We start from the raw sequence: 144,179 nt of genomic DNA, 5'->3' as shown, positions 1-144,179 counted from the left end.
CTATTTACTCATCTGTTTTTCCACCAGACTAACTTCTTTTCCTATAAAGAATACGTACTATTTTTTGCCTACCCTCCCCTTTAGGAAGCACTCAAGAAATGTGTCTTGAATTTACCCTCACCTGCCATCACTTCATTGCACTCCCAGATTATTAGTTCCCTTAGAACATAAATGGAGTTAGGGCCTAATACACCTGCATTGGGACCTTCTGAATCCATAGAAAGGGTCCAGAAATCAGTTCTTAATTCTCACTGGTAAATTCCCACTTGTAAGTCAAAAAAGTGAGTAGAATTATTATGAGACCTAGAGTAGGATTTTAAAGCAAGCAAGAGGGAAGGAGGAGAGCTAAATCCAGAATAAACACAGTAGTAAGAGGCACAGTCTCTGGAGGCAGGGAGAGAGAGCTAGAACTGGAGCTCTTCCATTGGCACACTGGTAGGTTGTGGGATTTTGAGCACATCACATCAATTCTATCAATTCTCTGTGCCTCAGTTTCCTCACAGGGAACAAAGAATATCCACTAGAGTCATTAAGACATGTAAAACAAACAGTACAGCAGCTTGTAGCAAACTTTTTCTGTAGTGTACCAGAAACTACTTAATTTAGACTGTGCAAGACAGTCTCTCTTGCAGCCATCGATAATATATAAGCAACTAAGCATGACTATGTTCCAATAAAACTTTATTGACAAAAACCATCAGTGGACTGGCCTTTGGCCCACGGGCCATCATTTGCCGACCTCTGCACCAGAGCAATGTTTGCACGTGTTAAACTTAATAATATTGTCGTTGTTGTTATTTTCCTTGGAGAAATTTACATTTTGGTGCATAACTCCAGTTCTGATCTTTTATACAACTTTTAATTGTGTAGTTCCCACTATAATGAGAACACATCTCACCTATTTGTACTAATTGGAGTCAATACAAAACAGGGTGCCATAGAAGACTCACAGGAGATAATCATAGTTCCCACCACTTCTCATTTATGAAATAAAACCAATGGAGTATTTTCTGGACAACATAGTTTCCCTGTAACTTCTACCATTCCAAACTACAAAACAATTTGAAAAAACCTGTAAGACACTTCAGTGGGAAAGTCACAACATAAGCAGTAGCCTGACTGAAGTGAAAATTTGAAAACCATTTCTTTTGAATGATAAACTATGCTAATTAATAACCATGCTAAATTAAATCAAGACAACACCAAACAGAACCAAGGTACTACACTGCTGAATACGGAGTAAATTACTCCTTTACAACCTTCCAGCATCACATTTATACTTATACTGCCATATACATAACCCTCAGAATTATTCAGTTCATTATGACCTACAAAGGCATAGCCTTGGTGCCCCACCTAGGAGATTCAGGGTGACCAAAACTAGACATTCTAGTCAGGGTGTTTGTTTTGCTATTACATTATGCTCACAATGATTTAACCATTTCTGGTGTTTTCACCAGCTGCTGCTGCTTAGTCGCTTCGTCATGCCTGACTCTTTGTGACCCTATGGACTAGAGCCCTCCAGGCTCCTCTGTCCATGGGATTCTCTAGGCATGAGTACTAGAGTGGGTTGCCACTTCCTTCTCCAGGGGATCTTCTTGACCCAGGGATCAAACCCAGGTCTCTGCACTGCAGGCAGATTCTTTAAAGCTGAGCCACCAGGTAAGCCTTCGCCAAGAGCTAAATATAAATAATTTTTAAATAAATTTAAAGGAGTCTTCCTTTTTATATCAACTTTTGCAAGCAATTTTTTTTTTTTTTTGGTAGAGTTTGCCTGGAAGGATTGCTGCTGTCCTCTACCCATAAAGTCCCCAGTTTATGAGATCCTCCAAGTGGCTGTGTCCACTTGCCAGCCCTGGGCCAGTAGCAGCTATTTCAACCCAGCAAAGGGACATGAAATTCCCTTGTTCATTCACTGTCTCATGCCCCTCCACTCCTCTCTCATTTCTGTGTTATCTGCTCAACCTATTACAGTCCAGAGGTGCTTGGTCCTTACCATTATTACCATGGAGCCAGCTGCTTCTCACAGGGGTGCCTGGTCTCAAGAATCCAGGCTGATCCAACTGCTGATTTTCAGAACTGCCCTGCTCCCGGCCCATATTCTCCATTACAAGCTCCTTCTGGGAGTCTGCTCAGCTACCTTAAAAAGGTACCAAAAAAAGGCTCAATAGAGATAGTGTTGTAAGGAGCTCTTTGCAGAAACCTGCCCTCAGCAGGAGGCCCCTTTTCTTATCACTTTAGTAAAAGTATATTGTATTGAATAACCAAGGTTTAAGCCAGCACCTCCATCCTCTATTCGTGTCCAGCCCAAGAACACCTTTCAAATCTTTTAATCACATAACACCTGGCCTAACTGGTTGGTTCTTTCTGTGAATCAAAGAAGTAGAAATGAAGAATAAGTAATTAACAGATGACCAGATCTATTCCCTAGCTTCCCCTTCAACAATCTCCCAAACAAACTATGTGATCAAACTGTGTGAACAAGTTTCTAAAAGAAGACCACGAGTTGTCAAGCCTGTACCCAGTGGGGGGTGGCAATGGCTCTGACCCTTCATCTCAGTGGTTAACTGAGATTCCTTCCCTGTTTCATGGCTGAATAGAATGTTCAGAGGTAGTTGGGTGGGGGCAGGAGAGTGCTTAGGCCACCATCTCCCCATCTCCCCAGATAGCCAGCATTCTGATTCAAGGCACCTTCACTTTTTACCAGCATTTGTGAATACTGACTTTGTAACCAGCAAGCAGCAGGACTCGATTGGCTAACAATGGGCAGATCTTTTCTCACCTTGGCCATCATCCCCATCCTGGGAGAAGTATCATCTTTGGAGAGTTCTTGGTTTCATCCTCATCCTGAGCTAAGGGCTTCATCTCTTCATCTCTGACCCACCATCAGACTCAACGGCAGAATTAGATTTTCTTTCGGATGAATGCCCTACCAGTTCCCCAGTGACAGTGAGTTCCTGCAAAACCCTAGCTTGAAAGTATCTGTGTTGTGTTCAGGTCTAGTCCCATAATTAGTGAAGGTTGCCAGTGTTTCCACTCTCCTGGAGTGTTGAAAGTGACTTGCTACTTTAATGCCGTTACTCTTCACTCCCAGTGCTTTAAAAGGTTTTATCAATCTGGGTTCATCTATGGCCATGCTTCCTTCATGGATGGAACATCAAAATTTGTAGATTCAGATATTATTCTGGGCAGTTTGGATAAATCCCACATGCTGGCTGCTGCCAAGTTTGGCTCATTTTTCAAATGGATCAGATGCTTTTCTTTTCCTCTGACAAAATTAGATTTTGTTCATTTGGGGGTGTGTGTGTGTGTGTATTTGGGGAGGGTGGGTGTTGCAAGTGGATGCTACATTCAAAATAGAAAATACTTAACAAAAACGTGACTCTTTGTATCAACGGAAAATCTCTTTCTGAACAAGTAGTTTTGAGTAGTCTATCCCCATCCACATCCCTGTAGGCCAGGAAAGTGCTGACTCACCCACCAGCCTCATGTTCCCCTCCCTTGCTTTCCTAAGAAAAAGAATCTAACCAGCTTTGAAAAATTTCATATATTAATGCATTCCCTGATGGCTCAGCAGTAAAGAATCTGCCTGCCAACATATGAGATGTAGGCGATGCAGGTTCAATCCCTGGGTTGGGAAGATCCCCTGGAGAAGGAAATGGCAACCCACTCCAGTATTCCTGTTTGGGGAATCCCGTAGGCAGAGGAGTCTGGTGGGCTACAGTCCATGGGGTCACAAAGAGTTGGATACGACTGGGCGACTAAACCACCCCCACATGGAATCAGGAGGAACAGAGATGCAGACATAGAGAACGCAGATGCAGATGCAAAGGGGAAGGGAAGGGAGGGACGAACTAGGAGAGTAGGACTGACATATATACACAGCCATTCGTAAAATAGCTAGCTAGTGGGAAGCTGTGTATAGCACAGGGGGTGCGGCTCCAGGCTCTGTGAGGACCTGCAGGGGTATAATGCAAGTGGGTGGGTGGGTGGGAGGTAGGCTCAAGAGGGGAGGGATATATGTATACATATAACTGATTCACTGCATTGTACAGCAGAAACTAACACAACATTGTAAAGCAATTATATTCCAATTTAAAAAAAAGTAGCCAAGCTCTGGTTCTGAAGACTATACTCTAGGCAACAAGGATTTAGACCATACTCCATATATCATACATAGACATTAACTGGTTGAAAATCCTAGCTAAGCCTTCAAAATAGAATTTTCTCTGCTTTAAATGTACTCTCCAGCTAGTAACCTGAGGTAATTATGTGAGAATTGTTATAACTAGCTAAGCCTCAGAAAGAATTTCTGAGTCTGCCTCTGTTTCCAAAAAGATCTATAGCAGGAAATTATGTTCTCACTTCGGTGAAGTATCTATGAAGGGCTGGTCTTCTCGATCCTTCCGTTAGAATGAAATAGACAAGGTACTCCAGCCTCCTTCTCCTTCCAGAAGGGTGCCTACTGATGCAGCAAACCTCTACTCTCTTGTTCTAATGTACCACCTGCCACCCCCAGCTGTGATTTAAGCAGGTAAGCATATCCCCAAGGTGGTATTCTTAACACTAACTATGTTAATAATAGCAGCTTTCATTAATGGTATAATTTCAAAGGGCCAGAATTGTCCTAAGAACCTTGCCAACTTAAATCACTCACAACAAACTCTAGTGAGGTAAGACTGTCCCTATTTCGCAGCTAGGACAAATGAGGACAGGAGAGAGTGAGTCATCTGCCCAGGCCCAAGCAGCTGGTAAATGACAGAACCTGAGTGCGAGATTAGCTCTGGCTAAGTGAATATCTGTACCCCATACTTCTACCCAATGATGTTTCTCCAATGCTCTAACCTTTGTTTTCGGGAGAAAATGCATAATTCACTGTGCCCCAAAACCGCCTATCAGCCTAATTTTGTTGTAACCTGAGAAAAGAAGCAGATTTGTGAACTTTTCCTTTGCTCAAACCAAGCATTCAAATATCCAGAGTCTACAGCAGGTCACTGCCTCAGACAAGGAAAGAATTCAGTTCTGGAAGACTTGGTAGAAACCCCATATTTCTCCCCTTATCTGGGGCACAGAGGCACCTATGCAAATCAGCTTCCCCGGATCTGTCTTGACACTCTGCATTTTCTCAAAGTATCCCACCAAAGTAAATGCTCCTGGTGTCTGTAGATCTCCATCTAAAAATTATTATTAATAAAAATAATATGAACCATTTATATGAACTTCCCTGGTGGTACAGTGGTTAAGAATCCACCTGCCAATTCAGGAGACATGGGTTCAGTCTCTGGTCCAGGAAGATCCCATAAGCCCAGGCACCGCAACTACTAAGTCTATGAGCCCTAGAGCCCAAGCTCTTCAACAAGAGTAGCCCCCACGCACCGCAAGTAGAGAAAACCCGCGTGCAGCAAGGAAGACCCAGCGCACCCAAAAATAAATAAATCAATAAATAATCTTTAAAAACATTTGTAATGTAGATAGAGGTCAAGATTTTGCCAAAACCCCCAAATTCTTAGAGAACTGAAAGCACAGCCTCCCTCTCTTTTGTGTCTCCCAAAACATTCAGGACAGAGTAGACTATAGGCCCTTTAATAAAAGCTTCCAGAATTCAAAGCTGAATGAGAGAATGTAGTGTTTGCCTACACAGATTGGGTCAATGTTAAAACCAAATTGAAAGAAAAGCAATAATAATGCTCTTGTACAGACTGAATGACTTTTGCTCTCAAATATGTTTCATGTAATGTATATAATGTATGCTTGTCTATTCTAGAGGCTGTAATACATGTGAGGGTTAATATATATATATATAATTATATATAAATATATATAGTTTATTTTATGATCAATCTGGGAAGACCCTTACGTACAATTACTCTAGCATGGTTCAGAAAAGCAAGTTCAAAGTAATTGAGAAAATTATTAGCAATGCTTGTCTTGATTTAAATCTCTTGGATAAAATTGTGTTCAGAATATACACCACACAATTTCATAACCCAGTGAACATATATGTTAAAAGTTGTACAACCTTTGAAAAATCACTCAAGGTCACAGTGGGGACCCTTGGTTTTACTTTGTGGTGGAGGTTAACTGTTTGAACTTGGACATGCCCTCCAATGTGTTTTCTTGTCAAATACCCTCTGGTTGTTATATTTCTTGATGTTTGCCCCTTTTTCACAAGAGGAATGCAGACTGGTGAACTCTTTGGCCTTCTGAGTAATAGATCTGGCTCACTTTCTACAAAACTAGTTACTGAATCAAAGGCTGATGTTATCTTCCCTAGCATTTTTTCTATAATGACATACAGGCGCTCCTCATTTTATCGTACTTTGCTTTACTGCACCTCAAAGATACTGCATGTTTGCAAACTGAACGTTTGTGCAACTCCACATTGAGCAGATCCAGGGGCACTGTTTGTCCACTTTTCACTTTGTGTCTCTGTCACGTTTCTCTAGTTCTCACAATATTTCAAACTTTTTCATTATTATCGTATCTGTTGTATTAATCTGTGATCAGTGATCATTGATGTGACTACTAAACTCACTAAGGGCTTAGATGATGGTTAGCACGTTTTTTAGCAATAAAGTATTTTTTAATTAAAGTGTGTACGCTGTGGTTTTAGACACAATGCTACTGCACATCTAAGAGACCATAGCATAGTGTACATAACTTTTAGATGTGCTGGGAAATTACGAAAGTCGTGTGACCTGCCTTATTGAACTATTCCACTGATGGCAGGGTCTGGAACCCAGTCCACAGTATCTCTGAGGTCTCCCTGTATAAAACGCCCTCTGACATTTGGACAGTCTTTAAGATATTTCGTTTGGCAGACATCAGTGACCCCTTCAGTATCCTACCCTCAAGCTCTTCCTCTTCCCAACTCAATTTGCTAATATATCTCTTAAAGCTGCTTTAAACATGAAGACAAATTAAATCTGCCCATTGTAAAGAAATTGCACCAATATATGAGATATGAAAACATACAATGAAATCACTCTATGCCATTTTTAACTGCATCTCTTTACCTGCAGATCTCACAAGGTATTTGTCAGAGGAAAAAGAGAATGAGTGAAAGAAAGAACATAGATGTCAAAGAACAAATGAATAAAAGGAGCAACACGGCTATGTTCACTACATTCGTTTCTTAAAGATTATAACTAGTAATACTCTGTATCACCCACTGTATTAGTATGCAGAACTTAATATGAGAAAAATTCCATGGGAGTAAAATTATCATCAGTGGGAATTATTTTGGTCCTCAAATTCTGAGATAGAAGTGTTTTCCATTTAGGGATTGAAGGCAAAATTGATTTCCCTAGAGGACTACTTTGGGGCATCACTACCATTAGAGTGTGATCCTCTCTCAGCAGGAGAAGAGATAGGCTGCAAGAGCATCTCCCAGTCAAAGAGTCACAGTCCAACACACAGTCTCTATAATCACCCACCTACATGAGCCCCAGAAACAGCTTCCCTGGCCCTACATTAATAATAATAATGCTGATATAATGAAATTAAGTATGCCCTAATAAATACAATTTTTAAACATTGGTCTTAATATCTCAGGCTTAACACTTTGCATGACAATAGGCTTTAAAATAGAATTTAAAAACAAAAAGGGAGGCTCATCCTAGTAATATTCCTTAAAGTAGTAACTTATCATCTAGTTTCCATTTGGCCATTGGATTTCTCAACAACTCCTAGCAAGGAAAAAAAAAAGGAAAAGTGTACAAAATATAAAAATATAATATCAAGAGAAAAGTGTGGTCACAATCAAACATTAAGTGCAGTGAAGAGGCAAGTAAGTGAATCATCATGTCCATGAGTAATGCTGTGTCCATCTTCATACCTCTTGATGGATTTCCAGCACAGCAGAAGACTTCCTGACTGTGGTTACAGTGTGCAGCCTGGACACAGGAGAAGAAAAATGCAATTTAATATATAACACACACACATATTTGTATATATACACACAGTTATATGCACATAAATATGATGATGTCAAACTTGAGTACCATGAAGATTACTTGTACAAAACTTGAATTTCAAAGAGATGGGAAATAGTAATCAATTTAGAATATTCAAAGTCAAGAAATTCCTTGAGCAGAGCTTTCCAAAAGCAAGCCACTTGCTTAGAGCACATTTCCTGTGCCCTAGTGAGTTTCCCGTCCTCTAGGACAAAATTCACTGCACACAACCTACCACTCAGTTGGGCCCAGGGACTCACCCAGCTAAGGTGGTCAGGGGAGGCTTGATTACAAGCAGTGCCAGAGTTTGGGGCTTTGTTCTTTATCTTTACTAAGATATTAGGGATGTAGAATACCTGGGTCCTTCACTATGCACCCCCAGAGTCTTCTGAACATGCCTATTCCATCTACAATTGGCCTTGCATCTGAAGTTTGGGTCACCTGTTACTGGTGATAAGTGGACTCACTGGGCCTTAGGTGAGGCGGAAGGCCTATGACTTCCTGAGCTGCAGTGGCAATGTCTTCCTTCCCCAGACTCTGGTTCACTGACTTTCAGTCATGGCTGTGTGTGTGAATCATCTAGTGGAAATAACCAACCTAACAACTGACACTTGGACCCAATCCAGAACAATTAAATCCAAATTTCTGCAGATGGGTCCAGGCAGCAGTATTCCTGCAAATTTCCCTGGTATCTCTAATACACAGCCAAGGTACAGAACCCCTGCTTACAAAATATGGGAGACTATTATGGATAATGTACCCCATGGACTGTAGCCTACCAGGCTCCTCCATCCATGGGATTTTCCAAGCAAGAGTACTGGAGTGGGCTGCCATTTCCTTCTAGGGGACCTTCCCAACCCAGGGATCGAACCCAGGTCTCCTGCCCTGCAGACAGATGCTTTACCATCTGAGCCACCAGGGAAGCATTATGGATAATACAGTGCAGTGAATAATGACACTTCAAAAGGGGCTCTTGGGCACATTTTCCCCTTCAGTTCATCAGCTGCTACTGAAATCTCAGGAAACCTCAATTCAGAGGGGGGAGAAATGAGTTAACATTTAATGAACCATTGCAATTACTCAAAATTTATTTCTACAATCTCATATTTAACACATTAGCTCTTTTATTTGAATTCAAAATATTTCCCAAGAGGATCTCCCAGTAGGAGTAAATACATTTTGGAGCTCAGAAAATGAAAGACCAAGGATAAAATAAATTCAGTTTAATTCAGTTGAATTATTCTGGTAGTACATGAACCACTCTGGACTGGTTTCCCATCATGACACCTTACTCTATAGTCCTCCACATTACCTATTTTCTTAGCTTCTTAATAAAAACAAAGACAAATAAAGACTCCTTTTGTGTGTCTTCTTTGGAAAGCTAAAAAGAAAATTCTAGTGGCCACTTCTCCATCTTCTAGCTCTCCCCCAAAATAGATCTTTCTAGAATCTGAAACTCATCACACCTCTTCAGCATTTCTTCCCTGATGCTGCTCCAACCTCTAGAATCCAAGGCTCCACCCTGTTTTATCACCAGTAACTGATTTTTCCACCAAAAGCTGAAATTCTGGAGTAAGGAAGGAATCCTTGTCTTCCTCTATATTTCCTATAAATGGCTAATAGGAGCAGGTGAATGGAGTTCTCTCTTGCCTGGCTGATTTTTCCAAAGGTTTGTGGCCCTTAGTTACTTTCTTCCACATAAGTTTTTTTCTCCTTTTATTTTGGGGTGTTGAATATTTATGTGCTACACTTGTGAGCAAATATACAGAACACAGAGTCAGTCTGAAGCAAAATTACGAGGCACGTGAAATTTGCCTTCAGCCATGCCTGTCAAATTCCCATCTCCTTCAGAAGAAAAAGTGCCTCACTAATTTCTCCCACAACTGCTCTATTAAAACTATTCCCTCCATCTGCATTCATAATAGTATTAATAGCTGATGAGGGCAAAGTGACATTACATCCAAAGTAGATGCATTTTAGCGTTTAAATTCAGGCTTCCCTCATGGCTCAACCGGTAAAGAATCTGCCTGCAATGTGGGAAACTTGGGTTAGGAAGATCCCCTGGAGAAGAGAGAGGCTACCCACTCCAGGATTCCAGAGAATTTCATGGACTGTATAGTCCATGGGGTCGTAAAGAGTCAGACACAACTGAGTGACTTTCAGTTCATTTCGTTCAGTTCAACAGAGACCAGCAATGTGGAAAAAAAAAGAACACTAACCCCACCTAGCTCTTTTTACATGGGCATTTTCTGTAATTACTAAACTTGAAAGATGAAATCCTAGGTCCTCCCAATCCTAGACTCTGAGTAGTTCATTTTCCCAAAGATATAGTTGTTGTTTGGGATTTCCCAGGCAAGAATCCTGGAGTGAGTTGCCATTTCCTTTTCCAGGGGATCTTCCCGACCCAGGGATTGAACCTGCATCTCCTGCATTGCAGGTGGAGTCTTTACCACCGAGCCAAAAAGGAAGCCCTATAAATAGCAAAATCCTTCTTAGACCGTGGTCTCCTACCTCCAGGTTGTGTAGTCCTTCCCTTAGACCACAGCAGCACTGACCACACTGCCTATTGTTTTGTGCCTTTTAAATCTATTTTATTTGATGTTGTACCTACGTGCTAAGGCAATTCTGGGTCAAAACATTTGTCCCTTGTTCAAGCACAGTGAAAGATCAGGGTCAAAACCCACATCTTCTCATTAGTCCCACCTTTTTCCGCTGTTCCATACTCACTCAAGGAAAATGAAACCTATCTGGACCTCAAATGAGTAAGAATTAAGGGGCCTTCTCAACATTCCTCACCTCAGACCTTGAATTTGGGGCCTGTCCCACATTCGAAGAAGACTATCCCTGATTGAATATAGAAGATGACCAACTCACTGCTGACTCAGTCTGAGCCTTTCCAGCCTTTAGGAAAAATGATGTTGGATCCCCAAACTCACTGGTCCGTTGTGTAGCAGAAGATGTAAACCAGGACATCAAAATCACAAAATGTAGGAGAAAGGAGTACAAAAATGTAGATTTTTTTCTTGTTTAATTTTTTAAAAATTATACTGTGACTTAAGGATCCTTTCAGAAAGTGGGATAATTAAAAGCAACACAGTAGTCATAGCATAAAATAGTATTAATAATAAGAGTTAACATTAAAAATGTAGATCTTTCAGAACGTGTTTGAACTTGAGTGAATATCAGTTTAAAGCAAGTATCAGTAGATATACATATAACCATGTGTGTGTGTGTTAGTCACTCAGTTGACTTTTTGTGACCCCATAGACTGTTGCCCACTAGGCTCCTCTGTCCATGGGATTCTCCAGGCAAGAATATTGGAGTGGGTTGCCATTCTCTGCTGCAGGGGATCTTTTCAACCCAGAGATCACACCTGCATCTCCTGTGTCTCCTGCATTGCAAGCAGATTCTTTACCATCTGAGCCACCAGGCAAGCCCAGGTATGACTACAGATGTAGTTTAAGCAAGAATCAACATGCTTGACTTTTGAAGCCCAATAGACCTTCGCCTTCCTAAAACCTCTGTGTCCTCATCTGACAAAGAGAAGGAATCATATGGGGTTTTTGTGAAAATAAAGAAACTGGCAGAGGTTAAAAATGTCATCTCCCCTTCCTTTGCCTGTCCAAATCATACATCTTAGTTAACAGAAGAAATATCCCAAACAAGACACTCCTTTATGTTGTGAAAAGTTAATTTGGGATCAATGACATGTGGCACAGTACTCTTGGAGTGAACTGAATCTGGTTCCACATAAGGAAGATGATGGATGCTCAAATGGGCATAGCTCCGTATCTTAGCTGCTCCACAATAAAAAACCGAATCACTGCTCTCACCCTCTACTCCTGTTGTCCAACTCCTCCATATCTGATTACTTGATTTTAGGAATTTTGGTGAACAGAAAATAAAGTCCTCCTCACATTCATCCTAAGTGATGAGCTCTAACCCTAAGAAGGCAGCATGTCCTGGTGGCTTGAACCCCACGGAATTCTGAAACAAAGAGGGTGTCATTCATTTCCAGCTTCTGAAATTTTACCTGAAGTCTTCCAAAGATTTCTTCTTGGTGGCCTTCAAACCACCAGTTTGGCAACAGGCAAATTTGTAATCGATGACCTGGTAAATGATGGGGTTGTACATTGCTGCTGATTTTGCCAGGAGGGTTGGCACCACAGAGAGTTGTATGGGGATGGAGTCTGGCCGTCCAAAAGCTGACCACACGGAGACCACTGCATAAGGAATCCAGGCAATCAGGAAGCCAGCGCAAATCAACATCGCCACCTGGTGAGGGAAAGCGACAGAGAACAAAATCGAGACATCTGGTGGAAATGATGGGGGGTGGGGAGGAGCAGGTAGCCTATTCACACCTAAGGAAGTCTGTCTATCATCTTTTCGTTTATCTTGCCAGTGGGAATCATATCATATGGATTTCTGAGATATTCAGCCAGAAAAAGTAATGACTATTGTTACCCTATTCACTGCATTCTCCACTCCAGAATTTGAACGTACCCAAAAGACCCAATGTTTGACCCTATAAAAGCTGTCAGAATGTGCCCACATGGAGCAGGAAAAGCATGCTAAAAAGACATCTGTGCACCTGAAATTTCCAGACTTCTCAACCCACGTTCACTTGGAAACTAGATGAAGAATATGTTCACCTTGATGAAATTTTAAATCACCCACATTTGCCTCGGGAAACTTAGAAACTCTGCCTTTGTTTGAAATTCTAATAGGAATCTTCTTCAGAGATTTCTATGAAATGTAATTTCCTTCGGCTCAAGTTTTTCTCAAGTCTGAGGCTCAGGTAGTAGAAATCCACTTGCTACAGAGGAAAAGAGAGTCAGTGAGTTCAAACCAAAGTGACACAGTTGTATGAAGTGAGACTTTTCCAGCAAGTATTTTTCTCTTTCACCAAATTATATTTACCTTTAGGAACCTCTTAACTTTTAGATCAAAGAATAGTTAGAGATAAGGTTTAACCCACCCTGACTAGCTCCTCACTACCTCCAATTCAGTCTCTTTAAGAATGTAGTCTGACCCTATAGGTTATCCCACTTGAATCCAACAAATCTTTTTAGCAAGTATTTGTGTGAGATACTGTGTAGGTTCTATGGGGACACCAGCAGGCTTTTGCACCTTTGCTCCATCCCTCTACGGCAGTCCCCAACCTTTTTGGCACCAGGGACCAGTTTCATGGAAGATTATCTTTCCAGGGACCGGTGAGGGGAATAGTCTCGGGACGATTCGAGCACACTTACATTCACTGTGCACTTTATTTCTATTACTATTACAACAGCACCACCTCAGATCATCAGACGTTAGATCCCGGAAGTTAAGGACCCCTTCTCTAAAACACAAACAACGGCTCAACAAAGCTGAATATGGTTTAAGTGCCAGCTTGAAGGAGGACAAAATTACATGCTACAGAGAAAAGTAAGAAACAGTCTCAGGAGGAAGCTGGGATACAACCTACACATTGGCAAGTGGAAATAAAGAAACATGAGGCCAGCACAAGCAAAGGCAAAGACGGGCATGTGTGAGGTTTGTACAGGACCTAGTGAGCTATTTGCTTTGGTGTATGAGAAAACACAACGGGAGATCAGACTGGAAAGAAAGATAACATCCCCGCCCTCAGGGGTCTGTATAACCTACTACTGAGCTTGCACTGAATTCCATGCGTCTGAAAACATTAGTAGGATTTTGGGCAGGAGACATATGAGAGGCGTGTTTAGGAAGATTAACCCATAAAAGAAAATGCGGCTGGAAAACATAGGAAGCAGAAAGGTCATTGTTTATTCATTCAGCCAACAAGCATGACTGAGCATCTCCTGCATGTTTGTGTTGAGGATAACAATGAACAAAGCAGATACAATCCCTCCTCACCTAGAATTTCCATTCTGAGCAGGTTTGTTAAGGCAATAAGCTAAACAAGAAACAAGAGGGATCTTAATGAGAGTTCTTTAGACTTGAAAAGGAAGTCCAAGCCTTGGGTTTTATTTTAATCTAGAGCTATTTCAGGCCCTAGGTGAGAGGTGACCTAACTTCAAAGCTTCCTTAAACTGTTATCTACTAGACTATTCTTTCTGTAAAATGGATAATGAAATATACTCAAACATGCCCTCTGTGTGATGAAGATCTGGTGTTGTTCACTTGTATTTATTTTCCTGTTTCCCTTGTACTTTTGATTAGCACTGCCAACATCCCTTCTGCCTTGTACAGTCTTTTATGGAGTTTGTGTCATAGGAATTACATGAGCCTGGTCTAACCAATGGACTGCGGGCTCCTGGCTACAGTCATAGGAACAAGGTTGGACTTTTGACTATAAACAGCATAATCAGATCCACCTTGGGATTTCATAAGGCAGTTTTAGGAAAAGTCAGCCTTCCTTATATCTTTGAGCTCCCTACAGCCCTGGGAGGATGAGAGGATGGAGCTATTTGAGGTCAGGTGACTGCAGCCATGAAATTAAAAGATGCTTACTCCTTGGAAGGAAAGTTCTGACCAACCTAGATAACATATTCAAAAGCAGAGACATTACTTTGCCAACAAAGGTCCGTCTAGTCGAGGCTATGGTTTTTCCAGTGGCCATGTATGGATGTGAGAGTTGGACTGTGAAGAAGGCTGAGTGCTGAAGAATTGATGCTTTTGAACTGTGGTGTTGGAGAAGACTCTTGAGAGTCCCTTGGACTGCAAGGAGATCCAACCAGTCCATTCTGAAGGAGATCAGCCCTGGGATTTCTTTGGAAGAAATGATGCTAAAGCTGAAACTCCAGTACTTTGGCCATCTCATGCGAAGAGTTGACTCATTGGAAAAGACTGATGCTGGGAGGGATTGGGGGCAGGAGGAGAAGGGGACGACAGAGGACGAGATGGCTGGATGGCATCACTGACTCGATGGACATGAGTGTGGGTGAACTCCAGGAGTTGGTGATGGACAGGGAGGCCTGGCGTGCTGCGATTCATGGAGTCGCAAAGAGTCGGACACGACTGAGCAACTGAACTGAACTGAACTGAACCGCTTCCTCTTTCAGCCCCCAGACCCTCATTTAAGAAGTAAAATAGGGACTTCCCTGGTGGTCCAGTGGTTAAGAATCTGCCTTCCAATGCAGGGGATGTGGGTTCAATCCCTCATGAGGGAACTAAGAGCCCAGATGCCACAGGGCAACTAAGCCCTTGCACCACAACTAGAGAGACGCCTATGCACAGGAACGAAGAGACTGCAAGCCACCACGAGGACCTGATGCAGTTAAATAAATAAATACTTTTTAAAAGAAGTAAAATAACAGTTCCCATCAATAAAGTCACAACAAGCTGGTGTGGAGGATCAAGGATGAGGAATGAGATACCAAATGTTTTCTTGATAGTTAAAGCCGCAATATTTGTGCATGCTTTTTTGTTTCTGAAATTCAACTGGAAAAGTTTTCCTTATAACAAAGTCATCTCTGCACATGTGTATTTCAATATGCTTTTGCAGACCTGAGCTATTGTATGCAGGAAATGGTCTGTACCCCTCAGTCTTCTTGACCTGTGGAACAGCCTGTCAGTAGGGTGCGCTTGCCCTGGGAACCCCATATTTGTCAGGTGTCTCAAGGAGGAAGCATGAGAAATCCACCAGTAAGTCTCAGGTTCTAAAGTTCTACCCAAAAAGTTCAGGCTCATCTCTAAATATTAACAGCAGCAGAGAAAAACCTCAGCAATATCCATTTTGCTGTGACAATCGAAATCCCAAGCAGATGAATCAAATGAGAGCAGACCTCGTGGACATCCTGAAGCCCCGAGTTAGGGTCCTGGACCAAAATTCTCACCTGTGCTCAGCAGTTATCAAGGAGACCTAAAGCACACGTGCAACTCTCCAGCTTGCTTGCTTTCCCATCCTTCTACAGAAGCTTACCCAGGAGAGATGGTATTTGGTTTGGTCTGTGTGACTTTTTTTGTAAATGGACTGGATGCCTCAAAGCTCACAGTGAGGGTCTTTTTTTTTTTCTCCTAAATCCCCAAATAAACAATAACAATATAAATAAAGCTTGCTTTCGCAGATGTCTGGAAACTTAACATAGCTCCATCCTTTTTCCTTTGGTGAGTCATAAGATGGTTTCACAGTATCTCAAAAGCTGTTTTCTGTGTTGCTGCCAAAGGCATTGACAAAAAATAGACTAGCTCTTAGTCCATAATATTTTCTACATTTTACATATTTCCTGTTTTTATGGGCATGTGCAATGGAGAACAGTAAAGACTTAAGACATTTGCATTTTGTTATCCTTTTTAAAAGAGAGAAGAGAATTAAAATATACCAAAGCTTTTAAATACATAGCAAATGAACCCATGTGGTTTTCCTGAGATTTGAATAAAGCTAAATACTTTAAATTGAATGACTAGAAATCAAGTTTTGAAGTAGAAAGAGGGGAAAAAACTTAGATCTTAAAGTACTGCATAATGTTACTTATGTTTTTGAAGTGAACATGCAGTGAACACGAGGCACAATCATTTTCTATAACCTTCTCATGTCAAAATATACTCCACAAAATGTTAAACATTGAAATATTAAATGTTAAAGTTACTTTAGGAGAGACTACAAAAATTTGCAAAACTTTCATGTGACAGTTTTCCCAGAAATTTTTTTGTCTTTGTTTAATTTGTTACAATATTGCTTCTGTTTAATGTTTCGGCTTTCTGACTGTGTGGCATGTGGGATCTGAGCTCCCCAAACAGGGATCAAACCCGCACCCCATGAATTGAAAGGCGAAGTCTTAACCACTAGACTGCCAGGGGAGTTCCTCCCCAAAACTTTCTACTTAACTTGGAGCACATTTAATCTTCCCACCAGTCTGCTCTTTACTTTTCACATTTCTAAATGTGTCTTCATTTCTATTTTCCAAAATTTCTCTCCCAAATATCTGTAAACCAGTTCTAATATAGGCACCTGTACCATCAATCTCTTCTAAGTTGTTTATTTTTTAATTGCTTCATTTTTATCACTGTCTTTTGGTTCACTGAGAGAGGAGTAAAACTTCAAATTCTTAAATTAGACCGTTTTTGTGGGAGGAAATTCACAGAATATGTGTTTAGCTTCTACAAAAGAATCACACATCTGCAACCCAGTTGATTTTAAATATATCTTGCTGCAGAGGACCAAGAAATATACCGGTATGTTACAGCTATGGTTCAAGCTGGTATTAAGTGCCACACAAGCAAAACTGCCCACCATGGATCAATTCCAGTGAATTAACCAGTTAAAGCAAGAATAAAATAGGGATGAAAAAGCTTTATAAGGCTCTACCTCTGACACCAGTGTATCTGAGACATTACAGCAGAGGAGTTTTCCAAGAAGGAAAGTCCTCTGTCCTGTCTGTGTGTGGAGGCAGCGTGGAATAGTGGGAGAGTCTGACATGGAGGTGGGTTTCCCAAGTGGCACAGGGGTAAAGAATCTGCCTGCCAATGCAGGAGACACAGGAGACTCAGGTTCAAGCCCTGGGCCAGGAAGATCCCCTAGAGGAGGAAATGGCAACCCACTCCCAGTATTTTTGCCTAGAAAATTCCATGGACAGAGGAGACTGGAGAGATACAGTGCATAGGGTTGCGAAGAGTCAGACACGACTGAGTGACTGAGCGCGCACACACACACACACACACACACACACTCTGACATGGAAGTGCTCAGAGGTTTGGATTCCAGTCCCCATTCATCTCCACCGAGCACTGTGAGGGAATCCCTGACTCTCAAGCCCTGCCACCTTAGTTCCTTCCACCAGGCTCCTTTGCCCAGATATAAATAAGACTTCAGCCAATACTTGAAGCTGCATGCTACCTTGGATAACAAAAGAGATAAGGAGATGACTTGATGTGGGAGTGTAGGCTTAGAGTCAGGGCCAACGAGATGGCATAAATTCCCCACCATGAACGAGGCTGAATCACATTCCGGAACCAGCTAGACAAAGAAATTTCAGTGGCTGGGATGAGATCAGGTCCCAAGAAGAGAAATCACCACATCTGTGCGTTTAAAGACAGGGCAGGGAAAGGGTGCCACCTGCCAACAGAAAGCCTACAGTTGGCGGGAGCACAGGCAGGATCAGATCTGGTTTTTCTCTTTTGGGTCTAGCCAGCAAATATATGGATTTGTTCCCAACCAGAGGGGAAAATGATATTAAAAGATAGCATTGCAGTGATAAATGCCAGTTGTGAGGCTACAGTCCTCCACATGTGGGCAGCCTGCCATTGAGAGATGGCACAGAGGGAGCTGGAAAATGGTGACCTACCTTCCTTGGCGCTCTATTCCCTCATCTATACAAAAGCGGGGTAGTAATATTTCGCTTTCACATCACCTTTAAGAAATTAAGTAACTTGACCACTCCAAACACGTCTAATTTGAGTTTCCTCTTTCCTTCTATTTCATCAGCAGAATGATGACAAAGGCCAACTGTCTCAGGCCCACCTTCATACACTGATAAAAAAAATTTCTTTCTGAGAGCCCCGATACCTCTGTTATTTGTTAGCCCTGGTCGCACTCCAACTAGAAAATATTAATTCATACTTTTTTTAAAAAATGTAGAAGAAAGAGCAGGATTCTTCACTTCCCAATTGCCGTTTTCTCAAATCTTGAAATACCACTACTCCATAAACAAGCGAAAGCTGTGACCAGAAGCGGCGGATGTAAATTAGGTCATGTCACCCTGCGCATCTGTGTTTGGGGCTCTGAGTCTAAAACTGAACATAATATTCCCTGACGAGGCAGTGGCTGGCTTACAGAACAGAACATACAGATTTCTAAACACCTAGTTCAACCAAACAAGGGAGACCTCACTATTCACTCTAGATGAACCGAGGCCTCCGAGGCGGGGTTACTGCTACTCAGAGGGCAACGCATGCACAGTCCGAAGGCCCAGAGATATTAGCAATTGAAAGCTATTTCTGCAGACTTTTAAACCACCCAACCACGCTAGCTATTTCCATAGCAATCCTTTTTGTCTTTCTTGGCTGTCACTCAACAGAGTCCCCCAAAAGCTGCCTCCTAGAACCTCCTCGTGGGATTTCAGGGACAAAGGAGCCCAGATCCCACTAGGAGGAAACAGCTCCCTGGGCAGGTCAGGGAGGCCTGAGGACAGCCTGGAATTTCACGGAGCAGAAGCTCTGGGCTCCAGCCTCCACTGGGCCCCCATCACCCTTCTGCCTTCCTGTCTCCACAGACATCATTCTCTCGGTCCTCTCACCCAAACCCCAGAATCGCGCACCCAGAAGCTACCTTGCAACACCCAGCCCACCCCCTCCACCCCCACCAATGCACACACGGGGCCACCAAACACAGGGGTCCCAGCAGGAATTCTGTTTACCTGGACAATGTCATCTGACCCAGCCCTGATCTGGTCACTGATACTGCGCAGCTCGTTACTGATACTGTGTATCTAGTTACTGATACTGTGCATCTAGTTACTGATACTGTGCATCGGCTCTCAGGGTTCAAGCTGCACACGGCTGCCACTCTGACATCTGGGGCCAGGAGCCTGCCTCATTTGGGAGGCCACGGCACAGTGGCAGGGAGGACACACAGGGGACCTGAGGGTGGCACCAAGTTCCCCAGCTGGGCTCCGTGGGCAGCATCGCCCACTTGCCCAGCACTGAGCTGAGCTCCCTGTACTGTATAGTAGGCTCCCAAGAGCATCTGTTTTACACATGAGAGTGTATATATGTCAATCCCAGTCTCCCAGTTCACCCCTCATTCCCTGTTCCAACCATGTCCACACATCCATTCTCTTGAGGCATGGTATTAAGTCCTAGGGGCACAAAATGAACCAAAAGACATGACTGTTACCCTCATGGGCCTTATTGACTAGTAGCAAAGACAGACATTGACTAAACAGTCACAAAATAGGTATGCAATTGCAAATTACTTTTAAATTGTGGCAAATTCTAATAGGATTTGTACATTTGTACAAGCAACAATGAAACATTTATACAGGAGAACTTGAATTCAACTCAGAGACTGCTTCTATGGGAAAAAACATTTAAGCTAAGAACAAGTAAGAAGAACCAGAGAAAAGGAATTCATTAATTAGTTTTAAAAAGAAATACAATTCAGCTTTCCCACCAACTGCCCTCAGAGTCCACATGGGGGTCCTCTGACTCTGCACCCTCAGTAATAAATAACATTCAATGAGCAATACTGAAGAGAAGCCTTTGAAGGAAGCAGAGGTTTTTGAGTTTTAAAAAGACTTCAGGGACTCCTGAAGTGGTCCAGTGGTTAAGACTTCTTGCTCCCAATGCAGGGGGCATGGGTTCAATCCTTGGTCAGGGAACTAAGATCCCATATGCCACCTGGCACAGCCAAAAAAAAACAAAGTTATCTTAAAAAGTCTTCACAGTCAATGTGAAAAAAAAAAAAACAAAGCAAAACAAAATACCTCCTTGGGCATAAAAGGGACAGAGGCCCTCAAGCCAGGGGTCAAGAGAACAGTTAACATTGATCAAGGTAATTATGTTAACACAGAGTATTCAATTATTTGTCATCCCAGCAATCCTGATTAAGCATCTCACAGACGCCAAGCACTGGAGAACTAGAGCAAATAGCACTTGCCCTCATCCAGCTACTGTCTTGTAAAAAAGAGCCACAAAGCTGTGTCATTCAAAAAAGGGAACGTGCGACTTCCCTCATGGTCCAGAGGTTAAGACTGAGCTCCCAGTGCAGGGGCCGTGGGTTCAATCCATGGTAGGGAAAGTTCCACAGGCCACAGAGAGTCACCAAAACAAAAGCAAACAAAAGTGGATATGCCAAGTGCTCTGATGGGCCACAGCAGAGGGACTTCAACAAGCCAGGAGGGATCAGAAAGGTTTTCTGCTAGAAATAAGAGACATTAAGAGACATCCAGGTGTCCACAGGATTTAGATATTAACTATAGGCCTGGGATATTGTGGATAATCTGTGTATTGTGTACATGCTCAGTCACTTAATTGTGTCCAACTCTTTGTGACGCTATGGACTGTAGCCTGCCAGGCTCCTCTGTCCGTGAGATTTTCCAGACAAGAATACTGAAGTGGGTTGCCATTTTGTCCTCCAGGGGATCTTCCCAACCCAGGGATCGAACCCACATCTTCTGCGTTGGCAAGAGGAATCTTTACCACTGAGCCACTGGGAAAGCCCTCAGTGTGTGTCAAGTGAATAAATATGAGGTACCAATATACACAGCATAGTAATATACAGAAAAATTCATCAAAACTTCTCTTATTTCCTTCCTGTTACCCTACCATCCCCTTTGTTAAAGCAGCAGCACAAGTGTTCACTGCAACAGCAGAAAGGTTTTTACAAGCAGAAATGCCCAAAGAAGTAAAACATTCACTTCTCAGCCTCTGAATTTCAAAATAGAAATTTGAAACTTACAAGAAAGGAAACAGTTGAGAGAAAAGGGTTTCGAGTGTGACAAAAATGACTTTGAGTATTTACTATCAGAGACGTGTAAGACTAGAGGCATTAAGCATACTTACTGTGTGGACATGTCAAAGGGATGTACATGGATTTAGGAGCCAGTTTTCCAAGCCCACAGTGAGTCAAGGGCCTGTAGCTCTTAGCAAGGGAGAACCTCAGAGGAGCTAGTAACTGACCTTGAGAAGCTGTCCTGAAAATACTCCACTAAACTAAGCACAGGGAGGAGCAATAGACTCTCAATACATTTGCAAGAGCAGAAAGCTCGTGCCTCACTTCCTAAGGTGCCAGCCAAGCTCCCAAAATCCACTCTGTGGGTTGCCACGGAAAGATGGGGAAGTAGCTCAAATTTCTAATGCGCCCAAAGAGCCCTTAACAGTTGAAAGAGATAGGATGCAAAGTGACCTATGACAATGGATGCCTGAGGCCAGAAGGAGCCAGGGTCAATAAATTGACAACAACCAAACCAAGAGCCCCACCCACGGGTCCCACAGAGTCACAGAGACCTCTCTGGAACTTACGTAGAGTCTAGGAAGAGGCGGAAAACCTGATTCAACTGAATTTATCCTGATCCTGTAATGTTGTTTGTTTTACAAGGTCAAAGGCAGGCATAAAAATGAGATGGTACTGTGTCGTAGGAATACAAAGAGGTGTTTTGTTTTGTTTTGTTTTGTTCGTTTCTTTGTTTTTTGTTTTTCACTTTGCACACCTTTGCAATTTTGGTAATCTGTGAAATTTCACCCTGCTATAAAAGTCTGGCAAAACCATTTTTTAATTAATCAGAAGGAAATTATAATATGGAGAAAGGTTTATAGCTAGAACATCCATATTTAAGCTGATGAGATCAGACTGGCAAAATGTAGGCCTAGATAATTACCCACCTAGAAATAATTAGAGGACATCAAAAATGAATGATTTTGATCCCATAATGCAGTGAAGTGGCCTTTAAGTAATAAGCTTTTAGACCAAGCCATTCTGGAGATCAGAAAGCGCCAAGCGAACAAGCAAACCCCTGATCCCAAGAGGTAGTTGAATGAGGACAAGGTTTCTAAAATTATGAAAAGGTCCAGTGAAGGTTTTTCTACTTATTTTTACTCGGTACAAAAAAAAAAAAAAAAACAGGATAAAAATTAAATAGTATTTTAAAACAGCTTAAATTTAGTAGAGAAGGTGCCACAGTAGAAAGATGTGTTTATTTTTCAATATGGGTTCAACTGTGACAATTTTTTTGCACAAATGAGAATAATTAGTGATGTATTTTTAGATTATATTGATACAGATATTATATATACAAATGAACTATAGATGTAATACATAATATTACATGTGTTAAGTGTCAGTCGTGTCTGACTCTTTGCAACCCCATGGACTGTAGCCTGCCAAGCTCCCCTGTCCATGGAATTCTCTAGGAAAGAATACTGGAGGAGTGGGTTGCCATCCCCTTCTCCAGGGAATCTTCTCGATCCAGGGATTAAACCCAGGTCTCCCACGTTGCAGGCAGATTCTTTACCATCTGAGCCACCATGGAAGCCCAATATATAATATAGACATCATATATAATATAGTATCATTTAGAATACATGTTAGAAACTACATATAAAATAAAATCATATACATACATGCCTACAGTTTTCATTTAGCATCACTTTGGTTAATCCGGTCTTGGTGAGTCTGACTATTTGGTCTACTTAGCGCAGGTTAAGGAGAATGATAACAATACGTCAAGTTTGGGATTGACATATGCACACCACTATATTTAAAACAGATAACCAACAAGGACCTACTGTATAGAACAGGGGACTCTGCTCAAAAGTCTGAAATAAACTAAATGGGGAAAAAAAATTGAAAAAGAATAGATACATATAGATGTATAGCTGAGTCATTTTGCTATACACCTGAAACTAACACAACATTGTTAATCAATTATACCCCAATATAAAATTTTAAAAAATTATATAAAAATAAATACAAAAAACAATGCATTAAACAGTGTACACTGCACTTGCATGTGTATGCATAATGAGCTTCAGAAATTCTAACGAGCTGCCTACCCTCAAGAGTACACAAAGAACCAAATTCTAGAATGTTGGTAAAAACTGACTGTTAGTAGGTTGAGCTGAGGAATTCAACTAACGGGAGAGAGGCTGATGAGTAACAGACTCAGAGAAACAGGAGAAGGACCTCATGGGTTGGTGGATCCAGACTCACTGCTCAAGAGCAGCCAAACGTCTCAAAGCCAGTAACCCTGAGAGATGGAAAGAGGAGAGGATGTCATGTGACATCTCAGTAGCTTCATGACATGCCACACCACAGGGCTGCAAGGTTAACTGAGATCAGACACCCATGTGACAGACATTATCTTGTTCCCTGGGCATACCTCCACGAACTATTGAAAACAAACACTTTATCTCTTTTGTATTCACCCAGTTTCTAGAACAATGTATTCATGCTAGTTGCTTCAAGTCAAGTCTGATGCTTTGCAACCCTATGAACTGTAGCCTGCCAGGCTCCTCTGTCCATGGGATTCTCCAGGCAAGAATACTGGAGTAGCTTGCCATGCCCCCCTTCAGGGGTTCTTCCCAACCCAGGGATCAAACCTGTGTCTCTTATGTCTCCTGCATTGGCAGGCAGGTTCTTTACTACTACTACTCGTGCCACCTGGGAAGCCCTCCTAGAACAATACTTGGTACCAAGTAAGATTTGGATGAAATGAAATCCACATTTAACTTGGATTAATTTATTGGCATTAATTTTTTTTTTTTTTTTTTTTTGGCATCACAGACAGGAGCTAAAGGAAGAATGGGAAATGAGGATCTTAATTCACGATCCTGCATTTACGGAAATATTTTTCTTACTTAACACCTGATTATAAGCTAGAAGTACATCATGATTCCTGATGCTGCATTTTTGTCCAGCATCTATTTTTAGGTTACTTTTGGCTCTATTTTAAGGTTATGAGTATAGATTTAGAATGATGAAAACTTCTCTCAGACTGCCTCCTACTCAAATGTGGAGTTTAGGGAGTAGAGATCAACTGGAACCATCAAGAATCTCTAGCTCAAGAGAATTCACTGGTGGTCCAATCCCTGGTTGGGGAACTAAGATCCCACAAGCCATGTAATGAGGCCAAAAAGAAAATAAAAGAAAAAACTCTAGCTCACACTGTGCAACAAATAGGTCCTTGCATGACACTAAGAACTCTGAAATGGGGGAAGAAAACTATTATTTAGACAAAAGTTTTGACTTAATAGGAAGCTACCTGTGGTCTGGAGGGAGCTGTGTTATTCCAGGTTCCTGAGGCTAGCAGTCTCCAGGGTAGGTTGTAAGGAAACTTGAAGATGGTTATCAATCAACATGATGGATTGGGATACCAGAAGGATTAGAACTTCAGTGATTTTTTTTTTTGACCCCACCATGAAGAATGTGGGATCTTAGTTCCCCAACCAGGAATTCAACCCACATTCCCCACACTTGAACCTTTGGAGTCTTAACAACTGAACCCACAGGGAAGTCCTTACATCAATTTTTATCTTTCAAATATAAGATAGAAACTAGAGTGTGCCAATATTAAAAACACCGCTTGGTGAAAAGACAACCCTCAGAATGGGAGAAATAGTAGCAAATGAAACAACTGACAAAGGATTAATTTCCAAATTATACAAGCAGCTCATACAACTCCCTGGTGGCTTAGACAGTAAAGCATCTGCCTGAAATGCAGGAGACTTGGGTTCAACCCCTGGGTCAGAAAGATCCCGTGGAGAAGGAAATGGCAACCCGCTCTAGTACTCTTGCCTGGAAAATTCCATGGATGGAAGAGCCCAGTGGGCTACAGTCCATGGGGTGGCAAAGAGTCAGACACGACTGAGCGACTTCACTTTCTTTTCATTTTCGTACAACTCAATACCAGAAAACCAAACAACCCAATCAAAAAGTGGGAAAAAGACCTAAACAGACATTTCTCCAAAGAAAACATACAGATGGCTAACAAACACATGAAAAGATGCTCAACATCGCTCATTATTCAGTTCAGTTCAGTTGCTCAGTCACGTCCGACTCTTTGTGACCCCATGAATCGCAGCACGCCAGGCCTCCCTGTCCATCACCAACTCCTAGAGTTCACTCAAACTCATGTCCATCGAGTTGGTGATGCCATCCAGCCATCTCATCTTCTGTCGTCCCCTTCTCCACCTGCCCCCAATCCCTCCCAGTATCAGGGTCTTTGCCAAGGAGCAACTCTTCGCATGAGGTGGCCAAAGTATTGGAGTTTCAGCTTTAGCATCAGTCCTTCCAAAGAACACCCAGGACTGACCTCCTTTAGAATGGACTGGTTGGATCTCCTTGCAGTCCAAGGGACTCGCAAGAGTCTGCTCCAACACCACAGTTCAAAAAGCATCAATTCTTTGGCACTCAGCTTCCTTCACAGTCCAACTCTCACATCCATACATGACCACAGGAAAAACCATAGCCTTGACTAGACGGACCTTTGTTGGCAAAGTAATGTCTCTGCTTTTCAATATGCTATCTTGGTTGGTCATAAGTTTCTTTCCAAGGAGTAAGTGTCTTTTAATTTCATGGCTGCAATCACCATCTACAGTGATTTTGGAGCCCCAAAAAATAAAGTCTGACACTGTTTCCACTGTTTCCCCATCTATTTGCCATGAAGTGATGGGACCAGATGCCATGATCTTCGTTTTCTGAATGTTAAGCTTTAAGCCAACTTTTTCACTCTCCTCTTTCACTTTCATCAAGAGGCTTTTTAGTTCATTATTAGAGAACTAAATTTTGCTCATTATTAGAGAAATGCAAATCAAAACTACAATGAGATATCACCTCACACCAGTCAGAATGGCCATCATCAAAAAGTCTACAAACAATAAATGCTGGAGAGGGTGTGGAGAAAAGGGAACGCTCTTGCACTGTTGGTGGCAGCGTAAACTGATATAGCCACTGTGGAGGACAGTATAGAGATTCCTTTAAAAAACTAGGAATAAAACCACCATATGACCCAGCAATCCTATTCCTAGGCATAAACCCTGAGGAAACCAAAATTGAAAAAGACACATGCATCCCAATGTGCACTGCAGTACTATTTACAATAGCTAGAACATGGAAGCAAGCTAGATATCCCTCAACAGATGAATGGATAAAGAAGGTGTGGTATATATACACAATGGAATATTACTCAGCCATAAAAAAGAACGCATTTGAGTCAGTTCTGATGAGGTGAATGAACCCAGAACCCATTATACAGAGTGAAGTGAGTCAGAAAGAGAAAGATAAATATCATACTCTAATGCATATATCTAGAAGAATGGTACTGAAGAATTTATTTACAGGGCAGCAATGGAGAAACAGACATAGAGAACAGACTATGGACATGGGGAGGGTGGGGAGAGGGTGAGATATATGCAAAGAGTAACATGGAAACTTACATTACCATATGTAAAATAGATAGCCAACGGGAATTTGCTGTATGGCTCAGGAAACTCAAACAGGGGCTCTGTATCAGAGGGGTGGGATGGGGCGGGAGATGGGAGGGAGGTTCAAAAGGGAGGGGATGTATGTATACCTATGGCTGATTCATGTTGAGGTTTGACAGAAAACAACAAAATTCTGTAAAACAATTATCCTTTAATAAAAAAATAAACTAAAAAAGAAAAGAAACAGAAAAAAAAAACAACTTGATGGTGCAACATGGCATTTATATTGAGATTGCTGAAAAATACTTTTCAATATAAAGGTGAGATGTGATGAAAGTGTACAAACCACTGCATTAGGCTTTACTTGAATTCCTATAGGTCAGGAAAGAAAAGAGGAACTACAGTTTCTTTGGTCTTCCCTGGTGGCTCAAAGTGTCTGCCAATGCAGGAGACAAGGATTCAGTTCCTGGGTCGGGAAGATGCCCTGGAGAAGGACATGGCAACCCACTCCAGTATTCTTGCCTGCAAAATCCCATGGACAGAGGAAGCTGGCAGGCTACAGTCCATGAGATCACAAGAGTCGGACACAACTTAGAGACTAAACCGACCAACCAGTGGTTTCTTTACCATCTTCTACACACCAGATGACAGGATAATAGGCTTATTTCTTTGAATTCCCACCACAACCCTGAGAGACAGATGTTACTATTCCTGTTACACAAGATTCAAAGTATCTACCTCTGGGTCACAAGCCTTACAAAAAATCCAAACTCTTGTCTGTTTTCAAATTGTCTGCTCTTTTACAGAGCACCACAATATCTGATGGCTCAGATAGTAAAGAATCTACCTGCAATGCAGGAGACCTGGGTTAGATCTCTGGGTGGGGAAGATCCTCTGGAGAAGGGAATGGCTACCCATTCTTGCCTGGGAAATTCCATGGCCAGAGGAGCCTTGTGGGCTACATCCGTGGGGTTCCAAAGAGTTGGACACGACTGAGCAACACTAATATTTGAAGGACCTCCAACTCTGAGACTAGCATTTGCCAAGGCACTCAATGCTGCAGAAACTCCTCTTGTACGAAGAACCCATAGGAAAGCAGACACAGTAAGCTCTTACTGTATAAATAAGGACTATCTATAATCACACCTATCAAAGTCCATATGTGCCTGCCTGCTCAGTCACTTCAGTCATGTCCGACTCTTCGTGATCCTATGGACTATATAGCCCTCCAGGCTCCTCTGTCGGTGGATTCTCCAGGCAAGAATACCGGAGTGGGTTGCCATGCCCTCCTCCAGACCAAAGTCCATACGAAACATTAAATACTGTGAGGCATTTTATGAGTCACAAAAGTTATTATTCTTATTGGTGAAATAATGTTTAAAAATCAATAATATCCTATTCAATAGAGGAAATAAGCCCCCAGTAGATCCACTGTATAAATTTGGTAGATATTAAATGTGTGTGTGTGTGTGTGTGTGTGTAAATGAGACTGAGATAGAGACAGAAGGGATACTATAAAGGTTTAAATAAATAAAACCAAGTTCAGAAGGATATAAACAGAGGGCTGAAGTTCTCCCAGTCTTCAACATTCCCTAGGTTCTTCACCCTGGGAAGTTTTAACTGATTACAGAACATGTCTATAAATTATGACTGCAGTTACCTTGGTCAATTTCACTTCCAGCACATGGCTGCTATGGATCCGACTGTCAAAATGAGCTACTTCTTTGGACGAGGACTTAACCTTGGCAATGATCTTCACATAGGAGAACACGATCACAGCCGTTGGGAGCAAGAGGCAGAAGAAGAGGATGTTCAGGATGAAAATCTGGCCCCCTACTGAGGCCTGGGCCAGCCACCAGTCCAGGGTGCAGGAAGTTCCGAAGGGCTCAGGTGCGTAGTCCCCTAGACCTACCAAGGGCATGGTGGTCCAGAAGGCAGCATAGGCCCAGATGACCGCCAGGCAGATGTAGGCGTGCTTTCTTTTCAGCCAAATCCCTGGAGGTGGAAGAAGAGCATTATCAGGATGTAATCTGCCCTCCACCCAGACACCTCCCTTCGACAGGTCAAATTCCACATCCAAAGAGTTGATCCATTGGATTCTGGGAGACGTGGTCAGTAACCAAAGCCGGAGGGAGAGTTGGGTGGAGGGAAGGAGAGCTCCAGAGCTTGGGCTCTTTTTCCAAGAGAATAAAACAGGAAGTGTTTTCACAGGGAAGGTTTTCTCTAGGCGTCTGGGAGCCTTGGGAGGGGGATGTGACAAAAGCTGGGGAGAGGTGGCGGTAAAAAGATGAGAGGAGGCTGTAGACGGTGGAAGATCTTGGGAAAATATCCAGAATGACCTTGGAGCTCCTATCCAGGATAAGAGGCTAACTGGTAGAATATACAAATGGAGCCTCAAAAAGCATGTGTTAAGGGTTCATCAGAGGTAGAGTCCTTTGGGGGAGAAATGAGAAGACACTGCTTGTGTCTAAAATATCCTTCTTCCAAAAAGCTTGTGTGCCTCTCACCTAAGAACTCGAGGAGTGGGGGTGGATGCCAGAGTCATGACGGTGTGGGGTGATGTTATAAGGGTTGGGTGAGAGCAGATTTTAACTCTTCCAATGTTATTAACACAACAGTCACACTCACAGCCAAAGGTGAAGAAGTGGGGAACCTAGGTAGAACATACCATGCTCTGCAAAGTAATTCTGTGAAAATATTTTCAGAAAAACAAAGGAAAAAAAAAAAACTCCGTGTTTCAGCACTGGTTTCCATTAGCCAAAAGAGAATTCCAAGAGGCAGAAACAGTGCAGTCAGTGAAGGAAAGCTGTAAAGCACTAGTGATCATTTTACAAAGTTCAATACCACCACCAAAGACAGGTCAGCCTGCTCTAGGGCTTCAGCCTCTACAGGAAGTTCCCTCCACCCCATTTATCGCCTGGAACCCAAAGAGCCAGAGAGGTGACTCCTCCCTGCCTTGGGTTTTGGTAGCAGAGAAGAAATATCGAATCATATTTAATAAAAGCCAAATGATTTCTTCAGCACAGACTCTGCTTAGCGTCACGTGAGGTCTGGGAAAATCAGAAGGGCCTAATCCTTCTCATTTCTAGTATTTGACCCGCTTCACGTAACCTTTCCAGACGTCAGTGTTCTTAGCAGTAAAATGGAGGAAATAAAAATCTACTGCTTACAGATTTCGAGAAGGGTGAAATGAACCATGCCAGGTCTCCTTTGCAAACTATGAAGGACTACATTGACATGAATATTCACTCCTGTGTTTGTTTCATTTGGCACTAACAAGAAACGTAACAGATGGTCTCCTTCGTCTCTATTTTTTTTCAAATAGACATCGTCATAAAATGCAAATCTCATGGACCCACCAGATAGGAGTAACAATCAGGTAGCCACGATATCTGTCAGCTCTTGGTTATCCATTATAACGCAGAAAACATTGGCATATAATTGGATAATTATATAAATTTACAGGAACGTGCATAAGCATATGTAGAAGCGTTTACGGTGAGGGTTGCTTGGTGAGGTGTTTTATACTTACATTCGGTTATGGTGAAAGGCTGTCAAGTACAGGAGGGAGTAGATTAGTAGATTGGTTCTGTGATGCTCCAGCAGTCAGAACTAGGACCAATGGGTGGAGGTTACTGGGAAGCAGTTTTGTCTCAATATAAGGAATAACATTGTAACAACCAGAGCAGACCAATCAGAGAATGGGCTGCCTTGTGCAGTAGTAAGCTCCCCGTCACTGGTCACTGGAATTACTCAAGAAGAGGCCAGGTGGCTGTCTGTCAGGGACGCCTTAAAACACTTTATCCCATTGCATGGGGGAAAGGTCTACATGGCCCCAAGCGACTTCCTAATTCCAACATTCCAAGATACCGTGTGGAGGGTTTAATTGTGCAACAAATCAAATGATGAACCAGACTATCGAGAATCAATCTTAGAAGAAGCTGGAAAGCATATACAGTGCCCATGGGAGTTGTGCCCTGCCGTGATTCTGGGGAGTGAGCAACATTATCTCCATATTGGACCTGAAGCCTGAAGTCAAGAAAATATTTAAAAAGCAGAGACATTGAGGTTTAGTATTCCTCAAATATCTTCAGGAAATTGAACTTTTTGCTTCTTCATCTGTAAAATCTACTTGATATGATAAAAATTTACTTGATATGATCAAAAATAAGTGTACAGAAAAAAATTGACTCTGATATCATCCAGAATAGGTATAATTGTATTTTTTGTATTTTATTGGAATTTTTGATTCAAATTATTTCTACTGCAGATTCTAAACTGTTAGAAAAAGCGATGCAAAATTTTTCTCAAAGATGAGCGCTGGATGGTGCACGCATTGGATCGTGACCCTATCCCCCACCCCAAGCTCCTGTATATTTCGTTTTTAATTTAGGATTGCAAGCTTTTAAAATATAAAGAAAAATTCTACCCCATTGAGAGTGTCACATCAACTTGATCTTTCCCATTCTGGGCTCCAGGCCATGTTCTGTCTCCATGGTCACAATCACCAAGCTGATTGAGACTGATGAGCAAAGCAGTGTAGCATGAACCAGTATCATTCTCTGGCTGCACCTAGTTTTCAATATTAAATTTAAAGGGCCAAATGCATCTCTTTCGGGTTCAATAATTTTTCCAGAAGCCCAAGAAGCCAAAGTATTACAAATTTATTTTTCACATTGTAGAACGGTCTTATCATTAAAATCTGATCACTAGCCTCTGAAAGTGTGTTTATGGCTGGCTCACCCCTAACCGATTCTCTTACCCACTGCTCTTTCTACATACCAAGACCACAAAAAGAATGTTGGCTGGTATTTCGTATGTGTGTCCTTTCCTGCAGGCTTGGTTCTCTAACCTGGAGGAGAATTCCTCATCTCTGCAGCCACAGGGAGCCTGAGTGCTAAAGGAGAATCAGAAAAATCTTTCCATATAATTATACTTACTACGCGGGGAAACAGCTAAAACATCTTGGACCCAATATCCTTTCAGTGCATTTTATTTCTTTTGCTTACATTGCATAACACAGTAAAAGCTTACACACTTTATACAAAGAGATGATACTTTCATAAAAGCATCGTAGCGAAACACCAGACATTCCTATAAAAAACAGTATTGAAAGAAACCTACATGGACACAGGTTCGAGTCTTTAAGTGTAAGTTAGAACAAGATAGGCTATGAGTAGAAATACTCCTGGTCTCTCAGTGTATTCATAATCTTTGTTTATTATCTCTGGGTAAAACATGTACCGCTCTGACAATCCACCTAGATTCGACTCTCAGGGAATAGAAACCTTCCTACTTACCATATGATAAATAGCAGATTTTCAGGTATCGGTCCAGGCTGACAGCAGTCATAGTGATAAGGCTTCCACAGCCAAAGAAAAATCCAGCCCATCCATACCAGCGGCAGCCAATCCAGCCAAACACCCAGCGGTGACAGAAGCAAGAGATGATGGTGAACGGTTTGCCTACAACTAGAGCGCCAAGTGACTTGTCAAGGGACGTTCCCTCCGGTTAAACTTTACCCTGCCCACCCAACTCGCTGTGGAGTCTTATCCTAGGCAGACAAGAGGGAGCTATTTTGGGAAACGTTAGGTCCAATTTGTTTACAACCAGACCCGGATCTCTAGGATTTAAACTATTTATCCCTGCAGCCTTCATCAGCTTGTTTTGTTTGTTACTTTCTAGAAAGTAGTCTTCTATTTTAATTCACACCCTGCACCCTCCTTATCCCGTATATAGTCAATCTTCCCCCTCCTTGAAGAGAACTGCTGAGGAAGCTTTCCAACGCCTGTATCTGATTCTGAAGACGGTTCCCCAACATTCATGCATCAGAAAACCCAAGTAACACATTCACAGCCTGCAAATGCTGGCCCCTCCCACCCTTCCCAGGTGTACCCTCCCTTGATACACTGTTAATTCAATCAAGTAACTCATCTTTATTGGGTGCTTTTATAAGCTAGACACACATCACCTCTAGCTGTCTACACAGCCGGTGCCATACTCCAACTAACTAGACTGAGCACCTTCATCTCAGAGCTTTCTAATCCTATTGGGTCTATACTCCATTGTCAGTAGGGAAACCCAATGTAAAAGAGTTCTTGTTTTGTTCAACAAATAATTATTTAATGCTCATTATGTATATGGTGCTAGAGGACAATGTGGAGATCAAGATTAACAGATTCATTTTTAACAGAGGAGACCAAACAATAATTTGTAAGATACGATATGATGGAATGATGGCTCATGATGAGTGGAGGGAAGAAAAATGAAACAGACAAAGGAGAGAGACAGAATCTGCTGTTTTCAATCAGATCAGGGAAGACCTCTCTGTGAATGTGAGGTGTAGGTAGATGTTAATCAGTGGCCCAGAACTCGAGCAAACATTTAAAGGGAAAATATTCTAGGCAGGGACAACAGCAAACTCAGAGTTTGAGCTAAGGGTCTGCTGGGTGGTGCTAAAGGCAGCCAAAAAAGGCAATTGACAGTGACTTGATGGAGGTGCCTGGGATCCATCAGCAAAAAAGATATGTTAGGCTTCTGTCTAGAGTGGAGCCTTTAACAAACCTCTGGGATGTCATCTAGAACCTTTGGGATGTCAAACCGTTTTTTAAATTTTTATTTGTTTGTGTGTTTGTTTGTTTGTTTTTGGCTGCACTGGGTCTTTGTTACTGTGTGCGGGCTTTTTCTAATTGCAGGAAGTGGGGGTTACTCTCTAATTGTGGTGCTCAGGCTTCTCATTGCCATGGCAGGCTCTAGAGCTCAGGGGGCTCAGGAGTTGTAGCATACAGCTTAGTTGCCCCAAGGCATGTAGAATCTTCCCAGACCAGGGAACGAACCCATGTCCCCTGTGTAAGCAGGCATATTTTCAACCACTGGATCACCAAGGAAGTCCATGCCAAAGGGATTTGATGAATGTTTTGGAAATGTCTCTCCTCAAACCCAGCTGCACGTTAAAATCACTGGAGGATTTTTTTGTTTTGCTTTGCTTTGCTTAATTTTAAATATCAGTGTCCAGAGTTCCAACCCCCAAATAATCTGATTTAATTTATCTCGAGAAAGCTAAGCCATCACAGTATATTTTTTATCTCCCCAGGTGATTGTGATACATATTCATGATTGAGAGCCATTGATATTTAAACAACAAATATTAGTTGTATAGATGAAACACATCTGGTCTCTAGGATGTGTTTTTCAAGGTGCTTTATAATGTACATATTAAAGCAAGGAAAAAATTTAAAAGACATAAACATTTTTAAATTAAATTAAAAAAGAGAGAACGAGAGAGAATGAGAGATCCAGAGGTTGGAAAAAATGGTCTGAGTTGATCAGAGAAAACTAACCCATGGAAGAAAATGCTTCCTGGTGAATTACTCTAAGAGACATGCAGAGCAGGTGGTTTATACAGCCCTAGAGCAGACCTGCTTGGCTGAAAGTATTTTCAATGGACCCAGCCAATTATGCATGCTGTATGCACTCAATCACTTCAGTCATGTCTAACTCTTTGGGACCCTGTGGACTGTTGCCAACCAGCTTCCTCTGTCCATGGGATTCTCCAGGCAAAGTACTGGAGTGGGTTGCCATGCCCTTCTCCAGGGGATCTTCCCTACCCAGGATTGAACCTGCATCTCCTGCATTTCAGGCAGATTCTTTACCGACCGAACTACCTGGGAAGCCCCAGACTAGTCTAATTCAAGTGTAAGCATCTGTCCGCTCCAAGTGAAGGATGTGGCTGAACTGGCAGGTTTCAGTCAAGCATCACTAGGGGGCAGCATGGTGAGCTGAGCGGGAGCGCGATTATTCATGTTGCGACACCGCCATCGTGTGTCCAAATGGAAAATGGCACTCATTTTGCAGTCTCGCAAATCACCCCCAGGCGCATCTTAACTTATTTTCACAGAAAGGGGCCAGTGCTGTCGTGCTCCCCTTAGTATGCATGTGTATTTCCCAAAGAGCTGACGATATTTCAGCCTGTCCATGCTGAGAAAAGTCTTCCCAAATAACCAAGATCATCCAAACTCAGTAAGAGGGCAGCACATCCACTGCTGTGTGATAAATAGTGACTCAGTGGATCAACACTTATCACTGAGCCATGTTTTTAGAGATTGGCAGTAGCAGAAAAATCTACTTATGAAGAGAGAAACAAATACCAGGAAATATTTTTTAAAGGATGCTTAGATGGGAAACTGCTAAAATATTTCTGGTGGAAAGACAAGTTGATGTGTGCTATTCAAACTCTATTTCCCCAATTCTAGTAACTTAAGACTACATGCTACGTAGCAGAAAATAGGGATCCAAAGACATATTTGTGTGTATCTAGGCAACACTTAGATTGTATAGATGAACCCAAAAGGAGGTGACTTACCCCCAAATCATTCATATTTGTAAAAATGAATTACAGTTAAAGACAAATTGTCTTCCAGTTCCTCCTTGCTGGGTAATCAGAGAGGCCAAAAAAGCAAGAAATAAACCAGGGGTTCAAAATTTTGGCTGCACAACAAATTTACCTGGAAGCTTTAATTTTCTAATCCTAAATAACCTGATGTCAGAGTAACATTCTCAACCAATTAAATAAAAATTTCTGGGTATGAAACTCAGCCATAAGTTGTTGTTCTTGTTTTAAGTTCCCCAGGTGATATTTTTGTGCAGCCAAATTCAAGTGCTATTGAACTAAAAGTTTCCTATTCTTGCACTCAGTCCCTAAGCCACACTTAAGTATGTCATTACAAGGGCAGCCCTCCCTCCTTCCTAGACCTAGACTCACCTCTCAGATTCATCTTTTAGCCTAAGACCGTACTCCCCTGATGCTTAACAGATTTCCATAAGAGTGGGAGGGATGTGACAGAGCTCAAAATAGTGATCTACAGCCTGTCTGTAAGTTTGTTTTTGGAATCACTTAGCCCCGTACAGTATGAGGTATCTGAAGCATCATGTATCATTTCAAATTGTATCCTCAGCATCTAACACACCTGCCACACTGAAAGGACTCAATACACACTAAATGGACAATCTCCATAGCCAGACAACACTCTGCTGACTTACCACAAATTCTGCAAAGATGACTTGTGAAAAGAGAAGCAAAAGAAGCTGAGGGTAGGCTGATCTGTGAGTCCGTGAGGACTTTATAACTGGGCATTGAAACCCTCAAAGGAGAAACGGCATGGCAGTGTTACCTGAAATCCCCAGATCACAGATTGCTAAATTGACAGTCATTATTTCCGCAGGTCTCAGCTTCTTTTTTCGTCTAGAAGACATATAAAGGACATACCCATTTCCAAACGTGGACAGAATCCCTACAAGGAAAAATAGAAATTTCCATCATTAAGACTAGGATTTAGAGCTGCCTCGGATATGAAACACTTCTCAATTTCAAAAACGGACACCATTGATTTAAGAGGGTAGTGAGAGGACTCTAAATAAAAATCTAAGTTAAGAAGATGAAATAAAAAGCATGAGGTGTAAGTGACAGGCGAGGGATGGGTTGCCTCCAAAAAGGATAGGAGTCAGGGGTTATTAAACTGCACTTACCCAGAAAAAGGAGCCACTGATTTCCCAGTGAAGCTCAGGAGGGTGAGGGAATCCCCATGGTCAGTACTTGTACTAGCCCCCAGGATGGAGCATCTCCTTAGCCATCTTTAGAGTACTGGCTTTATAGAAAAAACTCCTTCCCTCTGATGAGAAGGGTGAACCCCTTGGCTATCAGTAAATTCTGAAGACGAAGTGACCCAAACAAACTGAGGTGCTTTTACTCTCCTTGTGGACTCCTGAGGGGGAACTGGCATTCAGGAGTGGCAGAGGCCAGACTAGGTTAGCATGGCCCCCTGCAAGGACAGGGTTCATCTCCTGGAGACACATCCAGGGCTTTTTGCATCCTGCGGACATGGACGTTGGGTGTCTGCCACTGCTACTGGAGTAGGCACGGAGGGGAAGTGGGTGACAATTGGTAACGTGGGCTCTCCCCCTCCCACCAAAGGGAGAGAAGGTGGCCGTCAACCCACCAACCTACCAACAATGGTATCAATGTGTTCCCACTTTTAATATCCTTTTATTAATGACTGATCAGCTTTGGCATTACAATGATAACTGTTCAAAAGCTCTTGCAAACCCAGTTTAAATCCAAAAAGACCCAATCCCTACTGACTTTAGTGAAGAAAAGAATACACCTACTTCCATAGCTTAACATGTAGAGTAGATTTCTTCAGGAATTCTTGCTTCATAGCTGTGTATAAATGAGAATCTGGTACAGCTGCCTTTAGTAGTAAGGAATAAGGAGAGTATTAACAGGAGAAACCCAGATTTTTCTATCTTAACTTCTACTTCTCCACCACAATTCATTTGAGGGGCAGCCGTGTGTTTCACAGCTGGGTGTTTCAGCTGATGGTATGAAACCAGCAGGCACTAACTGCTTCGTGCTCTTAGGAAATTGTGAATTCCAGGCGTCAGATTGGCCTTGTGGGCCATTAAAACCTCTTTAGCTTTCTTAAGACAGAAGAGGCAAAAAATAGGAGAGACTGTGGAGATTCCAGAGCAAACCAACTGCAATGAAACCCAGGTCTCATTCAAGGGAACCAGCTAGCAAGGCGCACTGGGAAATTAAAAAGTGACAACATGGCTGGAAAAATTACAAACACGTGGCTTCTACTTCGTATCCAAAAAGATTAAAAGCAGTAACTATGCATTTGATACACAAAGATCATTTAAACATCCTTTGTCTTTTTCTTCTGAGAATACTGAATTTCTTACTTTTCCTTTCTCAAATTATTTTTACTACTGATTCATTAAGGCTTCACCCAGTGCCCAAAGCTTATCAAAAAAATAGTCAACTCTCTACGAGCTACATATAAATTGTTCTCACAGGCAATCTCCCCTAGGGGAATATTAACAGAACACAAGCTTATTTTTAATGAGAGTTAAAAGGAGAAGAAGATGAAGAAGGTAAAAGCTAAAGCAAGGGGGACTTTTTTGATGATGACAATCCTGACTCTTTCTATGAATACAAAAATGTTAGATCTTGTGTATAGACCCTTGATGAACTAAGTGTTTCTAGTAAAAGAACAGAGGATGGAAATGGGTCTCTTGTTTATTTCTCCTCTATTCCAAACTCACGTTATTTTTTCATCTTCCAGTTTTCCTTAAGACTTCTAGTATTTCACAAGAATTTCACTCTACTGGTTCCTTAAAAGAATCTGGGCACATCCTTACACCTGTCCTAGAAGTGGGGGAATCAGGCACAGAACCAAGCCCAAAACTGGGTCAAGGATGAGTCCAGCCTCCCCTTCCCTCCAGCTGAATCTGGCTGCACCCTGAACAGAGACCTGGGAACATACGTTTGGTCCCACCTTCGACTCCCTGAGTCATCTGAGGCTCCCTTTGTTCCTGGATTCTTTTGGGACCTCTTTTCCTGGAGCCTCCTCAGTTCCTCCACTTGAATATTACAGTAGATTTTCCTTCAGACCCCTAAACATCCTATTTTGTGTCATCTGGAGATATCTGTCAGGTTACAGATGCTACTTTGTAATTCATTCCTCACAACTGATTGAGACAAATTCTATTTATAAGATGTCTATTTTTCTGTCTTTTCTGATCACTGAAGGTACTTACGTTTAATAAAAATGCAATGTGGATTTTACTACCAGATAGTCTCTGTGTGGGCAGAGGGCAGTTTGCCCATTATGTTCACAGCTGTGTTTCCAGCAGCATAAACAGTGGCAAAGGATGGGCCCTTTGCCCATACAGTTGTGTTTGAAAGGATGTGGAGGTCCATTTATAAGAAACAGAATTTAAGTCAGTATGATAATAACTAATAACAAAACCAAGGACTCAGGAAAACCCTTTGCAGTAGAATTTCTAATTCAATTTCATTAATTCCTTTTCCTCAAGCACTGACCATAGAGGGGTCTCCAGACTTTTCTAATGAGTTTGGCTAATTTCAGGAGGTTAAATGAAAGTCTTAGCCAGTAATAAGTAGATGAGAAAGAGAGATGGGAGGAGGAAAGAAGGGAAAAGGAGAGAAAGAAAGAAATTGAGAAAGCTTGACCCAACATGTAAAAAGATTAAAGGCAGACACATCTAAAGACGTAACCCACCTGCATGCTGGTTACCCAAATTTAAAACAATGATTTTAAATGTAAGAAAAATATTACGGTTGAATCTAATTACCTAGACTGGTGCTGTCCAATAGAAATATAATGGAAACCAGAAATATGAGTCACATACATATTTAATTTTTTTCTGGTAGTCATATCAAGCAAAATAAAAATATTACTATTTATTTTGAAAATATATTTATTTAACCTAATGGGTTAGCTGTGTGTGCTATGCTAAGTCGCTTCAGTTGTGCTCAACTCTGCATGACCCTACAGATTGTGGCCCGCCAGGCTCCTCTGTCAATGGGATTTTCCAGGCAAAAATACTGGAGTGGATTGCCATGCCCTCCTCCAGGGGATCTTCCCAAACCAGGGATCGAACCGGCATTTCTTGGTCTCTTGCACTGAAAGGCAGGTTCTTTACCACTAGCACCACCTGTAGCCGATTGTTTAAAATTATTAATGAGCTATTTTACATTATTTGTTCTGGTCCTGTGTTTTCAGTATCTGATTTCTATTTACACTACACATGTCTCAATTTGGAGAAGTTAGAAGTACTGAGGAGCCACTTGTGGCCACCACGCTGGATGCCAAAGCCAGGAAGAAGATGCACCACGCTGTGGATCAGGCACAGAAACTTTAGACCCTGGACTGACTTCCACTTATTATTCAGACGTTTTTTCAACTCTCACCAAAATCACTTGGTGATGCTGTCATGGCCAGACTTGACTTCAGGTGAAGCAAACTCAGTATGATCCTCCTGACGGTAGCTTGGGGACAGAGTTCCCTCCGTCGCAAAAAACAGAGGCTAAACTGGATGTATTTTAAGGTCCATTCTGAGCCTATACTCTTAGCATCACATCAAGAACACTTTTCAAAAAGTAAAAGCACTCTATTTTAAATAAGATCTCCTTATCATTAATTTTATTACTCGGTGGACAAACCTACTACCAAAGCAATCAAAATGAAATAGTCTCAAGATAAATTATTTTGCTGTAAAGCTTCTCGGATTATCGAGGGAATATTTATTCCTAATAATAAAGATAATGGAGTCGTTTCTATGAAACATAAAGGCCGGATGCCACCCGTTTTTCCTGCTTCCTCCCACTCTTCATCTCAAAATATACACTTAAGTGTTGGCATCTTTGTGCAAAGTCAAGATAGCAGCCTATGAATTTTCTAGATGCAGCCTTTGCACAGAAAAAAAAAAAAAAACAAGGAAACTTACCAATGATTGTTAAGTAAAAGCCAGCCACTAAATCCGCTTCCCAGGAAAGCTTGGAAGCAAAGGGATCCCCATCGCGAAGATAAGGCGGCCGGCGCTCGTCCGGGGGTGGGGCCGTGTGGTTCAAAGCCATGCTCTCCTCCAGCGCAGCGGTCTGAAAGGCAGACGCGTGCAGGTCACAAGAGCCCAGAAGAAGCCCGCCCGACCCATCTCACGGCCGTGCCCCCAGCTTTAAAATGAAAATCAAGTTCGCAGGGTCATGCTTGAGTCTCTAATAACTGGTGAACACTTGCGCGTTTTTCTTCCACTATCCACATTTGTCAATATTCAATTCGCCAGTGTGTAGGCTATCCAAGTGTCTGTTATTTCCTTCCCACTGCCACCCAGTTTGTGCCACTTCACACCCTCCTTGGGTGAATAAGAGGCTGAAGGCCAAATCTCATCCATTTTACTACTTCTGGCAATTTTTTTTTAACTTTTAAACTTTTTACTTTATATTAGAGTATAGCCGATTAATAATGTAGTGATAATTTCAGGTGGAGAGGAAAAGGGCTCAGCCAAACGTAGAGTATCCATTCTCCTTGAAATTCCCTTCCCATCCAGGCTGCCACATAAGGCTGCTTCTCAGTTTTTGTAAAGGTCTGAGCCAAGAAAAGATGTGGTTTGGATACACACACACATACATGCACACACACATATGAGATATTTAATCAATATTTATTAAAATCCTATCAATATATAAAATATTTTAATTTGCCAGAGTATAGTGGGTTTTTATTTATCCAAACTGCCCAGAGGAGCATCTCTGTCAGTTATATGTTCAGTGAGCTTCAGAATTTTTCTAAAAGAAAAAATAGTCATTGATTATTAGAGCACTGAATACAAAGAGACATAGAATCTTCACTAAATGAGGTTAAGAACTAAAGGATTGTCAGGAAAGGAACAGAAAAAAAAATATTTTACAATAATAAAATTTAAAGCTGAGTTACTTAAAAACAAAATATCTTTCAACATTAGACTGTTTAGAAATGAGTTCTATTTTGGTAGAACTCTGTAATTGGTGCAGTGATAAAGAATCAGCCAGCCAGTGCAGGAGACCCGGGTTCAATCCCTGGGTCGGGAAGATCCCCTGGAGAAGGAAATGGCAATGCACTTCAGCATTCTTGCCTGGAAAATCCCATGGACAGAGGAGCCTGGCGGGCTACAGTCCGTGGGGTCACAAAGAGTCAGACACGACTGAGTAATTAAACAGCAACAACACTAGGCTCATCCACAGGCAGATTTGAGTTTCAAATTTCTTAAAGCAGAAAGCAACTCCGTTATTGCCCACCCCCACCCCTTCCAATCCATTCTCTAAATCCACTGTTTGCTGTAAAAATACCATATAACAGTGCAAATGCTTCTGTGAAAAGTCTGATATTTCAGGGAAGATGCCAAGAGTTGCAAAAGAAGCCTCCTATCTAAAAGTGAAGAATAAAATAAATGACTGCTCGAGACACCCCCCCCCAGATTTATGATTCTATGCAAAGATTAAAAAAAAAAAAAAAAACTCTTGGAGTAAATTGTATGTCATTAATCACATTATTCATGTTCAGATATTCCTTTGAGCAATAAAATATACTCTGGCACCCTAACATTTGCTACTTAATGGTCTTTTGCCCATAAATAATGCTTCTGAAAACTGTTCTCATAACAGCTTATTATAGAAAAATCTAAAGACATCCCCACTCCTCATCACCTGTAAAAGTTTTCAATATTTTTTGAGTTACTAGCATTGACCTCTATGATTTCACAATAAAAATTAAGAGGTAACTTGAGATGGAGCCAGACCCAAGTTCTCCTGTCTAAACTGAAAGAATTTACAAATGACTATTTAGCAGATACGGAAAACAGAATGGCAAATCATCACCTACTAAGAGGAAGTAAATACTTTAAATCAGTGTCAAGGATGATGATTTAATTCTATCCAACTTTATCCAGTCTTAGAATTATCTTCAAAGAATGTTAGGCCACAGATTTCTCTCTGACCTGCTGAATTGTCACTGTTTAAGGCAGGAGGTAGCATGGACATTGTAGATAGCTACTTATACATAGGATCTGAAAGTGTTCTTCCCAAAATGGGCTTCCCTACTGGGCTGCTCTGGCTTCTGAAAAGTTTGTGGTTTTTTTGCCTGAAAGCTTTATCAACCCCACATTTATTTCTAGGTATATACCATCTGAGGGGCCTCCCAGATGGCACAATGGTAAAGAATCCACCTGCTAATGCAGGAGGCTCAAGAGACACAGGTTCAATCCTTGGGTTAGGAAGATCCTCTGGAGTAGGAAATGGCAACCCACTCCAGTGTTCTTGCCTGGCAAATTCCATGGACAGAGGAGTCTGGCGGGCTACAATGCTTGGGGTCATAAAAAGTTGGACATGACTGAGCACGCATGCATGCACATATATTATCTGAGAAAATAAGATGTGAATCTGTCAGCATCCATGAAATCTTTAACATCAAGGAGTTTCTGAAATGAGTTACTTGGTACCCAGTAGCAGCCAGTGGAGCTGAAAATAAGTGGGATACTGCTGCTGCTGCTAAGTCACTTCAGTCGTGTCCGACTCTGTGCAACCCCATAGACGGCAGCCCACCAGGCTCCCCATCCCTTGGATTCTCCAGGCAAGAACACTGGAGTGGGTTGCCATTTCTTTCTCCAATGCGTGAAAGTGAAAGTGAAGTCGTGTCCGACCCTCAGCAACCCCATGGACTGCAGCCTACCAGGCTCCTCCGTCCATGGGATTTTCCAGGCAAGAGTACTGGAGTGGGGTGCCATTGCCTTCTCCAAAGTGGGATACAGGTAACATCAATTATGGCATAAAGGAGGAGGATGGAAACATGGTAAAACATGGTGATGCTTGAAAGTACACGGAAGGCCATGAAATATCCAGAAAGTTAACAAAGAAGCACCCAAGAGTTAGGGAAAGGACATCAAAGCAAGAAGAGCAGCAAGAATTGACAATATTCAGCTTCTAGAGGTCAAATTTCTTAGCATTAAGCCTAATATAATGTAAGCAAGGAAACACAGATTTTAAAATTCTGTAAGTCCAATGGATGGCTTATCTAGGTCATTGTCAAGTGGGTGTTGGCCCATTTTTACTACTGTCTTCAAAGGCTACCCACAATAGGCCTAGAGGACAAAAGGCCTGTGGTTAGATTCAGTTTAACCTCAATTCCAAAACTATGCTGAATCAAAGTGGTGAAAGCAGATGGACACGCTCATCTTGTCCTTGATCTTAGAGGAAATTCTTTCAGTTTTTCACTATTGAGGATAATGTTTGCCATGGGTTTTTCATATATGGCCTTTAATATGTTCAGGTAGATTCCCTCTATGCCCACTTTCTAGAGAGTTCTTATCATAAATAAGTGTCGAATTTTGTCAAAAACTTTTAAAAGAATTCCTACAGATGAAAAAAATACACACACACATTGATTCCAGAAATGTGTGCCCCTCACTAAGCTGGAGTTTTGCAGTAAGAGGCCAAAAACTTGAGACCAAACTTCCTTGTAGCTCAGCCCCAATGACCAGCCAGCCTGGGCCCCTCATCGTAAGCAGTGAGACCACTACTGAAGACCCAGGGGTGGAATTTTCTTTGCCTGCTTTGTTCTCACCTCTCTGCTGCCCTCTTCAATCTCAGGCTCTGCCTTTTCCGCTGGAGAACCACAGTGCCTTATGCCATCACCCTCACCCTATCCTTTCCTGTCAAATTCTTCTCTAATAAATTGGAGTTGACGCATGTGGTCGACATAGGAGAGTGTTCACAATATATTTGTTGGGGAAGAAAAAAACTATCAAAGACTTATGAATCACTTTTTTTTTTTTAAGTAGAGAAAAAAATAGAAAGATATATATCCAGGGGTTATGTTTTTTTTATTATGAACTGTGGTAGTATTGTTACTATGCATAGTGATATTAGGAGGAATTTTTCCTCTACTTTTTATTTGAGATCACTTGATGATATATTCATTTTCTAATTATGTAGCAGGGGTATGTTACTTTTATAATATCTATATTTTAATATAGGAGTTGTTACAGATTATTTGTGAAATTTGTGAAAATTTTACACCCATTCATTCATATAAACATTTACAAACTACAGGTTGTATGGTAGGCCTCTACTGAGTCCATGAGTCCCTTCCCTTGGGACTTTGTCATTAAGAGGGGGCCTCGCTGGAGTTGAGTTAGATTTTTCTGCAAAAGACTACTCATAGCCCTGCAATCTCAGCACACACAGGGAGCAACTCACACCTCTGCCCCTGATCTGTGCCTAGCACTGGCCTGAATGTATGTCAGCCACAGGTCTGGGACCCAGGAGACACCTTGGGAATTTTCTCCCCATTTCTTGAGTCTCTTCTTGCTCACTGAGTGTTCTATAAATTTAATAAGCATAAACCATGCTCTTCATGGTGATTTTTTTTTCTGTGTCAGCAGCTGCAGAAGCTTGATGTTCATCAGGCAGTCATAATACTCATACTAATATATTGTAAACCACATCTGTTCCCTAGTGAAGCAATCTGGATGATTCTGGCATCCTTGTATTAAGGATATGGTATTTTTGTTTTTTATATACATGAAGAAGGACCCTGCAAGAGCTTCAACAAAGTGGCAATCAAGAAAAAAAAAAATAATAATGTGGGAGCTCAAATAACCCCAATCCAGGTCTCCGGAGAGGTAACCTTTATAAATTAGTTAAGTGTTAATGAGATCCTTGCCTTCTCTACAGGAGAAATATTCACAGCCACAAAGAACACTAGTGATCAGCTGAGGTCGGCTGTCAAACAGAACTGCACATAACACCCTTCAGATTTTCCTGTCGTGGTTCAATATGATGCTAGAGAAAAAAACAGTCTTTTTTTTTTTTGACCCACTTAAGACAAGAAGCATGAGAAGGAAGAGAGGGATAGAGGAAAAGAGAGGAAGTGAAGGCGGGAAAAGGAAGCAAAGAATATTTTCTGCTGCAGAACCAAACCAGCAAGAAAGCGATCAATTCAACTCAATAGCTCCTAAGCCATGTAAAAAGGGGGCTGAGTTGTCTGTTGAGAATAATAACCTTCAAGTCAATTTATTCCAAGCAGTTCAGCTTGAAGCAAATTGACAAATCTAAGGCAATGGGAGGATTGTAAGCCATAGAAGTCTGCTTTAATTCTGTCTTAAATCATTTGTCTTAACTTCTTGTGTGTCAGCTGTCACATAACTCCCAATTCAACCACCTCTCCTCTTCTGAACTTCTGAGTAATGAGTTTGAAATTAATTTATCCCACATTCTCTCCAAACCACTTTTCCCAGGCAAAAGGCACTACAAATTTCATGTAAGAATGACCATTTTAATTCCCAGTTCTCAGTACTTTTCATTCTCAGGACAAGAGTCCCCACCTACTCAATCCAAGTACCAGACAACATTGTCCAATTCTGGCAGGGGGCACATTTGCCCCTTGCTTTGCCTGGGGTACTCCTATTCTCTCTATATTAGGATCTCTTCCTAAGGAAGCAATCAAATAGCCCAGACCTCTGCAGATTATCAAGGTAGGCATTGTCTCAAGAGCATACAGGAAAATGTAAGCCCCAGAGGGGACACCAGAACCTCAGGACCCCTACTGGCATCATGACAGAACACCAGATGGGCAAACCCTTCTCAAGTGGGGAATACTTTTGTCTGTACCCTCACAGTGAACATTTTATTTCCTCCCCCCAGCCCTTAAACTCTAGGATAAAAAGAACCTTGGGCAAAATAAAATGGCTTTGAAAAAGGGATACAAAATCCCCTGCTTCCTTCCCAAATTCATGTCCTGCAGGCTCTAAGCTCATCCAACTCTCCACATCAGATCATGTAGCTGAGATTCCTAGTGACAACATTGCCCTCAGGAATAGTCATGGCCAACATGAAGCACATGCAGAATCTTCAGCAAATGAATCTATTCATATTCCTTTGAGAAGAAATCAGCCATACCACATGAGGGTTAAAGAAAAATGGGAGGAACAACCCGGCTAGACACACAGTTACTTTGACAGGAAACTCAGAGGGCTTCAGACAGATCCGAAACTGTAATTTTACTGCAATCTCTCATTGTTCTACTGTTCTTCCTTGTTGCATTCCTGATCCAATATTCTGTTTCTGCAATGCCTTTTAAACATAAGTTGATAAGCATTAGTTGATAGATTTCACCCTAAACTCAACAAGAGGGAAAAAAAAAATCCAGTTCGCTTCATCAATTACACAGTGGCATTCGGCATAAAGAGTCAGACAGAACGGCTCTAACTTGCTCCTCGTTCTTATAACCCCAAAGAGGAGGGAGAGACATCCCCTAAAAGTGAATTAAGAACCGCAGTCTCTGTGTCAGCCTCGGCCATCCTTATCATTCCCTTTAATTTTCCCGACAATCATCTTAGAATTCTTTGTTTCTTCATTTTTTTCCCCCTTGTTAAAACTCACCAATTTAAGGGCCTGCCAAAAAGAAATGTCTTTCCCTGGGCTTCTCAAGCTGGGTTTGCTCAGATCTTGCGATGTCTTCCTATTGGTTCTTTCCAAAACACTAGTTACTCTGCCCTTCAGCTGATTTTAAACAGTATCAAGTGAAAGGTACTCATTTTCTAGACTTTCCTGCTCTCTCCACCCCTCTTTTGAAAGGACCAATCATATCTTTGGAAAAAATAATCTCATTTTATTGAATTATTGAGAAGAGATGTAATTTTTGGAAGCTTAACTTATTGGTGATTAAAACCCAGCAGCAGCTACTGGGCCCAGATATTGATCAGAAACTAGAATAATGCTATTTGCTGACTGTACTTTAAAACACCATACGCTTGCTTTTTTATTTCCAGATTTTAAAATCTCAGATTACTATTTAGGACCAAGAATTAAATCCTAGAGCTTTTTATTAATTGTCTTCTTAGCTTTTTTAAAAATATCAAAGCACACTCTCTTCAATTGCCTAACATAACTTCCTGAAGGAGAGCACAAAAATAGAAAAAGAGAAGCTCACGTATTATTTTTAAAGCATAAACCTTTGTCCTGACCTGGTTTACAGCTCTAAAGGTTTACCAAAATTAAAATCAAGGTTTTTGCTCTCTGGTATTAAGCATCTATGGGATCCTAGCATGGATCAGATATTCTTCGCATAACTGGAATGTGTTTAGAGTTCCACACGCCTTGTTCCATTACAACTCCGAGACAATAATTTTTTGTCAGTAAGAATACTGAGATTGGGGCTTCCCTTGTGGCTCAGTGGTAAAGAATTTGCCTTCCAATGCAGGAGGCACTGGTTCGATCCCTGGTCCAGGAAGTTCCCACATGCCTTGCAGCAACTAAGCCTATGCGTGACAACTGTTAAGGCTGTGCTCCAGAGCCCAGGAGTCACAACTGCTGAAGTCCACATACCCTAAAGCCTGTGCTCTGCAGCAAGAGCTGCCACTGCAATGAGAAGCTCTCGCACTGAAACTAGAGAGGAGCCCCTGATCACTGCAACTAGAGAAAAGCCCACACAGCAATGAAGACCCAGCAGAGCCAAAAAATAAAATAAAATGATAAATAAATTTAAAAAAAAAGAATACTGAGATTTAGAGAAATTCAGCAGCTCATGAGAAGTTATACTACTTAACTCCTAGTAGAATCTCATTAAAAACTTGTGGACTAAATCAATGAACAAACATTTAACCCACACAGAACACTGTTTCAAATGTATTCAAATGTTTTCATGGACAAAGGGAAGAAATTATATGTATTTTAAAGGAAAAAAAAAAGGGTATGTGTCAATAAACACAGTCATTTCAGGCAAGCATCCTAAAAAATAAGACTATTTCAGAGCAGTCCCAAAAAGAAATATTCCCAGAATTTCCAGTACAATCTCAATTTTAAATATTCTATCTTGTCAACACAATAACTGTGCTTTTTCGATCATGAGATCCCATTTTTTAATTTCAGACTTATTGAGGTATAACTGACATACCAAATTATAAAAGATATTTTAAGTATACATCATGGTGATTTGACATACATTGCGAAAGGATTTCCTTCCATTGAGTTAATTAACACATTCCTTGCTTTATATATTTATCTCTGGTTTGTTTTTGTTTGTTTGTTTGTTTTTTGGTGAGAACATTTAACTTACATTCTCTTAGTTTTTTTCTATTATATAATACAATGTTAAATTTCAATTACAGTTACCATGTTGTATGTTAGAGGTTCAGATCTTATTCATCTTATCACTAAAAGTTTCTACCTTTTTACCAACCTCTTTCTATTTCCCCCAGCTTCCAGCTTTGGCAATCCCTTTTCTACTCTCTGTTTCTATCAGTTTGACCTTTTCTTTCTTTAATATTCTGTATATAAATGATATCATGCAATAGTTGTCTTTGTCTGGCTTATTTCACATAGCAGAATGCCCTCTGTTCAGTTCAGTCACTCAGTCGTGTCTGACTCTTTGAGACCCCATGGACTGCAGCACGCCAGGCCTCCCTGTCCATCACCAACTCCTGGAGTTTACTCAAATTCATGTCTATCGAGTCAGTAACGCCATCTAACCATCTCATTCTCTGTCATCCCCTTCTCCTTCTGCCTTCGATCTTTCCCAGCATCAGGATCTTCCAATGTGTCAGTTCTTTGCATCAGGTGGCCAAAGTATTATAGTTTCAGCTTCAGCATCAGTCCTTCCAATGAATATTCAGGGATGATTTCCTTTAGAATTGACTTGTTGGATCTCCTTGCAGTCCAAGGGACTCTCAAGAGTCTTCTCCAACACCACAGTTCAAAAGCATCAATTCTTCAGCACTCAGCTTTCTTTATAGTCCAATTCTCACATCTATACATGACTACTGGAAAAACCATAACTTTGACTAGATGGACCTTTGCTGGCAAAGTAATGTCTCTGCTTTTCAATATGTTGTCTAGGTTGGTCATAGCTTTACTTCCAAGGAGCAAGCATCTTTTAATTTCATGGGTGCAATCACAATCTGCAGTGATTTTGGAGCCCCAAAAAATAAAGCCTCTCACTGTTTCCATTGCTTCCCACCTATTTGCCATGAAGTGATGGGACTGGATGCCATGATCTTAGTTTTCTGAATGTTGAGTTTTAAGCCAACTTCTTTACTCTCCTCTTTCACTTCCATCAAGAGGCTTTTTAGTTCTTTTTCACTTTCTGCATAAGGGTGGTATCATCTGTATATCTGAGGTTATTGATATTTCTCCCAGCAATCTTGATTCCAGCTTGTGCTTCTTCCAGCCCTGCATTTTACATGATGTACTCTGCATATAAGTTAAATAAGCAGGGTGACAATATACAGCCTTGACATACTCCTTTCCCAGTCCAGTTCTAACTGTTTCTTCTTGACCTGCATACAGATTTCTCAGGAGGAAGGTCAGGTGGTCTGGTATTCCCATCTCTTTCAGAATTTCCCACAGTTTGTTGTGATCCACACAGTCAAAGGTTTTGGCATAGTCAATGAAGCAGAAGTAGACATTTTTCTGGAACTCTCTTGCTTTTTTGATGATCCAGTGGATGTTGGCAATTTGATCTCTGGTTCCTCTGCCTTTTTTTTTTTAATTTTATTTTATTTTTAAACTTTACATAATTGTATTAGTTTTGCCAAATATCAAAATGAATCCGCCACAGGTATACATGTGTTCCCCATCCTGAAACCTCCTCCCTCCCCCCTCCCCATACCATCCCTCTGGGTCATCCCAGTGCACTAGCCCCAAGCATCCAGTATCGTGCATCGAACTGGATTGGCAACTCGTTTCTTACATGATATTTTACATGTTTCAATGCCATTCTCCCAAATCTTTCCACCCTCTCCCTCTCCCACAGAGTCCATAAGACTGTTCTATACATCAGTGTCTCTTTTGCTGTCTCGTACACCGGGTTATTGTTACCATCTTTCTAAATTCCATATATATGCATTAGTATACTGGCTTACTTCCTTCTGGCTTACTTCACTCTGTATAATAGGCTCCAGTTTCATCCACCTCATTAGAACTGATTCAAATGTATTCTTTTTAATGGCTGAGTAATACTCCATTGTGTATATGTACCACTGCTTTCTTATCCATTCATCTGCTGATGGACATCTAGGTTGCTTCCATGTCCTGGCTATTATAAACAGTGCTGCGATGAACATTGGGGTACACGTGTCTCTTTCCCTTCTGGTTTCCTCAGTGTGTATGCCCAGCAGTGGGATTGCTGGATCATAAGGCAGTTCTATTTCCAGTTTTTTAAGGAATCTCCACACTGTTCTCCATAGTGGCTGAACTAGTTTGCATTCCCACCAACAGTGTAAGAGGGTTCCCTTTTCTCCACACCCTCTCCAGCATTTATTATTTGTAGACTTTTGGATTGCAGCCATTCTGACTGGTGTGAAATGGTACCTCATAGTGGTTTTGATTTGCATTTCTCTGATAATGAGTGATGTTGAGCATCTTTTCATGTGTTTGTTAGCCATCTGTATGTCTTCTTTGGAGAAATGTCTATTTAGTTCCTTGGCCCATTTTTTGATTGGGTCATTTATTTTTCTGGAATTGAGCTGTAGGAGTTGCTTGTATATTTTTGAGATTAGTTGTTTGTCAGTTGCTTCATTTGCTATTATTTTCTCCCATTCTGAAGGCTGTCTTTTCACCTTGCTAATAGTTTCCTTTGATGTGCAGAAGCTTTTAAGGTTAATTAGGTCCCATTTGTTTATTTTTGCTTTTATTTCCAATATTCTGGGAGGTGGGTCATAGAGGATCCTGCTGTGATGTATGTCTGAGAGTGTTTTGCCTATGTTCTCCTCTAGGAGTTTTATATTTTCTGGTCTTACGTTTAGATCTTTAATCCATTTTGAGTTTATTTTTGTGTATGGTGTTAGAAAGTGTTCTAGTTTCATTCTTTTACAAGTGGTTGACCAGATTTCCCAGCACCACTTGTTAAAGAGATTGTCTTTAATCTATTGTATATTCTTGCCTCCTTTGTCAAAGATAAGGTGTCCATATGTGCGTGGATTTATCTCTGGGCTTTCTATTTTATTCCATTGATCTATATTTCTGTCTTTGTGCCAGTACCATACTGTCTTGATAACTGTGGCTTTGTAGTAGAGCCTGAAGTCAGGTAGGTTAATTCCTCCAGTTCCATTCTGACTTTTTAAATTTGTGTGTGGATTCTCTACCAATGCCAGGCCATGTCTTTTGTGTAGATTCATTCTTGCCACAAAATGAAATCTTTGTGTATATTCAAGAGACCCAAGATCCAGGATTAGTTATACTTGGATGTGTGCTAAATCACTTCAGTCACATCTGGCTCTTTGCGACCCTATGGACTGCAGCCTGCCAGGCTCCTCTGTCCATGGGATTCTCCAGGCAAGAACACTAGAGTAGGTTTCCATATCCTCCTCCAGAGGATCTTCTTGACCCAGGGATAGAACCTGCATCTCTACCATCTCCTGCATTGGCAGGTAGGTTCTTTACCACTAGTGCCATCTGGGAAGCTCTTTAGTTATGCTTATTGTTGATATAAAAAGGTAACTAATGACCACAGAGAACCAGAGTTAAGTGGCCAAGGAGAATCCCAAATGCTGGATTCCAAGAAGGAAGACATGAATGGTTTAGAAGAGCGGGACACCTTCTGTGCAATGTAATAGTGTCCATGAAACTATTTGGGTGGTATTATCTATTTCTAAAATTAAAGAATATCTTTTCTTCTACCATGCAAATCTAACTGGTTCTGGGAATAAAACAGTAAAACAACAAATTTTGTTCCGTCTTTCATGGAGTTTCCATTTTAACAGAGGTGCAAGATCACTACAAAAATGTATTTAATTACTGTTGAAATAAGCACTTATTCAGTAAGCATTAATAGGAATTACAAGTGTCTCCAAAGTCATGTGGTGGGAAGTCCCTATTTTAGAGGTGGGCCAGAGGGAGTGAGAGGATGGAACAGCAGGACCCTGTGGTCTTCCCGCTATGTCCTCTGCCTCCTTTTGTCTGTGGAAAGCTTTAGTCAAAGAAAAAGCTTAATCAGAGAAATAAGAACATGCAGAAACAAAGGGAAACATTCCAAGGAGACTAAATGATGATAATGTAGTCATCAAACATAGTTAAGGGCTTTTAGTTCCTTCACAAGAGCTATGGATGATATTCTGAACCAATTCCTGTGAGCTGTCTTACAGATACTGAAATCCCCTACCAGGTGGAAGAAGTCATTAATAATTACATGATGACCAGACTATAACTGTGACATAAGCTGCCACAGTTCCAAAAATTGGCCTCAAAGAAATGGAAACAAACCAACCCTGGAACTGAAGATTAGCTGCACTTAAAACAACCAAGATGGTGCTGGTCTGACCACTGATGATCAGTTTCAAAATATCTACCAGAGATAACTATGCTGTTTCTGCATGTAGCCCCCTCCTTCTGTCTATAAATTTCTTCCCCTCTGACTGTCAGTTGGGGGAGTTGGCCTTTGGACAGAGGTCTGCCCTCCACTCCAGTTGCCAGCATCTGAAATAAAGTGAAATTTACTTTCCACCAATCTGGCTGGTTTATTGGCATTTGAGTGGCAAGCAGCCGGATCCAACACCTTTCAGTAACAGATGTGCCTTGATAAGGTACTGGGGTAGTTAAAAGCCTCAGATGCAAGAAAAGCTGTCATTTATCAGATCCAGCACTTAGCACCTGCCAGGGGTCCTCCTGATATCCAGCCCAAGACAAGAACCTGTGAGGTGCATATCTCACTCTTTTCTGGGTCTCAGCCAAAAATGTCTCAATACCACCCCCAGGACAACAGTATCCAGCATCTAGTCCACTGAATTGTGTTCTCTGGTGTGTGTCTGTGTGTGTATACTTACTGCTTCAGTTGTGTCCAACTCTTTGTGACCCTGTGAACTGTAGCCTGTCAGGCTCTTCTGTCCATGGGATTCTCCAGGCAAGAATACTGAAGTGGGCTACCATTTCCTCCTCCAGGGATCAAAACTTTGTCTCTTGCTTCTCCTGCATTAGCAGCATGAATATTGACAGTATTCTTTACCACTGGGCCACCTGGGAAGCCTGTGTTCTCCATTATACATCCCCAAGTAATCTTGAACTTCTCTTTCATAGAGCTCCCTTCTTAATGTATGTCTCTTCTGCCTGAAAAATTCATGGCTACAGGAACTGTGACTCTTGGTGACCAGTGGTGCCCCCAGGACCAAGCACACCATCAGAAGCATATTTAGTAGGCACTCAGTAAATATTTTTTGAGTGAATCAATCAATGAGCAGGAGGGCCGTTCCATGTTAGAACTGAAACCAAGAGGCAAGGAGTCAGGGTGACACAGCAGAGGTCTTGCACAGCAAGACTGGCCCACGTTGACTGTTCCCCTGCTCCCTCATGAAGAAAATAGAGTAGGAATTTGAATTGACCTTTATCCCTTCTCTCTTGCTTCTGAATTCTTCTGATTATTAGTCACGGTGCTATTTTTCAGATCCTTTAGTGCAACTTTTCAGTTATAAGCTCTTGGGCCCCAGATATTGATAAAGGAAGATTTTCTCATCCATTTATTTGTCCTTAATCTTCTTTGTCTGTCATTTTGACTTAACACCAATAATACTCAAGCAGATGGTTGTAAGTTAATGCTGCTTCCCTGGGATTTAACATATAAACTTGGGCATTAGGAGAAATGCAGATTTATGTCTCCTTTTATATCAGGAAAGCAATCACCATAAAAGAATCCATCTCAATGAATGTTTTTCCCACACAGGAAGCAAAAAACCTATGTATCTCAACTGAAATAATCCGAGTTGTCAACTGAGCTACTATGAATAATGTATCTAGTAGCATTTTTTCCAGAATAGTAGCCTGAATCCAGCTCCCTGGGTCTACACTTTTGAAGGACTACTTCCATCTTAGCTGAGAACAAACTCAAATCTAAGTCATCTTAAGGGATGTGCAATTATTATTTTGAGCATCCCTGCCCTGTAAGAAATACACTAGTGCAGTATTTAAGTTTTACTATAGCTGACTATTTTTTTTAAATTTTCTTTATTCCCTCTTTAGGGCTTTTCTCCTTTCTTTGGCTATATGGTTCCATTCTAGGTATTCTAGATATCTACTCTCTCACTTCCTTCATATCCTCCTCCAATGACCTCTTTACAGTGTGGTTCTTCCCTGGTCAACCTATATAAAAATGCCCAGCTTTCTACCTTGGGAGAAAGGTAGATATACCTTCCAGATATAATTCAGGAAGGAAGAATCCAAACACTCTGAGTTGAAGAGACTGAATAGGGAGTTTTAAAAGGTAGGAAAATATCATCTCTAATGGAGCCATATGTCATCCAATCAAAACTGACCCAGACTTGACACAGATGTTCAAATTAACAAAGACATGAAAACAATTATTATTATAACTCTATTATATATGTATATTCAAAACTTAACTAGAGACATGGAAAGTATAAAAACGTCCCTAATCAAACTTCCGAAGATGAAAACTGCAAAGCCTGAGATTAAAAAAAAATACTCTGGATGGTAGTATTAGATCAGAGAAGATGGTGAATTTGAAGAAAAAGCAATAGAAACTCATAAATGAAACAAACAGAAAAAAATATAATTTTATATATGTAAGTTTTCTCTTATTATTTAAATGTAGTGTGGGATATATAGTATATATAAAAGTAAAGTGAATGAAAACATTACAAAGATTAGAAGTGAAGAATTAATACTATGTGGTTCTTATGTTATATGCAGAGTGCCTATCCTTTAAAGGTAGACTGTGATCAGTTATGTGTGTAATAATTCCTAAGGCAACCACTAAAATAACAAAACAAAGAGTTGTAGCTAATAAGCCAACCAAGGAAATAAGATGATATCATAAAAGTAAAAAAAAAGGAAGGAAGAACAAAGATTAGATGATGTCTTTGTCAGGGTTCTCCAGAGAAACAAAATCAACAAGGCTGTGTGTGTGTGTGTGTATGAAGAGGGAGAGATTTATTAGAAGAAATTGACTTACATGCCTATGGAGGTTAATAAGTCCAGCAATCTCACTCACTTCTGGGTATTCTTCCAAAGAAAACAAAAGCACTAATTTGAAAAGATACATTTACTTCTATGTGGGCATATTTACCATATCCAACATAGGAAGTAAACTCAGTGTCCATCGATAGATGTATGGATCCAGAAGATAAATGCTGTTGTTCAGTAGCTAAGTCATGTCCAACTCTTTGCAACCCCATAGACTGCAGCAAGCCAGGCTATCTTGTTCTTCACTGTCTCCTGGAGATTGCTCAAATTCATGTCCTTTGAGTCAGTGAGACTACCTAACCATCTCATCCTCTGCCACCCTCTTCTCTTTTTGCCTTCATCTTTCCCAACATTAGGGTCTATCCTAATGACAAAATTGTTCATAATTTTCTGTCTAACTAAAGGAAGAAAAGGGCTTTCCTGATGGCTCAGTGATAAAGAATCCACCTGCAATGCAGGAGACAAAGGAGACAAGGGTTTGCTCCCTGGGTCAGGATGATCCCCTCGAGGAGGAAATGGCAACCCACTCCAATATTCTTGCCAAGAAAATCCTGTCAACAGAGAAGCCTGGCAGGGTACAGACTATAGGGTCACAAAGAGTTGACCACGAATGAGCAACTGAGCTTGTCAAGGAAGAAAACCTCTTTGATTGCAACTGCATTATTAAAAGGCTTTTAAACCATACTTTTACCGTGCCAAGTCACTTCAGTCATGTCTGACTCTTTGCGACCCTGTGCCCACCAGGCTTCTCTGTCCGTGGGATTCTCCAGGCAAGAATACTGGAGTGGGTTACCATGCCCTTCTCCAGGGGATCTTCTTGACCCAGGAATCGAATCCACATCTCTTATGCATCCTGCATTCCCAGACAGGTTCTTTACCACTAGCGCTGCCTGGGAAGCCCAAATCGTACTTACCTGTTTTCAACTCTGAATAGAATAACAAGCCTCATGGCTTTTTGTCTAGCTAGAAGATGACTTTTGTCAAAGAGATGATCTTTCTCTGCCTCTTACTCTGCTTTCTGGAACACTTTTCCTCGCGCCTCCAAGATCAGCTAAATGTCACTATAGGTACCATTCCATTCTCACCATCACATTCCAATGCAGAGAACCACTAATTCCTCCCTGGCTATACTGACCACTATTACACTGACTATGATAGCATACATCCCATTGTACCTTAGTTAATCCCCTGTGTCCTTGACTATTCCCTCTGTATAATTCTTAAATACACAGACTGTGTTTTGCTCATTATCTTTGTATACGTCATACCTTCACCTTGTCTGCTTCATAGTAAACATTCCAAAAAAGCATACTGAGTAAATATTCGTTGTCACCGATCATTTCACACTATGAAAACACCAGGGTCTTTGTTTCCCTTCCACCCCATCTGTGAACCTTCATCATTGACATCTACATCTATACATCTAATATGTATATTAGAAATTCATGGTCAGAATGAGAATGTTAAAGACTGGATTGATCAGTCTTTAAAGAATTTTACTCTGATTGCACTTTTCTGATTCATCAAATGTACAAAATTGAAAGTTAGCATTTGTTGTCCAACAGCGTTTTTAATTTAGAACCCTTAGCCCCCTGAGATAACTATGAGCATGATGTCCTAGGGCATGACATTCCTGGAAAGTACTATTACTCATTCTCGTCACCAATCTGCATTTAAAGGTCAAAATCTGAAGCTCCTTGTTATATATGTGGGCAATGACCTTGGAAAGGATTGACTTTTCACTGCTCTCATTCATCCTCAAATAATTACTTTTTCCTAAATAAACTTATCAAAGATTAGAGGGAACTCTACATTAAAAGGGTTCCCTGATGGCTCATGCTGTAAAGAATCAGCCTGAAATGCAGGAGATCTGGATTCGATCCTTGGGTCCAGAAGATTCCCTGAAGAAGGGAATGGCTTCTAAGATCACATAACCTATTTAGTCTCTGTTGGTTCTGAGACCAATTCCAATGTGCACGTTCATGCACACACACACACACACACACACACACACACACACACCCCAGCAAGTAATTCTCCAGGCAGCAACAGGATGTCCTGCAATTCGACTCAGTTCTGACACTATCTATCTGAAGAGAGCTTCAGATCCCACAGGTCAAGGAAAGACAAGGTCATTTATCCTCCACCCCCTCCTTCAAACACCAGCCAGTTGCAAGCCCAGGTCGTTATCTGTTTCTGATCAATTGACTACAAACTGTAGGCTCCAGACCCACCCTAGCTCAGAACACCAGCTGCAAGTCCAGATGGTTACCTGTACTTCTGACCAACTGCCTATAAATTGGAGGTTCTAACGACCCTTTTTTCGGGCTGGATTAATTTTCTAGACCAGCACTCAGAACTCAGAGAAATATTTTAGTTACTAAATCCCTGATTTATTGTAAAAGGATGTAACTTGGGAACAGCCAAATGGGAGAGATGCTTAGGGCAAGCTTGCCCCTCTTCCCAAATTTCCACATGTTCACCAGACTGAAGCTCTCCGTACCCTATCCTGTTGGGGGATTTTTATGGAGGCTTCATTACATGGGGGTTCCCCTTGTGGGTCAGACAGTAAAGAATCTTCCTGCAATGCAGCAGACCCGGGTTCAATTCCTAGGTCAGGAAGATCCCCTGGAGGGGAAAATGGCAATCCACTCCAGTATTCTTGCCTGGAGAATTCCATTGACAGAGGAGTCTGGGGTTGCAAAGAATCTGACACAACTGAGCAACTAACACTTTCACTTTCTTTCATTACACAGGCATGATTGATTGAATCATTAGTTCAGTTCAGTCTCTCAGTCGTGTCTGACTCTGTGAGCCCATGAACTGCAGCATGCCAGGCTTCCTTGTCCATCACCAGCTCCCGGAGATTGCTCAAACTCATGCCATCCAACATCTCCTCCTCTGTCGTCCACTTCTCTTCCTGCCTTCAATCTTTCCCAGCATCAGGGTCTTTGCCAGTGAGTCAGTTCTTTGCATCAGGTGGCCAAAGTATTGGAACTTCAGCTTCAGCATCAGTCCTTACAAGGAATATTCGGGACTGATTTCCTTTAAGATTGACTGGTTTGATCTCCTTGCAGGCCAAGGGACTCTCAAGAGTCTTTTCCAATACCACAATTTGAAAACATCAATTCTATGGCGCTGGCTTTCTTTATAGTCCAAATCTCACATCCATGCATGACTGCTGGAAAACCCACAGCTTTGACTATAAAGACCTTTGTTGGTAAAGTAATAACTCTGCTTTTTAATATGCTGTCTAGGTTTGTCATAGCTTTTCTTCCAAGGAGTAAGCGTCTTTTAATATCATGGCTACATCTGCAATGATTTTGGAGCCCAAGAAAACAAAGTGTCACTGTTTCCACTGTTACCCCATCTATTTGCCATGAAGTGGATGAGACTGAATGCCATGATCTTTGTTTTTTGAATGTTGAGTTTTAAGCCAGCTTTTTTACTCTCCTCTTTTACTTTCCTCAAGAGACTCTTTAGTTCCTCTTCACTTTCTGCCATAAGTGTGGTGTCACCTGCATATCTGAGGTTATTGATATTTCTCCTGGGAACCTTGATGCCAGCTTGTCCTTCATCCAGCCCAGCATTGCACATGATGTAGTCTACATATAAGTTAAATAAGCAAGGTGACAATATACAGCCTTGATGTACTCCTTTCCAACTTTTGAGTCCGATGTTCTGTGTCTGGTTCTAACTGTTGCTTCTTGACCTGCATACAGATTGCTCAGGAAGCAGGTCAGCTGGTCTGATATTCCCATCTCTTGAAGAATTTTCCACAGTTTGCTGTTATCCACATAGTCAAAAGTTTTGGCATACTGTTGGGGGCCAGAGTGAGGTACTCTGCCCGTGACAAAGGTCATGAGGAAGGAGGCTCGACATACGCAAAGGCGGGATCAAGCCTCAGGAGTCCCCCTGGAACTCCTCGAGCATCTACCCCCATAACCAGAGCCTGCCTACTTTACTACTTTGTGCTCTCACCTACACCTCTGACTTTACAGGGGGCTGTCCCCCACCACCTCTTTCGGAGAAGGAGTTAACTTAGAGCTCCAGTTAATAAAAACTCCTGGGTGTGACAAGAGTGTTTTAACCTACAAACTCCTCTGAAGGTTCTCTGGCCTGCCTGACAGGCTTGTCCGGCCACATGTGATTGCTCACAGCCTCCCAACCGTGAGAGGCACGAGATGCTTTAAACCTTCTAAAAACAGGTTCCTTAGAAAAGTTAGAAAACTATTAGTATAAGTATAATGGGCTGATTAAAAATTGTATTGGTGAAGGGTTTTTCATTTGTTGAGCCAATGTTTGTTGCTAAGTCTCCATATCCCCTGCCCTTACACACATTAATGAATATATAGAAGAAATAAGTATTAACCTTTGATATTAATCACGTTAGACCTTAGGCTAAGTAAATTCTTTCCTTAACTAAAACCCACTACACCCTCACCCTATAGGAATGTAACTTTATTTGGGTGGTGTCTGTTTTAAGAATAATCACCCCTGGAGAAATAAGTGTCCTGGTTGACTGACCGCTGTCACAAGGAGAGGGTCATAAATTGTCAGCAGGCCCCCCTGGCCAGAAGATGATGTAACACCCCTAAGACCTCTGTATACATTTGTATGAAGCACCTGACTTTGATAAAACTCAGGACTGCTGACCCCATGTGACTTTTGCATAACATCTCAGTGTATAAAAGTAGACCATGGAAAATAAAGAATTGGGATCAGTTTCTCGAAATACTGGTCTCCCCATGTCGCTCTCTCTCTCACTCTGGCTGAGTCTCCATCTGGAGCGTGGAACCCGCCATGCTTACTAATTATGCCTGGGCTTCTAAGATCTGAACGGGGAGGCCTCAGTGTCTCCTCTCCTTCCAGAGAACGGAAGGATGCCAGCAGCCTACGTAAGTGGTGCAAACTTCTTGTCTTGAAGTTTTATTGGTTTCCCGCGTACACCAAGCTACTCAGTCTCTTTTCTCCACTGAATTTTCCTACTGAGCTATCCTCATTCTATTACTCTTTACATCTCTAATTAATATCTAATTGAAGCTATTGTATCCTGATCCTCACTGACGCTGTCCCCGCTTCAAATACCCTGGATCAGCCAGGGCTGGACCCCGGCAGGTGGCACCCGAACAGGGACGATTCGAAGGTAGGTCCCCAACCCTTTCCCCCAGTGTTGAATTTTAGGGATGGATAGGACCCCGGCAGCATACTCATTGAAGGAGAAGTAGATGCTTTTCTGGAATTCTCTTGCTTTTTCTATGATCCAATGAATGTTGGCAATTTGATCTCTGGTTTCTCTGCCTTTTATAAATCCATCTTGAACATCTGGAAGTTCTCAGTTCATGTACTGTTGAAGCTTAGCTTGGGGATTTTTGAGCATTACTTTGTTAGCATGTGACATGAGTGTAATTGGATCACTGGCCACTGGAAACTGATTCAACCTCTAGCCCATCTGCTATCCCCAGAGGTTGAAGGGTGGGACTGAATGGACTGACCATCTAATCACAGGTTGGTTCCACAGGCAACCAGCGCCCATCCTTAGGTGCTTTCCCAAAATCGATCATTAACATACCAAAAGTCACCTTTCTTGCTCTTATCACTTAGGAAATTCTAAGTGTCTTAGGAGTTTTATGCCAGAAATGAGGGGAAAAACCAAATATCTATTTCTTAGTATAAATCACAATATCACAAGTCAAAATTATCATTTTCATGAGAGTCCAATTAAATTAAGTGCCTGAGTCTTTTTCATGTCTGCTCTCCTGGTATCTTACTGGCATTTTTTTATTCTTTTGAAACTAAAATAAATATTGTGGAGCCTCAAGGATGAAAGCTTCCTTGGTGGCTCATATGGTAAAGAATCTGCCTGCAAAGCAGGAGACCTGGGTTTGATCCCTGGGTCCAGAAGATCCCTCGGAGAAGGGAACCCACTCCAGAATTCCATGGACAGAGGAGCCTGGTGGATTGCAAAGAGTCAGACACAACTAAGTGATTAACACACAAAGACCAAAGACCAGATGAGAAAGAAGAGTCTTGAAATGCAGAAACAGAAGAAAAACAGACCCTTATTGTCCTTCCCGCTATGTTGTAACCATTGCAGAATTTTTGAGTCTTCCTGAGTAGCATGGCCTGTCTCTGCTCCTACCCCATTTGAGGAAAACGTGTTTGCCTTACTCTTCTCCCAGGGAAGAGTATAGGGAATGTATATGTACCTCATCCAATCAGGAAATGACTTGCAAGACCTCTATCCTGCTCCTTGTCCCCTGGCTATAAAAACAGACCAAAGACCCACATTTGAGGGGTCAGCTCTCCTTGGCTATCAGGAACTTTCCTTGCTGTACTGGCAGCTACCCCCTTTCCTCCACTGCTCTAGTAAACTTTATTCTCCTTTTATTCTGCTTCATGTCTGGAAATTCTTTTCCAACTCATGCACAGATCATGACATTTACATTATTAAAAAAACTGTAATATATCCTTACTGAACCTTCTTTGTTTCTAGTTGCTATTCTGAACTGTAAAGATTTGGGCGGGGGGCGGCGGTGGGTGGTTCTATTGTGTCTTTGCGGCACACAGGATCCCTGTTGCAGCATGCAGGATCTTTCCTTGCAGCTCAGGGGCTCCAGAGCGTGTGGGCTCAGTTGTTGCAGTGTGCAGGCTTCAGAGTGCTTAGCCTCAGTTGCCCCTCAGCAGGTGGGATCTTAGTTCCCCAGCCGTGGATGAAACCCACATCCCTTTCATTGGAAGATGGATTCTTCACCACTGGACCTCCAGGGAAGTCCCACGTAAAGTTCTTTTTAAAATCATTGTTTTGTAAGCTCAGTATCCTACCAAAACAAGAGGGTAACGCATAAATCCAACAGGAGGTGAAGGATTTGTTAAACAAGGATTTGTATGGCAATATCATGGAAATGCAATACATCTCTTTAGCTTTAGATGAGTCATACAGTTTAACAGACTCTGCCCAATGAATATTTTGGGTATGCATTGTCTCAAAAGATTTAACCAATTTATCAAAAGAGCATTAGAAATCCACAGCTTAAAAAATTTGAGCTGGTGGCACAGGTATTCTCAAATCTTTCACATGTGTCAAAGAATAATTTCTGCCAGATATGAAAAATTGGTTTCCGCCACAACAGACAGTGCTCTGGATGTTTTAGATCAAAATCTATGTTTATTAGAATTAAACATAAGCATAAAATCCATGTTTATTGAAATTAAACAAGGTGCTCATGCTTTCCTCACTGCTTCGTTCCAATGTGTGATAAATACTGAAAATATTTTTCCTCACTTTTTGGAAATAGTCTCTATAAAAAGTCATAGACACAGTTATTATATATATTCCAATGCCAGAATTCATCACCAATTTGTGGACTTAGTGAAAGACATAAAAATCAATGAGTTTAATTCTCTTGTATTCTTTGCTAATGTCCATTGGTTGAATTTGTGAAGATGCTTATGAGTATTTATTGTATTGCTAACTCCAATTCAAAATTTTCTTGAAACAAAAGAAATGCCTTTCAAATATCCCATAATCAAAGACAAAAAATCAGGAATTTGATTTATGTTTCCTAACTGGTATCACACTGCATATAAATGAGCTAAATTTTCAAGTTCCAAGGAAAAAAAGAGCTTATTGCAACCTGACTAGAGAGATAAGAAAACTTATGTTAGCATCAAAACTTGCAAATTTCTTGATACTTATTGTCACATTTTCCTAACATAAATTGACATAAAGAAGATTTTTTATTATAATCGACAATGTTATAGAAACTGGCTACAAACACTAACAAACAATATGCCTGCGATGCATTGTTAACTAACAAACATTAGAAATATGCCTTTAAAATCGGTGATAATAGTACTGAGTTGGCACAAAAGTTAATCAATTTATGAAACTTGAAGAGACATATTTTTGAAAAGTATATGCTTTTGCTTCAAAAGTTTGATCAAGTATTCTAAAACAGATAAACCAGTTTTGTCAATGTGAATATAAATATTAAATAATAATATAAATTAATTTGTTGGCACTTGATTCAGGAATTGAAAACTTTCAAATTTGATTGGAACAATCCAGATACGTGAGTCTATGTTTACCTTTTCAAATGTAAATTTGATAAAATTTAAATAGGGATCAAAGAGAGCACTTGCATTGAGATGGGCTGTATTCAAAAAAATTTCATTAATAATTTTCTGCTAATTACACATTGAAATAAAATACGACTAAAATAAATGTTACCTGCTCTTCTACTTTGTAATACAGCTGCCAGAAAATTTAAAATAAGAACTACATATAAGAATAGCATTTCTATTGGGCTATGCTGATACAGAAGACAATTTGAACAGCAAGAATAAGCAACATGCTAATTAACATGTATAGAATACTGCATTCAACAACTGTGGAACACACATTTTCATGTGTACGTGTAACATTTACTGAAATTGATCACATGCTGAGCCCTACAGCTAGTGTCGATAATTTTCAATTTAAATTATCAAAAGTATGTTCTAAAGTTTATGAGTACACTTGCTGTACATTTATAATAATAAAAAGAAACAAGAAATAAAAATATCCAAGGCTATTATAATACTCAAGGAAACAAAAATATCCCAGATGTACATATTATTGTGATCATTAAAATGGAAAGCATAAAGAACAAAAACTACATGTGGGAAATAAAGGTTGCATAAAAACATAGAACTCAAAACAATATACATACCTATACACATGTAAACAGCATGCATTTTAAAAATCAATATTATACAAAAGGGCCTTAGAGGGTATTTTAGATACTATTTTCAGTAAAATTGTTAAAGATTATATTTTAATATTTCTTAAACATGCTTATTATTAGCTTGGAAAAGTGAAATCTTACATAATGGTATTTCTGAATTACAAAAAAAAGAAAGTAAAAAATTGAAAGACATTGTACCATGATGAGTAGCACTATAACTTGAACTTTACAGTTAGATTTTTTTAAAGGCTCAACTTGGTTGACTCAGCAGTAAAGAATATGCCTGTAATGCAGGAGACCAGGGTTCGATCCCTGGGTTGGGAAGATCCCCTGGAGGAGGGGAGGGTAACCCACTCCAGTATTCTTGCCTAGAGAATCACACGGACAGTCTACAGGGTACAGTCCATAGGGTCCCAGCCAGTCGGACATAACTGAAGCAACGAGCACGCGTGCACACAAGGCTCAACTTAATTTCTAACTCACACAGGTGGGGTTTCTGAAATGATCATTCAATATTCACCTTCAAAAAAGCCAGAAATCTTTACCACTGGAATCTAATGATAGGATTTAATTTGTAAGAAATCCATTAACAAAATAACTATTATGATTTGTAAATAGAAAAAATATATTTTCTTTAATTAATTTCTGGGCCAATTGGTAGAGTTGAAAGAGGTTTTCTTTTTTTTTTCTTTTTTTATTTCTTTTTTAGAAAATAAAATAGGAGCCACTTTCAGAAGAAAAAATAAATGAACCATTCAGTTTCCTTTGGGTTCAATATGGGCAGAAATAGGATAGGAAACAAGCCATTTTAGAAACTGACACTTTCCTTTATATTTTCACATTTAGTACTTGTTTCATAGAGACCAAGAATGTGTGAATATCATCCACCAGTTGGCTGATTTAGAAGAGCTGTGCTCCACAAACTCCGGAGTAGCCTAAACTTTTAATTGGGCGCTAAAAAAAAAAAAAAAAGCCCTTGCAGCAATCAGGAAATTCAATATCATAAGTAAAAACGATAATAGGCAAGGAGCCATCCAAAAGCTATATTTATTTAAAGAGCAAAGATTAAATTGGCTTACTAGGGAGAGTAAAGTGAGTTACAGTAAGCTTCCACAGACCACCTGGCTCCCATTAACACGCTGGAACAGTCTTGGTAGCAAGAACCAAAGCACACTTTTCTTTTCTCCCTGTAGGTTCAGGATGATGAAGATTGCAGATTAAAATTTTCTAAATTTCCCTCTATCTGGCCTTGTTATTTTATCAATATTATCCCTCACCTTATTTTTAAAATTATATCTTTATTTTGTGTTTTCTTCCCTTGTGTGCGTGTGTGTATGTGAATTCAGTCGTGTCTGACTCTTTGCGACCCTATGGACTGTAGCCCTCCAGGCTCCTCTGTCCATGGGTTTCTCCGGGCAAGAATATTGAAGTGGGTTGTCATTTCCTCCTCCAGGGGATCTTCCCGACCCAGGGATTGAAGCTGCATCTCCTGGGTCTCCTGCATTGGCAAGTTGATTCTTTATCACTGAGCCACCTGGGAAGCCCGTCTTTTTCCTTTCAGTTCAGTTCAGTTCAGTTCAGTCGCTCAGTCGTGTCTGACTCTTTGTGACCCCATGAATCGCAGCACGCCAGGCCTCCCTGTCCATCACCAACTCCCGGAGTTCACCCAGACTCACATCCATCGAGTCAGTGATGCCATCCAGCCATCTCATCCTCTGTCGTCCCCTTCTCCTCCTGCCCCCAATCCCTCCCAGCATCAGAGTCTTTTCCAATGAGTCAACACTTCGCATGAGGTGGCCAAAGTACTGGAGTTTCAGCTTTAGCATCATTCCTTCCAAAGAAATCCCAGGGCTGATCTCCTTCAGAATGGCCTGGTTGGATCTCCTTGCAGTCCAAGGGACTCTCAAGAGTCTTCTCCAACACCACAGTTCAAAAGCATCTGTTCTTTGGTACTCAGCCTTCTTCACAGTCCAACTCTCACATCCATACATGACCACAGGAAAAACCATGGCCTTGACTAGACGAACCTTTGTTGGCAAAGTAATGTCTCTGCTTTTGAATATGCTATCTAGGTTGGTCATAACTTTCCTTCCAAGGAGTAAGCATCTTTTAATTTCATGGCTGCAATCACCATCTGCAGTGATTTTGGAGCCCAGAAAAATAAAGTCTGACACTGTTTCCACTGTTTCCCCATCTATTTGCCATGAAGTGATGGGACAAGATGCCATGATCTTTGTTTTCTGAATGTTGAGCTTTGAGCTGACTTTTTCACTCTCCACTTTCACTTTCATCAAGAGGCTTTTTAGTTCCTCTTCACTTTCTGCCATAGGGTGGTGTCATCTGCATATCTGAGGTTATTGATTTTTCTCCTGGCAATCTTGATTCCAGCTTATGTTTCTTCCAGTCCAGCATTTCTCATGATGTACTCTGCATAGAAGTTAAATAAGCAGGGTGACAATATACAGCCTCGACATACTCCTTTTCCTATTTGGAACTAGTCTGTTGTTCCATGTCCAGTTCTAACTGTTGCTTCCTGACCTGCATACAGATTTCTCAAGGGGCGGGTCAGGAGGTCTGGTATTCCCATCTCTTTCAGAATTTTCCACAGTTTATTGTGATCCACACAGTCAAAGGCTTTGGCATAGTCAATAAAGCAGAAATAGATGTTTTTCTGGAACTCTCTTGCTTTTTCCATGATCCACCGGATGTTGGCAATTTGATCTCTGGTTCCTCTGCCTTTTCTAAAACCAGCTTGAACATCTGGATGTTCATGGTTCACGTATTGCTGAAGCCTGGCTTGGAGAATTTTGAGCATTACTTTACTAGCGTGTGAGATGAGTGCAATTGTGCGGTAGTTTGAGCATTCTTTGGCATTGCCTTTCTTTGGGATTGGAATGAAAACTGACCTTTTCCAGTCCTGTGGCCACTGCTGAGTTCTCCAAATTTGCTGGCATATTGAGTGCAGCACTTTCACAGCATCATCTTTCAGGATTTGGAATAGCTCAACTGCAATTCCATCACCTCCACTAGCTTTGTTCGTAGTGATGCTTTCTAAGGCCCACTTGACTTCACATTCCAGGACGTCTGGCTCTAGGTCAGTGATCACACCATCGTGATTATCTGAGTCGTGAAGATCTTTTTTGTACAGTTCTTCTGTGTATTCTTGCCATCTCTTCTTAATATCTTCTGCTTCTGTTAGGTCCATACCATTTCTGTCCTTTATCGAGCCCATCTTTGCATGAAATGTTCCCTTGGTATCTCTAATATTCTTGAAGAGATCTCTAGTCTTTCCCATTCTGTTGTTTTCCTCTATTTGTTTGCATTGATTGCTGAAGAAGGCTTTCTTATCTCTTCTTGCTATTCTTTGGAACTCTGCATTCAGATGCTTATATCTTTCCTTTTCTCCTTTGCTTTTTGCTTCTCTTCTTTTCACAGCTATTTGTAAGGCCTCCCCAGACAGCCATTTTGCTTTCTTTTCCATGGGGATGGTCTTGATCCCTGTCTCCTGTACAATGTCACGAACCTCATTCCATAGTTCATCAGGCACCCCTATCTAACTTTTTCCTTTAAGCTACCTCAAATCTTATGTGATATAGTAGGATCATTGGTGAAGAAAAAAATTCAAAATACCTAAGTCAAAAAAATATTAAATTTATTTATATGCTTTATTGTCAAGATCCAGTAACATAACCTGTTAATGCTGCTTCTCAATAAACCATTCTTCATTTTCTCTCTTCTTAACCTGTAATTTATATGTATATTACAAATTCATGAATATGCTGATTTTTACCTTAATGAGTTTTACCTCCTTTTGAATCCGTTCATTCATTTGTTGTTGTTGTTATTAATTCATGACAGTAGGAGACCTAGCTGAAAGCCGTAAGAGCATATCCTGGGCCTCCTATGCTGGAAGGCTGCACAATCGAGCAAGTGATTGATGAGACATAACAGCATTTCTGTTTGTAAGATGGCATGATCAGTGCTGGCCGGCATGATAGAAAGATCTAAAGGGCAATTCTGAACGTCTCTCTGCTAGCGACATATATGCCATTCTACCAGTTGCTCTCCATTCTGCAGCCAAGACCTCTGTAGCTTCTCAGTGGTTCCAGGCAGAGTAGAGAAGCAAGGACATCTTTTTGCAATGTGGTGTGCCTTTCTTACCTCAAAATTGACTAAATTCGAAAGCCAACTTTGTAACCTCTCTTCGAAAGCGTTCAGTTCAGTCGCTCAGTCGTGTCCGACTCTTTGCGACCCCATGAATTCGTGAGTCTACAATTAGAAAAGTCTTTCGTTCCTCAATCAGCGGGTACCAGATCCATTTAACAAGCGTCAATACTCTCACCCCTGCCTTCTTGGATTTCCATAAAACTTGCTATGAAGGCAAGCAGATCAAAATGGACTGCTCCCAGAAGTAAATTGAAAAGATGCTCCAACCTCTTCTTATGCATTGAAAGGCATCAAAGTGAAGTCACTCAGTCGTGTCTGACTCTTTGCGACCCCATGGTTTGTAGCCCACCAGGCTCCTCTGTCCATGGGATTCTCCAGGCAAGAATACTGGAGTGGGTTGCCATTTCCTTCTCATGAAAGGCATCAAACCTTCTTTTAAATCTTTGGTTATCGTAGTCATAGTTAATAACCTAGCTGTGCTCAGTCACTCAGTCGTGTCCAACTCTTTGCAATCCCACGGGCTATAGACTGTAGACCACCAGATTTTTCTGTCCATGGGATTTTACAGGCAAGAATACTGGAATGGATTGCCATTCCCTTCTCCAGGGGATCGTCCTGATCCAGGGGTTGAGCCCGCATCGCTTGCATCTCCTGCACTGGCAGGCAGATTCCTTACTGCTAGCACCACCTGGGCAGTAACAGCTAAAACTGTCACATCTGGGCGATCAGAAGCTGCTTTTTGGTGCTCCAGACAAATACACTGAATACTAGCCGGTTTTTTTCCAAACTGTAAAATAGATTCTCATATCATATAAAATACCAAATGTTAATATAAATAGTATTAATTAATATTAGCAAGAACAGCTTACTGAAAAAAATACATAATCATATCAAGTCATAGACCCTTAAGATATAAAGCAATAATCTCATCTGGTCCAAGACAGTAATGATTATTATTCATGTTTTTTTTTAAGTATCTTTGCTAAAACCATGGCCAACTATTAATTTTCGTCTTTAGAACTTTGAAGAAAAAAAAATCTTGGCAGGGATAGGAGTGGATTGATTGTCCTTATAAGACCTCTGTCATGTTTTCCAAAGAGATGCTTCACAATTTGTATACTTAGATGGACTTACAATTTCCCAGTAGTTAATGCCATGGAAAGGGTGTGTAAAACACACTCTTGTTCCTGACACATGAAGTCCACTAAAATCTTTCTTCTAACATGTATTTCTTCTAGAAGGATAAAGGTATAAAAATCTTGAAAGATATATGGTTTCTAAAGATAAGTAGGTCAAAATATATATTGAGTCTGGCAGGTACCAATGGTGCCACTTACTCCCTTCCACAGAGAAGCAGATGCCTGGGCACCCTCCCACCATGGCTTCTGTCCTGCGCTGATATTGCTGACATGAAAATAGACTACTTTTACAACAGTAATGATGTTATAGAATTGACAATTAACTTTTTAAAGCCAGAAACTTGCTATACATTTTGGTATTGATATGGTTAGAGTTTTTTCACCTTTGCTAAGATATAACTGATCCATAATATTGTGTAATTTTAAGGTGTATCACATGATGATTTGATACATATGTCCTTAGTTTTTTTAACTGAAGATAATATAACCAAAAATAAATAAATAAATGAAAAGGTAACGCTGATCTTATAGCAAAAGTAGTTCTAAGAGAAAAGTTTAAAGTGATAAATTTCTACACTAAATATAAAGGAAGATCTCAAATAAACAACATAACTTTGCTAATGAAATGAAAGGAATCAAGGAAAAATAATCTGCACATTAGGAATTGCAACATATTTTTTAAATATAGTGATATCTAATCAGTCAGGAGGAAAGATATATTTCACATATAATGTAATGTTTGTGAGTAACTGAAACCGTTCATTTTATATCCTCGTTATTTCAGGGATCTTCAATTTTTTATGGTAGAAATTTGTGGATCATGTATTATATATTTCTACCCATCATTAGATTTGAAGTCAATGGGGATGATTTGTAAGATAATAGACGTTAGGCACATCACTTGAGTCTTTAGTATTTCTGATCCTTACCTATAAACGGGAAATAAAGTTTTATCCTCTGGCTGCACACAAGGAGTTTGTGAGTGTCAAACGAGATAAATATATGATAAAGCATCTTCAGAATTTCAAAGTACTAAACAAAAGTAAGAAATGTTAGCTATGGGGCTTTCTTGATGGCTCAGTGGTAAAGAACCTCCTGCCAATGCAGGAGAAATGTGTTTGATCCCTGATCTGGGAAGATCCCACATGCTGCAGAGCAGCCAAGCCCATGTGCCACAACTGTCAAGCCTGTGCTCTAAACTCCATGTGCTGTGGCTACTGGAGCCCTCATACCCACAGCCTGTGCTTGGCAGGAGAAGCCACCGCAATGAGAAGCCAGCACACCGCAGCTAGAGACAGCCCCCAATCGCCACAACTAGAGAAAGGCCCGTGCAACACTAAAGATCCATAACACCCAAAAATAAATAAATCACTGGTTTTTAAAAAATGTTAGCTATGATATTCTAGATGATTCAGGGCTATTGTTATAAACGTCAATCTTTGTCGTATGCTGGAATAAGTGATATCTTGTGAATTGCCTAGCTCCTCAGCGCTCCATGTTCCTCACTTTGTAGGCCAATATTCAGTGTTTTTGTAAATTCTGAAGTCTTCTTTTTAGAATCTAGGCTGTGATTATTAAATAAATATGAAAGGGGCAAAACACACACACATAGATATACACACACATTCTCTGTTTTTGTTTATTATTAACACTTTAATAATATTAAAAAGGCAGCCACTCTCCTTTTAAAGAATCGGCACTTTTTTTTTGTACAATTAAAACGTAATCATAAACTGTAAAATTGCCTACGCTGTATCCTCTTGTCAGGGAAACTATGTAGGCTCTGATTTATCATCCTGTGAGACTTTTCTTCTTCCCACCCAAATTCAACTCTCTAGTACCTGTGTTTCTTCTATACTTAGGGACTCAGTTCTGAGAAGACAACCTAGGAGAGAACTAAAACGAACATTTTATTTGCACCTCCTGAGTCATTTTGATTCACACAGGTAAGAGTCAGGGTTTAAATTAGGCAATTTCTGGCTGGGCAAGTTATGCTGTTCCTAAAATGGAACAGAGAGGCTGGAGGTGTGACAGTAGTGTAAAACGACTCACCGCCAGCCACAATTAGACTTTCTCAATCACCTGCCAAGTGTTGGACAGGCCTGGACACCGGGCTGCCCAGCCCCTGCTAAAGACTTCCTTGACTTCTGGTAATCTTCCTCAGCTACTGAAAACTATTGATCTCGTTTCCACACATCTCAATGGTAATCGGCTTGTCTTCAAGCGTCCCCATGGATACCACAGACCAACCCGACCTCTTAAATAAGCAGAGTTGATTCCTATTAATATTTTCTCTCCTCTGAGTTAAAGAGTCAGACACCACCAACTGTGGCAACTTTTAATTTGTTCTTAAAATAGGACAGACATTTCCAGATGATCCACTCATATGAGGCCCTATTTCTGAGAGTGATTCAGCAGTATAATTGGTACCCAGAGAGATGGTGATACAGGTTTCATCTAGGTAGTACCTAAATGGAAAAAAAAAAAAAAAATCACAGAATAAACTAAATAAGCTGTGTGTGTGTGTGTGTGTGTGTGTGTGTGTGTGTATTAGTTGCTTAGTCGTGTCTGACTCTTTGCAACCCCATAGACTGTAACCCACCAGGCCTCTCTGTCCATGGGATTCTCCAGGCAAGAACAGTGGAGTGGATTGCCATTTCCTTCTCCAAAAGAAACTATAGAAAGAAAGAAAGTGAAGTCGCTCAGTCATGTCCGACTCTTTGTGACCCCATGGACTGTAGCCTACCAGGCTCCTCCATCCATGGAATTTTCCAGGCAGGAGTACTAGAGTGGGTTGCCATTTCCTTCTCCATAAATAAGCCATAGGGGTTTTGAAATCAATTTAAATCCTTAATCTGTCACTTTTTAGCTATTTGTGATTATCTATAAAAATGTTGCTCAGTTGCTCAGTCATGTCTGACTCTTTTCGACCCCACGGACTGCAGCACACCAGGCTTCCATGTCCTTCACAGTCTCCCGGAGTTTGCGCAAATTCATGTCTGTTGAATCAGTGATGCCATCCAATCATTTCATCTTCTGTCGTCCCTTTCTCCTCCTGTTCAGTTCAGCTCAGTTACTCAGTCGTGTCCGACTCTTTGCAACCCCATGGACTGCAGCAAGCCAGGTTTCCCTGTCCATCACCAACTCCCCAAGCTTACTCAAACTCATGCCCATCGAGTCAGTGATGCCATCCAACCATCTCATCTTCTGTCGACCCCTTCTCCTCCTGCGTTCAATCTTTCCCAGCATCAGGGTCTTTTCCAATGAGTCGGCTCTTCGTATCAGGTGGCCAAAGTGTTGGAGCTTCAGCTTCAGCATCAGTCCTTCCAAAGAATATTCGGGCTTGATTTCCTTTAAGATTGACTGGTTTGATTTTGCCATCCAAGGGATTCTCAAGAATCTTTTCCAGCACCACAGTTCAAAAGCATCGCTTCTTCAATGCTCAGTCTTCTTTATATATATTTATTTTTTATACATATAAATATTTGTTGTTTAATTGCTAAGTCTGACTCTTTCGGGACCCCATGGACTGTAAGCTACCAAGCTCCTCCGTCCATAGAATTTCCCAGGCAAGAATACTGGAGTGAGTTGCCATTTCCTTCTCCAGGGATCTTCCCAACCCAGCATCAAATCTTTATCTCCCGAATTACCACTGAGCCACCAGGAAAGCCTACATATATATGCACACTTTGGTTGTTTCCATGTCTTGGCTATTGTAAAGAGTGCTGCAATGAGCATTAGGGGGCATGTATATTTTTGAATCATGTTTTTCTCCAGATATATGCCCAGGAGAGGGATTATGGAATCATATGATAGCTTTATTTTTAGCTTTTTAAGGAACTTCGTATTGTTCTCCATAATAGCTCTACCAGTTTACATTCCCACCAATAGTGTGTAGTACACCATACCCTCTTCAGCATTTATTATCTTTTGGTGATAATAATAGATAACAAAATATAGATTTTGTGATAAATGGCCATTCTAACCAGTATGAGGTTATACCTCACTGTAGTTTTGATTTGCATTTGTCTGATAATTAGTAATGTTGAGCATCTTTTCATGTGGTGACATTCAGTTGAGAACTCTGACCTCCAGAACTATAATATATAAAATTCTGAGGGGTTTTTTGCTGTTGCTGTTTTATTTCTTTTTGGTTATGTGGGATCTTTTTGCCATGTGGGCTTTTCTCTAGTTGCAGGGAGTGGTGGCTACTCCTTAGCTGAGGTGCTCAGGCTTCTCATTGCTGCGGCTTCCTTGTTATGGAGCACAGTTCTAGGCACACAGGCTTCTGTAGTTGCAGCTCCCTGGGCTCCAGAGCACAGGCTCAGTAGTTACCATGCACCGGCTTAGCTGCCCTGGAGCATGTGGGTTCTTTCCAGATCAGGGATAGAACCCACGTCTCCTGCATTGGCAGACAGATTCTTTACCACTGAGCCACAAGACCAATTCTGTTGTTTTAAGACACTAAATTTGTGGCAACTTGTTATAATAGCTACAGATAACTGGCATTCATGCCTATCAAGTCCAGCCCATCTCTCATCCCTACCCTGGCCTGCTGTTACCCATTATCTCCTGCTTTCTGCTTCCTGTGTACATATATTGTTACAAAAAATACATATATATTTTTCCAAAATTTTCTTTCTTTCTTATACAGAATTTCCATACTATATACAAACTCTTTGCACCTAGGCTGTTGTTTTTTGTTTTTTTTTTTTTTTACTAAACAACATACATTTATGTTCTTTGTTAGCACCTGCACAGGACTCCATAGTGAGGATGATCTATAACTCATTCAACCAGTCCTTAAATGATCAACATTTAGGTGGATTCCGATCTCTGCTAATAAAAATGGAACTTTATTAAGAATGACTTTATGAACATGATCTCTAATAATCAGGGAGCTGTGTTCTCACACTAGATTTCTAGACATGTTTCCCTACAGTAAAAGTATATTTTCGTGTGTGTGTGCTTGCTGAAACGCGTCAGTTCTGTTGGATTCTTAGTGACCCCATCGACTCCTCTGTCCATGGATTTCCCAGGCAAGAATACTGGAGTGGGTTGCCATGCCCCCCTCCAGGGGATCTTCCTGACCCAAGGATCGAACCCGGGCCTCCTGCACTGTCAGGCAGGTTCTTTGCCACGAGCACCACTTGGAAAGTCCATGTTCTTTTGTAAATATTGTCAAGTCCCCTCCATAGAAGTCATACTGCAACAAGTTTTCACTGCAACAAGCAATACATGAGAATCCCTACATCTTCACAATCTCTCCAAAAGCACGAGCTGTCAAACATTTGTGTTTTTGCCAATCTGATGGTTGGAAATCGTTTTTAGCGTAGTTTTTAATTTTCATTGTCCTTATGTGTGACAGTAAGACACTCAAATAGGCCATATATGTCCAGGCAGGTTCAGATTTTCTGTACAGAAAAGATCTAAGGGTGCTTTCTAGTTAAACAAGGTTGAGAAGTGTTGATTGTGCATAACTAGTATCGGGAGAGTAGCGGTCTGATAAATTTGATGGCGTTAGTAAGGCTTGAATGGAATGAGAGCTCCCCCAGGCACTGGCCACCACCGTCACTGGCTAATGGTTCGTAGGCAGGTCTTACAAGCTGCCTGTGTTCTATCACGGGTCCTTGTAATAAAATGCTGTATCCTTGAATGCGTGTAAGTTGAGTTTCTTTTCCCACTGTATCGTTAGGTAATCCATCTGAACCATTTCAACCTTATTTCATCATCTGATCACAATTAGCCTCCTGGCCTGCTTGGGGGATAGTATGCCTGCTCTTTGTGGGGAAAAGCTATGGGCAGATGACATTTCAGGTCCTTCACTGTAGGATTTCAGCCACCAGGTGGCACTAAAGTGTTTATGCTATGCTATGCTAAGTCACTTCAGTCGTGTCCGACTCTGTGCGACCCCATAGACGGCAGCCCACCAGGCTCCCCCGTCCCTGGGATTCTCCAGGCAAGAACACTGGAGTGGGTTGCCATTTCCTTCTCCAATGCATGAAAGTGAAGAGTGAAAGTGAAGTCGCTCAGTCGCGTCCGACTCTTAGCGACCCCATGGATTGCAGCCTAACAGGCTCCTCCATCCATGGGATTTTCCAGGCAAGTGTACTGGAGTGGGGTGCCATTGCCAGCCACCAGGTGGCACTAAAGTGTTTAATGTATTCAAATCAATCATTTGCACTGTCCGTTTGTCAAGACTGCGGCTAATTTGCCTGTGAATTATTTATGACAATGTAGTTACAGCTACTCTATTAGCTTCCTATCACTGCTGTAACAAACTGCTACAACGTATTGGCTTAAAACAATACAACGTATTATCTTACAGTTCTGCTGGTCAGAAGTCCAAAGTGGGTCTTGCTGCCTTAAAAGCAAGGTATTGACAGAACTGCGTTCCTTCTAGAAGCTCTAGGAAAGAACTCTATTTTTGGCCTTCCCCAGCTTTTAGAGGCTGCCTGTATCTTTTTACCAGTAATGTCAATTCCCCCATGGAATGCTTTGTACCATCTCAGTTTCACCAGACAGAGGGCCCTGACCACTAGTCCTCCATGAAATGTACATTGGATTGTGGGATTAAGTGACTAAAGTAGTTCAAGAACGGAACTTGTCAAAAAAAAAAAAAGAACGGAACTTATCTTCTGCATACATCATTACTCTGAAAACTCATGTTATCCAGGTAGAGTTCTTTGCTCTCTGGCATCACCTTCCAGATCCAGTTTTAACTTCTATTCCTTGCTCTGAAACCTTGTCCCTTTTCCTATCTTGGGACCTGGCCAATCCACTAGAAGCACACACTGACTCTTGCTCTTGAGTCTAATGAAAATGCTAGGTCCTCAATTTCACTTCTTTATTAGTTAGTCCACACCACCACCCCGCTTGCTGCAGAGTCAAAAGCTCTGCCACAGGAAAAGCAAAGCACACACGCCCCATCCGCAGACAGGTGGAAGGATGGGGAAGGGAACTAACATTTCTCAGGCATCTCCCATGGGTGCAGGGACATTCACAGACATCCTCTTCTTTGCTCTTCACTATACGATAAAGCATGTTTCATAGGACCATTTTATAGATGACCAAAGTAGGAAACTCCTAAGGACTAAATAATAGCCTCCCCAAGTCACTCATTAGAAGATGGAAAGAATGGACTCCCCTGGTGGCTCAGTGGTTAAGAACCCACCTGCCAATGCAGGAGGAATGGGTTCAATCCCTGATCGGAGGAAGATCTCACGTGCTGTGAAGCAACTAAGCCCGTGCACCACAGCTACTGAGCCTGTGCTCTAGAGCCCGTGCTCTGCAACAGGAGAAGCCACTGCAATGAGAAGCCCGTGGGCCACAACCAGCAGAGCAGCCCCCACTCACCACAGCTACAGAGAAGCCCTTGCAGAAGTGAAGACCCAGCACAGCCAAAAGTAAATAAAGAAAATTACAGATTTAAATCTTCTACAATTAAAAAAAAAGAAGGAGGTGGTAAGGTAAAAATTGAAACACATATCTGTCTTCAAACCCTGTTTTCTGGCCCACACAGCTTTATGTATAGAGGGCATCACTGACCCACGTCTGAATCCATGCCGCCCCCTCCCCAAATTCCCCAGGCCCAAAGGCTGAGGTGTTTGTGGTCTTCACCTCCTGAGTTTCACAGCCCATTCTTGTGTCTGAACAAAGATTCTACCCACTGTCTTAAGATGTCTTCTGTCTACACTTGATTGTTTCCTGTTGAATGAGTTTCAGCATTCTTCATTTGTTTTATCAGCTGAGAGCTTCTCTTTGCTGCCTCATCATATCCTGTGCTGAGGGCTCTTAAATCTTAGCAGAAGATTGAAGAGGAAATTGTGGGAAAGCAGGATATGCTTCCTTCTCTGTTGCCTCTTTAAGTGATGTTGCTTTCTCACGGACTGCTTCCCAGAGATCTTGTAACTCTTTGAAAGCCAATTCCCCTCTCCCTGAGCAGTTGTTGGCTCTTGAAGACTTGGGTTGGGAAACCAAACACTAAGTGAAAGCCACGCCTGCTGTTTGCAATGCAAACTTTTAGCCACACCTCTTTAAGCAAGGAATGGGATGTGGGAAGGTGGAAAGAGATGATAAAGCATCACCAAACCACCTAACAAGGGTGAAAAATCTATTTCTCAATGGAGGCATTGAGTTATGCCCAAAGATGAGAATTACCAGGAGGGGAAAAATTCCAAGGAGAAAATTAGTCTTCAAACTGAGTCGCTCAGGTCTAAGATATCTCTGCCTAAGGTCACTCTTGGATGCTGGAGTCAGAAAACAAGATATTAATATTTTCAAGAAGGTGAGTATTTCACTTCTGAAAGCATAGGATTATGCAGGAGATATTGTATGTTCTATTTTGTAATATAATTATCTTAAATAAAGAGACAAAAAAGAAAATAAAAATTTTCATTTTTATTTCTAAAATAACACCCAAAATCATTTTACATATGTACAGTGGTTTAAACAGACACACACACACACACATGCACACACAAATAATAATAACTACAAGAATTTTTTTTTCTGCTTCACAAATGAAGAAAGTAAGGTCCCAGGGGCAAAATTATTTTACTCAAGGTCTAAAACAGAGCAAAATAGCAAGCACATTGAAAAGTCCTCTTGAGAATTGCCTGGTGGTCCTGTGGTTAGGATTCCACAGTTTCACTGCTGAGGGCCCAGGTTCGAATCCTGGTCGGGGAACTAAGATCCCACAAGCTGCACAACCAGCTCCCCAAAAAAGTCCTCTTTATTATTATTATTATTGTCCCCTATCTTTAGGAAACCTAGCATGCTTTAACTGTCTCCAAAGTAAATAAAGTGTGTTTCCTGCCACCTCATTCCCCCCCCCACCCCCATGCCTATCCCAACCTGCCCCAAACCTGGATCCAGATCCTGACCTCCCAAAGGGCCAGGATCCATGCAGAGACATGGGAGGTTGAGCCAAGGAACCGCAGAGCAAGTCCTCGGGGGTGAAAGGGGATTAAGTCTTAATCTTGCCAACGCTGACCAAGAAGCTAGGCTTTTGCAGGTCACGGGTAGATCAAAGAGCTCATAAATCCATGTCCTTAAAGCCTAGTCACCAAATGCTCTCCTCAATTTTTCCTCGGCAAACCTTCTTACTGAGAGTTCAGGCGTCGTTTCTGGCAAGAAGAGAAAGTCTTCCAAAGAAACATGACTGTCCCTCTACATTCCAGCCTGCCTTCCAGCCTCCCGCAGGAGTTCAATTCTCCAGCCAGGACCCAGGACTTCCATGAAGCATGGGGCAGCCTAGGCAAAATGATTGACATGCTGGTTAAGTCAGAATAATAGCTGGCATGTATGGACAACTTGCCTCCCAGGTGGCTCAGTGGTGAAAAAAAAACTCTGCCTGCCAAGTCAGGAAACACAGGTTCGATCCCTGGGTCAGAAAGATTCCCCTGGACAATGAAATGCCACCCACTCCAGTATTCTTGCCTGGGAAATCCCATGGACAGAGGAGCCTGGCAGGCTATTCCATGGGGTCGCAAAAGAGGTGGATACAACAACTAAACAAAAAACAACAAAACCCGATAACTTAATTCGAACCAGGTATTAGTCTATGAATCTTGAGTATTTTGGCTCATTGAGTCCCGAAACCTGAGAGGTATGTACTATTATTAGCTTCATTTTACAGATGAGGAAGTGGAGACACTGAAACATTGAGCAATTTCTTCAAGGTCACACAGTAGGAAGGCTAAACTCCCAGTTTTATTTTTCTGTGCCTTTTGCCTTCTCCATGCCACTCCCACATGCCTAAATTTTCAAGGTCCCCCTCTCGTCCTTCTGCTAAGTAAGCTTGATCTCTAGAATGACTCAGTCCTCTGAATTTGCAACTTCCTAGGAAAACCTTGGTGCTTCTCTCCAGGTATCCTTCTATCCGTCCCGTTTCTCACTTGGAATAAAAAGTTTTTTTAAGTGAAGTTTAACCATGAATACGTGGAAGAGATTTCAGAAGAACGGAGGAGCCATCCTAGTGACTCTGAAATCACACTAGGTTAATAACAAGCTCTACTGGGTCTACTGGAGAAGGAAATGGCAACCCACTCCAGTGTTCTTGCCTGGAGAACCCCAGGAACCGGGGAACCTTGTGGGCTGCCGTCTATGGGGTCGCTAGGAGTCGGACACGACTGAGCGACTTCACTTTCACCTTTCACTTTCATGCATTGGAGAAGGAAATGGCAACCCACTCCACTGTTCTTGCCTGGAGAATCCCAGGAACGGGGGAGCCTGGTGGGCTGCCGTCTATGGGGTCGCACAGAGTCAGACACGACTGAAGCGACTTAGCAGCAGCAGCAGCAGTCCGTATGAACAGCAGAGGGCGCTGTGCAGCGTTGGCCGCGTGTTAAAAATGCCCTTCCTTTTCCTCCCCTCAGAGAAGGCAATGGCACCCCACTCCAGTACTCTTGCCAGGAAAATCCCATGGACGGAGGAGCCTGGTGGGCTGCAGTCCATGGGGTCGCTAAGAGTCGGACACGACTGAGCGACTTCACTTTCACGTTCCTCCCCTGCTTCCCAGGACGGGTCCCCCAGTTGGGATGTGGGGAAAACATCCCGGTTTTCACACTGCTGCTGCCCTTCCGCAGTCCCCGGGCCTCTCCGAACACGTGTCCAGACCTTGTTCCTAATAACAGTCCCACCTGAGGTCCCTGGGGTATGTGGTGTTTCCAACAATGGAGGGCCCCGTACCTCACCTCCGGCCGCTTTTCTGACCCAAAACCCCTTTAGTCTAAGATTTTGTGTCCTGGTTTAAGATCTGAAAAACTGCCTTTGCGTTGTGATTAACCCCAGCCTCGACCACGATCCAGCCTTGTGCTCCCCAATTGCCTGTGTCTTGAGCTGTAATTCTGTTCTCAGCCCCCTGACGGGGGACCTGCTTTCTTCTGCTGAAAGACCTTCCCATGGCTGCCAGCCCTCCATTCTAGACTTGGGAGGATCCCTGGTCATGAACTTCCCATCCTATCCTCTGAGCCTGTTTTGGCTCCAGCGTGGTGCCAGCTGCTGCTTCTGAGCGCTTCTAATTCTTCCTGGGTCCAGATGTAAAAAGCAAAGAGACTGCAATTACCGGGAGAATTCAATAGGCCCAGGGTCACCCACAGAAGATGTGCTGAAAAAATGCAATCCTCATCCATCCCCCACTTCACAAGTTTAGAAATAGAGGTTGAAAGCTGAAGAATGAGGTGGTGAGCATTTCTCTGGGGCAAGTTGTTGGTGTGTTTCCACCTCCTTCCTCCATTTCCTCCTGATACTGGCCAAACACTGAGCACCTCTGATTCTCCTAAGTGGTACAGTCCCTGACTTTGTCTTCTACTGGTTGTCTCAGCTATTGATACAGTCAGCCAGATATGCTGAACTAGCTAAAGTGGAGACTTCATCTACACCTCTCTTCTCTAGAATGGTTAGAGATCGTATCCCCAGGTGGCCCAGCCTCCTCCACCCAAGATAGTCTAATACAGGGGTCCTCAACCTCTGACATCTAATGTCTGATGATCTAGGTGGAGCTGATATAATAACAATAGGGTTAGGGTTGAATCATCCTGAAACTATCACCACCCTCTGGTCCATAGAAAAAATGTCTTCCACAAAACCAGCCCCTGGTGCCAAAAAGACTGGGGACTGCTAGTCTAAGAAACTTCCCCAAACAAATCAAATTAGAACCTTGATGGAAAGATTGGGCTTCCCTGGTGGCTCGGTGGTAAAGAATCTGCTGCTAATGCAGGAGACGTGAGTTCAATCCCTGGTCCAGGAAGATTCCCCTGGAGAAGGACATGGCAACCCACCCCAGTATTCTTGCCTGGGACATCCCATGGACAGAGGACCCTGGTGGGCTACAGTCCTTGGGGTTGCAAAAGAGTCAGAAATGACTTACGACAACAATGGAAAGATTGGCTTTACTTGGTCATCTGAACTGCCTCTCCTTACTGACTAATCAAGAAATTCTAAAGCAATGTCCTACCAGGGAAGATTCCTATGGACTAGGAAAAGGACAGAAGTTGGGGGCATTAGCTCTTCAAAGTTCTACTGAATCCTCCCCTTTAAAGTTCTAAAATTAAAATTCAAACATGAAGGCGATTAACTAAGGGTAATACACCAGTGTTTTCCCCTTTGTTTTATAGCACCCGGTACATGCCAGTCAATGTATATGAAAGAGCCCCTTCCCTCTTCTGGGGACCACGTGCCAATGTCCACAGCAGCATGACAGCAGGTTTGCATAATCTCTAATCCAGGAGGGCCCTTAAAGTTTCTTCCAACTCAGAGAGTCTTTCATTCCATGAGATTGTTTCAACCCCTTCCTTTGCCCCATTGCTCAATAGATGGGTCATGATTCAGAAAGGAAAGGAATGTAAAAGAGGTTGTGCCTGCTGCTGGGTGATGTTTAAAAAAAAGTCTGAGACTCCTCGGTATCCATGCAGAAAGGCAAGACACCTCTCCAAGACAAAAGCACAGCAAGTTCCATAACCCTGCCCACATTCCGCTTTTACCTCTCTGGCTTCAGGCTGCCACTGTGTGACTTATCCTCCCCTGCACGACTGACTAATATTTGTTTCCCCCTGATCTCACCTGTGTAGAAATAAGTCTCAGAAAGTGCCTGTGAGTAGGCAGCTGATTTGTGCAACTCCACCCTCATCCCTTTAGGAATGATTCTGAACACCAGCTTCTTTAGGGAGAGACGTGCTTGTAGCTTTGTGATTCCAATCAATTAAGACTTCCTTCTCAACAATGGGGCTACTGCAAGTGTCAACACTCACTGAACAATGAAATTAAGGTGTGTGTAGTCACTGCAGAGGGCAACTGCAGCCAGGAAATTAAAAGACGCTTACCCCTTGGAAGGAAAGTTATGACCAACCTAGACAGCATATTAAAAAGCAGAGACATTACTTTGTCAACAAAAGTCCATCTAGCCAAGGCTATGGTTTTTCCAGTAGTCAAGTATGGATGTGAGACTTGAACTATAAAGAAAGCTGAGCACCAAAGAATTGATGCTTTTGAACTGTGGTGTTGGAGAAGACTCTTAAGAGTCCCTTGGACTGCAAGGAGGTCCAACCAGTCCATCCTAAAGGAGATCAGTCCTGGGTGTTCATTGGAAGGACTGATGTTGAAGCTGAAACTCCAATACTTTGGCCACCTGATGCAAAGAGCTGACTCATTTGAAAAGACCCTGATGCTGGGAAAGATTGAGGGCAGGAGGAGAAGGGGACGACAGAGGATGAGATGGATGGATGGCATCACCGACTCAATGGACATGGGTTTGGGTGGACTCCAGCAGTTGGTGGTGGACAGGAAGGCCTGGTGTGCTGCAGTTCATGGGGTCACAGAGAGTCGGACACAACTGAGCGACTGAACTGAACTGAAACATCAAGATGTATCCTGTATCAGAATGTGGATGATGACTGCATCCTCTCACTGAGGACAGAAAAAAAAAAAGATGTATTCTTAACATTTGATCAAGTAAACTGAGCTGACGTGGGTTTTAAAGATGTGTGTATTTTCATTTATGTGCTCGGCAATAAAGACATTTCCATTCTCTGAAAGATATCCCCAGTTCCCTTCCCGAAGCTTCTCCTTGATTTTTTAATACTCACGTCTTATCTTCAACGATTCATTAATTTAGATCCATAGGTTGGGCTTAACGATGCATTCTAAATAGGGGAAAAAATAACACTAATGTCAGTGAAGAATGGCATTGACTGGAATGCACATAGATTTATGTCTATACCTGACTGAAGATAAACATGTAACAATGGAAGCATGAAGTACCAGAGTTGACACAGCTACCCTGAATTAAATGATCATATTTCACTGAATCTCACATTGTAAGCAACATCATTATATTTTATGTCTGTGGAGGAAGGACATGAAAAAATAACTTGCCAATTAAGTCATGACATGTTGCTGATTGCCCAATGTGTTCCAATTTCAGAAATATTCAAAGGTGGATAAAAAATGCCTATCTTGGAATTGATGGTCTTTGGCACTAAAAGTCACTCTAAGTACTGCTGCTGCTGCTAAGTCACTTCAGTCGTGTCCGACTCTGTGTGACCCCATAGACGGCAGCCCACCAGACTTCCCCGTCCCTGGGATTCTCCAGGCAAGAACACTGGAGTGGGTTGCCATTTACTTCTCCAATGCATGAAAATGAAAAGTGAAAGTGAAGTCGCTCAGTCGTGTCTGACTCCTAGCGACCTCGTGGACTACAGCCTACCAGGCTCCTCCATCCATGGGATTTTCCAGGCAAGAGTATTGGAGTGGGGTGCCATTGCCTTCTCTGCACTCTAAGTACTAGCTGATTGTAAATTCTGATTCTGTGTGTCTCCAGAAAGTTTTTTATTTGTTTGTTTTAAAAGCAGCTCTTATTGAGAAACTGTTGATTGAGTAAATGACTTCTTTCTCATTAATATAACAATGGTGGCAATTTCAGCTGGTAGTTGATGAGACAGATAACTAGGTCAAAAGTCATCTTCAAGATCTTTAGATACACAGACACTGCAGTTCAAGGGAGTGTGGTTCACTGCAGAAGCCTGTGGCAGGAAGAATGCTAATTCTCATAAATTACTGGGTTGCTCTGGTCAAATCTCATAAGTACTCTGGGCCTTGGTTTCCTTACCTATGAAATGAAAAGGGGGTCTAGTATCTCATTTCTAACTCATGTCTTATTTCCAGCTGTGGCATTTTATGAATCTATGGTCTACGCGTTCACATCGTCTCTCTCTCAATGGTCCAAATGTATGTAATTGAAATACAACCAGTATGGAAACTTTGCTTTTTATCTTTTCTCGCCATGCCGCAGGGCTTGCAAGATCTTAATTCCCCAACCAGGGATCAAACCCAGGCCCGAGTGTGAAAGCATGGAGTCCCAACTACTGGGCCATCAGGGAATTCCCTGGAAACTTTTCTTGAGGGGTATGTTCCAGTGACCCTAAGCTCTAGCAGGATACTCCAAATTTGTTGATTGAAGAAATGAATGAATAAAGGTATGCCCTCATGATTCTGTTTGCTAACAAATCCCCAATATTGAGTATTTGTCTCTGCATGACTCTGCATGAGAACACCGACCTTCCAGTATTGAGACTGAAAGGGAGAGGCTTACCTCTGCTACCCTCGACTGCCCCTTCAGTGAAGACATCCTCATCCTCAAAGCATCTCGTATCTACAGAAGCAATGAGAGTGAAGAAATGACAACATCCTCAAGGTCTAGACCTGGGTCCTGAAACTTTGAGGCCAGCAACTCTGGCAGAAGCATCATCAGATGGTTCAACACCGTGCTTGGAAAATAATGAAACTTGGATAAAACTTGAGGTGTAATCATAACTAGATTTAGGATTAAGATTAAAATTCTGGTCATGGTTTCTATTTTTTTTCACCAGCTATGTTCAAATATAACCTCCAGTTGACTTGAGAAGGAGCAGGACAAAACAGAGTATGGTTCTTCCCTTTCCACCCCCCACCCCCTGCAGCTGATGCCTTGAATCACCCCACAAACTCAACTTTTCTCCACATTCTCTCTGATCAAGGCTGCTTCATCCTCCTGCTCCCCCCAACCACATGGAAAAAACATTTACAGTGAGTGACACAAATTCAAGTTACCTTGTGGTCCATAATGGTTCCAAACAGCAAGATGAAGAACCCCTGTGACAGAATTCAACAAAAGTATGAGGGACAGTTCTGCAGACCATAACCCAGAAGTTATTTTAACACTACTCTTCTAGATTCCTTCAAAGATAGTTATCATATATTAGAAACCTCAGTGTCTACGGATTCTCTTGCACTAATGAGTGTTTTCTTTGAATGGACCTCAAAAACAGAGGACAACCTTCAAGCTTGTGCATGAGAGTGATTGATATTTCTTGAATGGCTTCAAATGTAGGATAGTTTTCAAACTTATTAAATCTGTTTACATTTCTTCCCAGGTATTAAGGTGGTTGTTCTTACTCATGATGATAGTAACACATACATAAAATTTTGTCATTCAAAGTCACAATCAAGGAAGGTGTCATGGGAAAATGAAATGTATTCTAGTCTACTTTCAATGGAAAAGTCAAGAAACAGGCAGCTAGAGTCTCTAAAACTGGTGAAAGAAGTTACTGCAAAAAAAAAAAAGAGAGAGAGAAGTCTAAAGAAACCCATAAGACCAGGGTCTCTAAGTTTAAATTATCTGGTCACCTACAAAGTCAGAATAATTGCCAGTCAATCCTTTTAAGGAATGGGAGTTAGGAGTCTTGCAAGGAAAATCTGAATCCTGCCACAAGAGTGAAGGGAAGCCTGGTTTCTAAGGACAGTTTCATGGAGAAGAAACACTGATCAGAAAACTGAAAATGCTGAATTGTGAGTCACAGAGAACGCTTGTTTTAGAAAAATGGAATGTGTGTAACTAAAGGGAGTCTAGAAATTGTCTTTCCATCAAGAAAATAGAAAGAGAAATGATCTGAAAGAGAAATGCAGAACAAAATTTTCTGGGGTTTAATTAAATTGCAAAGTAAAAGTAGGATGAGATCAGTGGTAATGAGTATAACTTCAAGAGCAGGGGAGATTTATGTGAGTCCAAGAGCTTTTGATCCCCACTCCCAAAGAAAACCTTAAAAGGTTTCTCTTTAAAGCAATACAGAGGAAAGAATGAAATAAATGTTCTCCATAGTTATTAAGAAATTATGAGTAAGATGTATAATTGTACTGAGTTGGCATTACTTTGAAGTTGGCTTTATTATTTCACATTAGGTTTAGAAATAGACTAATAGTGATATGGAATACTTTGTTGCTTTGTTAAACAGTTATATTTAATTTAAAGCATTGGTCAAAATTTTTTTGAAGATATTTTTCTGAAAAGAAGCAGATAATAAATATTTCAGGCTTGCAGGCTTTACAGCCTCTGTTCCGACTATCTCACCTTTGCCCTGTAGCGCTAAAGCCACCATAGGCAAAATGTGTGTGTGTGAGGTGTATTTCAATAAAACTTTTTCAATAAAAAGATGTGTATATAAGCCCATGTGTAAGGTGTATTTCAATAAAACTATTTACAAACACAGGCAGCAGGCCACAGTTTGCCAGCTCCTGATTTAAAATATATTAAAAATATAAACCTTCTGAGATTTCCCTGGTGGCCCAGTGGCTAAGACTCCATACCATTAATGCAAGGGGTCTGGGTTTGATCCCTGGTCTGGGAACTAGATCCTACTTGCTGCGAGTAAGACCCAGAACTGCCAAATAAATAGATATATTTAAATAAATAAATAAATAAATATATATATATATATATATAAACTTCCTAAATTTTCTATTACTCATGGGTGCAGAAAGCAGCCTAATGACAGCTTCCTAAAAGTGGCTTAGTAGCCAAGATGAAGTGGAAGGACTTTTAGATGGATAATCTTATCAAAGCAAGCATGTTAAGCAAGAAAAGACGTTAGAGATCATTTTAGATCCATCTTTATTTTACAGAGGAGAAGTCTGAGGACCAGAGAAAGTGACATTGCTGGGATCCATTTCTGTGAATAACAAATGACATTTATTTTACAGAGAATAGCAGGGAAGGAGTATGAGAATCCCTGACCGATTAACATCCAAAGTGAGTGGCATGGACCATCTCTGCATGCTGTGAAAAATGACTATTATTTCATAGATTGCCTAGACTACTTGAGAAAGCATAAAAATTGTGCTTGTTTTGAGGCATAATATGTGCCTCACACATCCCTAACCAAAGACTAGTCCTCCATAAGTGAAGGTCAATGTCTTTTCACATTGAAACTTTAGAAAAGACAAAAGGAGATGCCTACCCAATCAGCCTGATCATCGAAATCCAACTGGACAATCAATAGACAGAGAGATGTCACAGATAAATGTCTCTAAGATATGAAAGGAAATGGAAGGAATATGTGGTGTTCTGTATTTTTAAACCATAGCCATATTTTGTTGTATAGCCAGAATACCAAATTATAAGGTAATAATATTTTGTAAATAAAAAGTAGCTAATAGTATCAATAGTATCAGTAAAATAAGTGTCTCTCCCAGAACTTACCTGGAAAGCATTGAGCAAGGCAAAGATTATGTGGAATATCAAGGAAGTGCCTTCTATGAGCGTAGCTATTCCAAAACCCCAGGTCAGTCCCAACAGTGGGGTGAGGATGGCGACATTTTTGCTGATCCTCAGGATTATGGCCACATCTTGAGACTTGGAACTGCCAATAGAGGGCCTCTGAGTGTTGATAGCCACAACCAATACCACAATAAGATTCACAGCCACAATGACCAAGGCTGGGACGGCAAAGGCTAAAAGGGCTTTGGTGTCATCCCAGTTAAGCCAACAGGCACCACGTCTCACATAGCCTTTCCCTGGCACTGTGATAGCCACAGTGGTGGCAGCAATAACTAATGGGCACCCATAGCCAATGGCAAAGCCAATGGCCATCATGCGGGACTTCATCATCCTCCGGAAAACAACCAGCAGTCCATAGATGATGAGCAGGGCTTTGAAGAGCATCCAGAAAAACAGACAGAGGTAGAAAAAGTGGCTAAAAAATGTCACCGCAACACACCAGTTGTAGTCCTGGGCCTTTTTGTTGAAGTTGGAGCCTAAGATGAACCACACATTGGCAGTCAAGAGCGACACAGCTATATTGACAATGCATACATGCCGCATGTATGATATGTCCGTCATGACCACCCGGGACCAGACGGTGGCTTCAATCATCAGGCAAAGAATCAAGCTAAGGATGGAGACGCTGAGCCCAATGCAGGTGATGTAGTCCAGGACTTTGTTGTCCACAGATATGGGGGACATGAGGATGGAAAAAGACACCATCACGTTGGTGTAGTTACACCGGCATTGCACTCTATTCTTGGTGTCCAACTTTGTTTCACAGACATTCTCATCCCACCTCCTTTTCCTGGAGTGCCAGCCAACACACTTGGCTCTGGCATTCTGGGATTTGTTGATCTTCTCAAAGGTGAATAAGATTTGCTCCAATTTTTCTGGTAAAATCACTGAAAGGACCAGTCCGTTTACCAGCCTGGGAAGACGGGTGTTTTCCAAGTGGGCTTCTTTCAGGACAGCCCCCAAGGTGGGAAAAGCTATGCCAACAGCTTGGGATGCATCTGGGGGCAGCTTCCACAGCTCTTGCCTGGGGATTTCTATGATTCCTAGGATACCCTCCACTGTGTTGTTCAAGCTCATGGAGAAACGGAGACTTCTCTCTGAGGTATTGTTGTTGATGGGGAACCCTTTCGTCTGAATGAAGAATTCATCCACAATGTGCTCAGGTTCATTTTGGATGTGGAGTTGCCTCGCAAACCAATTCACTGACTGCAACAAATCGGAGCTGACATTTTTGTCTGGAATGAAAGCCCAGTTTGGAATGACCGCTGGGTCGAGGATGTGGTTGGCCACCTTGCTGTAGCTCTGCAGTGGAGAAAAGTGGATACAATACTGGGGATGTACACGCTGCGGTACAAAGTTGATTTCTAAAACCTCAAGTTTCTAAAGATCAGACGATTTGATATTATTTGACATGTTTCTCTTCAAATTCACTGTTTATTAGAATCTCATACTAGTAGGACTTCGGAGAGAGGAAAAAAATTAGAAATGCTAAAAACGAAATATGGTAAAAAGCAATGAAATAAAATAAGATTGAGGGTTGACATATATACACTAATATGGATAAAATAGATAACTGATGATATTGATAACCTGCTGTATAGCACGAGAAACTCTACTTAATGTTCTGTGGTGACCTAAATAGGAAGGAAATCCAAAACAGAGGGGATATATGTATACTTGAAGCTGGTTCACTTTGCTGTACAGCAGAAATTAACACAGCACTGTCAAGCAACTATACCCCAATTTTTAAAAATCAATAAATATAAACTAAAAAAAATATATAAGATAAAATAAAATGAAATAAGCAAATAAGATGAAATGAAATGAGATGAACTACAGAGAAGGGTTGCCTGCTTTATTATACACCCCAGGCAGCATTTCCAACTTCAATTTGTATAACCCAGGTTTTCCATGAGATATTAATGACTGTTTAAGGAGGAAACAGTCCTATGGAAATCCAAGTACAGCACACCATATCCTTATCCTCCACCCCACCCTTGTGAAGAATGCCAAAGTTTATTAACACATTTAAAGCTCTAGAAAGTCCTGCTATAAGACCTACTTGGCTTCATTTACCCCAGAATTCCTGTATCTGCTGTACTACAGATCTCTCTTTTAAGAAATGAAACCTCTGCTAACATTTCTCAGTACAATTACATTTTACAAAAATAAAATTTGGGAAACTTTACAGTAGTCAAAGTCTTCCTCACAGGATCATTATGTGATAAGTTCCTTGAAAATATTCAGTCTGTACAAAAACCTGTATTAAAAATGTTCTTATTTCTTGAAAGCGGTTTCCCTGATAGCTCAGTTGATAAAGAATCTACCTGCAATGCTGGGGACCTCGGTTCGATTCCTGGGTCAAGAAGATCTGCTGGAGAAGGGATAGGCTCCCCACTCCAATATTCTTGGGCTTCCTTTGTGGCTCAACTGGTAAAGAATCCGCTTGCAATGTGGGAGACCTGGGTTTGATCCCTGGGTTGGGAAGATCCCCTGGAGAAGGGAAAGGCTATACCCACTCCAGTATTCTGGCCTAGAGAATTCCATGGACTGTATAGTCTATCGGGGTCACAAAGAGTTGGATGCGACTGAGTGACTTTCTTTCACTATTTCTTGAAAATGTCCATAAACTAGGATGAATCCACTCCCAAAACTGAAATGAGTTGTTATTCTGGTTATGATAGTTTTTACCCTGAAAACTATTTTGAAACTATTAAAGTACAAGATTTTGAAACAAAAAATTGTCAGATTTTTGAATGAAATTAACACAGAATACCTTCATTTTCTCTCGGGTGACATTATCAGACAAATCTGTTGAAATGTTTTTTAGTAACTCCACTATAAATGCAATGTTTCCGGATGTTGCTTCTGATGATTTCACAGCATTAATTATGCAGGCATAATCCAATGGGCAATTCTTTTGGATTCCTTGAGCTACACTCCTGATGGGCTCTGGGGTTTGGTAGTCAAGAATGTGCAGAGTTATAGACGGTGCTGCCACAGAGAGGCGTGATGCACTGTTTGAGTCCTGTTTGTAAAAAGATGGTTATTTCACTCAAAAATGATTAAGCACCCAACATGTCAAGGAGATCCAACCAGCCCATCCTAAAGGAAATCAGTCCTGAATATTCATTGGAAGGATTGATGCTGAAGCTGAAACTCCAATACTTTGGGCCACCTGATGTGAAGAACTGACTCATTTGAAAAGACCCTGATGCTAGGAAAGATTGAAGGCAGAAGAAGGAGATAACAGAGGATAAAGTTGTTGGATGGCATCACTGGCTCAATGAGCATGAGTTTGAGTGAACTCCAGGAGTTGGTGATGGACAGGGAGGCCTGGAGTGCTCCAGTCCTTGGGGTCGCAAAGAGTCAGACATGATTGAGCAACTGAACTGAACTGAAGTGACAGAGACTGTATTGATACTCCTATTCTAAAAACACTTGACATTTTAGGAGATGCAGAGATAAATGTGCTTCTACAGGGATGAAGGAGAGGCAGAAGGAAACAGTGGCTAAGTGAAAGGACACAACATAAAATATTTTAATTGAGAATTGTTTTATTCATTAGATTTTTATTCTTTCTGGGACACACACCTTGTCTTCCTTTGGTCAAGTGATTGAAAGTATGAGAAAAAGATATCAAAATGAATTTAACTGTAGACAAATTCAGTTGCTTAATTGATTAGCATAAGAGGTATGAAAATCCATTTTTAAAGCTAAAACTTTAATCTCTAAGTGTTTATCACTGTCTGAATGAATCTCAGATCTTTTTTTTTTTTTTGAGTAAAGATTTTGAGAAGGCAAAATAAAGTGGTTGAGAGTTTGGGTGAGGAAGGGATGATAAGAAACAAATTTGAACCCACTCTGCAGAATTCCTCAAGTCCAGATCTGAGACTTACTGTCATGCTGAACAGAAAACATTTAAAATGTTTCTTGTAGAATATGCAAATAAGATGCAAATATGCAAATACATCACCATAAAGAGTGTTTCCACAGAAAGGCTTGTACATGTTTCAGTTGATTTCTGCCACTTGTTTCCATTACAAATAAATCCTATTTCTCCATGAAAGTGCTGAGCACAGGGCTGGCTGCAGTTAGAAGAAGTGCTGCAAGGTCCATGGCATTTTTCTTAGAAGAGAGAGAGAGGCCTGATTAGCATTTCCACACTTTGACAAGGACACCTAACTCCTTCCTGGGGCTTGGGGGTTGCTTCCCAGAGGAGGCGACGGGTTCTCAGCCACCAACCACTAAGACCTGCCAGGCAGACTGTGATATCCAGCTGATATCCAAACAGAGTGAAGAACATGTGAAAAGGAGGGTCATTCATAAAAACTGATTCAGAGTGTTTGAGGGGAGAGTGGCAAGAGATGAGGGTGGGGAGGAAAGCAGGGTCAAGTCCTGAAAGACCCTGGATTCTGTGTTTATATGAGGGTTACCAGGAAACATGATTAGATTTGTGAAAGATAATTAATGATACATGGAGCAGGAGTTAGTAAACTTTTCTGTAAAGGACCAGGTAAATAGAGTTGCCAGATAAAATACAGGTTAAATGCCAGTTAAATGTTGGTTTTGTTTTCAGATACACTCAATTCTCATTATTTGCAGCAGTTACAATCTATAAAGTCACTGCCACAAACACTGAATTAGTGAATACGTAACCATCACTTCTAGGAGAAATACAAGATTAGGTTCCTATAAGCTTCTGCTCACAACATTTTCACCAACCAATCAATATATCACTATATAAGCTTGTTTTGTGTGTTTCCATTTAAAGACATCTTATTTAATATATGCTTTTGATTCACTGACATTGAACTCACAGCCAAGGGCACTGTAACTTGTGACAACACATTAACAAAGCTTATCTAGCACATATATTTTCCCCATCAGGCACATCACAACCCTCTTAGGCACACCATACATCACTTCGGAACTATATTTGGGAGCAATTTTAAACAGCAAAATCACCAACTAAAAACAAAACCACAAAACACGTGACACTACATAGACCACAAAAAACACTTGTTTATAGTAGGAAGGTCAAGTGCCACCTCGTTCAACTGAGAACATGCACCTTGGCTGGCCATTTTTCTGTTATTCTGTGCATGTCTGTTAATAATTCAGAGAGCACTGTGAGTGCTGATTTGGAGAAGATGCAAACACAGAATCCACGAATAAAGAGAACTGACTAAAAATGTTCAGTAAAACAGTGGATAATTTTTCATTTATGTATAACCCATGAAATATCACTCATGGCTTATCTGAAATTTAAATTTCACCAGACATTCTATGTTTTTGCTAAATACAACAAAGCTGGCCAGAGAGTAAACATTTCAGCTTTGAGGGCCATATGGTCTCTGTCACAAATACTCAGCTCTGCTTAGTAGCATAAAAGCAATCAAAGACCATGTGTGAATGAGTGAGCATGGCTGGGTTTCAATAAAACTTTATTCAAAAAAACTGGCAGCAGCCTAATTTGGCCCATGAGGAGAGTGGATTAACTTGATAAAGCTGCTGAAGTATTCCCAGGAAGAATTGCCTTCAGATAGCAGCAGGGCAGTAGGAAGAAGTAGATGATACTGAGAACTCTCAAGGTATTGAAATAAATACAAACTGAAGTGCCCTATTGGCTGTGAGCCAAAGAATATTGATGACAAATATTTATTACTCAGACAGGAGAATAGAAGCAGGTTGTTTTGCATCTTTCTTTGACATCCACCCAAGTGTATCTATTGTTGCAATTTATTTAAGCCAAGTGCATTTCAATTCCCTCATTCATATAGTTTGGAGGTAATGCCATATTCTTGTTACAAACATTGAATGAGACAGCATCTTGTACAGCACTTGGATCAGTGTTGTCGTAAATGTTCAATGCATATTAGATACATTTCTCTCCTCTTTCCTTTCTTAGCTCCAAATCTGTATAGATTTGTATTTGCCCCCAGAAATATACTTGGCCATGACGGTGCAGATCCCAGTAATCTATGTGGATGAGAACCACAGGATTTCACTATCTTACTTCTCATGATGATTCCACAGTTTGTCTCTCACTTCTCCAGAGTAACCAGTCTTGCCAGTTCCATTCAGTTCAGTCACTCAGTCATGTCCAACTCTTTGCAACCCCATGGACTGCAGCACGCCAGGCTTCCCTGTCCATCACCAACCCCTGGAGCTTGCTCAAATTCATGTCCATTGAGTTGATGATGCCATCCAACCATCTCATCCTCTGTCAATCTCACCAACATGATACCTATTACATCACTGAATAGATCGCTCAGCCTCAGAGTGCTACATGCTTTTAAGAACCTTGAAAGTATCTCTGAATGAAGGAATGAATGATCCTGTCCTCTTCACTCTTCTGCCTCTTGTTAGCTCATTAGTTCAGATTTCCCTTTTGAGTTTTAAAAGGGATTCTCGTCTACTATTCTTGGAAAAGGTAATGGCACCCCACTCCAGTACTCTTGCCTGGAAAATCCCATGGATGGAGGAGCCTTGTAGTCTGCAGTCCATGGGGTCGCTAAGAGTCGGACATGACTGAGCGACTTCACTTTCACTTTTCACTTTCATGCATTGGAGAAGGTAATGGCAACCGACTCCAGTGTTCTTGCCTGGAGAATCCCAGGGACAGGAAGCCTGGTGGGCTGCCGTCTATGGGGTCACACAGAGTCAGACACGACTGAAGCAGTTTAGCAGCAGCAGCAGCTCATCTACTATTCTAGAACATGTATGAATATCTGCCAACTTGCTTCATTGATTATGCCGTGGGTAATAGTATAATTGCAAGAAAATCTACTGATGGTGTTTAACATTTAGAACTTATTTGAGATTGTTATTCTGTGTGAAAACTTGTGGTCTGGGGATTGATCCGCAATATCCATGCCCTTCCTTTATTCTGCCCAGTCTTCAAATGGAAGAAGACTGTTCTGTAGCTACATACCTTGAGTTCTTCCAGTCTTGGGTTTTCTTTCAGGACCCTGAAGTTTATCTCCATCCTGTAAAACATAAATTCTCAAAGGTTTTCTTTACAGTGGGACTCTTCTCTCTCATCTCAACTTAGAGACTCCATGTGAATATGAAGAGAAAATGTGTTCAGGACTAGAAAGAAAATGGCATCTGATATTGCAGGAATTTGCTGAAGGGATGTGAGCCCTGGCAGAGAACATGCTGCCCCGAGTGAAGGCTAGAAACTGGGTGTGGTCACATAGGCTCTGAAGGTCAGGGGATTGGGTACATCTGTTGGAAAGCTTAAGGACCCATGGAGAGCACAGTGGCGACAATTAGAGCACTAAACTGTTCTCTGCTTATATTAACTGTAGCTATGATAGGGAACTAATATGGTCCACACGATACACAGATAAAGAAGTGAGAAGATACTAGGAATGAGTGCTAGGTTGCAATAATAGAATCTTTTTGTAGCTATGTTGCTGTTGTTAGTTGCTAAGGGTATCCGACTCCTTTGCAACCCCATGAACTGTAACCTGCCAGGCTCCTCTGTCCATGGGATCTCCTAGGCAAGGATACTGGAATGGGTTGCTGTTTCTTTCTCCAAGGGGACCTTCTTGACCCAGGGATCAAACCCGTAGTTCAGTGGTTAAGAATCCACCTGCCAATGCAGAAGATATGGGTTCAATCCCTGGGTTGAGAAGATTCCCTGGAGAAGGAAATGGCAACCCACTCTAGTATTCTTGCCTTGGAAATCCCACGAACAGAGGAGCCTGGGGGGTTACAACCCATGGGGTCACAAAAGGGTCAGACACAACTTCCTGACTAAGCATCTTGTAGCTATAAAGGACTGTAAAAATCTAAAAGAGGAAAAGACACTCTTCGTGTTATGGTAAGGAAATTAAGACCCAGAGAACTGAAGCAACTTGTGCGGCTAACAGATAAACTTAAGGTTTGAACCTAAATGGCTTGACTGCCAAGTTAGTGCTTCTGCCTCTCAAGAGTTGCCTGTCTACATACTCCATGGCTTGCAAAGTGGTTTTTCTACTAGACTGTCGCACCCTGTGACAACAATACTGTACTGTCACAAGCTCCAGCCAACTCTCAACTTTTCATTGTCCCTTCCTTTCTTTAGAAAGTTGCCATCAGAAAGGGTAACATTGTAATCATTTGAAAATTTCTTTGAAATGACATGTTATTTATTATAAATTAATCGTCTCAGAGACCTGATTGATTTCTCTTGGGACCACATAAGAATTAATCAAACTTACTTTTGCACGGATATGGAATCTACTCTGAGAATATTCTGTGGCCAAAATTAATATTAAACAGCAAATCGTGGTTGCCTGGGACTTCATTTTCACACACGAAGATCTTCACCTGCAATAGACAAGGGTGGATCAAGCTGAAGATGACAATACCACATAACTAAACTAATATTTAGTCAGCTAACCAACCACTGAGTTCGCAGCAAATGTAAATTTCCTTATGCTCCAATGGAGATACACGCACTCTGATCCATTTAGGCTCCCGAGGCAAACTGTGACCAGGAAGCAGACAAAACTCAAGGATCTTGGATCAAAGCCTTCCTAGTTGGAGTCAAGACTAAGAGGGACTTTCATGACGCCACTGTGCCCTCTGCCGAGATGACGATCCACAGGCACTTACAGGAAGGCTTCCAAGTTGTCTTCTAGTTTAAAATTGTCTTTGAGCTCCTAACCAATGAACACAGGGAAAGTATGTTTTGACTTATACCATCATCTTGTAGAACAAGTCTGAGCAGGGGAAAGGGAACGTGACAGAATGACAGGCAAAGTCAGTAATGGATTTGCATAGGTGTTGAAACAGAACTGTGGAATTCACAGTCTTATAGTGTGGGCAGAAAGAAGTTTTCACGTATGCAACCAATCGGTGGATGGGCACAGAAGGCAGTTTTCAGTATCAATATTATTTAGGATAGATTTTTAACTGATCCTCACAAAGAGAAGTAACAGAAGTACCAGTATGAGTTGTCTTAAAATAACTGTTTTACATATAATTCTCCTGTAGCTTTCAAGATGATGCTTTTGAACTGTGGTGCTGGAGAAGACTCTTAAGAGTCCCTTGGACTGCAAGGAGATCAAGCAGTCAATCCTAAAGGAAATCAGTCCTGAATATTCGTTGGAAGGACTAATGTTGAAGCTGAAACTCCAATACTTTGGCCACCTGATGCGAAGAACTGACTCATTAGAAAAGACTCCAATGCTGGGAAAGATTGAAGGCAGGAGGCGAAGGGGGACAACAGAGATGGTTGGATGACATCACCAACTTGATGGACATGAATTTGAGCAAACTCTGTGAGTTGGTGATGGACAGGGAAGCCTGGTGTGCTGCAGTCCACGGGGTCACAAAGAGTCTGACATGACTGAGCGACTGAACTGAACTGAACTGAACTGAGCTTTCAAGAATTTTTTACCATAACGCAATAATAAACAGATCTCACATTGTGACTCAGTGTGTACTGACAAAAATATGTGTGTATAAAGCTATCTCTATATAAACATTTGAAAATAAATGATTTTTAGATTTTAAAAACTTTTATGTTAAAATACAATTCTTCCTATCTGCAAGCAAGACATTCTGATAGTCACAATTTTTGTCTTGTATCCCACTTTATTCTATCTGACATTCTCTCAAAAATTGGTTGCTACCCACTTAATTGAATTCACAAACCTCTAATGGATGGAAACTGCAATCTGCAAAACAGAAATATAGACTATAAGATTCATTTTCCTTGTCAAGTCAGATTGGTCATGTTGATCCTTTCTCTTTGCTATTCCTCACAATCTGATCACAATCTCCTTCCCCAGGTACACTTCTCAGGGAGAAAAGATATCTACATTCAGAACCAAAGAATAGGACTGATGGGTGAGTGTGATTTTCCTCTATCTGGAGAGCATTGTTTGAAATGCACAGTTAAATGATCAAAGTCAAGCCAAAGGGAGGCATTTATAAATAGTAATGCCTGCTATCTAAGGCTTCAGGTGAGAGGCCACTCTTATTCTTCATTATTTTCATTATAGGAATCCTGCTTAAAGTTAATCTTGCTGGAAGAAAGTCAAGGGTTTGGCATAGTGATGTGATGTGATTTATGGAACCCAAAAATATTCCCCAACCAATGCTAGGGCCTCCAAGGCCACAGTTCCAAAAAATGTTCAAGGAATAGACAGCCCAAAAGCCATGGCATTTTCTGTAGATCATTATGCTCTTTGTGGAAGACTATGAAATGATACATTTTATGTATTCATATAAACTAAGAAAAATTTTACTGGCATAAATATTTATGCAATATGAAATCATAAGCATACACATAAGGAGCACAAATTTTGAACTAAGCATTCTTGGTTAGTTTGAGGTTAATTTACTACATAATCATTCATGTTATCATTGTCTGGTATGTGCAACCCAGATACCACTTGGTAGGATAATTATATGGTAAATTTCCTTCAGTTACTACACATGCTAGGAGATACTGTTTAATGATATTACTCAAGAGAAGTCCTAGCATTCTCACTTGTGTCCAGTTTGACAATGGGGATGAGTCAGATGGATAGATGTTTTTAGGTTAGTTCCAACTGGGTTGTTTCTCTTCTCACCAGAAGGAGTTAGATGGAATCCCTCCCATCAGAATTCAGATGTTGGCTGACGCCAAAAGCCAGAGTGCTCTGCAGAGCAGTGGGGAAAGCTTAAGACCCCTGAGAATGAGGAATTAAAAAATAATAAGCACTGCCAGCATAATCCATAATCAGAGGTTGATATTGTACAGAAAAGAATGGAAGAAACACGTTCTCTTAATCGTTGGTAAAGACTTGATGGGGGCGTCTCTGCTGGCTCAGACAGTGAATAATCTGCCTGCAACACAGGAGACCTGGGTTTGATCCCTGGGTTGGGAAGATCCCCTGGAGAAGGGACTAGCAACCCACTGCAGTACTCTTGCCTGGAGAATTCCATGGACAGAGGAAGCAGGCGGGCTACATTTGTCCATGGGGTTGCAAAAAGTCAGATATGACTGAGCGACTAACACACGCAAAACCTTGATAACTAGAACAAACTTTGAGTTTGTGTAATACCAAGCTGAAAAATTTCTGGAAGTACAAATAAAATGCCTCTCCAAGGCCTAGCTCAATGTCTACATATAGTAAGATTCTCTTTGAGGTTTTAACACTCATATCTTATCCTCAGTGATTCATTAATTTAAATCCATTGGTTGGGCTTAATGATGCCTTCTAAAAGGGAAAAAAAAACAGTGAAGACAATATGAGAAATGACATGGACCAAAATGCACATATATTTATATTCATGTCCATGCCTGACTAGAGATAAACATGTAAAGATGGAAACAAGAAAGTACCCAAATTGACATTGCTACACTGAATTAAATTATCGTGTTTCATTGACTCCAACATTGTAAGCAACATCATTATTTTCATGTCCACTAAGACAGGAAAAGAAAAAAAGCTTGCCTATTAAACTATGACATGCCACTGACTGTACAATATATTCCAATTTCAGAAATGTTGAAAGGTTAGAAAAAAAATGCCTATCTTAGAACTGATGAATTATGGCACTATAAGAGGGGCTTCCCAGATGGTTCAGGGGCAAAAAAAAAAAAAAAAAAATGCCTGCAGGAGCTGCAGGAGACTTGGGTTCAACTCTTGCGTCAGGAAGATTCCCTGAAGTAGGAAACAGTAACCCACTCAGATATTCTTGTCAATATAATCCCATGGACAGAGGAGCCTGGCGGGCTACAGTCCATGAGGTCTCAAAGAGTCAGATATGACTGAGCTCTCACATACGCAGCACTAAAAGTCTCACTCAGTACTAGCTGACCATAAATTCTGATGCTGTGTGTGTCCAGAAAGCTTTTTATTTGTTTCTAAGGAAGCAGCTCTTCTTGAGAAACTTGGTTGAGTAAATGATTTCTTTCTAATGAATATAATAATGATGGCAATTTCAGTTTTTACTTAAAAAGATAGACAGCTAGGTCAAAACTCATCCTCAAGCTCTGTAAATACCCAGACACTTCAATTCAAGGGAGTGTGATTTTCACTGAAAAAGCCCGAAGCTAGGAGACTCCTAATTCTCATGAATTGCTGGATGGCTTTGGGCAAATCTCACAAATGTTCCATGCCTTGGTTTCCTTACCTTTGAAACGACACGGTTGGACTAGAATCTCATTTCTAACTCATGTCTTATTAGAAAAATCTAGCATTTTTTTTTTAATTTAAGGTTCTTGGGTTCACGTTTTTTCATCTCAATGGTCCAAATCTCAAGTTGAAATGCAACCAATATGGAAAATTCTTTTGAGGGGTATATTTATATAATTTAATTCCTGAAAACATAACAGTCAACTCTCTTGAGGCAGCACAAGCCAGCTCCAGCCCAGTAGTAGACTGGCACTGCAATCATGTATATTTATCATGGGATGGATGCATATTATCCACCATCAGTTGGGCAACAATTTGTCCCAGGCATCAAAAGGTAAAGAGAAAAAGGATGGAAGAAAAACAACACTGAGGACTTTTATATACGTAAGCTGATGCTAAGTCACTTCAGTCGTGTCTGACTCTGTGCGACCCCATAGACAGCAGCCCACCAGGCTCCCCTGTCCCTGGGATTCTCCAGGCAAGAACACTGGAGTGGGGTGCCATTTCCTTCTCCAATGCATGAAAGTGAAAAGTGAAAGGGAAGTCGCTCAGTCGTGTCCGACTCTTAGCGACCCCAAGGACTGCAGCCTACCAGCCTCCTCTGCCCATGAGATTTTCCAGGCAAGAATACTTAAATGTTCTACAAATTCAGGAAATCTCTCTGCTTTGCTCTTAGTAGGCAAACAATACAGAATTTGGTGTCTAATGGATTTTGCCAAAGCATTCTGGTCTCATAGAAGAGCAGGGGGGTCCATGGTCAAGTCCATTTGGGAAACACTGCATTCCACCACCACCACCACCCACCCCACACACACACAGGCTTTCATATAGCAAAGTCCCAAGAGTTCTTGAAGTGATAAGACTGTCACCCAGCTTTTACCAAATTTACTCCATCATCAAAAGTGCCTTGGGTGCATGGAAAGCTGCTATCCAAAGACAGTATGCTATTTGGGAACACATTAATCTCCCCAGATTTGGGCTTCCCATGCCTTTGTCAGACCCCTACCCCATGCTACCCCCAGGGACTTCCCTGGTGGCTCAGATGTTAAGGGGGCTGCCTGTAACGCGGGAGACCCTGGTTCAATCCCTGGGTCAGGAAGATCCCGTGGAGAAGGAAATGGCAACCCACTCCAGTATTCTTGCCTGGAAAATCCAATGGATGGAGGAGCGTGGCAAGCTACAGTCTGTGGGGTCACAAAGAATCTGACAGGACTGAATTACTTCACTTCACCCCATGCTAGTCCTGTGCTAATTCCTTTAATTCACTCAAATTGTGATGCAGAGTAGCCCAGCAGAGGGTGATAGTCCTGGTGTTAGCACATCCTGAAAGAAGGAGGCAGTGTAGTGGTCATCTTTAGTCCATGAAATAAGCCAGAATTATCCTGAAACTAGAGATGATGCTTGGCGTAGAGAGGGAAGGGAGGCAGGCACACATACATGGCGGTCAGAAGTTTGGGATGACCACAAGGGAGGGCAAGAGAGCCTCAGAAATGGAGAATAAAAAAGAGGAAAAGAAAGATGCAAAAGAACTCTCACCAGAGGCCATCTGCGGTAATTAGGTAAATAAATAGCTATCTGATTTACAAAGAAACTCCCTCCAGCTTCTATACTAGTCACCCAATAAAGGCAACTCCACACTTTGTCCCAAAGTATCCAGAAGGAGATTTATCTCAGAGATAAAAGCAACGATCAGGGGACCCTGGTGGGCCAGTGTTAGAACCTCACCTTCCAGGGCAGGGTGTGCTGGTTTGATCCCTAACCGGGGATCTAAAATCCCACAAGCCTCTCAGGCAAAAAAACAAACAAAAAACGGAAACGGCATTGTAACAAATTCAGTAAAGACTTTAAAAATGGTCCACATCAAAAAAACTCTTGAAAAAATAAAATTAAAAAAAATAAAAGCAACAAGCAATCTGGAATGGCAGCTTCTCAGGAACTAGAAAATTTCCAATTACTCCTCCTTATTCCCGCAACCCAACTCTCTGTGCATCCTCATAGAGGTGTGAATCACCTCCTTTTGCTTTTCACTTAATAAGAAGCAGCAGTTCTAGGCGGCTGAATGGAAGCCAGGCTCCCTGCTCTGACATGGTGATTACTTCGGAGAGAGAGAGAATATAGTGTTTGCAGCCTTCAGAGGCTTAAAGGAAAATGCAGCTGCACTCAAAAGTCCCAGAGGGACTGCATCTCAGGATTTAACTTGCTAGAGAATTCACAGCCATAGGCACCTCGCACACCATTCACTGCCTGTGCTCTGAGCCCTAAGGACATGGGATCAGCACAGCACTGGGCTTAATGCCTTTAGCCCCAGAACCCTAGAGAAAGTAGACTGCACCTTGTGGGAAACTCAGGTTATCATTACTTAGGAGGTAAACATAGAAGGGCATTTCTCCGTCCCCAGCATCCAGCAGAGCATAAGGTGTATAATAACCTCAGTAAATATTTGTTGGAGAAATGAATAAAGGAGTGAATAATGCCAGCTTCTGATGTTTTTGTTTTAAAGTCACAAGATCATTCTCCCCAGGTGGAAGGGAGGTCCAAGAAGGAGGGGATATATGCATGCATATGGCCGATTCAATTCATTGTACAGCAGAAACTAGCACAACACTGTCAAGCAATTATATACATTCAGTTGCTCAGTCATGCCTGGCTCTTTTCGACCCATTGGACTGTATCTCTCCAGGCTCCTCTGTCCATGGGACTTTCCAGGCAAGAATACTGGAGTAGGTTGCCATTTCCCTCTCCACAGGATCTTCCTGACCCAAGGGTAGAACCCTCGTGTCCTGAGTCTCCTGCGTTGCAGGCAAATTCTTTACCTGTTGAGCCATTGTTCAAGCCTGCTAAAGCAATTACACTCCAATAAAAATAAAGCAATTCAATGATTAATTAAAAAATAAAATCACAAGATAACTTTCCTATCTTAGGGGAACAGATGAGCATATTTGCAATGCTAGATAAACTTCAGTTCAGTTCAGTCGCTCAGTCGTGTCTGACTCTTTGCGACCTCGTGGACTGCAGCATGCCAAGCTTCCCTTGGATAAACTTGGAACCTGGTAATGTAAGTTGAAATGCACCCAGTCTAATGGACCTCCTCTTTGCTATACTACGTGGAGACTTATGTAAAAAAAGGTTTTGAGGTCTCATCTAGTTTCAGTAGGAAACTATGGGCTGCCAGATTAGTGATGTCTTCCACAAGCATGACAGTGCAAGTGTCTTTCCACACTGTTGCCACAAAGTCGGGAATCACAAAATACTGTTTCCCTGGACGGACCTAGAAGATGCTGGCTAGGTTTAAACACCATCTTCTAACTGTCCCATCTTCCCTGAACCTGGAACTGAGTTTCTGAATGCGTTGGAATTCAAAAATACAGTCAGCCTTCGTGGGTCCTGGAACTGTTTCTGATACTCGATGTTAGATGGTGTTGGAGCAGGTGACTCACACAGGCTCAGGCGCTCCCCGCCTGTCTGAACATGCTGAGCTAGGGCTGGCATCAGGACTTGCCAAGAAAATAATAGGAAGTGCAACCTGGGAACTGTAAGCACAGTCAGGCGGGGAGGAATGCAAGGAAATGTGTGATCTCTCAAACCTCTTCATACAAAACGCTCGGAGGTGAGCTGCCTGAGAATGTTTGTAAACTCCCTGGAAACTTTCCCAAAGCGTTGCGCTCCACTGAACTTCACCCCAAGGTGAGAGGAACAGAAAATTCATTTTCAAACCTTCTAGATGGCACCTCACTGCATACTCAGCCAATCCCACTGGTGGGAAGGATCAATTCAGAAAGGGTGAGTTCAGTGACCCACATTTTGTTGTGTGTGTGTGTGTGTGTTGCTCCCCTCAGCTTAATCTCCTGTCTATCCCACTAGTGTAATTAAGACTCTGATTATTTAGCCAGATGGCAAGTTGTTTGTGTGTTTCTTGGCCTCGATAATAGAATATATTCAGTCTCTCTTACGGGTTCTCCCTTGCCATGGATGAGTTGATTCATACAGAGCCTTGAGGGAAGAAAAATATATGAAAGATTTGCTAGTAGAAACATCTCATCCGATATTTGGCAAAACTAATACAATATTGTAAAGTTTAAAAATAAAATAAAATTAAAAAAATAAATAAATAAAAGACAAAAAAAAAAAAGAAAGAAACATCTCATCCTAGATTATTTTAGATGGTGTCCAGCCCAGGCCTTTGTAGTTTAGCATCTTCTCTGAAAATTGCAGTCTGGATTCAAATTCTGATAAGTCTGAGTAATCACATCATCTCAGAATTGGAAAGCTTCCAGCATCTCACCAACTATCTTGATACTTACATGATGTTAAAGAAATTGATAAGACAGGCAATTTCCCTGCTTCATGAAGAAAGTTCCCTGGAGGGTTGACACTTAAGGGAAAAAAAATAGCATCTTAAGATGCACACTTTAGAGGTTCCAGAATTGTCCTCAAAGTATAAGGTATACCGTCAAATGACATAGTATTGGCCACAAAATGAGGGTGAGATGCCTTTGCAAAAAGGTTTCAGCAGTTCAGTGGAGGAAATGTTTCCCGTTTAAGGGCAGCTTTGTCAGTCCCACTAAAAGAAGAAGCTACTAAAGCATGCTTCATTTAAAAAAAAAAAAAAGAAGAAGAAAGAAAGAAAACATCTAGCTTTACACTCAGCCTAAATAAGGGAATTGAAAGCTAGTTTTCTCATCCAATTATCAAGCAAGGGAGACTATTGGAAAACAGAGGATTTAATTGCCATTTTCAGCCCTAGGAGTGAGCAATTTAGAGCAAATGACAAATGACTTTTTAAAAAGAAACCAATGCAAAAGAGACTGAGGAAATACTCCAGACCTGAGTTAGCCAATCTCTAAGTAATGAGAGGGAAGTTTCCTGCAGAGTCAAGCATTCCAGAAAATACCATCATAAATCACACATCTTCCCCACACTGGGATACGTCTAACGACAATCCTGTCTTCAGCAGGAAAAGGTGCTAGTGTGGCGTGTGTACTCACGGCATCCAGGAAATCCCGCAGCCCAGCAGGGGGTCGGCGCTAGGCTTCCCCCCAGGGTGCCCCACCATCACTGTGTCCGCCCTGGCACCCCCCACGATGTCAGCGGCTGTGATCTGCCTTCTCCATGTTTGAAAGGAGGCCGAGGAGGCCCTGGTGCTCACTAGCCTCGGTGAGAAGCCGATGTGAGAACTGTGAACCTGCCCTGGGTTTCGAGGCTTGTGTAAGTCTGTGATTCACTCCTCAGTGGGTCGGTCAAACACGCCTAAGAGAAATTACAGGTTCCTCTCGTCTGAAACAAATCCATTAAAATGAGTCAGTTGTTTGTCCTTTCTTTCCTCCTCTTTAGCTCAGATAATCACATGAGACTGTTGCATCTACTGCACTGGGGTGATGAGAACTCAGACAGGCGGGTGGTAAACGCAGGATTGTGCCCCTGTTGTTGTTGATGTTAAATTGTTAAAAGGAGATCCCATTTTTGCCTGTACTGACCTTAAACTTGGAGAACACTGGTTAAGACATGATCCAATCCCTGCCTTAACACCAAAAATATCTTTGGTTTATTTTTTAATGACTCGTCCAAGGAGTTCTTACTGAACCTCTTCCTTGGTGCACAGCCATGGGGAATTCAGATGGAGAATTTTGCCTGTGGGAAACTTCCCTTGGTCTGACTTGGGACAGGGTGGCCAGGTGGATTGTCCTTGTCACCCCCAAATGGTCCCACACCTCCCAATTCTAGCCCCTCCCATTAATCTACCTTCCTGGCTCCTCCATATGACTGCTGCAAACTTTCATTTGACTATTACCAGGGGAGATGTAGACATGAAGAAGAAATAAGTGAGAGGAGTTTTGCTATGTCTGTTGTACTCAAGAGGCTCAGGGAGACGATGCCTGTAGAAATAGGTCATCCCATTTAGGTCATTAGTTAAGTACTGTGTCATTTGGAAATTTTGAAAAATCAGTATCATCAAACTTTTGGTTGTGTAATCAGAGGACTTTATTAAACATTCTATGTACAAAGCACTTCATTCTGCTCTTTGGACATACAAAACAAGTGACTTATTGAGTAACAAGGGTAAATCTGTCTCCAAAGGTTTATGGTCTTATCTGGGAAAGAAAATACATGCACACAAGAAAGCTAAAAGTAAATAATACTATACAATAAATACTGACTCAACAGTGAATGGCCCAGATATACATATTGCAAGAAATCAGTGGAGAGAATCAGCACTTCTGGTTGACTGATTAGGGAAGGCTTTACAGGGAAGGCAAAAAGTGATGCACAGTTCAGACACAGAAAGCCCTGGATATGTATATAGTCTCTGAAATATACTCTTTCCAGGGCAGGATACCAAGTATCACAATTCTTTAAACACTGAATGAAAAGATCCTTCAGTAGATTTTGCTGGCTGGTCACCCTGATGAAAGAAACTGAATCCCATGCTCAACACTTTCATTTAGATGCCAGTGAACCAAGACTTCCCTGGTGGTCCACATTTCTGAAGCAGCGGGCACAGGTTTGATTCTTGATCAGAGAACTGAGATCCCACATGCTTCACGGCCAAAAAATTTTCTTTAAAAAGAGAAGAAATTAGATGCCAATGAACCAACTCCTATGAGAGTGTCTCATCCACACTCATGCAAAAGATCATGGCTGTTTGCTGTTTGTGCGTGTGTTGCACATACATGAATTCATAGGGACTCTAATACAAACAGCTTATATTTTAATGCCAATTATTATTTGCCAAGTACTATTCTCAGTATTTTATCTACATTTGTTCATTTAATCTTTCCAATAGCCCTAGAGGGTAAGCTCCATTATTCTCAATTTCTGGTTGGGAAAATCAAAGTTCCAGGAATTTAAATAACTGTCCCAAGGATTATCAAGTACTAAGTGCTTTGCCCAAGAATCTGGACCAGTTTCTCCTTGAGCCACCTGGCCAAGTCACTTCCTTGGTGAGGTGAGAACGGGGCGTGCCACGTATCTCCACCCTGGGTCTTCCATGGTCAGCCTGATCCATGCAGTTCTTTGTCACCTTTCAGGATGGGACAGACTGAAGACTTGTGTGGGCCACAAGAGGGAGGGTGGACTTCTCCAAGAGATCGTCAAATGATGGTGGGGCTTCTCTGTTAGCATCCACGAGACTTTATTTAATTATTTTTTATCTTTAGGTCACACCACACAGCAGGCGGGACCTTAGTTTCCCTACCAGGGGTCTGACCTTCACCCCCTGCGTTGGCAGCGCTGAGTCTTAACCACTGGACCACCAGGGAAGTCCTCCATGAGGCTTTCTTAATGAATAATAACCCCAAGATAGAGTCTTTCGCACCTCCTCTCTTAGGGAGTGAGTACATCGGAGCAGAGTGTGCTTTCACATGAGATGTGGTTGCCAAACGCACAATACAGATGAAAGGCCAGCCTCTCCCTCTCTCTGTCTCGCAACCCTTCTCTCTTATGTTCAGACTTTCCATCTGCAAATGGAGGCACTTGGACTCAGTCTTTTCTAAAGTTTTTTCCAGAATTATAAATCTTAAAACCATCTAGCTCCATGACATTGCATCCTTCCTTCAATATGTTGATTTGGGGTAAGTGACCTTTCTTCATACGGAAATCTCTGCATTGGGAAAACCAGGACTGTGTCTGCTCCATTCTCCTCCCTTGAAGAGACCCTACAGAGACACTGGGAAATGCCAAATTAAAGCTTCTTTCTGACCTCATTTGCAAAGGGTGCAATTGTTGTCCTAAGATGAACAACACCACTTAGAAGATGACTCATTCTCCCGGTTGGTATATTTTTCTACCTTCTGATTATTATATTTTTGCTTTCTTAAACATTCCTATTTACAGGAAATTTTCTATAGTAAAAAAAAAAAAAAGAGAGAGAGAGAGAATAAAAAAGTTTTACTACAGTTTCTGTGGTTAAAAAAAAAATGACACCCCTCATTCACAAAGTGAGTCGCCCTTTTCCATTTGTAATGTAACATCATTAATACTGGCTTCTTTTGTCTATAACTTTAAAAACTTATTTATTTATTTGGCTGTTCAGGGTCTTAGTTTCAGGATGTGGGCTCTTAGTTGCAGCATGTGGGATCTAGTTCCCTGACCAGGGATCAAACCTCAGCCCCCCTGCATCAGGAGCTTGGACTCTTAACCACTGGACCACCAGCAAAGTCCCACTACTGACTTCCTGGGGAGATAAGTAAGGGCCACTCATTGCCCCTTGCCCTTTATCCACTAATTTTTTTTTCCTGCTGCGTCTGACTGTGTGCTTGCTTTAAAAAGGACCTTTTTTTTTTTTTTTCCAGAAGGATTTTTATCTGTAATACTGTTCTATTATCAGGTGGCTCCTGGTTTGAATGTTGAATTTGTTTACATACAAGGTAAGAAAATCAGTAGCTCTCTACTTGAAATACAATATTTCTCCTTTCTCATCCCAGGTTTCAAAACACCAGATTGTTTGTGGGGGTTCATCTTACATGGGCTTCCCAGGTGGCGCTAGTAGTGAAGAACCCACCTGCCAATGCAGGAGACATAGGAGACGTGCGTTCAATTCCTGGGTCTTGAAGATCCCCTGGAGAAGGGCATGGAAACTCACTCCAGTATTCTTGCCTGGAGAAGCCCATGGACAGAGGAGCCTGGCAGGCTACAGTCCACAGGGTGACAAAGAGTCAGACACCACTGAAGCAACTTAGCACGCAAGCACCTCTTACATAGTCAGAGTAGACAGAGAGACCCTCGGTGGCTCCGTGCTCTTGAGGACAAAGTCCAGGGCTAGGAATCAACAGACTTGGGTTTTTACCTCTGGCTCAAATCTCTATTAGCTGTTACTTATCACTCCAGCCTTCAGTCTCCTTAACTTAAACACCTTTCTGGTTCAAAAGCTCTATGCTTTTTGCTTGGTTCACGGCCAAAGAAGTTGTGTCTAAGCCCACGCTAGGCTGACCATGCAATCAATTTAAATGTGGAGGGGTGGAACATATTGGCCCTTGAATTCCTTTTGTCCAAAGAACAGTGACCTAGTTAGAGTCGGCCCAACGTTGGTGACTATGTATGAAAGCCCTCCCTCAGCCACCTATAGAATCTAGCTGGGTGACATCCCTGGCCACCACTGCCAAGACAAGCCAGAGCTGTCTTCCTGATGAGGCTGGAGACCCTGGCAAGACCAGGATTCTGCTGTCCACTGTTGGATACCCAGCATGGTATATATATGTAGACAGTGGATGGGGAAAACGTCAGCAACACAGAACGGCTTAGACAGAGGGGCTTTCCATCCTCTCTTCACGCCCTCCTCTGTCAGCACTACCAAGAGGGAGGCTTCCTTCATACTCTTCGGAGGCAAGAAGACACGAATGAGGACATTTCTCCTGGGGTCTCTGCTACTCCTGAAATGCATGACCTGGTCAAGAACAGACAATCACATCTTTAACATACAAGCAGCAATATCTAAAAGCATCATGACAACTGCATCATGGATCGACTCTTTCTTGAACAAGAAGCCCCTTTGGGTAGAGCCCCCTTGGCAAATGAAGAGTCGCTTCCCTTTAAGTCCCTTGGGAATCCAAGAATCAGCTTTGTTCTCTTGTCTGCAAAAGCTATTACAGAACTTGTTTGTCTCCAAGTTGGACCACGCCCTTTCCTCTTGGAAAAGACCTCTCTTTTGACCGAGGCCCTGGGTTGCTGCAGAAGGTCTCAGCCACATTGGCTACTAGAGCCCTGATGTACTAGGATCAGGGAGGCAGGCTCTTTCTATAATTCTTTTTCTGGCACTCTACATGTGTCTGTGTGAGTCTGTGTGTGTGTTGCTCTCTCTGTTTCTTTCTGTATTTCTCCATGTCTCTCTCTGTATCCCTCAGCCTCTCTCTGTACCTCTTTGTCTCACGGTGAAAGTAGGGGTCCTGCTGTAGACGTCTCCATCTCCCTGCCTGGTCTTCTCTCTCTCGCTCTAGAGGGACACGGAGACAGAGGATTGGAAGTCCTGACTGCACATGTCTGATTGCTCTTCCATCTCTGAGTTGCCACCCCATGTCACTAAGCGTCCCTGTCTGTCTGTCTCCCCCTGTGCCTCCCTTCCCTTTCTTTCTCTCTGTCTCTGACCCTCCTGCAAATGAAAACTAACTTCTGCATTATCTCCAAGGCCTCCTGCAGACAGTGTGTATCATAATTCCCTGATCTTTTAAAACTAGGGAAGAGAGAGGGTGACAGGAAGAACTGTGGGGATGTTGTTGATATCATGGAGGATATCCTGGGGATGGAGTATAAAAAGGAGGGAGAGAGGGAGCAGCTGGGACCACGGATCCCTCGGCTCACTCCCCTCTCAAAGACTCAGGCTGATTTACAGGCACCCCCCCAGACAAGCCTGACTGTTTTAAAAGGACAATAACAATTTCAGACATCCAAGAATTAGAAGTGTGACTATATCTCCAGCCAGAGCTAGGTGAGAGTAGATTGCCTGAGAAGAATCATTTCAATCAAGAAAACATCATTTCTGATTAGAATGAATCAAACTGAGATTTTTTTTCCCCAAGAAATGTCACATACAGGCCATGTATATGGGGTCCCCTTCATTGTGTACTCACCTCCCAAGTTAGGAGTATAGCCTGGCTTACTAGCTTGGGCCTTTGGTGGGGTGACGAGAGAAATCAGAAGAAACATTCTGAGGAAGACAAAGGATAGTGGACTTGTCACCAGCAGTCTGTTCAATTATTCAGTCGTTAATAAGATCACAATTATTCAAAGCACGTGGAGAATTATTTCGTTAAGCACAGTATCGTGCTTAGTGAAACATGTCAGACAAAGACAAACACTGAATCTTATCACTTATATGTGGAATCTAAAAAAAATAAAACAAACCAGCAAACAGAAAAAGAAGCCGACTCACAGATATCGAGAACACACTAGTAGTTACCAGTGGGGAGAGGGGTGGAACAGGAGCAGAGGATTAAGAGGTGCAAACTACTACGTATAAAATAAATAGGCTGCCAAGATATACTGTACCGCATGGGGAATAGAGCCATCATTTTTGCAATAACTTTAAATGGAGTATAATCTATAAAAACATCAAATTACTATGTTGTACACCTGAAACTAACATAATACTGTAAATTGATTCCATCTCAGTTTTCTAAAAAAGCACATGTAGAATTGTGACCTACAGCAGTTTCTTTCTTGCCTTCACCTCATCCCTGTCCTTTTTTATTTTAGAACCACTGACAACATGCGAATAGGCTGGTATGAGAGATTCTCTTCCTCCCTGGCTTGGATGTTTCTCCGGAAGCCTCTAGTTTGAGACGGAGGTGGGGAGAAGGCAGTTGACTGGTGTGGAGAGAGTGAAACAGGTAATCCCTAGTCTTCAGACAGCTCCACTTTTTAAATTAACTTTTATTGAAGTATAGTTGCTTTACAATATTATATTAGCTTCTACTGTAGAGGACAGTGAAGCAACTGCACATATACATCTATCCCCTCTTTTTCGGATTTCCTTCGTATTTCGGTCACCAGAGAGCACTGAGTAGAGAGCTCCCTGAGCTACATCCCTAGAGACTGTCATACAGAGTGAAGTAAGTCAGAAAGAGAAAAACAAATGTCAGATATGAACACACATATGTGGAATCTAAAAAATGGTACAGATGATCTTATTTTCAAACAGCTCCTTCTAGCTACTGAAATTCTCAACAATACAATCACCACCTTGCGATGCACCTGGTCTAAATTATCCTTGTGCTTCAGGTACATGTTGTGGATTGGAAATATCATCTCGCTGGTGGAATTATCACCACGTGAACATAGATTAATCCATCACATAGGATATAAAATGAATGCAAACAAGTATGTTTATTATTTTAGTTTAGGGGAGCTGGGACTGACACTCCCCAGGCAGGTAGCCCAAGGAGAAAGACTTAAATCTGGACTGTAGGATATGGTGACCTAGAAGTCAGAGACCTACAGATAGGAGAGGAGGAGACAGTTGATAGGCTACTTCCTCTGCTGCTGCTGCTGCTAAGATGCTTCAGTCGTGTCCGACTCTGTGCAACCCCATAGACGGCAGCCCACCAGGCTCCCCCGTCCCTGGGATTCTCCAGGCAAGAGCACTGGAGTGGGTTGCCATTTCCTTCTCCAATGCATGAAAGTGAAAGGTGAAAGTGAAGTTGCTGAGTCATGTCTGACTCTTAGTGACCCCATGGACTGCAGCCTACCAGGCTCCTCTGTCCATGGGATTTTCCAGGCAAGAGTACTTCCTCTGAATAGGGCTAAAACACCAACTTACAGTGGCTACAGCTGGAGGCAGAGTGAAGGAAGGACATAAAAAGGTAAGAACAAATTTGCCTAGGACCCAGAAAAGTGATTCTCTTTTTAACACTTATTTTTATTTTATTTAGCTGTGCCAGGTCTTAGATGCTGCACGTGGGATCTAGTTCCCTAACCAGGCATCAAACACAGGCCCCTTTCATTGGAAATGTGGAGTCTTAGCCACTGGGCCACCAGGGAAGTTCAACAGACCAGTAATTCTTAACCCTAAGAGTACATTAGAATCACTGGGGAGCTTAAAAATAATAATAGTAACTCGGCTCTACTCTAAGACTTTCTAGTTTAATTTCTTCAGTGGAACCTGGACAGTGGTATTATTTACAAGCTGTCCAGGTGTTTCTGAGGTGCAGCCACCCTGGAAAACCACAGATTCAGACAATCAACAAGCTAATAATGAAATTCTGGGTATTATCCTGACTTACCTTGCATACAAAGACACAAAGAGAAGGAGGGGGGGAAATAACTATTTTCTATAACACCAAAGAGCAGAGCTTCCCTGTGGTAGCTGAATGGATAAATAACAGACACACGTAAAGGAGTGAAACTAAGCTGAAAGAGATTGGAAGAGTCAGATCTCTCTCCTGAGAGCATCCAGGAAGACCCCAGGGAAGAGGTGGGAATACATCAGATAGGCTGCTGCTGCTGCTAAGTCGCTTCAGTCGTGTCTGACTCTTAGTGACCCCATGGACTGCAGCCTACCAGGCTCCTCCGTCCATGGGATTCTTCAGGCAAGAGTACTGGAGTGGATTACCATTGCCTTCTCCAATCAGATAGGGTAGCTGGAGGCAAACATTTACATTGCTGAGATACTTCAAGAAGGCTTAGATGAGTATGTCTCAACCCTGACTACACTAGAACCACCTAGGGAGCTTATGCATCTTCCCAAATCCAAGTCACAGTGCAGACCAATCCAATTAAAACCTCGGGGGATGGCAACGGTAGAGCAACATTTTTTTGTAAGCTTCCCAGTTGCTTCTGATATCCAGCCAACATTGAGAATCATTGCTTTAGATAATCATTAATGTTTCTTCTCAGTAAAAATTGGCTTTTTTTTTTTTCTTTTCCCCAGCTGGAAAGCATGTAAAGGTTATCAACCATCTTCCAGGTATGCAGACCAAGGACTGGGAAGGAGACCAAAGTTTCGGGAAGAGTAAGGCGAAAGGTATTTGCACCAATGTGGATGGACCTGGAGATTAGCATACTACATGAAGTAAGTTAGGCAGAGAAAGACAAATGTCATATGATATCACTTATATGCAGAATCTTAAAATGATACAAATGAACGTATTTACAAAACAGACTCACAGACATAGAACACAGCTATGATTACCAAAGGGGAAATGTGGGAGGGAGGGATAAATTGGAAGCTTAAAATTGACAGATACACACTACTATATTTAAAATAGATAACCAACAAGGACATACTGTATAGTAGAAGGAACTCTGCTCAATAGTCTGTAATAACCTAAATGGGAAAACAATTTGAAAAAAGAATAAATACATCTATAACTTTTCATACTGTTCATGGGGTTCTCAAGGCAAGAGTACTGAAGTGGTTTGCCATTCCCTTCTCCAGTGGACCACATTTTGTCAGAACCCTCCACCATGACCCATCCGTCTTGCATGTCCCTACACGGCATGGCTCATAGTTTCATTGAGTTAGACAAGGCAGAGACATTACTTTGCCAACAAAGGTCTGTCTAGTCAAGGCTATGGTTTTTCCAGTAGTCATGTATGGATGTGAGAGTTGGACTATAAAGAAAGCTGAGCGCCGAAGAATTGACGTTTTTGAACTGTGGTGTTGGAGAAGACTCTTGAGAGTCCCTTGGATTTCAGTCATCCTAAAGGAAATTGACTTCATTGGAAGGACTGACGTTGAAGCTGAAACTCCAATACTTTGGCCACCGGATGCCAAGAGGTGACTCATTTGTAAAGACCCTGATGCTGGGAAGGATCAAAGGTGGGAGGAGAAGGGGACAACAGAGGATGAGATGGTTGGATGGCATCACTGACTCAATGGGCAGGAGTTTGAGTGAACTCTGGGAGTTGATGATGGACAGGGAGGCCTGGCGTACTGCAGTCCATGGGGTCGCCAAGAGTCAGACATGACTGAGCGACTCAACTGGAACTGATATCTGTAACTGATTAACTTCGCTGCCCACCCGAAACTAACATGACATTGTTAATCAGCTCTATTGTTGTTTCATTTCTAAGTCATGTCCAACTCTTTTTGGGACCCCATGGACCGTAGCCCACCAGGTTCCTCTGTCCACAGGATTTCTAAGGCAAGAATACTGGAGAGGGTTGCCACGCCCTCCTCCAGGTCCCTAACCTTTTACAACTCCAGTAACCATGGAAACAAGCCCTCCTGAACATCAAGCTATTGATATTAGGAAAATTTTTGTGTCGGGTCAGAATTTGTTCCTCTGGAATTATCACACCTTGAATATGGTTCAACTGGTGAGAGTCACAATGAATGAGTGAGCTGTCATGGGGACCCAAGACTTTGCATCCACTCTCATTTCTCTGTTTCATCACCTGCTCTCCTGCTCCATAGTTTGAGGGTCACCCCTCCAGGCCCTGCTGCCTTGTCACTCTCCTCTAAATGCATTGAAGTCTACTTTCTCTCTGTGGCTGTGGTCCCAGTGCTCCACCTAGATTCTGAACAGCTCAAAGAGGCACTCACAAAGCTCTTCTGAAAAATCCATACCGCAAAAGTGTTAGGTGATGGTTTGAGCAACACTCCAGGTGCCAGAAACTCCAATGTGTCTGTTACCTCGTCAAATTTTAAATACAAAAATGAACGTGAAGGCTTTACCTCTGATATCCTGGAGATCCATTGTGCAGAGTTTATTCGATCCTTTAAGGCATCTCTTATCTGGGGGGGTTAACAAAAGGAATTAAGGATTAGAAGACTATGAAGAACTAACGCATATGCTTGAGACCGGCAAACACTATGCTGAGAGTGTGTTTCCAGCAAGTACTGTTGGCGGGACCAACAGGAATAATGCTCTTGTTGGTACTTTGCCTACAAATACTAGCTGTGGTATTCGATTCATTTAAAAAGTAATCATATGGTCTATAACTACATAAAACCTTAAGTGTTTTTTATGCAGTTTCACTTGCAAAACTGCATTTGTTCTTTATCCTAATCTAGCAGAGAAGGCAGGGCATCCCAGGTGGCTCAGTAGCTAAAGAATGCCCCTGCAATGCAATCGCAATGAGAAGATGTGGGTTCAATCCCTGGGTCGGGAAGAGCCCCTGGAGGAGGGCACAGCAACTCACTCCAGTATTCTTGCCTGGATAATTCCAAGGACAGAGGAGTCTGGTGGGCTGCAGTCCATAATATCACAGAGTCAGACACAACTGAAGTGACTGAGGAGCACAGAAGGCAGGAAAACCATTATTATGTCTGTGATCCATTGGAAGATTCTAAGGCTCATGGGTTAAGGACTCTCCAGCAGCACACAGCTATTCCATAGAAATATCAGGATTAAAGAGCTCATTTCTTAACCCTTACCTCTTTTGCTTTTAGGTTGGTATTGTATCCCCATGGGAAAACAAAAGAACCTCTGTGAAATGTCTTTTACAAACCTTGCATATTAACTTAGTAGTAAAACAGCATTGATAGTACAATAAATAAATACATAAAATTTACAAAATAAGCCCTGCAGTGTGAGTGTTTGCATCTATGATTTAGAAGGTTTGCTTTTCTCAATTCAAGAGGCAATGTAATAAAATAGAAACAGGGTGATCTTAAAAGTCTGAATAAACATCTGATGTTTTGTTGCTTTTTTTCACTTATTTTCATCATACCACCTACACACACTCATCTGTATTTGGAGAATTTCCTTCCTTAAGTCCACTGCTCTTTAAGGTAGAAGCCAGGAACTCACTTTCTCAGCCTCTCTTGCAGCTAAGATGTAGCCATGTGACCTGGGCTCAGCCAATCAGACACGATAATGTAAGAAGCATGTATCAGTGATCCTCCCCAGGCAGCATGAAGGGGCTGCAGTAGCAGGAACTGTAGCTCAGCACACACTGTCTCATGTTGCCCTGCCGAGCTGTGCTCTCTGTGCCCAGCAAAGTAGGAAGGGGCAGAAGAGCCTCCTGTGGAGTCATCTGCGCTGTGAATCAGAAACTATTCTTTATGCATAGCCTCCATGCCTCCCAGCCACAAAGAGACCTTCCCAAAGATGTTATCGTGAGATGTAATAACTTTTTCTGCTTTCAGCTAGCTAGAGTGGGTTTCTGAGCTACTTCATCACTCTGAGTTTCAATTTCCTCATCTGTAGAACTAAAAATAGGAATAACCAGGATTGCTTTCAGGGTAAGAGCTAATGAATATAAGAGCTTAGCCCCATAAAAGCTTGAAAGCTTGCATCATTGAGACCTCGATGTCCTGTTCAAGTGTCTGCACAAATGATTGAGGTGAAAGACCCCCAATAAGTGGTATTTACAAGTGAGCATTTCAGGGCCAAATACTGATAATGCATAAAGCAGCAGAAGACTTTATTGTACCTTCGGATCCAGGATTGTTCCAAACACCAGGATGAAGAAGCCCTGAGAAAGGTGGAAGAGGGAGGAAGAGCCATTAAACAAAATAAAATGATAATAATAAATACCAGTACTTATTATCAGTTCCTATTCTGGTAGAAGGTAAAAATAACTTTCCTAAATCCTTAAATAGAAAGACAAAAACCATTTTATTAAATCTTTGACTCTCTCATTTTAAAGTTGCAACACCTAGATTGATCCTTTCAACAAATATGGATACAGAATTTTTCATGCACCAGCCGCTGCTCTCGACACTTAGAATACTCAGTAAACTAAGCAGACTGCGGTCCCTGAGGCATGCAAGAATACTATAGGAATTTTTTATTTGGGCAAAATAAAGTGTTTTGTGTTTATCAGGAGTTGTGCATCTCATCAGAATATAATGGCCCAAGAAAGTCCAAGGAGACAGGCTATGCACAGCCACCTCACAGTTCTTGAACAATCAGTAATGAAAGAAACTTCCACAGAAAATAACAAAAGCAGCTGTGTTCAGCTTTTATGAACACCCCCAACCTCCTTCCCCCATCCACAACTAAAAACTGTTATAAAACTTGTGAAGAAAAATTAAGTCCACGGATACTCATAAAAACTCTAGAGTTTCTAAGTATACTAACAGGTGCTCAGAAATGGGTGCTCCAGATATTATACTAAAAACTCTAGAGTTTCTCAGTACACTAACAGGTGCTCAGATATGGGTGCTTCAGATATTATAGTATAGAGAGAATTTATTAGTTCTCATATCTCTTATCTCATATCAGTATTTTGGCTATCTGATGTGAAGAACCAATTCATTGGAAAAGACCCTGATGCTTGGAAAGATTGAGGGCAGGAGAAGAAGGAAGTGACAGAGGATGAGATGGTTGGATGGCATCACCGACTCAATGAATATGAGTTTGAGAAAACTGTGGGAGATAATGGAGGACAGGGGACCCTGGAGTGCTGTAGTCCAAGGGGTTGCAAAGAGTTGGACATGCTTTAGAGACTGAACAACAACATCTCTTATGATTCATACAAAGATAGACCCCATTAAAGTCACACAGTAGCTGTTCTTCTATCATTATAGTCCATTTGAGTTTTCAACTTTTTTTTCATGGAATTGGCACAAAACCACTCTGGAAGAAGGAAGGAAATGTATATGTCCCATTTTTCACCTAAGGAAGCTCAGAGATTTAACTTTCAAAATGTGAAAGGCAACAACAAAATACATTAGACAAAATTTCTCCTGGAGATGAGGTTACTCAGGTCTTGACTCACCAGACAAGAGACGTAAGATAATGACCTTCAATTTAGGCATCCTTGTTAAGCTGCTTCTATTTCATAATCAAATGTGATCCTTACCCAGGCTAAGGCCTGCTAAGGTACATAATTTAAGACAAACGGCACCCTAAAGATGTTGCAACCAAGTGACCATCAGCAGAAACAATATAAAACCCCCTGCAATCATGATCTGTAAAAACCTGGCTGAAGGATAGAGGATTTCACAGGGACCAGTGCATGGCTACCCAGCTCAGCTACTCCCCCAGACAGGCTAAAATACACCTCTCTGTTCACCCAGTCTGTCGAGCGCTCCAAAGCATGGAATGATTCTTTCACATTACTCTTTCTAGTGTTTCTCTTAACCTACAAGAAAACCATTGAAATCTGTCATTGTGTCTATTAAGAAAATGTCATTGATTTTGTGAACCATTCAGTTATAAAGTACCACTTGTATAAAGATGCTTGGGCCAAATACATCCCAGTCGGGTTTTGGTACTAGGAATACATTTTAAACCAAAATCTTCACGAATTTTACCCAGGAAGTAATTTTCAAAGATCAGGGAACCACAATTCTAGCCTGTTTCCTGAAGGCTAAAGGACTCAGCTCTCTCTTTGAAAGATCTTTAATTTCTTGAGTTTGGATTAATTATATTCATATCTGAACATTTACCATAATGCTCAGCACAAAAGAAATAATAAACGTCATGGATCTGTGTATTTCTGTATGTGCATGTGTGCATTTAATTGCTTTATTATACAACCTGCATCTATAGCAATAAATATGTAACAGGAAAACATTCCACAAGGATCACTTGTCACTGGTCCATGCCACCTTGGGAAAAGTTACAAAAATATCCTTCAAAAAATTCAGATAAGATTTTAGTCACAGTTTTATCTCTAAGTGAGAAGAATTCACTGGTAGCAGCTTCTTTGAATTTCCTTTAGTAGATAAAGCACAATTTGAGCAGGTAAATCTCAAGATGTTCTCCCGGGTTTTAAAGTATGTGCTTTAACTGCTGTAGACTGAATGTTTGTGTCCTCCAAAAATTCATATGTTAAATCCTAGTGCTGGATGTGAAGATATTTGGAGGTGGGGCCTTTGAGAGGTGATTAGTCATGATAGCAGAATCTCCTGAAAAGGATTTAGGGTCCAAATAAAAGAGGCCCCAGGGAGCTCCTGGCCCCTTTCAACAGGCAGGGTTACGGCGAGAAAACTGTCCATCTGTAAACCAGGAAGTGGGCTGTCACCAGATAACTCAATCTATCTGTGTGTGCCTCGATCTTGGACTTCCCAGCCTCCAGAACTATAAGAAATAAATACCTGTTGTTTATAAGCCACCCAGTCTATGGTATTTTTTGTCACAGCAGCCCAAATGGACTGAAACATTTACTTTTCTCCCATCAAAACAGCTAGAGGGGGTCCTCAAACCTCCCACCCAGACAGTTATTCTGGGTAAATATGAAGGAAGACACGGGTCAAAAGTTACGGATTGACAAATGAACAGTCAAGGTAGCTCTTGACTACATAATAACACTTCCCTAGCTAAAGGGTGGGGCTTCCCCAGTGGCTCAGAGGTAAAGAATTCGCTTGCAGTGCAGGAGCCACAGGAGATGCGGGTTCAATCCCTGGGTTGGGAAGATCCCCTGGAGGAGGAAATGGCAACCCACCCCAGTATCCTTGCCTTGAGAATCCCATTGACAGAGGAGCCTGGCAGACCACAGTGCGTGGAGTCACAGAGAGTTGGACTTAGCACACACACAGCTTGAGCTTTAAAACCTGTGGAGATGCTCCCACAGGGAAGGAACCATGAAATCTTTAAGAAGGTCTTTCTCCTACATCCTGTTGACCTCCTGCATGTTTAGGAGTCTCTCTTCTCCATCTGCCCCGTCAGCCTCAGCTGCCCCACATCTCAGTTCCTCCTTAGTCGCTGCATGTCCTGCTTCTTCTTGCTCCGTTGATTCTGTCTCCTCCATCAGTGAGGGCTGATGACTGTCCTTTCTCTCCTCCGGCACTGGGCATCCTCAGGATACTCTGATCCACAGACTTGCTGGTAAACAGCAATAACCAACTCACCAACTTTGTAGCTCTTGCCATTCTCCATGGTTAAATACTTCCACCACAGCTGATTTAAATCTAGCAACACTACCATGTGTAAAATAGATGGCTAGTGGAATAGACAGCTGCTGTATTGCACAAGGAGCTCAGCTCAGTGCTCTGAAACGATGGGTGGGGGATGATGAGGGAAGGTGGGAGGCAGGCCCAAGAGGGACGGGATATATGTATACACACAGCTGATTCACTTCCTTATACAGCAGAAATTAACACATGTTGTAAAGCAATTATACTTCAATAAAAAAAGATAAAAAATGAAAATAATATCAATCAATCAATCAATCCAGCAAGATGGCATCACTGAACATGGAGTCAGGAAGAGATGGACACATCATTACACAGTGTTCCCACCACCCAGACAAAAATAGTTGCCAATAACCTCAAAAGTACAGTGAAAAATAGACACAATTACAAAGTGATGCATTTTGAGGATGTATGACCTTTGTTTTCAATCTAACTTATTTAATTTGTAAGGATGTCTATGTTTACAATCAGCTCCCCAAATTCCTGAAAGGTAACAGTCAGCTCTCCTGAGCCAGTACAAGCCAGTTCCAGCCCATCACTGCCTCATGCCTGCACTAGTGTCTGACCTTCACCCTGACTCTGCTCTCAGCTCCTCACTGTCCCAAGGATCCTGGCATTTAGCTGGATGGCCCCACCCTCCTCCTTGTCAGGAGTCAAGGCAGAAACAGCTGAAATTACAGGTTGACCCTGTAATAATAGGTAAAGGAGTTCATGGTATCAAAAAGAAATGCTCACAGCCTGGTTTAAAACAAAAGTCACAGTACAGTGGCCCCAAGGGAGACAAGGGAAAAAAAAATGCTTAAAAGTGAAACATGAATTCATTAAGCATTCATGATGAATGGCCATGGGGTACCCAGAAGAGAAGTTTTAGGAACATTACAATTTTTAAAATATTTTTTATTTTGGGGGTCTTGCTGCAAAGCATGTGGGATCTTAGTTTCCAACCCACGCCCCCAGCAGTGGAAGCATGGGGTCTGAATCACTGGGGTTCCAGGGAAGTCCCTAGGAACACTACATTTTGAACCCAGTTCTACCAGTGACTAGCTGCATAAATGTGGATAAGGCAATTGATAATTACCAAGAGCTATACAAAAAATGTATGGCACAATTAATATTTTTCATACAAATTAAAAAAAAAATTTGAAAGGTGAAACACCTTTATTTTTGTGTTTTTTTTAAACTGGAGTATAATTGCTTTATAGTGTTGTGTGGGTTTCTGCTGTACAACGTGAATCAGCCATAAATATATGTATATCCCCTCCTTCTCGAGTCTCCCTCCCACACTCCCCATCTCACCCCGCAAGGTTGTCCCCAAGATATCAAAACACTCGCTGTAGAATGAAATCATGTACACTTAAATTCTACAAGAGCAAAATGAGAAAACATTTGACTTAAAATTTCTATTATAAATAAAACATTTATTTGAAATAGTCTCATTTTCTAATAAGTACACAATTAGGAACAAAAGCAATATTTTAGAGGGCTTTAGAAAAATAAAAGCTCTCTTTTCAGTTAGTTACTATCTACATTTAACATTCAGTATAAGAAACTTCGGCTCTTTGGTATACCATAACTGAAAAAACGAAAAAAAATTTTCAGTCAGGTAAGGAATCATTAAAGATACATACATAGTCACCTGGTAAAATGCTCGGATGTATTTTTAAGTAAAAACACACATTGTTTTTTAACCCCAATCCTATGTGAAAACATATTTGTATATAAGCATAGAAAACTTGGTAAAGATACGTATAAAACTGGGAATATCGCTTAATCCACAAGAAGAGAGACTGTCTTTAATACCACTCTGGATGGCTTGCCTCATTAAAATAAGATGGTTTCCAATGGTCACTAAAAATTCTAAAATGGTGAGGAGGGTGGGAGGGAGATCCCAGAGGGAGGGAACATATATGTACTCATGGCTGATTCACATTGTTGTACAGCAGAAACCAACACGACATTGTGAAGCAGTTATCCTCCAAGAAAACAATTTTATGAAAAAAGTAAAAATAAATTAAATTTTTTTGAAATTTTAAATAGAAAGAAATATGTGGGCACATTTTAGTACCTCCATTTACATGCCTAGATTTTTGGGGAAGTAGTATTATTTAGTTTCTAAACAGCAACAGCAACAGCTCAGCTTTTAATATTTTATTTATTTATTTGGCTGTTATAAGTCTTAGTTGCAGTACGCACGATCTTTAAGTTGGGACGTGAGGAATCTTTGTTTACAGCTAGTGGGATCTAGTTCCCTGACCAGAGAACGAACCTAGCTCTCTGCACTGGGAGTGCAGAGTCTTAGCCACTGGACCACCAGGCAAGTCCTCCATTCACTGTTATCTTTCCTTTTTAAACAGTCCTATAAAATGGGAATTCTTCTACCCATTTTGTAAGTGAAGAAAACATGGCTTGGCAAAGTTAAGCAAATATCCCAATAGAGTGTTACACAGGCATAAATCAGAGAATCCAGATTTTAATCCAGACCTTTCTGGAACAAAAGCTTACTTCCTGCCTCAATTTCCCTTCCACGAGCACGCTCAGTCATGTCCTACTCTTTGCCACCCGTGGATTGTAACCCGCCAGGTTCCTTTGCCCGTGGGATTCTCCAGGCAAGCATACTGGAGTGGTTGCCATTTCCTCCTGTAGAGGATCTTCCTGACCCAAGGCTCAAACCTGAATCTCCTGTGCCTCCTGCACTAGCAGGCAGATTCTTTACCACTAGCACCACCTGGGAAGCTCTCCTGACTCAATATGCTATTTCAAATCCTTTGTCTTTTACAAAGAAATACGATGCTACGAGCTCCTGATCACAAAACTTTCTCCTGAATTCTCTCACTGTGGACTCAGTCAGAAGGCTCTGTCTGGACTTACCTGGAAGGCGTTGAGCAGGGAGAAGATGATGTGGAAAGCCAGCGAGCTGTCATTGAGAACTGTGGCTATGCCAAATCCCCACGTCAGTCCCAGCAGTGGTGTGAGGATGGCAATGTTTTTACTGATCCTCACGATGGCCCTCACCTCCTGGAACATGGAACTGCCGATGGCCGCTCGCCGGGTCTTGACAATCACCAGTGTGACTGTGACCAGGTTGACAACCACGATGGCCAGAGCCGGAACCACAAAAGCCAGAAGGGCCTTGGTCATGTCCCAGTTGAGCCAACAGGCCTCAGGCCGGAGATAACCTTTGCCAGGCTCAGTGGCAGCGACCGTGATAGAAGCGATGAGCAAAGGGCACCCGTAGCCCACCGCAAAGAGAGCTGCCACCAGGACGGACTTGGGCAATGTATGGAAGACTATCAGGATTCCGTAGAGAATGAGGAGTGCCTTGGCGAGCATCCAGAAAAACACAGAAAGGTAAAAGAAGTGAACAAAAAAGGTTGCTGCCACGCATGCGCTGTGGTGCCTCGTTGGGCCACTGAGAAAGGACGCCACAATGAACCACACATCAGCCATCAGTAAGGTGGTCGCAATGTTAGCAATGCACACGTGGCGTAAGTATGAGATCTCTGTCTTCGTCACCTGGCCCCAGACCAAGGCCTCGATGGACAAGCAGAGGATCAAGCTGCAGATAGAAGCACCCAAGCCTATGTATGTGATGTAAATCAGGATGGGGCTCTGCAAGACATGGGGTGCCATCAGAATCGAGAAAGAGGTAAACGTCTTGCTCGGGCTACATTTGCAGACCACCTGCTGGGAGTTCTCCTGAATCTTTTGGCAGACCCTGTGGTCCCATCTGCTCTCCACGGAGTGCCAGCCTGCACACTGTGCCCTCCTGTCCTCCGACTTGCTGATCTTTTCAAAAATCAGCGAGATTCTTTCAAGTTCCTTGGGCAGAATGACAGACAGGACAAGCCCATTCACGGTGATGCTTTCCAAAACACTGGCTTCTAAGATGGCCCCGAGAGTTGGAAATGCGATGCTGACAGCCCGAGAAGGAGAAGGCACCTCCTGAAGTTCCTCTCTACTGATTGACACCTTCCCTGTGACTTCTCGGGTGTCGTTAACTCTCATTGAAAAGGTGAAATTCTTTCCAGCGTTGTCTCTAGAGAGGATGGTGCCCACTGTGTGGATGAAAATATCTGCTATTTCAATGGGATGCTTATTGACAAATAGCTTTCTTGCGAAGGAATTGACTGAATGTAGCAGGACACAGCTGCTGTTTCTTTCGGGGATGAAGGTCCAGTTTGAGATGCTTTTGCTATTTAGAATGTGGTTGGCCATGATGCTGTAACTCTGTCAATGAAGAACCGGGATTAGTACTGAGCCACTCTCTGAATCTGCCAGAACAATCAACATTTACTTTTAAAATGTGTGGTCCTGGGACTTCCCTGGTGGCTCAGTGGTAAAGAATCCCCCTGCCAGTGCAGGAGACACGGGTTGGATCCCTGAACCAAGAAGATCCCACATGCCATGGAGCATCTAAGCCCGTGCGCTACAACTGTTGAGCCTGTGCTCTAAAGCCTGGGAGCCACAACTGCTGAAGCCCACACACTCTAGAGCCCGGGCTCCGCAATAGGAGAAGTCACCGCAGTAAGAAGCCCTCACACTGTAACGAGAGTAGCCCCTGCTCGCCGCAACGAGAGCAAAGCCTGAGCAGCAACAAAGACCCAGCACAGCCAAGAATACATAAATAGATAAGTAAATAATTAAAATAGTACATAAAAAAGTGGTCCTCCAGCTGGCAGCAAAGGCATCCCCTGGAACTGCCTGGAGATCCAGAATCTCAGGCCCCACCCCAGACCTAGTCAATCAGAATCAGCATCCGTTTCTTAAAACTGAAGTATTGTTGATTTACAGTGTTGTATTAATTACTGTTGTCCAGCAACAGACTCAGTTACACACACACATATATAAATACACATTCTTTTGCATTTCTTTTCCATTATGGTTTATCACAGGATATTGAATACAGTTCCCTGGCTATACAGTAGGACCTTGGTGTTTATCCATTCTCTGTATACTAGTTTGCATCTGCTAATTCCAACCTCCCAATCCATCCCTCTGTCACCACCCTCCCCCTTGGCAAACCACCAGTCTATCTTCTATGTCTATGTAGAACCAGCATCTTAATGAGACTCCCAGGTGAGGTTAGTGCTGCAAGGGAATTGCCTTCCTCGCATTTTGTGCAATGCCTTCCTTCCACATGCCCATTGCCATCATCAATTCCTTTTCATACCTTAGTGAAACTAGCATTTGTTTACCCAGGTCAGAGCACCTATTACGTAATTAGCATCTAATGAATCCCGCTTGTGTGCAGCACCCTGTATAGGAACATTTGTTATTGCTTAGTTGCTAAGTCGTGTCCGACTCTCTTGTGACCCCATGGACAGTAGCCTGCCAGACTCTCTGTCCATGGGATTTCCCAGACAAGAATGCTGGAGTGGGTTGCCATTTCCTTCTCCAGGGAATCTTCCTGACCCAGGGATCAAACCAGTGGCTCCAGCATTGACAGGTGGGTTCTTCATCTCTGAGCCATCAGGGGAGCCCACGTATAGGAACATACCAAATTGGAAGTCGATCCTAGAGGCTAAACTTACTTTTTAATATCCTCTGCTTTGAAGATCAAAGCAAAAAAAAATGGATCTAGTTTCATTTTATATTCCTGAGACAGATATGTATGATTGTTTTCTTTGCACTCAGTTATTTTCCTTTTTTGCAACCAGTTCAGACTCCAGATGAAAGTAAAAAAAAAGTCTCTTTCTCTCTGCAGATCTACCATGGTTCTTAGTTTTCAGTAGCCAGATACTGGAATGTACCCTGGGGTTTGATCCACACCCCATAAGTGGTCTCTCTAAATGTTTGTTGATTGAATGTTTTCACTTTTTCATTCTTCTATTCATTAGCTCTTCATTCACTTATCAATGACGATTTACTAAATACTTGCTGTGCTAAGCACTGGAGATATTGAGATGAAAAACACAGTTCTCAGACCCCCAAAAGCTCACAAAGTATCCAGCTCACCTGCATTCCTTTTCTATCAAGATGATTCTCTGCCACACCCTCACCACCACTCACCTTCATCTTTGTCTCATCGACATCCTTCATTGGCACAGTGGAGATGTTGTGTAAGAGTTGCACAATCAAAGCGATGTTACCCGGAATCCGAGGAGACTTCTGAATGTTCCTGATCACACAGGACAGATTCTGTGGACACTTTTCCATTAACAAATCTGTAATAGTCTCAGGCTTATTGGTATATTCATTTATTTTTGATCCTCCAAATGTTTGAACAGAATTTGAATCTGCCTAAGAAATGGCAAAAAACAACAAAAAGTTTTTTAATGTTCCTTTTGTTTTAAATAGAAAAGGAGTTTTACTAAAATTTAGGACAGTCTGATTACACGATTGTATATTGCATAATGTTTTTGTATTTTACATTCTCAAGCTCATACTCGCTGTGAATAACCTGTTTCTGTTATTCTGTTATTTCTGTTATTCTGTGAAACCTTTTCTGTTTCAACAGAAAAGGAAAGCCCTGCCTTGCCAGCCACCTGCTTCCTGCCCAAAATAGCAACTGTGGTCTTTAGTACACCTCTTCTGACTTCTATTTATGTATGCTGCACATTCATTCTGTAGGTAGATTTCTAGTGCCTTCTAAGCTTATTTCTACTATTCTTGAGGGGCAAAGCGCGAGATATGAGCATATTTTTAAAATAGAAATTCTGAGCTGAATTTGGATGAATCCGTTGGAACATCCATAGAGAAGGACTGAAAGTATTGATAGATCTCCCATGGATTCTGGCTTGAGTCTCACCCTTGAGAGCAAGCAGGGCAAACTATGGCCCCAGGATAATCATCTGATTTGGGGAGGGAGAGTGGGCAGGGCATGCTCCATGGCTTATTCCATAGTTACATAGGGCATATTCCATAGTTACATAAGGAATCAAACCCAGGCTCTCAGCAGTAAGAGTACAGAGTCTTAGCCACTGGATCATCAGGTTAATGTGATAGTCAGCAAGTTGCTGCTGCTGCTAAGTCGCTTCAGTCGTGTCCAACTCTGTGAGACCCCATAGACGGCAGCCCACCAGGCTCCTCCGTCCCTGGGATTCTCCAGGCAAGAACACTGGAGTGGGTTGCCATTTCTTTCTTCAATGCATGAAAGTGAAAGTGAAGTCGCTCAGTCGTATCCAACCCTCAGCGACCCCATGGACTGCAGCCTTCCAGGCTCCTCCGCCCATGGGATTTTCCAGGCAAGAGTATTGGAGTGGGGTGCCATTGCCTTCTCCTTATCACCAAAAATGGCCTGATTTTTGGTAAATATAGTTTTATTGGAACTGATAGATTTATTGGACAAGTACAAACACATTTACCAACCACACAGCCTCATGTCCACTTTCCCCTTATTGAGTGCTACGTGCATAATTTCTTATTTTTTAATTGGAGTATAATTGCTTTACAATGTTGTATTAGTTTTTGCTGCACAACAAAATGAATCAGCTATGTATACATATATCCCTACGCTCTTGAGTCTCCTTCCCACCCACCCCCATCCCACCCCTCTAGGTCATCACAGAGCAGTAAGCTGAGCTCCCTGTGCTATATAACAGCTTCCCACTAGCTGTCTATTTTATACATGGTAGTGTATATATGTCAGTATTACTCTCCTAGTTCGTTCCACCCTCCCCTCCCCTGCCATAGCCACATGTCCATTCTCTATGTCTGTGTCTCTTATTCCTGCCCTACTAATAGGTTCATCTGTACCATTTTTCTAGGTTCCATATATGTACATTAATATACAATATTTGCTTTTCTCTTTCGGGCTTACTTCACTCTGTATGACAGTTTCTAGGTCCAACCACATGACTACAAATGATCCAATTTCATTCATTTTTATGGCAGAATATATATATATATATTTTTTTATGGCTGAATATACATATATATATATATATACAATATTCCATTGTATATATGTACCACAACTTCTTTATCCACCTCGCTGTTGATGGATGTTTAGGTTGCTTCCATGCCCTGACTATTGTCAATTGTGCTGCACTGCTAGTCTGGGGCTCCACTTTGCAAGTGAGAGAAAGGATATTACCTCGAAGATGTTGAAGGCAGTGAGAGTGCGGCAGGACTCAATTACTTTGTGCCATTTCTTTTGCCTGCATAAAAACCCCATATCCCCTGGAGTGTCTGGAGGGCAAGGTTGGCTGCAGTAGGAATTGTCCACACAAGTGCCATGGCATTCACCTGAGAAAAGAAAAGGTGTCAGCATCGGATGGAGAGGTCTGGACTCTGGACCACATGGGCCAGTTACCACAGTGTCCACACAGTGAAGGCACATCAGTCCTATGGACATCAGGTGTCTTTTCTTTGTAAAGTGCAGGACAATTGAAATAGATCAGGGATCATCATTTGTTTCAGTGACAACCTCCTATTAATTCCAACAAACTAGTATCCTGAACTCTAAGGTTTAAAATAGATAAAAATGGTACCATCCCAGCTGAAGTGAGTAAGAGAGAAGAGCCCACAGTTCAGTCCACTAGCTCCCTATCTCACCCCATAGGAACCCCCTAAACACACCTCATGCCTGCAGCTCCCCAAGAATACAGTTTGGAAGCCAGTATGCTTGATAGCCTCTAAGAAATTTCTCAGCTCCAATTTCTTAAAAAGCTAGGAATAAAACCACATATGACCCAGCAATCCCACTTCTAGACATATACCCTGAGGAAACCAAAACTGAAAAAGACACATGTTCCCCAGGGTTCATTGCAGCACTATTTACAATAGCTAGAACATGGAAGCAACCTAGATATCCACCGACAGACGAATGGATAAAGAAGCTGTGGTACATATACACAATGGAATATTACACAGCCATAAAAAGGAACACATTTGAGTCAATGCTAATGAGGTGGGAGAACCTAGAGCCTATTATACAGAGGGAAGTAAGTCAGAAAGAGAAATATAAATATCATACACTGACACATATATATGGAATCTAAAAAGATGGTACTGATGAATTTATCTTCAGGGCAGCAATGGAGAAACAGAGAGAGAGAACCAACATATGGACATGGGGGGAGGGGAGGAGGGAGAGGATGAGATGCACAGAGAAGGTAGCATGGAAACTTACAATATCATATGTGAAATAGATAGCCAGTGGGAATTTGCTGTATGACTCAGGGAACTCAAACCAGGGCTCTGTGACAATCTAGAGGGGTAGGATGGGGAGGGAGATTCAGAAGGGAGGGGACATGGGAGTACCTATGGCTGATTCTTGTTGATGTATGACAGAAAACCACAAAATACTGTAAAGCAATTATCCTTCAATTTTAAAAAAATAAATTTTAAAAAGTATTATACAAAAAATTTCTTAGCTCCAGAACTTTACAAGGAGTTATGTCATCAGCAGGGTGTCATAGACCCCCCCATAGCCACTGTTCTATTTTGAGTTGGTTCAATCCAAAGGATTTATGGCAAAGAACTCTCAGACCAGGATGCAGCAAGAAGGGAGCAGGGGTCAAAGGTACAATTTAAGATGAGAAGAGTAAAAGAAAATCCAGATACATGCCATCGAGGTGTGCCATCTACCACGCCATGAGACAGAGGGCTGAGAAGAGCTCTGCGTTACAACAGATGGATAGGAACACAGCCAACTGTTAGTAACTGCTGCCAACATACCGTGTGGCCTGGTAGACACCTGCTCCTTGCTCTTGCTGGAAGCCTAGGAAGGAAAATTAAAACTCAGGTCAGAAGCAGTCACTAAAATGTGCAGCCAGTGATTCACTTTCACATCTGACTCAGCTCTGATGCCAGCGTGCCACTAAATCTAAGACCATGAATTTGTCACCACGGTCCCATTTCCCCTCAGCCTGAACAGATGTCTTTCCACGGCTATTCAGCAGGAGAACTCCTTCCACTCCAGGAAGAATGATCTGCTTTCTATCTAGGAAATACACCCTGGGCAGATGTGGGCTCACTGGAAATTAATGAAGGTTGAGGTGCAGAACCCCTTGCTTGCATGGGCCCCTTCTTTGTGCTGAAAAAGAGTGTAGCAATGTGTTCACATGATCACTGTTATTGTTGTTTAGCTGCTAATTCGTGTCCAACTCTGCGACTCCATGGACTGTAGCCCGCCAGGCTCCTCTGGCCATGGGATTTCCCAGGCAAGCATATTGGAGTGGGTTGCCATTTCCTTCTCCAGGGGATCTTCCTAACCCAGGGATCAAACTCACGTCTCCTTCATTGGCAGGCAGATTATTTACCACCGAGGCACCAGGGAAGCTCCATCATTATCATATGTTTGATTAAATTTTCAGAAGCAAAATAGTTTAGCCATCATCTGTTCAGTCCTTTTTTTTTCTTTTTCCAACTCCCCCTCCTTCTCTCTTATTTTGGAGAGCACTCGAAGGATGTAGCTGTTTGGGGTAGAAGTTGAGTTGGGTATATGTTTAGTTTGGATTCAAAAGCATATATTTATGTAGTTTGCAGTCGTATCTGCATTACAAGGAGGACATCAACATATAAGAGGCATTCGTTCTCAGAGTATTTACAATTTGTCATAGAACAAGAAAATCGTACGTGCTCAAGATACCTTGCAACTAACATATGAAAAAAATTTGGTTTCCCCAAATTTGACAACAGTCTTTCTTACATGTTTACATAACATTATTAACAATGAATTGAGAAGCTGAAAACTATTTTTTTTAACTAGCAATAAGAATGAAAAAAATCTGATCATCAATTTTAGAGGTAAAACTGAAGCATCTTTCTATTTTTCTTACAGAAAAAAACTACAAAATTATTGACATGTAACTATGCAGCCAAAAAATGTAGAGAGGAAATCTTGGCAGTTTATTTATAAAAATATTGTTATTAATTTATTACTGGAGGGACTGCCCTGAGAGTCCAGTGGTGAAGACTCCATGCTTCCAATGTAGGGGACACAGGTTTGACCTCTGGTGAGGGAACTGAGATCTCACATGCCACTCGGTGCCAACCAAATAAATAAATAGATGCATGGACATGCAAACATTTCAAGATGCCCTCAGCCCATCTTGAGTGGATCATGATCTCCAATGCACCATAACAAAGCACTTCAAAATGAACAATTCTGGATAACACTTGGCCCATTAAACAGACTCCAGTGAGGTCACATCCTGCTAGTCAGATAGGAAGGCAGAAGGCAATGGTATGTTATTTACAAGAAATTCTGGAAACTGTCTTCTTAAGTGAAGGAACTGATTCACTTCCAGTTAATCTGCCAAAGTCCATGTATACAACTCCACCTGATCTCTTCATTTCTAGGGTGGTATCCGGTCTGGGCCACTTAAGCTTCAGATAGTAACAATCCATGGACAGAGCAGCTTGGCAGGCTACAGTCCGTGGGATTGAAAAGAGTCAGACACAACTGAGCAACTAACACACACACACACACACACACACAGAGCAATAATCCTCAGACTAATACTACGAACAAGACACTTGCAAACCCATCACCTGTTAAACCCACAGAACTGCCTGAGAGAGGTTGGAAGACAGATAGCACCCCAAAAAAGCTCAGCCCCCAGCAACTTGTAAATTGAGAAGAAAAGGATGGAACATTTCTGGTAAGGTGAGTCCGCGATAATCAAGAAAACAAAGGCAGCCTCCCATGCTCAGCCTCCAAGTTCTGTCTTGTGGAAGAGTGTGGATGAGGAAATGAAGAGGAAATAGTACAGAACTGTGGAGTTGGGTGCCTCCTGGAAAAGGCCTTTCTGAGGGAGTCTCTAAGTTTTCCCAGAAACTGGGCTGTAACTCAGTATTAGGGGGAGGGGCGTCATGGAGAAAATTCCCATCCAGGGGCACATTATTTACAGAGTGAATATTATTTGGAAACTTCTAGAAAGAATTCTTTAGCTTTTTATTTTATATCGGATTATAACTGCTAACCATTTTGCGATAGTTTCAGGCGAACAGCAAAGGGGCTCAGTTATACATATACATGTGTCCACTCTCCCCCAAACCCCCTCCCATCCAGGCTGCCACCTGACCAAGGTGCTCACTGCTCCTTCCTGCCCATTGGTGGTGTTCACCATCAGACTTCTCGAAGGAGATGCCATTTTGGGTGGGACAGTGTCTCACGGTGCTGGGACCATTCCTAAATCCTGCTCACTCAATGCCATTAACCATTTCCCAGTCAAGGTTGGAGATTTCCCTACAGTTTGGATGGTAAAGAATCTGCCTGCAATGCAGAAGACCCGGGTTCAATTCCTGGGTCAGGAAGATCCCTTGGAGAAGAGATAGGCTACCCACTCCAGTGTTCTTGGGCTTCCCTTGTGGCTCAGCTGGTAAAGAATCCGCTGGCAATGTGGGAGACCTGGGTTCGATCCCTGGGGTCACAAAGAGTCAGACACAGCTGAGCGACTTTCACTTTCACCCCTTCTTCTACATACCCTTCAGCTCAGATGGGCTGCCTAACTCATGGGTTCTAGTTTCCATTTGGTCTCCCCACCAGTTCATCCTCCCACCTCCCTCTTCTCACCTGGCATAACGTCCTGCAGGACTCTGTGGCCAAAAGAAACACGAAGCCGTACAGCAAGAGCAAAAGCATCTGAGTCATCATCTTCAACACAGTTGCCTTTCTGGCTACTAGAAGAACAAACGAAAAGGCAAAATGTCTCCAATCGGAAGCTTTCAGTGTTCCATGCAGAACCAGTCAGCCTGAGACTGGGTTCTGTCCTTAGCGCTGTCTGCTTGGGCTCCACTGCTTCAGAGGTGGGGTCCCTGTGGTCTCCCTAGACCTTACCAGGATGCCGCAGGTATGCGCACCAGCTGGCCCTGGGAGGTGCAGGCAATCGCTGTGATAACCTTCAGGTTCTGCTGTTGTCTTGCATGTAACACCTAGCATGCGAATCCCTCCAAAGGCATCTGCCTACTGGGGTGTGACATATCCAGCCCATATTTGGGGAGCAGGAAGGATGGCACACTCTCTGGGTTAGGCAGGGCTGAGAAAGCTGTGGGTGGCTAGGGTGGAAGGTGAGCTGGCATTCCCACATGCAAACTCAGATTAGAATCACTTTTGAAGGAGAGTAAGCACCAGGCTTGACCTGTGGTCCCTCATTTCCCCCTAACTCTGGAGCTGTATTTTCATAGGTAGGTAGCAGCTCCTTCAAAATGGATCTTAGACATGCCCTGGTATTGTTATTTCTGCCAAAACTGATGTCAAAACTAAAATGATTTCTTAGCATCTAGAACCGTGCTGGACACATGATGGGGACATAGAAAATTCCATAAGAAAGAAGAAAGGTAGGACCGAGAGAAGGGAGACCGGAAGAACTGAGGATTTGCATCAGAGTCCATGCTATATAGATATAAATTTTAATAACTTCAATATTTTTCATCCCTGAGTAAGATATTCTTTGAGAGGTGTTTCTTTACTTTCAGATAAAGAAGGAGAAGGCTTGGATGTCATCAACAAAGACCAGGAGCTTTTACAATGGTTGATACTATTTGACCATTTTTTGGTGAAAGATAAATAGTCTTTATCCCAACTATGCATAATTCTATAGAAAACAATGCCATTATTTTAAAGACTAGGCAAATTACATTTTAAAATCATGTTTGCTGCATTGAAATGATTGTCTAGCTGAAGTTCCACTGAAATCGAATGATTATTTAAAATATTTTGCAGTGCCTGTTTCAGACCATCATTAACAGTTTTCTGAAGGTCCTATAGTATTTTATTCTCCTTTAATTAAAAAGAATTCTTTTAATTGAACTGTAGTTGGTTTACAATATTGTGTTAGTTTCACATGTACAGCAAAATGAGTCAGTTAAACACACACACACACACACACACATATATATATATATATATATATATATATATATTCTTTTTTCAAATTCTTTTCCTATTTAATTCCTGGGTCAGGAAGATCCCCTGGAGAAGGAAATGGCAACCCACTCCAGTACCCTATGCCTGGAAATCCCATGGATGGAGAAGCCTGGTAGGCTACAGTCCATGGGGTCTCGAAGAGTTGGACACGACTGAGCGACTTCATTTCACTTCACTTTCCTATTTAAGTTGTTACATAGTAGTTTCCTGTGCTATCCAGTAGGTCCTTGTTGGTTATCCATTTTAAATTCAGCAGTGTATACATGTCAATCCAAACTCCCTAAATATCCCTTCCCCCCAACCCCCACCCCTGCTTTTCTTAGCAAACATAAAATGAGCTTCCCGTCTCCAAGTAATGCCTTAACAGAAATTAAACAATGGTGTCCTAAACAGAAATTAAACAATGACAGCAAGGATGACTACTTTCCGTGTCCCCTCAACATCTCGGGAAGTCGCAGTCCAATGGCACTCCTGAAGCACCACCCATTGGGTGGCAACTTGGCTAGGGTTTGCTCCCTGGAGATCTCCAGACCCTTGAAGTCAAAGCCAGACAAGTAGACATGACAGGAAGTGTCCCCAAGTTTCAGATTCCACAAAGCAATTCCCATATTTGTTAGCAATTCAATTCTGAAATATTTCTTCCTACCTTTATGTCAAATTCCTCCATCCCGAAAGCCATAGGTTGAGTGACAAAGACAAAACAGGCAGAAAGAAAACATACGTGCTGCACCCTGGCTTGTGCTTTGCATATGGCTCCATCGGAAACAAACATCTGTTTAATTTAAACACACTCACACACACAAGTGATAGAGACCAGAGCAGCTCTATAGAATGATTGGGGGTGGGGGGGGACTCTACAACTTTAACCCTTAAATCTTGACTAGGAAAAAAAGAAAGTATTGGAATAGCAATCATGGCAAACACAAACAAGAGTCAAGAAAACTCCAGACATATTTTGATCAGACACCCAGGAGTATTTCAATCACCAGCCTGGTCAGCTGAGTCTGCGGCTCCTACTTGCATAATTAGGTTTCGAGGTGAATTGCTGAGGCTTCTAGTGAGACCCACAAAACACTATGTAATTTCCCAGACAGACTGTGGGAATACACTTCAGATGATCTCAGGAGTGGAAGATTCCATAGCGTCTATCCTGTAGACATTGTACTCTTTCACCCCTAGTCAATGGCCAATCCCTTCCTCCTGCCTAAATGCAGACACTATGAAAGGCAAGAGATTGGTAAAACAAATAGACACTGTCTATTACTGTGTGTCTGACACTATATTTACATTCACTCTTGTAATGCCTTTGGATAGTTCTAAGTAACTGAGTGATTGCCACAATTTTTTTTTTTTTTTAATTAAGGGGCTAAAAGTTGACCCTGGCTAACCTCATAGTTACTAAGTGGCATGGCTAAGATTTAAACCCAGATCTGCAATTTTTTTCAGTATATCACATGTCTTTTCTGATATAAGAAAGAGCTGAGCTTTGTATGGAGTTAATTCCTTCAGAACATTTCACATATAACTTTCACCTTGACCTCATAAAATTTTATGCGGTAAACAAAAAAGTTACCATTTTTCCTTTTTTATCAAAGAGGAAATTGTCCAGATAGAAGGTGGCTTTTCCAAGATCATACTCCAAGTTACTAGAAGAACCAGATTCTTTTGACTCCTGATCAAGGGCTTTTTAAACTATATCGATCTGTCCCTGTCCTCCTTCCTGTCCTCACTGGAGACGTAAAAGAACTGATCACTATCTCTATCTCTCAGTAAAAAAAATTATACACATAGAGAGACAGATGGAAATAGTGATGTCAGAGATAGATGATAAATAGAGAGATCTAGGTTTAAATAATCTTTTAGAAACATACAAACTAAGTAGAATTGCCTTCAGAACTCCTTCAGTCTTCATCCTGAGTCATCTCCATGCTGTGCCCAGATGCTCAGGGTCTCATTTTGACTCCAGTCTAAAAATCTCTGTCCTTGGACAAAGCTCCTTCCTTACTCTGAAGCAAACTTTGCCACATCAATGAGCTCCTTTCTCAGATCTTAGCCATTTGGAATTCTTCTGACTGCCAAGAACTACCTTCAGTCAGGCTGACTACCAATAATGCAAAAGTGAATATTAATGGTTTGTGATTTAATCATCCCAGGTACGTGTACATTCTAACAGGAATTTCCCAGAGGCAATCTCTCCAACTTTGGCCACCTGATACGAAGAACTGACTCATTGGAAAAGATCCTGATGCTGGGAAAGATTAAAGGCAGGAGGAAAAGGGAACGACAGAGGATGAGATGGTTGGATAGCATCACCAACTCAATGGACATGAGTTTGATCAAGTTCCAGGAGTTGGTGATGGATAGGGAAGCCTGGAGTGCTTCAGTCCATGGGGTCGCAAAGAGTCGGACACAACTGAGCAACTGAACTGAACTAAACCTCTCCAACAGTAGGAAGTAAAGGCACTGACCTTGGTCAACGGGCCAAATTCCTGGGCACAAGGATGACCCTCTATGATCCCAACCATATCCGCAGAACCACCTCCTCTGATATGTTTATGTAAGTCCTCTGTTTTCTCCAGATGCCCAGTTTTTTGAACTTTCCATCAATTTCATTGGTTCCCCTGAGCCTTGGCAAGCTTCACTAACCTCCTTTTGAATTGGATGTTTTTCTCTTTATGCATGCAGATTTCAAGCCATGATGAGTAATGAATTACTCACACCTGAAAGGTAAACAGCAAACAGGTAGGAACATGGGTTGATGGTGTCTATGCAGGCACTTGGTAAAGGTGTACCCCAAGAACCACCAGCCTCATGAGTCACCACAAAACCAAAGAGAGAATTTACTCTGACAGAGACAGCTGAGATAAATTCAAGAGATCATAAACATATACAAAATTTGGAAAAGAAGATTAAGTAACTAGGTAAACCCAAACTATTGTGGCTTTGAAGCACTTCTGGGACTCCATCATATAGAAGTAACTTGAAGTACAGAAAAAAGCATGATTATGTAAGTTTGCTGATCACGCTTGGATAATATATAGTAGGTGGCACTAATGGTAAAGAATCAGGCTGCCAATGCAGGAGACGCGAGAGACGGGGGTCCATCCCTGGGTCAGGGAGATCCCGTGGAGTAAGAAGTGGCAACCCACTCCAGTATTCTTCCCTGGAAAGTTACATGGACAGGGGAGCCCAGCAGGCTACAGTCCATGGGGTCACAAAGAGTCAGACACGACTGAGCGACTGCACACGTAACTGTCAAATAATAATACAGTGCATAGTAAATTCTGATAAATCTATATAAAGGAATATTACACAAATATTAAAAATGTTTATGAAGAGCTTTGATAATATATTAGTATGAGGTAGCAGTGTTTTATATATATATATATATATATATATATACATGTATAATTTTGTAATAGTAATGGGACATCAGTCAATAGGATGCAACAGTCTCATGGGTTATCTTTGTGAACTTTAGCTCCATCTTATTTGACATTTGGTATTCTCTCATTTATATTATATATATATGAAAATAGCTGTTCACAACTCATATGTATGGAAATTATGATATTTTCTAATATAAATAGAAAGAGGAGAATGTTTCCAAATAGATCTTCAGAAATTTTTTAAAAACTGTGGAGGGGCTTCCCTGGTGGTTTAGTGGTAAAGAATCCGCCTGCCAATGCAGGAGACACGAGCTTGCTCCCTGATCTGGGAAGATCTCACATGCTGCAGAGCAACTCAGCCTGTGTGCCACAGTATTGAGCCCATGCTCTAGAGCCGGGGGAGCTGCAGCTACTGAGCCCACGAGCTGCCAACGACTGACATCCTCTCGCCCTAGAGCCGGCGCTCCTCAACAAGAGAAGCCACACTGAGAAGCCTGAGCACTGCAACAGAGAGTAGCCCTTGCAGCAACAAAGACCCAGCACAGCCAAAAATTAAATAAAAAAAAAAAATTATTTTTTTTTAAATAGTGAGGAGTTTAAAAAAAAACAAACAACAACCCAATATGGAAACAAGGCATCACCTAACTCCTAAACCTGAAACAATATGTCAGTCCTGTTCAGCTCTGAGTTTCTGAAAAGAGACACTGCTCCTCCTGTGGTCCCTTAGGTGTCACATTCTTTCTTGTTCTCTGTGCCTTTTCTCTATGTTCACTTAGGTCTTGCTGGAATGTATCTTCTCAAACTTCTGCAATGAAGATCTTTGAGTGGTGAATCCTCTTAATCTTTCCTTCCTGAAGATTCCTGAGGTGAGGACTGGTCTACCCAGCTTGGGTCAGCTGCCTTCCCCTAATCCAATCAGCTGTGGCCAGGCCCATCTTTCAGCTCCATGTGCAGTAAACACGGAAGACATAGGCAGTTTCTAGAAAAGTGTGGGTGGGGTGAGGGTTTATCTAGGCAAAATGATTAATAATGCAATAATAATAATAGGTGTCCAATGTATCCCTCCAACAGAAATGCAAATTGAGTCCTAAACTGTTGCATCTGAGAATATCTGTTGATAAGCCAAAGCCATTATTTCCTATTTTAGCTATTTTTCAAATTATGTCATTGTTTTCAAAACACTCACTCTCTTCTAGAGAAGCTGAAAGAGACAGCAGCCCACGCCAGTAGTTTTCAACTTTACACGTTAGGATTCCCAGAGAGCTTTATTTTTAATTGCCAATGTCTGGATCCTACCCCAGAACCACTGAATCGGGATTTCTGACAGTAAGGCTCAAACACTAATATTTTTCCCCAAACTTTTTATTTTGAATAATTTCATTACTACTGAAAAGTTGAAAGAATAGTACAGTGAAAACCTACATATCCTCCACTTAGATTGCACTAATTATTAACATTTAGGGATGAGTAGGGTTTTTTTTTTTTTAACTCCCCAGCTGATGTTAGTGTGATGGGATTGAGAACACCCCTAACTACAAAACAAAAAAGAGCACAAAATTAAGTAGATACGGCAAGAAAGATAAAGATTAAAAATGGCGTCCTGGCGACCCTCAAGATCCTGTATTTCATGCCCTGGGTTCTATGAGCCACCTTAGTATCATCATCATAAAATCACCTTCGGGGCTTAAAGTAGCATGATTTAGGACTTTGTTTATTGCTATCAAAAGGGTCAAGAATAATATTCAGAGGCAATAGAATTCTATAACCTCTTTCCTAATATTCAGAGGCAATAGAATTCTATAACCTCTTTCCTAATTTAGCAACAACAACAGAGGGTTTATTGACTTGAAAGATCAAGATTACATTAAGAGGAATATACTTTTTTCTTACCAACCCAAGAATTGAACCAGGATCTACTGCCCGGCAGGCAGATTCTTTACCATCGGAGACACCAGGGAAAGACCTTTTAAAAACCAGAAGCTGTGTATTCCCAAGAGAGTGGGATTAAAGATAACTAGACCACAGGCTATGGTTTTGTGGAAGCAGCAACCGCTAAAGTAGCCGGTTGGTGAATCAAGTCAAACCTTGCACAAGCCAGGCTCCATCTGAAAGGGGAGGTGTGGGGAGGAGGAGGAGAGGGAGGGGAATGGTGTGTCCCCGAGGTGACAAGTATTGTATCATAACACTGATGTGGTTTAGAATCACCAAAACCTGATAATAAAAGTAGACTGAATCTCAGTTAGTTCTATTATTCTTTTCAGACATATTTAAACATATGATTGTCTACGGATACTGCCTCCCATTATTGGCTGGACCCGGGCAAACCACCTCTACTCCCAACGCCTGTGCCTCTGCACCCATGTCCAATTTTAGCAAGATCAGGCGGTCACCAGGCTTGGAGCTGTCCCCTGATCACCTCATATTCGAATGACAGCCTTGGTTTCTGTTTACAAAATACCATTTATTTTGCAAAAAGACAATGATGCCATAACTCTATATCATGCAAATACTGTTGGAAAGGGGTTTAGGTCTGTATGATCTTAAGATGTCTCTAAAGACAGAAAATAGTTTTTGCTGTCTTTTAAGTTTTGCAGGGGTTTGTGTTTTTTTTGGTCTTTATTGAATTTGTTACATGTTTTATGTTTTGGGTTTTTTGGCCTCAGGCATGTGGGATCTTAGTTCCCTGACCAGGGATAACCTTCACCCCTGCATTGGAAGGCAAAGTTTTAACCACTGAGTCACCAGGGAAGTCCCAGTTTTACAGTTTTTAAAGCTAAACAAAAATCATTCCTGTGAGCTACAAATAAACTGATTTTCCCAAACCGTAAAAATATGAATGAACTTTCTAGGAGAAAATTTAATAAACCCAAATAATGTGAGGTCCAGTCAAGCCTCATTCTTTAATCGGGCAAGTTTACTTTAGAGGGGAAAACTCATTTTGTCAAAATTCAAAGAGAAAAAAGTTTTTAAGCAGAACTAAACTTTCAAAATTCACACTCAACAATACAAAGAATCCTTCTGAAAAAGGAAAGAATCAAATTAAGCACCAATTTCAACAATATTTTAAGGAAGAACATGAAAAGCAATGGACATGGAGATGTTTGGGTGTCTACCATCTCTCCTCGACCCGCCATACAAAGAACACAAGTCAAGAGAAATCTACCCAAACTTTGTATTCCTCCTGAGAAAGTCTGATCTCAGGAAAACAGTGTTTAGGATCAGGAATTCTTAATGCCATAGGTTAGTCATTAGAAATGCAGAATTTGTGTGTGTAAGGGTGTAAAAAGATTCCTCCGTATTCAAGGAGACTTTAAGGCTGGTGATGACTTAATAATAAGCCAAAATTATAGACAAAACATTACAAAGTGTGATGAGGGAAATTATGATTTTTAAAAAGTTAATTAGCTTCTGTATCTGTACTTAATCACTGTCAAGTCATCAAAGAAAAATTCCTTTAAAGATTCTACTTTCCTGGCCTCTGTTTGCATGGGATCAGAGAAGTGGAGAGTAATAAATAAAAACAAAAATATTGTCCTACCAGATTAGTGCTCTTATTGAATTATGCCAAGTGCCCCTAGGTTACCAAATTCCTTTTTAAGACTCTCTGTATATGTTAATGAAAGCCCACACCACACAGCCTCACTGGCTGCTCATCTCTGAAGTTCTCCAAAGGAAGGCCTTGGACTGAGAAGGTCATGGGGCTACTCACCGTGGCTAGCCAACGACACGGGCGACTTTGTCACTGGCAAATTCGACCTGCTCCCGGCAGCTGGAGACGCAGATGTCAAAGACTTCCCTTTGCCATATCTCACAGCAAACCAGCAAGCTGGGCCCCTGTATCTCTGAGCCGTCAATTTAGCCCTGAATGGTGGCTCCCCTGGCTGAGACAGTCAGGCTGGGCTCTGCCTGACAGGCAGCCAGCCCCATATGCCCTGCAGCCTGCCAGGCAAGTCCTGCCTGGGAGTAGCCCCTGCCGTGGGAGGGGCAGCGTGGTGGAGAATGGATGAGTCATACACGAGGTGAACACATGCAGACTCTCACAAAAGGCCAAGGCTTCTCTTTCTGGCAAAGGATCCAGGACTATAGAGACGGCACAAGATTTGTGGTATTAGGTCACAGCTACTAACATCCTCACGCATCTGCCTAAGCCTGAAAATGGGATACGGGAAACACAAGTGTCTGTGCTTGGAGCTCTTTGGCTGGCTTTCTGGTCACGAAGATTATGGTCGTATGGTTTGCTAATTGTCTCTGGGTGTCCCTAGTTCAGATACAAGGTGGCACTGCCATTCCCAACCTCCTTGTAGTTGGATGGGGTCATGCAAGTTGTTCTGCCATGAGGACCAGCAATTTAAAATGGTAGCCACTCCATCCTGACTTCCTTGTAACAAGTATGGGGCCTGTTGACCTCTGATGGACATGAGTAAAAGGTGACGATTATTTCTAGTTGCTAAAATTTGTGGGCTATTTGTTACTTCAGCCATAACTTAGCCTCTGCTGATAGATACAAGGACCAAGGCTCTTGGAAGATGACATAGATAGTTATACATCTTTCTAACTTTGAAACCCTCACAAATCGTTTTCAAATTTTTTTAGCATTCATGGACTTTCTAGCTCTCCCAAGTCCATGTTTCAAAAACCACACTCACATTTATCTAAGGTGTGGCATTTTCAAAACTTGTATTAAAGGGTTCTTGTAACACAGAAAGAGGCACTCATTTTCAATCCCAGAGATCCCTCATCCTCATTTTGCTTCCTGGGTCTTCTTTTGCTCCGGATCTTCTAAGGAAAGAAATCTGAGAATCCCCTTTGGGGCCAAAACCCACTCAAGTTCCACCAGCGGATGGAAACGCTCAGTATTTTCATTGTATATGTACCATACACCCAGGCGTCCCCTATATTAGTGGATATATGTAAATTATGTAAATTTCACAGCTGACCTCTCAGAGCTCACCGTCTTATTGGGAAAAAGAAGAAACATAGATGTGAGACTTCCCTGGTCATCCAGTGGCTAAGAATCCACTTGCCAATGCAGGTTCAATCCATAGTTGGGGAACTAGATCCCACATACCTTGGAGCAACTAAGGCTGTGTGCCACAGCTACTGAGCCCGAGTGCCCTAGAGCTGTGCTCCACGGCAAGAGAAGCCACTGCAATGAGAAGCCTGTGCCCCGAAACTAGGGAGTAGCACCTGCTCGCCACAACTAGAGAAAGCAACTAGAGAAAGCAACTAAGCACAGCAACTAAGACCCAGCACCTTAATCAGTCAATCAGTAAGAGAAACATAAACGTGGAAAACGAGTAAGACCAAAGCAAGGATGGGTTGATGAAGGCTGGTCCAGGGTCACGTGATGCAGCCTGCAGGCCTGGAAGGGCACCTCCAGGTTATAGTGATGGCAAAGTCGTGGCAACAGGAGAAACTGAGGCTCATAGTTCATATGCTGGCTTAACTTTTCTTGAGCATCTACTAGAGACACAGAATATGAAAGACAGAGGTGTTCTTGGGGATCATCCAAGCCCAACCTCACACTGCCCACAGGAGAAAACCAGTTCATTTATTTTTACCAGGGACTCTCAACTTTGGAAAAGGCGAGTCTTGGCCTAAATTAAGTACAGCAGAGCTCATCAGCATGGCTTGAATCTCATCACCAGTTTCTCTCTGACTCATTCATGGCACACTGGTTGAAGCTTTTCATCATGTTGTTCCAAATCTCCAAAACCCACTGTCTCTTTCTTGAGGAAGTCTCCACAGCTTGAAGTGAAACTGAGTGCCCTCCTTTTGCATATAATTACCTTATCATGACTTTTGTAATGTTGGAATTGGAATCTTCCCATCTGAAGTCATCTTCACCAGGGTTGCGACCTAACCTGTCTTGTTCGTTTCACTCTTGCTTACAAACTGGGTCACATTCCTTTTCCTTTCCATTGGCCTCTCCTGCCACCTGAAAGGCCTCCACCCATCTCCACCCAGAGTGATGGCCTCCACCCATCTCCACTCATTCTTGTCCTCAAGTGTCTACTCTGCTTTTGGAGCACCCACCAGGAACTAACGTGGCCCAGGTCCCCCTCTGCACCACCGAGATATGTGGTACACAAGATTGGCACCACTTCATCATTTAGGTTTTGGCTCAAATGTCATTTCAGAGAGGCATCCTCTGATTTGGTAGCCATTTATTTACCTAGCCAAGGTCATTCTGTCTTCTTGCCAAAAATCTAGACTTGATGACTCATCATTATTTTGAACCAACGATGACAATGCAAGTCCTCTTACTGATCACTGAATTAGATGTAGATGGATGGCCATTTGTATTCAATGAGGTTTAGTGGGAAGTCTGCTGGGGGATAAGGGAACTTCTAGGAAGGATTTCTCCTGATAAAATGAGGGAGCTACACCAGGGGGAAAAATTTATCTTGCCCCTCTTCATCTCCCTTGTTCTCCCTTCTGCTTTTGGCAGCTGTAAGAGGATGTAACATCTGCAGCTATGGAAGTCATCTTGCAACTGCAAGGAAAATGTCAATGTATTGAAGATGGGGAAACAGATTGAAAAATTCTTGGTCCTTAATGATACCACTAACTTACTGAACCCACCCTGGGATCGATAACTTCTGGACTTTTTTGATAAATAATTAGTGCTCCTAGGATTGATATGATCATAAGATTTTCTATTATATGTAGTCAGAGTAGCTTGACTGATACTCTAGTGCCCTCTCCAAAGTAGCACCCGTCATTATCTATGATATTCCATGTATTTTCTTCATACATATCACCAGTGCAAATTATCATACTTATTGAAATATTATTGGTTGGTTTTCTTCCCTCACTAGAAAGTAAACACCATGGAGACAGGAACCTGTCCAATTTTATCACTGCTGTATTTTCAGCACATAGAACAGTAGCTGGTGTCTTGTAGGAGCTTGATAAATGTGTATTATTCAAGTGATTGGATGAATAAATACCTCTGGTGACAACTCTTTGATACTTAACTATCTCTTATGGCAGATTGTGAGTTCCATTAGATCAGAGACCTAGATTTAATTATTTTTATCCCCCACCCCCAAACTAACAGACTGCTTGGCATACAGTAGGTAATTAATAAATAGTTGATGGATGGAGACATATGCTCTCTGGGCCCTTCCTTCAATAACCATGCCTCCATTTAGGACACAGCTCCTGAGAATCTCATATTGGACACCTTGGTGAAGGAATTCTGAACGGTCATCTCAGGACAGTTTCGCTTACAAGAGAATTTTATGAGAGTCTTAACCTGGCATAAAATCCTTGAGATTGGACTCACAGACCAAACTTCTGATGAAGTACTTCCAGTAATCAAGAGCTGATCCCATCAGAAGGCAGTGCTTACAATCCCATCGCAATTATGGGATATCACAATTATCCCTGAGTGGA

The 144,179-nt window shown here is 41.8% G+C and overlaps 3 protein-coding genes across 5 annotated transcripts; all 3 read right to left on the bottom strand.

The window, feature by feature from the left end:
• Positions 1-7,831: 7,831 nt before the first annotated feature.
• Positions 7,832-40,218, bottom strand: OPN5 (opsin 5). Its single transcript, NM_001206080.1, has 6 exons — positions 40,089-40,218; positions 35,948-36,067; positions 32,078-32,248; positions 28,438-28,772; positions 11,989-12,230; positions 7,832-7,895 (listed from the first exon to the last, which is right to left on the bottom strand). The coding sequence occupies exons 1-6, from the start codon at positions 40,216-40,218 to the stop codon at positions 7,832-7,834; spliced, it is 1,062 nt and encodes a 353-aa protein (NP_001193009.1).
• Positions 40,219-77,495: 37,277 nt separating this feature from the next.
• ADGRF4 (adhesion G protein-coupled receptor F4) lies at positions 77,496-104,534 on the bottom strand. Of its 2 annotated transcripts, XM_010818196.4 has the most exons (10): positions 104,320-104,534; positions 95,420-95,528; positions 94,144-94,198; positions 91,183-91,334; positions 89,983-90,234; positions 87,129-88,508; positions 84,704-84,745; positions 84,207-84,266; positions 82,702-82,758; positions 77,496-78,370 (listed from the first exon to the last, which is right to left on the bottom strand). In XM_010818196.4, exons 2-9 carry the CDS (start codon positions 95,504-95,506, stop codon positions 82,711-82,713), a joined length of 2,076 nt encoding a protein of 691 aa, XP_010816498.1. In that variant the 5' UTR covers positions 95,507-95,528; positions 104,320-104,534; the 3' UTR covers positions 77,496-78,370; positions 82,702-82,710. The 2 variants fall into 2 exon arrangements, with proteins under 2 accessions (XP_010816498.1, NP_001137347.1); NM_001143875.1 differs by lacking the exons at positions 77,496-78,370; positions 104,320-104,534 and having other exon boundaries at positions 82,711-82,758; positions 95,420-95,506.
• Positions 104,535-105,278: 744 nt separating this feature from the next.
• ADGRF2 (adhesion G protein-coupled receptor F2) lies at positions 105,279-141,045 on the bottom strand. Of its 2 annotated transcripts, XM_005223468.5 has the most exons (10): positions 140,488-141,045; positions 132,037-132,143; positions 129,195-129,237; positions 127,609-127,760; positions 125,583-125,813; positions 122,442-123,800; positions 116,144-116,185; positions 114,441-114,500; positions 109,894-109,970; positions 105,279-108,713 (listed from the first exon to the last, which is right to left on the bottom strand). In XM_005223468.5, exons 2-9 carry the CDS (start codon positions 132,115-132,117, stop codon positions 109,923-109,925), a joined length of 2,016 nt encoding a protein of 671 aa, XP_005223525.1. In that variant the 5' UTR covers positions 132,118-132,143; positions 140,488-141,045; the 3' UTR covers positions 105,279-108,713; positions 109,894-109,922. The 2 variants fall into 2 exon arrangements, with proteins under 2 accessions (XP_005223525.1, NP_001178191.1); NM_001191262.1 differs by lacking the exon at positions 140,488-141,045 and having other exon boundaries at positions 108,258-108,713; positions 132,037-132,114.
• Between the last annotated feature and the right edge of the window lie 3,134 nt (positions 141,046-144,179).

This window comes from Bos taurus, chromosome 23 (assembly GCF_002263795.3).
Source record: "Bos taurus isolate L1 Dominette 01449 registration number 42190680 breed Hereford chromosome 23, ARS-UCD2.0, whole genome shotgun sequence".
NCBI lineage: Eukaryota > Metazoa > Chordata > Mammalia > Artiodactyla > Bovidae > Bos > Bos taurus.
Note: the sequence above shows the minus strand (reverse complement) of the source record. Positions and strands in the feature narration are given on the sequence as shown.

What these genes read in the sequence shown, in the direction of transcription:
- OPN5 (NM_001206080.1), bottom strand. Translation starts at nt 40,218, where the DNA reads ATGGCTTTGAACCACACGGCCCCACCCCCGGACGAGCGCCGGCCGCCT. An exon ending in CTTTTACTTAACAATCATTG is followed by an intron (nt 36,068 to 40,088) that starts GTAAGTTTCCTT and finishes TTTTCCTTGTAG; the next exon opens with GGATTCTGTCCACGTTTGGA. An exon ending in AAATCTTTGGAAGACTTCAG is followed by an intron (nt 7,896 to 11,988) that starts GTAAAATTTCAG and finishes TCCTGTGTCCAG; the next exon opens with GCTGCACACTGTAACCACAG.
- ADGRF4 (XM_010818196.4), bottom strand. Translation starts at nt 95,506, where the DNA reads ATGAAGTCCCAGGCAACCACGATTTGCTGTTTAATATTAATTTTGGCC. An exon ending in CTGTGGAAACACTCTTTATG is followed by an intron (nt 90,235 to 91,182) that starts GTGATGTATTTG and finishes TTTTACAAACAG; the next exon opens with GACTCAAACAGTGCATCACG. An exon ending in GAACCATTATGGACCACAAG is followed by an intron (nt 84,267 to 84,703) that starts GTAACTTGAATT and finishes TTGCTTCTGTAG; the next exon opens with ATACGAGATGCTTTGAGGAT.
- ADGRF2 (XM_005223468.5), bottom strand. Translation starts at nt 132,117, where the DNA reads ATGATGACTCAGATGCTTTTGCTCTTGCTGTACGGCTTCGTGTTTCTT. An exon ending in CCTGCAGGACGTTATGCCAG is followed by an intron (nt 129,238 to 132,036) that starts GTGAGAAGAGGG and finishes TTTCCTTCCTAG; the next exon opens with GCTTCCAGCAAGAGCAAGGA. An exon ending in CCCTGCTCAACGCCTTCCAG is followed by an intron (nt 116,186 to 122,441) that starts GTAAGTCCAGAC and finishes CACCTTTCTCAG; the next exon opens with GGCTTCTTCATCCTGGTGTT.